The 144179-nt window shown below is 37.5% G+C and overlaps 4 protein-coding genes, 2 long non-coding RNA genes and 1 other non-coding gene across 10 annotated transcripts in view; 2 read left to right on the forward strand and 5 right to left on the reverse strand.

Moving 5' to 3' along the window:
• Nucleotides 1-9167: 9167 nt before the first annotated feature.
• On the reverse strand, nucleotides 9168-46866 carry ppm1bb (protein phosphatase, Mg2+/Mn2+ dependent, 1Bb). Of its 3 annotated transcripts, none has more exons than XM_058793125.1 (6): nucleotides 46484-46864; nucleotides 18188-19033; nucleotides 15709-15826; nucleotides 15099-15210; nucleotides 14157-14214; nucleotides 9168-10425 (listed from the first exon to the last, which is right to left on the reverse strand). In XM_058793125.1, exons 2-6 carry the CDS (start codon nucleotides 19016-19018, stop codon nucleotides 10396-10398), a joined length of 1149 nt encoding a protein of 382 aa, XP_058649108.1. In that variant the 5' UTR covers nucleotides 19019-19033; nucleotides 46484-46864; the 3' UTR covers nucleotides 9168-10395. The 3 variants fall into 3 exon arrangements, with proteins under 3 accessions (XP_058649108.1, XP_058649106.1, XP_058649107.1); XM_058793123.1 differs by lacking the exon at nucleotides 9168-10425 and adding an exon at nucleotides 11306-13482 and having other exon boundaries at nucleotides 46484-46866; XM_058793124.1 differs by lacking the exon at nucleotides 9168-10425 and adding an exon at nucleotides 11306-13482 and having other exon boundaries at nucleotides 46771-46788.
• Nucleotides 46867-62697: 15831 nt separating this feature from the next.
• Nucleotides 62698-65036, reverse strand: LOC131551520 (uncharacterized). The gene is made up of 3 exons (XR_009273788.1): nucleotides 64912-65036; nucleotides 64516-64729; nucleotides 62698-62964 (listed from the first exon to the last, which is right to left on the reverse strand). It is a non-coding gene; the product is annotated as an uncharacterized LOC131551520 (long non-coding RNA).
• Nucleotides 65037-68440: 3404 nt separating this feature from the next.
• Nucleotides 68441-72022, forward strand: zfp36l2 (zinc finger protein 36, C3H type-like 2). Its single transcript, XM_058794525.1, has 2 exons — nucleotides 68441-68640; nucleotides 69590-72022. The coding sequence occupies exons 1-2, from the start codon at nucleotides 68599-68601 to the stop codon at nucleotides 70688-70690; spliced, it is 1143 nt and encodes a 380-aa protein (XP_058650508.1). The 5' UTR covers nucleotides 68441-68598; the 3' UTR covers nucleotides 70691-72022.
• Nucleotides 72023-94346: 22324 nt separating this feature from the next.
• On the reverse strand, nucleotides 94347-95810 carry LOC131550714 (uncharacterized). The gene is made up of 3 exons (XR_009273620.1): nucleotides 95653-95810; nucleotides 94588-94677; nucleotides 94347-94457 (listed from the first exon to the last, which is right to left on the reverse strand). It is a non-coding gene; the product is annotated as an uncharacterized LOC131550714 (long non-coding RNA).
• A 17601-nt stretch (nucleotides 95811-113411) lies between these two features.
• trnai-uau (transfer RNA isoleucine (anticodon UAU)) lies at nucleotides 113412-113505 on the reverse strand. The gene is made up of 2 exons: nucleotides 113468-113505; nucleotides 113412-113447 (listed from the first exon to the last, which is right to left on the reverse strand). It is a non-coding gene; the product is annotated as a tRNA-Ile (tRNA).
• Nucleotides 113506-113615: 110 nt separating this feature from the next.
• On the forward strand, nucleotides 113616-115477 carry hcar1-4 (hydroxycarboxylic acid receptor 1-4). Of its 2 annotated transcripts, XM_058793525.1 has the most exons (3): nucleotides 113616-113637; nucleotides 113872-113960; nucleotides 114126-115477. In XM_058793525.1, exon 3 carries the CDS (start codon nucleotides 114139-114141, stop codon nucleotides 115075-115077), a length of 939 nt encoding a protein of 312 aa, XP_058649508.1. In that variant the 5' UTR covers nucleotides 113616-113637; nucleotides 113872-113960; nucleotides 114126-114138; the 3' UTR covers nucleotides 115078-115477. The 2 variants fall into 2 exon arrangements, with proteins under 2 accessions (XP_058649508.1, XP_058649507.1); XM_058793524.1 differs by lacking the exon at nucleotides 113616-113637 and having other exon boundaries at nucleotides 113747-113960.
• Nucleotides 115478-115510: 33 nt separating this feature from the next.
• The window catches only part of mta3 (metastasis associated 1 family, member 3), a 32417-nt gene continuing 3748 nt past the window's right edge, over nucleotides 115511-144179 (reverse strand). The window contains 18 exon segments of the mRNA XM_058793523.1: nucleotides 115511-116624; nucleotides 119957-120081; nucleotides 121369-121400; nucleotides 121948-122070; nucleotides 122073-122129; nucleotides 122205-122297; nucleotides 125901-126123; nucleotides 126440-126597; nucleotides 127792-127913; nucleotides 128091-128149; nucleotides 128283-128357; nucleotides 130535-130723; nucleotides 130828-130927; nucleotides 131655-131757; nucleotides 136528-136645; nucleotides 136748-136811; nucleotides 138363-138489; nucleotides 139996-140089. Of these exon segments, the coding sequence (XP_058649506.1) occupies nucleotides 116459-116624; nucleotides 119957-120081; nucleotides 121369-121400; nucleotides 121948-122070; nucleotides 122073-122129; nucleotides 122205-122297; nucleotides 125901-126123; nucleotides 126440-126597; nucleotides 127792-127913; nucleotides 128091-128149; nucleotides 128283-128357; nucleotides 130535-130723; nucleotides 130828-130927; nucleotides 131655-131757; nucleotides 136528-136645; nucleotides 136748-136811; nucleotides 138363-138489; nucleotides 139996-140089 (2028 nt within the window). The 3' untranslated portion in view covers nucleotides 115511-116458.

The raw sequence follows: 144179 nt of genomic DNA on the forward strand, positions 1-144179 counted from the left end.
CACCAGAGGACCCCCATGCAAACAGTGGAGACTGCTGCCACCCGCTGGTGGCACACGGTGAGGCAGCACTGCGGCCTGCACTTCTGGGTCTGTTATTGGATTAAAACATTCCCCTCTAAACAGTAAAGCAGGATAAAGCACTCAAAGCCACAGATCAGTAAATGTTCCGATCATTGGGAAGCTTCACTAATATGATTCGGGTCGATAATCCCTGTGACGCCCACAGGCTATTGGTAAGTGCAATTAACACTGCTTGCTGTGGCCAATCCAATTGTGTAAATTGAGAAATGGCCAGACAGAGACCGAAAGTGGTCTTGCAGAACTACTGTTCTCATAGGACTAGATTACAGTTGTTACTCAATTCAAAACTGAAACTAAAGAGGGCCTCATTGGTTGTACACGCTGCTACAGTGTATGCAATGAATACCTGTTTTGCTAATCTAAAAGTAGGGGAGAACGGAGATTATTGTAAGACTGTCACTTCAACAACTCAAAAGAAATAATAACAAAAATAATATATGAGGTAAAGGGATTCCTATTATACATGGTCACCATTCTCTTGAAGTTTCTGTGTACAAATATAAAGGCCAAAATTAAAAAAGTGAGGTAGAAAGACTTTTGACAGAATTATAGTTCCATTTGTAATCATGTTATTAAATGTTAATTGGCAGTAACATCTGTATCAAACAAAAGTATCGTTGAATTTGACAAGTTTAATTTAGTTTAATGTACCACTACCAAGGTTGCTTTAGTGAGACTTGAAAGAAGTCTCTTACGCTCACCAAGGCTGCATTTATGTGATTAAAAATGCAGTAATATTGTGAAATATTATTACAATTTCTAATAACTCTTTTCTGTTTTAATTTATTCTTATGGCAAAGTTGAATTTTCAGCAATCATTACTCCAGCCTTCAGTGTCACATGATCCTTCATAAATCAATCTGAATTTATTATTATTATCAATTGAAACAGTTGTGCCTCTTAATATTTTTTGATACATTTTTTCCAGAATTCTTCAGTGAATAGAAAGTTCAAGAACAACATTTGCTTGAAATAGTCTTTACTGTCACTTTTGATCAATTTAATGCATCCTCTCTGAATAAAAGAATAAAAAATATTAAACAGTAAAATATAAAAAAATACAGAAAAAACAGTAATATTGTGAAATATTATTGCAATTTAAAATAGCTGTTTTCCATTTTAATATATATATTTCTGTGATGAAAGTTTAATTTTCACCATCATTGCTCCATTCATCAGTGTCACATGATCCTTCAGAAATCATTCTAAAACGCTGATTTGTTATCAATGTTGGAAACATTGTTGTATTTATTTGTATTTGTATTTATTGTAATACTTAATTTTTTTTTTTTTTTTTGGAACCTGTGATACTTTTTTCAGGATTCTTTGCTGAATTGAAATTTAAACAGAACAGCATTTATTTAAAATATAAACCTTTTTCTTAAAAGTTATTTAAACAGTTTTTTAATTAATTAATTAAAATGAAGGTTGAGCAGTGGAAACTAAATTTGAAGATGCAAAGTAAACAGCACAAAAACACTGAGTTACAACAATAAAAAAAAGTGCTACAACCATCCCCACTTGTCCATTCTGTTGCATCTGTAGCTTACGCTGGCGGAAGCGGCTCACAGTCATTCCCTCGGCCTCCTCATCACAGTCTCTCAATGTGACACCCATGTCCTGCTGCTACCTTTCCCTCCACCCCATAAATAAGATATACAGCCTTGTCTCCACACTCAGCTGTCATCGTCTAAATTCATACGGCTCACAGGAGACACTCAGCATTGTGTTTCACAATGACCGCCCAAAGGAGCGCACATTGCGTCCAGATAATGCACATACACAATTGGGCAATGTGCATTATAGAAGTGGATTAAGAGCATTCACGGAAGTGGCCCGAGGGCACCTCCAGAATTAAACGCTTCGGTTGATCTGAATCAAAACTATTTTTATCTCTCTGACCTTGTGGTTCTTCTCCTTCAGCTGGCCGCAGGACACGGGGTCAAATGACTAACAGGTTGGTGGGCAAATCAGACGCAATGAAACTGTTGATCACCAGCTTTCGATTGGCTAAACAAAAGTACTGCATGTGACTACAAGATGCCAAAAAAGTGAAGTACACCAGGCCTTAGCGTCTCCAAACACACGATTGTGGTGAAGTAAAGTGTGTGTGGATTTGTTGGGCCGGCCTCTGCGGTGATCTAGTGATAATCCACTCCTCTCAACAGCAAATGAGGTACAAAGCGAAAGAGAGAGTGAACCGGAGAGAGGGTGGCCTCAAGCAGTGATTACTCTATTTAATTCAACATGGTTTCTGAGGCATGAAACATGCTCAGCCCATAAATGACTTCCTCCTCTTCTCTCCTGTCTCCTTCAGAGCCGGTCTAGCCTGCGGACTGAGGCTCCTGCACCTGATCGTATCTGCCTCTCTCTCCTCACTTACAAAAGAGAAGCCATAATATGGAGATAGATATTAGGAGTTCCCCAGGCTAGAGCACATCTGTGAGGGAGAATATAAATACATTTTGCACAATAGCATGTTCACTGATACTATAGAGTGACTATGGCACAGCTTTTCAAACTTCTTGAGACCAAGAATCCTCAAATAACCCTAAAATAAAAAAAAATTAAAAACTATGAATTTTCAAGTAGGCCTATATTCATACTATGTGATAAAAATAAAATAAAATAAAAATTTAAAAAAATTGTTGCTTGTGAAGTTATTTTAATTATTAAATTACATGAAAAGCTTGATTAACTTGATTAACAATAATATATATATATATACACATATATACTATAGCGCTACATTTTTTAAAATAGGTAATATATTAGATTAAATGTAAAAATCTAGATTACTTATGGAAAATATGTAATTTACCTTTTCTATAAAATAAAGGAGAATACAGGAAAATACACACACTTAACATAACTTATTATAATTAAAAATATAATTATAATGTTATATTAAGTGTGTACATTTTCATTTATTAAATCAATTATCTTTTAAAATATGTAATCTATAAGATTAATTTAATATAATGAATACATCAGTTATTATGAAAATAATTTAGTACATATTTTTCATAAATATGTTATATAAAATATCGAAGAAATATTTTGTTATAACACTGTACATATATTTTATTATAATAGTACATAAATTATTATATATGCATTTAATATATAATAAAGGAAATATACACACACACACACATATATACATTAATCATATATATGTGTGTGTATATATGTGTGTGTGTGCATATATATATATATATATATATACACACACATACATTAATTATATTATTATATTATCATATACTTATACAGATATTAATTCAATGTATTATATTTAGAAGTAAGTTTTTAATATATTCTATTATTTACATATAATAATATATACATTAAAAATACATACATACTGTAGTGTCGTTGTGCTTCAGGCATCCCGAGTTCAAGGACCTTTCCTGATCTCACCCCCCTCTCTCTCCCGCTTCACTTCCTCTCTCCTCTACACTGTCCTATCGTAATAAAGGCAAAAAAAGTAAAAAAAAAAATAAATAAATAAATAAAATAAAATAAAATACCTTAATACTGTATATACTGATATTTTTTCTCTTTAAATTTCTTGCAGACCCCCTAGTGAATCCCTGGACCCCGATTTGAAAACCCCTGGAATACAGAAACATGTTGCAGAGAGCACTGGGATGTCAGTTACACCACGTACAGTGTGTCTTTACCTCAGCAGACGCATGTTACAGCATACATAGATTCTCACGCCCTATTAATTGCGAAAAAATTGCTGACAAACCAGACGAGCCGAGCAGAGACGCATGTGAATGGGCAGGCCTGTAATTGGAGCCTGGTGTACGTGAGCGGCTTATCCTACCCTTACAAACACACGGTCCTGCCCTGACCTCACAGGGGCTCCGAGGTGTCATGTTCTGATCCGCTCTCACCGGCATTCCTGCTCTTTTCACATGACTTGACAGTGTTTTGTGGTGAATCGCATAATTAACACAGGGATCTACAGAATTCAGTGACTAAACATAATTACTTCTCCCCTCCTATCCTCTCTTAATTCCTTCCTGCGGCCAGGGGTTTCGGCCTGGCTGGACAAACACAATGGCCTGTCATGTCAGGACAGCGCCGGCTGGTGGGCCGGTGGCTGAGAGGGAGGGTGCATTCAGCTCCAATGGACGCCGCATGCTGAGACTCAGGGATATCCACTGACACAGAGGTGACAGCTCAGAGAGGGAGAAACAGAGAAAGACATAGCAGGGGAGCGGCGTAATTAACGTCACTTGACAAATACGGAGTCAGATGAGACTGAGAGAAAGTTTATCACACGAGTACGTTAGCCGTACAACACCTGCTGCTCGCAAGAGCTGCGAAATAAACTCAGTGCAACACTCGCCTCGATTCCAAACGTGCAGCATTCTGCTCCCAAACAATGTGTCTGAGAACTCACAGAGCAACTGTGTCTCAACAGGTAGGAACAAATCCTGCAGGAATGAAGAAAAGGTGGGGAAGAATACATGCGGGTTGGTGAATGTGGTTAATTAGAGCTGAATTACCTGGCTCTCGGTCCCCTGCGCTGTCCTCTCATTTCCTCTGTAATCCCACCAATCGGGTGGCGGTTAAGCTTCGGCCCCCAGGACGTACGGCTGTTCCTGCCCTGGGTGCATTCTTTCAACAGCTCATTTACTTCTGCAATGTAACTAGGCTTTGGAAAAGGGGGTAATCCCTAACACCCCCCACGCCCACCCTCCCGATCAACCGCTCAGACCCCCACTGCTAACTCTATACACCCATGAGCTAAGGGATTTTAGCAGGCCGTCACAAACCATGATGCTAGCTTTATATATTGGGTGTTTGAAAGAGCGCAATGCACAGGCGAGCTAAACAATTAAGGACTTTCTAGCTACACAGTGAGGCAATTTGGTTGCTACGCTAATGATCCGTTTGTTTTTCTAGCGTGAATCTTCTCAAATGAGATTTGTGTCTGGAATTGAGCTACTAGGAGTTTGATTTGCAGTTAAGAAGCATTTTCTGTCGCATTAAGGGTAGGTCACACACTTTTCAATTGTTTTAAAATGAAAACATGAGCTAAACGGATGCGTTTAAACACTGCGCTCGTGTCTTTTGCAGGGTCTAAAATGCCATTCTGCATTCAAAGAAATGAAAAGAAGCTTAACTTTTTTTTTTTAAAAAACAACAACAACTCATCTTTGGACCTTGGTTTTTTCATTCTCCTGTGTTTTTAAAACTTTTTAGTTAACAGAACACGTTTTTGCAATCCACTTATCGCTTTTCCTTTGCTTTATATGGAAACATGCTAAATGTTGCACTTGCATCTTTTGCAGTGTCTAAAAACGGCATCTTTAAGACAGTATTTTTCCCTATTCTATTACCCTGTGTCTTGTGCATTTAAATATAAATAGGCTGGCAAATCTTGTCAAAGAGCATAATGTGATGGGGGGGCACACACTTCAACGCCCACATTCAGTCAACTTAAAGGCATAGTTTAAATAAATAAATACTAGTGCTGTCAAATGATTAATCGCGATTAATCGCATCCAAAATAAAAGTTTGTTTACATAATGTGTACACTGTGTATATTTATTATGTATATATAAAGACACACACATATAGCATACATTTTGAAAATATTTACATGTATATATTTATATTCATATCAATTATATCATATAAATATATTTAATAAACGTAAAAATTTTCTTAAATACACACATGCACATGTGTGTCTACGTGTGTGTCACAGTACACACACACATATACTATGTAAACAAAATGTTTTATTTTGGATGTGATTAATCGCGGTTAGTAATTTGACAGCACTAATAAATACATTTTGTCCACACAATGAAAGTTAATGGGGTCCAAAACAACACTGGTCCTTACTGACTTTCATTGTACAGAGGGGAAAATAAGGAAACAAAACAGACAAAATACCTCTTTTTCCCCCTCGCAGAGTCAAAACGGTTTGAAAAGACTTTAAGGTACGCAAATGACAACATTTTAAATTTGGGATAAACTTTAAATCTATGTCTCTGATGCTTCCTGCTTTGCTCCACACCAGGCATTTTACAACACTGTTATTTTTACATTCAGCCTCAAATTAACAGGTGTTTCAACTAAACTCCCCATAACCCTTTTCAGACCATTTAACCACCTTCCTTAAGCTCCCAATCCACAAACCTGAGAGGTTGTGCACAATCCAGTCAAGTTCCCCACTGCTTCAGCCTGAAGAGTGTGGATTACCTTAATCCACATGTTTGGCATCCAGATCCAGGGAAACAATACTGTGTAACCATGCAGGGACACTTTTTAGGTGGGGGTGGGTCTACACTGGATCATTAAGGGGATTTAGACTTTGCAGAGGGAGACATTGTAATGAGGTACAGACAGATGTAAAAAAAAAAAAAAGAAGCCAGTTCAGGATGTCTCTGCTGATGATTAGCGGAAGGGGTGAGAGGTGATGACCCCTCGACACCCTGCAGTCAGGTGAGCATGTGCAGTCAGCTGAGGTGTAATGCACACTGTTCCTCATCTTTTCTCACTTCATTCACACAGACTACCAGAGTAAAGTGACATACATCCTCATAATGAAACAGGATCTTTTCAGTTTCAAAAAGGCAACCGTTTTTCACGAAGAGGAAATACACTGCTGCCTCTAAAGCTAAACCACTGTTTCTTGTTCTATAATAAAATCAACACAATTTTAATGACTTTGAGGAATGCAAAGTCTCAAGACTTTCAAGAAAACAAAATACTGCTTAAAAAAAGTGCCCTCAGTGGATCACAGCATGCTTTCTTATTCAGCACTCACATCTACTCGAATGAAAGTTCGACTCCGTTATCACGCCCTCTTGTGCCAATCCACTGACATAACCACTCACACCTCTAAAACAGCATTGAACACCTTTTTAACTTGATTGTTCCGGTCTCATCCGCTTCCAGTTATTTTAGCAGTACAAAAACAGCCTGCTTGATACTGCAAAGTGAAATTTGTTTTATTTTATCGTAATCACTGGTTTGGAGTTTTTAGAGGGCAACTTTAGAGGTCAGCAGTTGGGTTCTGGAAGTAAAAATACCATTCATTTTGCCCATAGGGAATTGATTTATATTTGAAGAGTTCAGATGCAAAAGCCTCTAAGTGCTATCTGAAATTTTCATCTAAACTGAGCATTTTTATCAGGCTCCTATGTATTGGTTCAGTAATTTGACTCTAATGGCAATGTATAGTTCCTTTTCTATGCAATTAAAGTGAAATAACTGAACATAAATATAGGAGCCTGATAAAAATGCTCATTTTAGATGAAAATTTCAGACGGCACTTAGAGGCTTTTGCATCTGGACTCTTCATTTATTAACTTATAAACCTTTGAAGACAGGCCTACTGTGACTTATGAGGTTAATCAATGGCATCTGCTTTTGTTAAAGCCACCAGCCTGCATTATTTAACATTTTTTAAGTTACTGTTCACCAGCAGAATTCCAGGTTTAAAAAAGAGAGTGTGTGTGTGCACGCATGTATATACACATATATATACCTATTTTGTAATAAATTTCACATGTATTGTTTCTATATACTACAATCAATATCTTCAATTAAATCAGTTTTATATTTATCCATCTTTTTTATTTATCATCATCACTTTCAGTGTTCCATGGGAATGTAGTTCTTTCCATCATCAAATCCCTTTGTCTTTTTGCCCAATTTTCAAACACTTTTGCTTCAAATCAAAGTTTGTAATGTGATTTCTCTCAACTGGTTGGTTTGACTGATTTCATGGTTTTAAACTCTTAAAGACTTCTAAAAAAGTTCCCATGGGAAAAATACTCAGAAATTGGACAGACACTGTATAAAGGTTACCTGAAGGTATATGCTTTGGTGAAGTCATCAGCTGGCTTTATTTTAACTTAGTGTTTGGCAGTGGAAATCCTGGTGAAAAGACTACATTACCCATGATTCTGCAAAGAATCGTGACAAGTATACCACTGCAAAAATGAACGGGAAAAGTACTTCTGAAAACAAATGGTCACCGTTGAATTCTACAGTTGCAAAGGAATTGGAAGTCTCACACTTTCACAGAAAATAGCTTTTGCATTAAAACATAAGGTGGACAGAGTTTGCCAGAAAACAAATCAAAACGAACAGTATTGTCATAAATATTCAAAATGTGAACCTTTCATTCCCCTCCTGGAACATTGTGAGATAACATTTCAAACACAAGCAAGTCATTGTGTTAACATCAAACTTTAGCAATCCTTTATTGAGGAGAACAGATCATATTCACTGTTTGCTACTGAAACATCACAACATCATACTGGGGACGTTCATTACATGGGCTCGTCGGGTGGTTCGAGAGAATCAGAGAGAAAGAGAGGAAGGACATGAGAGCAAGAGAATTCGATCACTCTCTCCAAAACACACGGGACAGTAGTTTCCCCCTCCGGCGAAACCCTCTCTTCTTAAGCCAACACGCTTGGAATAAATAAAATACTTTGTCTCAATTATTCTATGCATCAATAATTGTTGATATACACAACGCAAATGAATGTCCTTGAGCACTCACTGCACAAAATATATCTCTTTACCATCTCGACTGGAAACTGACTCAATCTATTCATCCTAAAATGAAGCTTTCCAGCATATGGCTACAAGTTATGTGTACCAGAATAGGGGAAAACTGCAAAAATATATATACATACATAAACAATCATCTCATAAAATTCAATTAAACACTCATTTTAAAGCTACACACCAGAGCAGGTGAAGTCGATGAATAAACCAAAAAAAAAAAAAAGAGGAGGAAGAAAAGAAGGCCTCCAGAGAATGTCTGTGTCCGATGATCGCACAGCGCAGAAAAACACTCACATGTGAAGTACATGGAGTAAGAACGTGAATGTATACGATGAAGCTAATCAAACAATAAATGCACATATGAAAGTGTTAAGCAAGAGCATGTACAAATAGGTGCATGAATGTATATGTATTGTGTATCAGTGTGAATAAGGGGTACATTCATTCATAGCTAACTGTCCTGTAAGTACACCCCTTACAGCATGGTTCACCTTTTACAGGCACGGTTTAAAACAATCCTACATTAAGGATTACCCAAAAAAAAAAAAAAAAAAAAAAAAAATCAGAACCACTCATAATGAATATTCAAGTACCTATCAGCCAGTCTGAGGAGAGAGCGTCCCCTCCCACTCTTTCACTCCGCTGTTAAAGGAGAAAAAAAAAAATATATAGCTATATACACATACATATTTCTGCAGTTTCACTTTAGAAATACTCTACCTTCTCATAGTTTCTTTCATATAGTTTTTTTTTTTTTTAGTATTTTTTGTTTTCGTAATCAAATGTGAGTGCAATCAAACAATACCAATTACGCCATATAATCTGTAATAAAAAAAAGTTAAAAATGCAGAGTCAAAATGATAGAGGGGGAAACTATTTGAAATTCAACTATTTTGTTAGAGAAAACCACAAACCAGAAGGCAAGCTGATGGGGAGAGCAGGGAACGAAGAGTACTGCGAAAAAGAGCAGGAGGAGTTCAGTTTTTATCTACTGTCTCTTGAAGCGACTGTGAAGAAGTCACCATGACAAGCTCCTCCAAATTCATAGCGGGTTTGCAATAATCTCCTGCTGTCAAGATTTGAGTCTCAAGAGTGTCCGAGGATTTTTTTTTTTCCTTTTTAATTTTCATGTTTAACAGCAAGCACCAAAATTAATGACACTAGAAGAAAGTTGCCTCTGCCCCAAAAGAGAAAAAGAAAAATCCACAACAGATACATTACATTTGTGTGGCTGCTGTCCAGCTGGTGGGATAGAGCCTGTTAAGAGTCGCAGGGTTAAAGAAGAGGGCGGCAGAAACGGTGAACAAGAACTGAGATCATGCCTCCAAAAAGCTGCACATGCGTGGTGTGAAGGGGTTCAAAAAGAGCCGCGTCTGAACGAGGGTCCCTGTCCCTCTCAGAGCCCGCTGGCCCTGCCCTCTTCCAGCTGAGTTCAGAGTTCATGCCTCCAAATTAGCATCCAGCAACTTCTGTGTAATGGACACCGATTTCAGGAGGAAGGGGGGTGGGGGAGTAAAATAAATCTCTCTACCATACAATGCAGTTCTAAAAAAAAAACAAAAAAAAAAAAACAACAACAACATAACATTTCTGTAGTTTTCTCATCTTTAAAAAACAAGCGTATGTATTCCCAGACTCGTCGTTTAACATTTCCTATGACGCTCTCCGAATTGAAACCAAAAAAAGTGTGTTAGCAAGGGTTTTCTTGTGTGAACTGAGGACATTCTCGTGTGGTTCAGAAGCCGTTGGCTGCTCGGGCTACCAGGGGTCGTCCAGGTCACCTCCGCTCTGCGACAGGAAGAAAACAAGAAAGGGAAAGAAATGAGCAAACAGAGAAAAATTAAAACGGGTAAAACACTTACTAGAGAAAGCTGGGGACATAAAAGAAACAATGAAACTCGTGAGGGTGTAAAAGACAAGAAAAGGAGACAAAAGGAAGATTTCCTAATTTAACAATTCCATGTAACAGAAATTGAAGCATTGACAAGGTTTTACATAGTTCTAAAATTAAATTAAGTTTGGGGTCAGTAAGATTAGTATCACTTATTTTAAAAATATTACACAATATTACTGTATTTTTGATCAAATAAATGCAGACTTGGTGAACATAAGAGACTTCTCATTCTCAACGTTTTTCAAAATCATCAAATACAGACCCCAAACTTTTAAACCAAACCTACAGGTGACTCAAATGTAGACAGTGGGCCAAAAACAATCCAATAACATTAAAACAGCATACAACCAAAATAGGAGAGGTTACAGTAATCTGTGTGTACCCCTCCCCCCCCCAAAAAACAACGGTCAATAAACATAATATACGTAATCATTAAAAAAAATTAAAATACTACAAAAAAGGGTGGGAAAAAAAAAAAACCTACAAGGCCTCGCAAACATTCTTTTTATTGATTTAAATTGCATTTCCATCTGAAAAGAAAACGATTTTCCTCCTGCTTTTAAATGATTAAAGCACATTTGAAGCTTACTTACCTCAAGCTTCAAACTTCCACTAACAAGGCTCATGAGTAAGAACATAAGTCATATCTGATTATGAAGGATAGTTAAGAGTGAACAAGTTCTTACAAGAGCTATAAAAGCGTTCATGAGACTATCAGTATTCTGTGTGGTGTGTCATCTCAAATTTAATAATGAATGGGAGCAAAGACAGATATCAATAGTTGAATTTGATTTATTTTGAACTTCAGCGTAACACAAAATGAATACAAACCTTTGCCCAGGAAAAAAAAAATAAAAAAAAAATAAAAACCCAACGCAGCAAATACTGCTCTATGGACAATTAAGCTCTCTGATTCTGCTGAGCCTGTATATTAGTAACATTAGTTTAATATAACAATGGCAGCGTTATGCATGCACTTGCGCTAACCGTTAAGAGGATTATACAGTTTGTGTTATGCATTAACTTCCAAATCAACAAAGTAATCAGCTTCAAATGGCTTGATAAATCAGCCAAAGAAAACACAAAAAAGTAGTTTGGAACATCAGATATTTTGCAATATGACAATCCAAATGGACAGAATTCAGCTTGATTTCCAAAAACTCGGGTCATAAGAATAAGATAAGAAGCCCTGTGCAAATACTGCAGTGTACAGACATTCATGAATGATCTTATAGCAGCGTTGCCTAATGTGTAGGTTGCATTAAGTCCTTCTAAAAGGTAAAGCAGTTTGTATTGTCCCCTTTCAATGAATGACTTTTAGATTGCAAATGTAAAGTCATTGACTGATTGCGTCAGCACAACAGGCGAAAGGAGAATTTTGCAACAACAAATGATTGTGTAAGCTTCTGTAATCTCATATGGTCCATGCTTATAAAGCCAGTGCATTTCCATTTTGTGCTTCTTCCTCAAGGACACACCTGGATAGTAGAGTTAACTGTGAACACTCAAAGAGCAGACACAGGACAATCATATTCGAGAGGTCAGCTCAAATTATAAACCGTTATGAAAGAGATATGGAGAGAGGGGAAGATACACACATACACAGCATTAGAGTTCCCTTTTAAATGGTGAAAGAATTGCTTTTGATCAGTTAATCATCTTGCATTTCAAACATTTGATTCACATACACGCACACACACACACACAAGCACACTACATAAAGAGCATAATAAAAGCTGTACCTGATGTTTACTACAGTACGTTAATATCCTATAACTATTATCAGCCACGAGACAACCCAGGATATGGAGTACACATGCATCGCATGGCACGAGAGCAAACAGTTCTGTGTATTGTTGGCACGGCCCAGATTGTCCACTTAGACCATTGTGATTTCAAACGTTTAACTACTTACATGGGTAAACTCTTTGGGTGTGAAATGGTGATCATCAAATCATTCAGGTGTAACAATATTCAAATCTCCTTAAAGGGATAGATCATCAAAAATGAATTATTTACCTTCATGTCATTCCAAACTTGTATGACTTACTTTTGCAGAACACAAAAAAGATATTTTGAACAATGTTTTTCACCTATGCAATTAAAGTCTTTGATTGTACAAAGACTTTGTACGAAAAACAAACAATCAAACTAAACCAAACTAAAAAAAAAAAAAAAAAAAAAAAGAAAAAAATCTTCCACAAAACAAATCTTCCAAAATATCTGTGTGTTCCATAAAATAAAGTCATTTTTAAGTCTGGAATAACATGAGGGTGAGATGACAATTTTCACGTCTATTTTCACTTCATTAGATTACACCTCCATGTATCATTTTAAAAACACACGGCTGGGATAGACAGAGCTGGGATATGCCAAGGTTAACCTCACTTGCAGTTGCAGAGCAGGTTTTTAGTGATAAGAATTCTTCGCAAAACTTCCTCTGTATGCGACTTCTACTGTTTACAGGGTTCACAAACACAAAACATCCACCCAAAGTGCTATTACAAATCCATAAAGACAACCAAAAACCTGCACTGGAAGTGCTCTAAGGAGGAAGATTGCCAAAAGCAACCTGGGCCAGAGAGCAGGTCTGGGGAAAGGGGTTTGATAGCAGGGCTGGGTTTAGTGGGTACTAAACAGGGTCATGCAGTGGGGGCGCCAGAGAGCTCGTCCAGAGACTGTGACGTAGCGGCTTCGTCCTGTCCCTCCTCAGAGCTGAGGGGTTCAGTGGCCGGGGACGGAGGGGGCGAGGGAGGTTCCTCCTTGGGGTCGGTCCGTGTCGTGGCACCTGTCCCGTAGGACAGCCGGTAAGTGGATAGCGCCTGCTCCAGCACTTGGCGGTATTCGCCTCGGTGACTGAGCCGGAACTGTCGTAGCGCCTCCAGTAGGTGGGCGGCAGCGGAGCTGCCTTCTTCTTCCTCCTCACCGCCGGCTGCTCCTCCCTGGCTGTCCTGGTGCAAGACGCCAGTGTCAGTGGACAGAGCAGGTTAAGAGACCCCGCTAAGAGCGGGCCACCTGCCCATGACCTTACACTGCCTTTTCATTTAGAAAGCAGCACGCTTGAGGAGCAATACAATATGTGGCGTATGTGTGTTCGTCTGTGTGTGCGCGCGCAAGGGTGCAAAAGATGCAGATGCTTGTCAACACGTCTCTTCTCACAAGTCTTAGAGCAATAAACTCGCTGAAGTAAGCATTACCAAGATGTGGACATACAAATACAAACCGTCACGGAGTGGCACAAGCACAGACGGACAAACAAAGCCAAGGCCTGCACAAAAAGCCTTGCATTTAAATCTTAAATGCAGAGGCACTGCTTTTAAAGATAGTGGTGTTTGGATGTTTAATCTGCCCTATATATAAATCCATCTCCGAGTACCAGATATGCTTCCCTAAGTAGGACATTTGCTAATCACTTGCTAAATGTATCACTCTCAAATGATCGAGGGAGTAAATGTATGCATGAATGCGTCACCTAGACCTATATTAAGTCAAAATATTTGCAGGTGTTATACATTAAAAGCACTGTAAGATGAGGAGTAAATGGATGGACTTAAGTCTAAGCAAAAAGACTCAAGTGACCTTTTGTTCTGTTCTTATGAGATCAAAACAGCAAGGAAACACTCACCCCATCTTCTTCTCTATGTGGGTTTAGCCTGTTGTAAACGGCCTCAATTACACTACGTCTGGATGAGAGAAGAGAGACAGATTAGACAGAACTCTAAAAACCTTACTGAAGATAATAGTGAGAAAAGTTTATATGGTCCACAGCAAAACCACAGATGTTCAAAATATAGAATAAATCACTTTTTTTGCACGTTACATAGGGGGATAGTAAAAAAAAAAAAAAAACAGTAAAGCATTGCGATATTATTGGCTCTAGATTCCAATACAGCTGTACAGATATTTTTGAACCAAGATTCAATATTTGTTCATTTTCACATAAATATAGATTATCTACACAATATATAGTCTCAAAAGGGGTGGAGAAGTCCCTAATTCTAGCTACAAAATTGCTAAATTGCCAACACTGACTCTATACAATTGTGCCTAAATGAATGAGAAACAAAATGGTGTGCTATGAATTTAGGCATCACAACATTACAATGTGTGTACAATACAACATCCCTAACAGTGTACAATAATAAAAATACAGTATATAAGCCTATTCATTTTGAAATTTGGTCAGGATTACATTAAAGACTGAAGTGCTAAACTGAATAAAAAAATGAAAATTAGCATGCACTACTAAATAACTAATCAATCTATGATCAATACTATCAGATATTGATGAAGAAAAAAAATTATTACACACTGAAGACCAATGCATAATATTATTTCTATTCCAATAACAATTTAGCAACATATTACAGTTTTAAATAATTCAACACTAAAAGAATCACTTATTTTTTTATCATGACCCAGATATAAATATAATATTACACTGGCATGTGTCTGTGGTTTACCAGCCCTAACACAATAGTAGGGCAATTACAATATTTGGCTTGATCAGCATAGATGTAATATGAAGGACCACAAGGACAAATGTAACTTAATTTTGGACCCCTACTTGCTAGCGAGACCACCACCTGGTGGCAGGTTGGGGATGCTCTCAGGGCGAAGGTTGTGCATGACATGGCTTAGATCTGGGATGCCTTCCTCCCCTGACTTCTCCATGATTTCTGCAGAGAGAGACAATTATATTACACATGTAGGGCACCAAACTGCTAATGGAAGCCTGGAGCGTTTCCTCCACTGTGACTGCTGCTATGAAACCTTAGAACGATGTAGGCACAGGATCAACCATCCCACTTATCGAGACAGTGTGAGAAAAATAATATCCAGCCAGAGAAAGAACGCCAAACAGGTTTCATCACAGCTGTCCTAACTACATGTCAAACGGAAAAACACTAGAATTGTTTTCAGAATGAATATATTCCCCATCCAGGAAAGAGCCTACGAGCCTCCAGATAGATTAAAACATGCCAGAATGTTGAAAGAGAAGAACCAGAGGAGAAGAGAACTGCAATCCAAACAGTGCTCACTCAGAGCAATTTTAAACCATGACTGACACTGAGATCTGGTATTAGGACTTTTTGAATTACAAGATGGCCATTTCCACCACACTGGATGTACAATACAGAAAACTGGCTGACAAATGAACAAGTGCTGCCTCTTACCTTCCACACGAGCCTCCAGGAACTTGTCCAACTCGGCCTCTCTCTTAACAGCCTCCTCTGATACCTTCGGTGCATTGGGGAAACATACTAGAACAACACTCATGTTGTCACGGCTTCCCTGGTTAATAAAAAAAAAAAGAAGATGGTACGTTTAAACAAGGCAGGTCACTAGACAAAAATCCAACCTGTCAAGCAAGTGTTTATAACGCCACACGCTTCTATTGTAAACCCCTATAAATCTAGACCGCCTCAGATTTCGCCAATATTTACCTGGGATGGAAATTTGTGACATCTATTCATAGTTTGACACTAAGCAGACCTTCACAGAGAAAAATCTTCCAAGTGGAAGGGGGGAAAAAAGCTTAGTTTCCAATGTATATATGAGCCATACATCATGAAAAAGCCTGAAGAAGGTTACAGACTAATAACGGAAAGCCCTGACATCAACTTGAGAAAATCCATGCCAGATACAAGAGCTGTGACATCACTCAAAGTCATCTGGAGAGCTGGTGTCTACACAGGCAAAAGGATTGTGTGTTTTTTGGAGGGTATTGGAGGGTTTGGATTGTTGAATGCCATGAGACCATCAATGAAACACTTAAATGCAGCTTGGAAAGGGGAGTGGGGATTGCTTTTATAGAATCACGAGTCACACAGCAGGTCTGTCTAATCAGACTAGCAGGACTGTAAGGATTACGTAAAGACTCAATGGTCCAGCTTCTTAAAGCAATGCAACTAAATGTAAAACAGAATAAATTACCCATTGGTACAAAAACCAAGATTTGAAAGAAAAGTTGACCCAAAAAAGTAATTTACAGTTTGAGTTTTAACACTAGAACCGCCAGAGGTCGCTGTATACCTAAAAGCGCCAGCGGGTAAATTTTACCCACACACATGGCAACTGTTTTTATATAGCTAAAGAACATATTATTTCACTGTATTATGCCACGGTCTTCACAAAGAAGTGTCTAGAGTCATGAAATGTCTAGTCGTCAACTATATTTTTACCCTGTGGTTTTATGTTCAAGACTTTTTAATGCAGCCTACACTAATCCATAATGGTCAGTAAGTAAAAAAAAAAAGAAAAAAAAGCCTGCACTGACATCGAAAATTAGAAGGGAGTAAATATTTGGGTGGTGTAATATTATAATACAATGTCATTAATCACTATATTAGGACAACTCATGTTATTTAAAATTACTAAAACTGCCAATAGCCGATAATAAAACAATAATAATTCACCACACTGCATATGATGTTATGACAAATTCAAACGCACAGCTTCACCTAGGCCCAATTATTAATTGGTTTAGTTATGTCATTTATAATTTGAATAAGAGAACACCACCAATGAACTTCGGGTAATCAAAAAAAAAGTGTTTTATTCATTACATCATAGATCAGATTAATTTTTTTTCCCTTCAGGAAATGGACAGACTAGAATAAATAGCAACACAGTAGCGAACAATAAACGATGTGGCAAGACAAAAATTAAATAAAACCAAAGTATGAGTAACGTTAAGCTAAAACATCTAAATATTATGTCTGGATCACTGTCAGAGGAGTCGTCAGATGCTGAGCCGACCCAGGATGCATAACTTACCATCAGACTCTCTGTCACTCATGGCATTTAGTGTTTCTAATACCGACCTTCCATAAATCGCTTTCTTTTAGTCATTTTGACTTTATTCATGAAACTGATAACCGCTAGATCAGTGAAAGGCGTTGCCTAGAAACGTACAATGTTAAAACATAAGCGGCAAGAAAATGACAGCTTGAAAATACATGCATTATATAGCGGGTAAATTTGACCCGTGCGGCGCTTATAGGCATAAATGCTCCGTTTTTTTGATCTGGTTTTATCGAAATAATTTTTAACAACATTGGATTGTAAGTTAGATAATTTTAGTAAAAGTCAATGACTGGGAGACTTGAATGTTTTGTTGAAAATCTGTTATGCACATTTGAAAAACAGCCACGGGTCAAATTTACCCCGTTCGGCAGTTCTAGTGTTAATGCACACAGCACAAGCTGTCAAGTCTAATTTATTGTTCGAATACGTTAATAAAATGGACAGAATTTGAAATGTGACACTGTTTTAAGTCAAAAGTAACAGCACAAAGCTTATTGCAATTTAGGCTATTAGATGGGAGGTGCACTTCAATGTTCAGTTCGTTAAATGAATACAGGCTAGATTAAAATCGAGAAATCAATATTTTTTTATTCAGCCCTATATTGTAGGTTGAATCAAAATTTATTTTGTTGTTCTGGAAATATTCTTCTAGAACAGAGTCATACTTTATGGCACAAATACAATCAAGATCACTACTGACAGAAGTGCTACTTCAAGTGATTTTGAAGTAATTTGGCTACTAAATGTTTAAGGTAACTAAATGTTAATGAGGGTGAGTAAATAACAACATTATGTAAATTTTTTGGATGAACCATGCTTTTGAGACTTCTGCTGGGATGTCCTCACCTTATGTAAACAGGTGTCCACCACAGAGTTGCAGACCTTCTCCAAGTCATCCCACACCTCTAGCCGAGAGCGCACAAAATCACACAGCTCCTCGTTGCTCATCACATCCCAGATGCCATCGCAGGCGAGCACCACAAACTCATCCTCTTCTGAAACGCGTGGGATTTCAAACACCTCCGGTTCCGGAGATACCAGCTGCTCAGTGGGGCCCTTCCCATCCACACACTTGTAGTCATAGTCCCCCAGGGCACGTGACACAGCAAGTGAACCATTCACCCTTTGGATCATCACAGAACCTCCTGCGTTTTGAATGCGCTCTTTTTCACGCGGGTTGCACGGCTTGTGGTCTTGTGTGGAGAACCGTACCTGTCCGATGCGGCTGAGAACGGCACGGGAGTCTCCACAGTTGATGAAATAGAGGTGCTCAGGGGACACCAGCACGCCGACTGCCGTGGAGCCGCTACGGTCCATACCATTACGTAGGTCCGAGAAGTTGCGCATGTACTCGTCGATCTTCAGGAAGCCAGAACGAATGCCACTTTTAACGCCCTCCACGGAGTCAGGCCCCGAACGGAAGTCCTCGCTGCTAGTTATGATGTGCTCCAGCAGGTGCTTGGAGCAATAGTTGGCTACGCGGGAGCCTGCGTGACCGTCGTACACTGCGAAGAAGGACCAGTCATCCAGGCTGTGTGGTAGACCCACAACGGCTGTGTGCGCATCCTCCATCTCTACCCGCCAGCCCTGCATGCTGCTCAGGCCAAAGCGCAGACCATTGCCTGCTCCGTGAGCATTGTGTTTCTCTGTCTTCGGCTTGTCCAAGAAGGCCCCCATGGCTTAGGACACCGTCTGCAAAAGAAAGAGGGATGCAAAGTTGCTTTACATGACAAAAAGCAAAATGAGACACTTATGTACACATTACAACAATAACAAGGTGCAGTTTGAGAAGTTAAAGGGATGGTTCACCCCAAAATGAAAGTTCTCTCATCATATACTCACCCTCATGTCATTCCAAAACCGTAAGGCTTTGGTTAATCTTCAAAACACAAATTAAAATGAAACCTTTGAGGTTTCTGTCCCTTCATTGAAAGGACAGGTGACCAAAATTAAAAAGCGGTTCAATCCAAGATCATATCTCTTATGACATCTTTATAAATCTTTTTAGATCTTTTAAGTTTTGGCTACCTGGTTAGGATCAACACAAAAGATAAAGTAAATTACAATTTTTTTATTTTCAGGTGAACTAACCCTTTAACAAAAGCATGTTGTTATAACTAAATGTGTAACTGGCCATTTAAAATCAACAAACACTGGTTAGCCTTTCAGGACATTATCCAAACAAACACTTCAGCTCACCAGCAAAGCTGTAGCACTGACAACAATGTTCTTTAGCATTACACAAAGTCATCAATCCTCTTTTGTTCATAAAACCAGTGTGTGTGTGTGTGTGTGTGTGTGTGTGTACATATGAAAAAACGAGATGAGAATGAAGGCTGTGGAAGTTACTGACAGATCTTGACGTGATCTAAAGGCTACTGTAACATCAGATACGAAGATAATAACAGAAATTGTCAAAAGCTCATCAAAAAGCAACTCAATATTTCAGACAAGCCCTCAGCAATTACATTCATCAAGGCTGATTAAATACAGTGAACACGAGCATTAAAAGACTACAGTCATAAAGTACTGAGTAGGCAGCAAATAAAAAAAATAAATAAAGAAAAGGGGACACTGGAAAACATTCAGGAGAAATTGAGAAATTCTTTGTAGAAGTGGAATGTACTGATTTACTTCACTGGTTAACTTAACCTATAAAATCGTAACCAACAATGCAAGGCACTAAAGAAGTTTTTGCCATAAAATGCATAATTTGTGGATGTGCAGCAGGTGTGTCCCCAAAGGCAGAATAGTAACCTGCTGGGGTCAACTCCAATTTGAAATTTTACAGATATTTCTGATCAACGGCTCATGCCTCAGTACTGACTAAACTTTATGACAAAAGTGTTCACCACAGACCACTGTGTTCGCGCAAACTTAAGTGATGACACTTATTACATGATATGGAGTTCTTAATAAAAAAAATAAAGCATATGAAATTAATGTTTTAGTCTTATTACTATTTTGTTACCAATACAGTATACACAAACACTACCATTCATTTTTCTTTGGAAAGTCTCTAACGTTCACCAAAAATGAAATTAAAATAAAATCTTTTCTATTTAATATTTTACTGAATTTATTCCTTAGACAGCAAAGCTGAATTTTCAGAAGCCATTACTCCAGTCTTAAGTGTTACATGATCCTTCAAAAATCCTTGTGAACAGAGAGATACATCAGCTTTCCTAGGTGAACAGAGTGTTCAAAAGAACAGCATCATTTTTGTAACAAATGCTGTAATAATGTTGGTCAATCTTCCTTCTCAAGCAATGAGTTGGGAGCATGACTAGGATTTCAGGGGTATGAAGGGGTGGCTCAGAAATACAGCGGAAATTAAAGTTTCCTATCAATCTATCTCCTCACAACATTACAGGAGCAGCAATACCTAAACGAAAGTGCAAGGATGTCAAAAAAAGGCTTCTGGACAAATGGACTACGCAGAGTGATGGGGTGTGTCCGGACGGTAACTCAAGCTCCTGCATCACCTTTCATCTCGAGTATCATCTCTTCCATGAACCACGCTTGAAAAGAAAAACACAAACTGGTTTTGGCTATCTTTACCTCATCCTCAGGACAAGCACACACACAGACATCAAACACAAGAGTGCACCTCACAATCACCGAATGCACGCAAAATGCTCTTTAAAAAGGAGCTTAGAAGAACTTACAAGGCCAGAGGAAAAATGTATAATTGATCACTACTAAGACAGAAGGCAAAATGTATTTTTCATGAGTCTGAATGCAGGATTAGAAAGTGTGTAGCAGCTTTAAGCTGCTTTGGGCAAACCTCAACCGTAAGACCATTACATGACTCCAGGAATAGCCACTGAAATGTATTACAAGCCCAAATAAGCCATTAGACAAATGGAATGGGAGCCGCTTCATAAGCTATGCGATCAGCGCCTGGGACCTTGACCTAGCAAAGCCCAAAAAAAGCCAGTAGGCTACTAACCAACAGTAAGTCAAGGTTTGCCAACCGATATTACAAGCAGGGTCATGGGATAGGTCAAATTACAGTTTCTCTCATTCTCTTAACACGTCCCTCTTCGCAGGTCTGTTTATGCATTGCGAGAATGAGAACTGGCAGCGGACAGCAGGGCCGAGATCCAGTGAAAGTTCCAGCATTCAGAGGATAATGGGCTTGTCCAAACCAGAGCATGTGGCCCATCAGGGACTAAACTAGAGTTACCCAGAAGGGTGGTGCTCACAGCCAGCTTTTTCGCTCACTACTCCACACACGACAGGCATGGAAGGCATGTGACCAAAAAAGGCGGTCGGGAGCTGGAGAGTGTGTTAGTGTGTGTGGTTGGATGAGGGCACAGGTTGTTGTGCAGTGTCATGGCTCGGCTGGCCAGGCTGTCGGCTTGGCCAGTCCGCCCCCTCTGAGCATGGCTCTATTTATATCCCTTCAAGCTCAGATTGGGTTACTTGCTTCTGAATGTTGGCAAGGGCGAAGTGCTGCATCCTTATGGCTGTCATTCATGCAGGGCTTCTTCCCAACATTCACGTTTAGATGTCCTTGTCAGATCCTCTTCTTTCCGAGGCCTTGAGGCAGGGATGATCTCTGTCAGGAGTAAATAGGCTGATCCATCATGCAGCGCTCGCTTTGATCAAACCCTGCCATTAGCATGGCAGATATACTCGAGAGGAAGCTTTGTTAATGCTTGAGCTTCAAAACAAGCGCATAAGACCAGGTGCAGTAAACGCACGAACGCATCAGATCAAACGCTAATAAACAGGCACAACAGCAGGAAATGAGGGGGGTTTGGAAAGGTGACTTGATGTAGACCTGAAGAAGGGAGGATTGAAACCGGACAGCAGAGTTTAGCTTTATCCCCTCACCACAAAGAGGCAAGATTAAACATGTAGCCTATATCTGGTGCATCTTAAAGAAATAATTTTCAATTGAAATGTAGTTCACTGTAAAATGTTATGTATAGACACTAATGCATTAATCCTGCCTGGAAGTGCTATGGATTTATCCCACTTTATATTTAGGATTTATTTATATCCGTTTCCCAATACAGGCAACTTTGAAAGAGGTTGTATATTCATTGAGGGTGACCCTTCATAGGAACACATTGAATACACATCTTTTTACTGGTGTAGCAAAAATGCCTTCAAAATCTTTTTCAGAATCGTTAACCTGTACACATGTGGCTTAAGCAAGTTCTGACTTTAAAACGTTACGCAAAATCAATGATTATAGATTATAGAAGATTATAGAAGCCCCGAGGCTGAATAAAACAGCATATGTACATTTTACATTGGAGTTCAATCTACACCACTAGTGTTGTCAAAAGACCCGGTACTTCGGTACCAAGTCAGTAAAAAAGAACTGTTGGTTCTTGCTGCGCTATCCGAAATGTGCGCAGATGCGCTCGCTTCATAAAAGCACTGAGACAGGGCGACATCAAAAGGAGGAAACACAACAAAACACTTTAAAGACCGACACCCGGATCAAATGAAAGTTCAAGCAGGTAAGTTTCAATTTAATATTTAGATCTTCTGTTATGATTATTATTCTATATTTTAATTTGAATGTCGGATTGAGAAAAAAAATAAAAAAAACATTGCCGTTATAGCGAAGTTAATTGTTAGCATAAGCACTGCTAACGCTAATATAATGAGCATTAGAATGATGGTTTCTTTAACTATTTAATGCTCCTATAACTTTTATTAGGGTAAAAAAAAAAAACAACTGGTGTGCAAAGATAGTAAATACCATCATGTCCTCCTGAGGCTTTTAAATGAATTGTGAATCTAAAATATGCGAGTTAGAGAATGTACAAATGGTTAACAGTGTTTATGTCAAATCAGTCCATCAGAAAAGCAGTTCTGGGCTTTTTTTTTTTTTTTTTTAAGCTAACTTAGTTATCTTAATTACCATTCATTGACATGACTTCATGTTATTATCTAACATCAACTTACAGTGAGTGAACAATATATTTTTACATTAATTAATGTTATTGAATGTTATTTAGTTAAAACACTTGATCATTCATGTTTGTTCATTGTTCATTAAATAATTTTAACAGACTGAACTTTTGATTTTATGTATTAGTAAATTTTGAAGTTAACCCCAAGAAGAATAATTGCTATATAACTATTGTTTATTGATAGGTCATGTTATCTAACAAATGGAATCTTATTGTAAAGTGTTTTTAATACCAGTTTCCTTCTATTTGATATACATTTGTCTTAAAATATATGTAATCTTATGTAAATTTATCATAAAAGTCGAAGTTTGTCATTTACTGAAATGTTATATTTTAGCTGTTGTCAATGATCTAATGTTGCATTTGGTCAGACTCAGCCCATTTCTTTACTTAAGTATATTATATTTTCCTTTTACAGCTGCAGGCTGAGGAAGATCATGAAACACCAGCAAACCCTACAACAGACAACAGTTTACAGTTGTTTTTCAGCGCCTGCAGAAATGTGACAAACCTTTGGGTGAAACTTGTTTAACTTTTTTCATACTTTTATTTCTTGTGGGAAAAACTTGAAACAATTTTAAATAAGCATAAAGAATGGCATTGATTTTTGTACAATGCCAATGATTTTGTGTTTATTTTTGTTTAACTTTATTAATAACCGAAATTGGTCCTGAGAACCGTGGATGTTCATTGGTAATGGTACCAAATACTGAAATTTTGGTAGCGTGACAACACTATACACAACCACAACAAAGGGGTCAGGAACTGCCTTTTTTAAATTTGTACTGTTCTCTGAAGTCTACTTATAATGTTATCAAGCTTTTTACATAAAAAAAAAAAACTATTTAGAAGTAGCTCTCGCGGATGTCAAACACTGATCGATCTGCGCCGCGTCACTTCTCGTCAAACACACCTAGTGCTGCAGGCTTATTGCCTAACTGACGTCGATTAGATTAACCCCTTAGGTATCAAAATTTGGCACCGAACGATAAGACGTTTTTCCATATTCTGTGGTATCGAGGCAATTCGGTCGGTGCCTAAAAAAAATATCGAACTCGATACCCAGCCCTAGAGTTATGTTGGAAACGCTGTAATACACAATATGGATCCATAGGGATAACTACTGCTATAACAACTGTGTAAACCAAGAACTCAAAAGAGAAGCATGTTCAAACAGGAGACACAACTTACTGCTGTAGCAACACTTTGTGAAGGATTAGGACGTTGAAAATGTTGTAGTGATGTATTCTGATGCTGGGGGTGATGGTATTATTTCTTAGCCTAATTAGACGTAGTGTATGAACAAGTACATGGACATCTTAAAAAGGTCCAAATTGATGTCATAACCCCCAAGCTTGTTGAGGCACAATTATGACTTCTACTCCAGTTTCCTTTAAAAGACTCCATTCTAAAAGTAAAGTAAACACTGTGGCGTCACCAAGCAACTCCAGCGCTGCGCTCTAAACAAGGGGCTTAGATTAATTCAGTGACCTAGCTGCAAGCTCTGCATCTTCCCGGGACAGGAGATGACCTCCACACATTTCCGTTTTAGCTCAGCATGAAGAAAACAGGCTTTGAGCTTAGCCTCTGTTATAAAGTCAGCCACTGATAGGATTGTGTAAACCACTCAGCTTTCTGTTTTTAATATGATAAACAATGCTTTGTTGAACAGTAGACTTCTGGTGTCTCGCTTGTTCACCTAACTAAAACTTGCCACCAAAATGAAGTTGATAATAGTATTTGCCAATCCACTGCTGGTGTTCTAAGTAGCAGCAAGTCACACCAAGGGGCCGTACACACAGAACACATTTTTCCATTCCACTGCACTACTTTACATTTGCATTAAAAAAACAAAACAATGGAAGTGGATGAACCTCTTTGACCATTGCAGTCGTATCTTGCATCCTTTGCAGTGTCTCGAGTTAAGACAGTGTTATAAAAATGCTGTGCTGAAGTTAAACTTTTAAAAAGACGCATCTTGAGGCTCTCAAACGTTCCTGTGTGCTTCTGTGTGAGCGTTCAGTGAAGAGCGTGAAGCCATGATCACTGTAGCCAATCAGAGACATAGCTGTTGAGTGTGTGAACACAGTGGCCAATCAACGGTGTTTAAGAATCCGCTCAGCAGCCAAGGGTTCTGTTGACAGTGGAAACGCAAGCCAGACTGACAACTTACAACACTATACACCTACAATAACTATAAAGATAACAATTGTGTTTATATCAGCACCCACATCAATGCACAATAACATTCAGTTTTTAAGTGCGTGCTACACTTGTGATTTGGTTGGCCCATTGTTTTTATTATTCATCAGCTGGGGAAAAAAAATAAATAAAAAAATTGTAATTCTAAAAGCGATTTCAACAATATTGTTCTCCATTCTCACAGAATTAGATTATAAAGACTAAGATTATAAAACGTTATAGTGGTTGCAGTTGCCATAATTGGTTTGATTGGGCCTTTAGAACTCTTAACAGATTTTATTATACATCCCTCTACAATGCGAGTAAATCACTCTCATATACAACTAAATCTTCACTCTGGGCGACTAAATGATGTCTAATATTAGCCAATGGCTAGTAAATTCTTAGATTTTACTTGCCAGTGTGTGAGTTGGAGGCTAAGTATAAGTTTAGCACAGATGTGTTTTCACTTGCCGAACACACTGACTGAGCGCTTCAGAGTTTCATTCTCTGTCAAGCAATCTGCGCTATTTTTCAGTTCATCTGAATGGATCCGGAGCGTACCTGTATTTGATGTACCGTAAAGGTGCCTGACTTGGCGTCGCTATGTCTCACACACACATGCAAACAAAGAGACGAGAGAGCGCGCGCGCGAGTCTTACATAACATACAGAATTGACACGCTACACGTAAACGATATACTTTGTTGTATTTTCCTGTCAAAATAACAGCGTTCCTTTGGAATTCTTCAACTTTTAACATTAAATGTTACGAAACGGTGTCTATATCGTCCTAATGCACGATGAGAAGGAGAGTTTGTGTGGCAAAAGACTCTAAGGACCACAGCTGGAGAATTGCAGAAAATACTTGAGTCTCGGGGTCAGAAAACCTTAAAAAAAATAAAAATAAAAAAAGGCTGTCAAACAGCACCTACATCACCACATGTTGTTTGGGAGGGTTTCAAGAAAAATTCTCCTCGCTCATCCAAAAACAATCTCCAGCATATTCAGTTATCAGACACAACTGGAACTTCAAATGGGACTGGCTTCTATGGCCAGATGAAACAAACAAAAAAAAAAGCTTTTTAGCAGCAAACACTCAAGATGGGTTTGGTGAACACCGGGATAAATAAGTACCCCATGTGTACAATGAAATATACTGCTGTATTTTTTATGTTGTGGGCCTATATTTCTGCTGGAGGTCCTGGACATCTTGTTTAGACACGTGGCATCATGGATTCTATCAGATACCAACAGATTAAAAAAAAACAATAAGTGACCGACTCTGTTAGAAATCTTATAATGGGTCATGTTTGGATCTTCCGACCGTACAATAATCCAAACACAAACCTCAAAAACAACACAAAAATGGGTCACTGGGCACAAAACCAAGCTTCTGCTGGCCATTCCAGTCCTCTGACCTGAACCCTATAGAAAATGAGTGGTGAACTGAAGAGAAGCAGCACCAACATGGAGCTGGGAATCTAAAGGGTCTGGAGTGATTCTGGACGAAGCAATGGTCTCTGATCTCGTCAGGTGTTCTCTAACCTCATCAGGCATTATAGGAGAAAATTGTTGTTTATGTATGTGTGGGGTAGGGCTATCAAAACAGGGGCAAGACCCTTTTGGGGTAGGGGCATGTTTGTTTTGGCGATTTGAAATATCAACATTGGCTACCAGAAATCACTTACCCCACCTTTAAGTTTTAATATATTTACAGTATGAAATTTACAAAATATCTTCATGGAAAACGATGTTTACTTAAAGGGTTAGTTCACCCAAAATTGAAAATTAGTCCATGTTTTACTCACCCTCAAGGCATCCTAGGTGTATATGACTTTCTTTTTTCAGATGAATCAAATCGGAGTTATATTAAATATTGTCCTGGCTCTTTCAAGCTTTATAATGGCATGGGCAGGTGTTTTTGTTCAACAGTCCACAAGACGTCAAATAAAACACATGCATCCATATTAAGACGCATCACAAGGCTCCGGGGGTGAATAAAGGCCTCCTGCAGCAAAATCGATGCATTTATTGTAAGACAAATATCCATATTTAAAACAAACACCTTTCACTCACTTCTGCTAACTGTCGTAGGACACATGAATAGCGTAAGCAACGAACCTGGAAGCACGATGAAGAGAGAACAAAAGAAAACGCCGGTCACAAATAAGCACAAAATGAGGATTTGTAAAGAAAAATGTCAGAGGATTTCAATATAAGCCAAGAGGAGATTGGTTTTCGTTTGGCAAAGGAAACTTTGCTTCCTTTGCTTCTGTAAACAAACATTGGTTTTAGCGAGACTCACACATGCATGATTTTTTTCATCTGGCGGAAAGGCCATCTCTCGTGAACGTGTGTACGACAGTTAGCGGAAGTTACACAAAACTGTTCATATCTCTTTAAATATGGATATTTTTCTTACAAAAATGCATCGATTCGCTACAAGGGACCTTTATTCTATGTATTGTTGGCTATTGCTACAAATATACCCATGCGACTTAAAGGGGTCATCGGATGCAAAATTCACTTTACAAGTTGTTTGAACATAAATGTATGTTGGAAGCATGTGTACACATCCATCCTATAATGATAAAAATCCACCCAGTGTTTTTTTTTTTTTTTTTTTTTAAATCCTTATTTTAAAATCCCCTCTCAAATCAGGCTGTTCTGAGATTCCCGTCAGAATGACGTAGTTCTGCGCACGCCACTCCCACGATAGTTGATTGACAAGACCATCTTACCTTAGACCCGCCCTGAGTGAGCTGAGAGCTGTCTGCCATTGTGACGACTCCGGTGCAGGGGAAGACAAGATGCCTCCAATTAAGAGATTGAGGCGCTTTGTTATTGGATGTAATAATGAACATAGTAGTCAGGGCTAGAAATTAACTTTTTTACTTGGCAGCACTGGTGCTCCCAACTTTAAAAAGTTAGGCGCACCAGCAAAAATTTAGGAGCACCCACCAAAAATTAATGAGCACCATAACTACAAATTATATATTAACAGATTTCATCTTTACATTTTTAACTTAGATTGGTTAATATATTAGCTGTCAATCACCCAGTCACTGCTTTCCGCTGTCAGGTGACAGGGAGCTAACTACCGCGGGAAATGCAAAGGGCTGAAGAAGAGAGAAAATTAAAAGAAACACCAGTTGACAGATTTATTTCGTAAACCACCGAAGTCAATCTGAGTTTGGTTAAACACAGAGAGAGAGCTCTTCTTCGGCGAGGGTTAGGATGGTGTACGCCGTGTTAAATTTTACATTCAGATCTGCCAATTGCGCAGAACGGCTGGCAGCTAGGGGTGTGCAATATTGACAAAAAATTCTCTCTCGATATTTTCTAGGATTTTATCAATAACGAGAATTAGATGATATTTTGCTTGTGTTATTGCAGGGTTTCTGCAGGATTTTTAAGCTCAAATTTAAGACTTTTTAAGACCTGCACAAATAAAATTAATACCATATGAGCAGGGTAGGGCAATGTCTATGGTAAACTATTAAACTGTAAAATGACTGTAAAAAGCATGATTTACAGTACAGATATAAGTGTTCAGGAAAACAAAACGTTTTATAAAATGATACACTTCACATTTCAGCCTTTAAACCATTTTTTAAGAAAATGGATGAGTCAAAAATATTAATTACATTAATTTAAACAAGTATTAGCAATACATTATATTAATTAAATAACATACAAACACATTTTACCGTTTAGATTTTTATAATGAATTATCTTCTTATTGACCCACCATATATATATTTTAGTATATCAGTCTTCCAAGTAAACAAAAATAAATAAATTTAATAGCCATGGGTGATTCAATTGCCAAGGTGTCCATAGAGGGTTGGTATAGTTTTATCATCAAACAGTGATCAGAAAACATTTTAAACAAACCTAATAAAATCAATATACTGATTCAATCGATATGTATTAAGAGTACAATCATCAGGCTGCAACCTGAAACCAAACTTTAAACAATTTCAAGTGGAAAGAATCAACAAATTCAAGCCAGTGCATCACAACAACAGAGTGCCAAGTGCTCAATTTGGAAACAGTCTCTTTCCAAACAAAAAAATTCCCAAAATCCAATTATTACAATAGGGATCCACACGATCAGGACTTCTGCGTGAGGACAAAAGATTTGCCTATGCAGAGTTCACCAAATTGATCAACAGAAAGCTGCTTGGTTTGCAAGGAATTCGGGGTGAGCTGTGCTTCAAACAAACATCGCTACACTATTAAAAATACACAATGGACCTTTTTTGCTCACAAAAAATGCTCAGAGTCTGTGGAATGCTCTCCCTGATCATTTACGGACTCCACAACCTGTCAATGTTTTTAAACATGGTCTCAAAACCTACCTTTTTAGAAAGCGTTTGAATGAATTTTATAATATTTCTTCTTGTTTTAATCTGTAGCACTTTGGGATTCTGTGTGAATATAAAGTGCGTTATAAATATAATATATAAAATTAATAGTAATACACATACACACATATATACACACACACACACACATACACAGTGGGTACGGAAAGAGCCTTGGTGAGAGAGGTAAAGAAGAACCCAAAGATCACTGTGGCTGAGCTCCAGAGATGCAGTCGGGAGATGGGAGAAAGTTGTAGAAAGTCAACCATCACTGCAGCCCTCCACCAGTCGGGGCTTTATGGCAGAGTGGCCCGACGGAAGCCTCTCCTCAGTGCAAGACACATGAAAGCCCGCATGGAGTTTGCTAAAAAAACACCTGAATAAGATTCTCTGGTCTGATGAGACCAAGATAGAACTTTTTGGCCTTAATTCTAAGCGGTATGTGTGGAGAAAACCAGGCACTGCTCATCACCTGTCCAATACAGTCCCAACAGTGAAGCATGGTGGTGGCAGCATCATGCTGTGGGGGTGTTTTTCAGCTGCAGGGACAGGACGACTGGTTGCAATCGAGGGAAAGATGAATGCGGCCAAGTACAGGGATATCCTGGACGGAAACCTTCTCCAAAGTGCTCAGGACCTCAGACTGGGCCAAGGTTTACCTTCCAACAAGACAATGACCCTAAGCACACAGCTAAAATAACGAAGGAGTGGCTTCACAACAACTCCGTGACTGTTCTTGAATGGCCCAGCCAGAGCCCTGACTTAAACCCAATTGAGCATCTCTGGAGAGACCTAAAATGGCTGTCCATCAACGCTTTACCATCCAACCTGACAGAACTGGAGAGGATCTGCAAGGAGGAATGGCAGAGGATCCCCAAATCCAGGTGTGAAAAACTTGTTGCATCTTTCCCAAAAGACTCATGGCTGTATTAGATCAAAAGGGTGCTTCTACTAAATACTGAGCAAAGGGTCTGAATACTTAGGACCATGTGATATTTCAGTTTTCTTTTTAATAAATCTGCAAAATGTCAACAATTCTGTGTTCTTCTGTCAATATGGGGTGCTGTGTACATTGAGGAAAAAATGAACTTCAATGATTTTAGCAAATGGCTGCAATATAACAAAGAGTGAAAAATTTAAGGGGGTCTGAATACTTTCCGTACCCACTGTATATCTCTCCAACATAATCCACCAATTTTTTTTATATTAAAATTTTTAAAAAATGGTTTGAATGAATGATTCATTGACTCACTCAAATACTTCACTTGTTTTATTAATGGATTAATCAGCGTTTTTGAACAAATCTCTTGAATGAAAGATTCAATGACAAATATATTTTTAACAGTCACTAGGTGGCAAAACAATGCAATCGACACATTTGAAGAGCCAGTTACTTTCAAAAGGGGGATTTACTCCATTTTGATCGCTACCATAGACAATGAGTGCGTTTACATGGACCCTCTTAATGCGATTATAATGAGATTTTGGCGATATTGCGATTATGCTTTACCTCATGTAAACGCAATACTTCGATCTAAATAATGTGATTAAGCTCATAATCGCAGCAAGCATAATCGTATTAACATAGGTGGCGTACACCGATTTTAATCGGAATACACAGGCATGTAAACACCTTAATCGCAGTATTGCCGCTCTGACCAAAGTGCGCATGCGCTTGTGACATGAATAACGTGACACGCACCTGTAATAATACGGACATTAGAAACGATGGAGGGGAAGAAAGCATCGCATTCTGAGGAAAACACAACAAGCTGCCAGCAGTCTCTGTTTCTTACCCTCATGCAGAGCAGAACGCGACGGCAGCGTAAGCAAACAAATTCTATCACATTTCTATGGAGCCGAAAAAGCGTGCAATACAGCCATACAAAATCATTATGCATTAGACGTAAATAAACTTAAAACAGCGACCAGTAACACTGCTCTTTCTGAGTCCATCATTTGTGCTGTCCAGTGGGGTATGTGAATAATGGCAGTAAAAAAAATTAACCACAATTCTTAGCGAATAATACGAATAATGGAAATTGCATGTAAACGGGAGTAAGAGCTTTGCTCTTGACATGTAAACATCAAAATGCGATTAAGTCCTTACTCTGATTATTGTAAATAATCGCAATATTCGTGCGCATGTAAACGCAGTCAGTGACTACGTTTACATGCGCACGAATAATGTAAGGACTTAATCGCATTATGATGTTTACATGTCAAGAGCAAAGCTCTTCACTCCCGTTTACATGCAATTTCCATTATTCTTATTATTTGCAAATTGTACTTTTTTTTTTTTTTACTGCCTCTCGCAATTTATTTGCTTATGCTGCCGTCGCGTTCTGCTCACCGTTTCTGGATGAGGGTAAGGAACAGAGACTGGTGGCAGCGAGTCGTGTATTCCCGAGAAATGCGATGCGTTCTTCCCCGCCATCGTTTCTAATCTGTGTATTATTACAGGTGTTGCGTCATTCATGTCACGAGCACATTCTCCGATTAAGGCGTTTACATGCCTGTATATTTCGATTAAAATCGGCATATGCCACCTGTGTTAATACGATTATGCTTGCTCCGATTATGAGCTTAATCGCATTATTTAAATCAAAGTATTGTGTTTAAATGAGATAGTTTAAATCGCAATACTGCCAAAATCTCATCGCATTAAGAGGGTGCATGTAAACGCTAATGTTTATATCTGAACTGCAAACTTTCATCCCAGTATTTCTGTGATATGAATGACTATATAAGACAGAAATAATACTGTGCAGTTGAAAAGACTGTTTGTGAAGCTGTTTCTTACCCAAACATGTTAAACGTCTGCTCTCTGTGTCAGTGGCAGCGCGAACGCAGATTTGAACGTTGTATGATTTTTTTTCAATGGTAGACACGGGCGAATCGTTGTCATTTAAAAATGGGATTGCATGGGTGTTTGAATCGAGATCGTGATCTTTTAACGATTAATCGTGCAGCTCTAATACCAACAAAGCACAATTTAACTTAAAATTAACAAGTTAGTAAAATAATATTTTGTGGCCATTTTTGAGACCCCCTTCTTGAATCAGGCATGAAAATAAATGTAGCCTTGCTGAGCAGAAGGGAATTCTTTTAAAACATCAGAAAACAACACAGATCCCAATCTGAACACTGTGTGAATGTTATAATAAATGTATTAATAGAGCTGTTGTAATTATTATCAGTATTAGTGTCTTTTTAATTTTATTTAACAGAACAGTAAAATTACAATACTAACATATATGAATGTTGATGGAGCTTTTATTTTGATGGAAACCCACAGAAGTCCTCAGTGCTTCTTTTGTTGACAGCAGCAGATTTATTATTCTCAATTTGGGAAGATTCACGCATCACATTGTCACATGCCTTATACCAGGGGTGTCAAACTCAGTTCCTGGAAGGCCGCAGCCCTGCAGAGTTTAGTTCCAACACACAAACCATCTAGTTTTCAAATAAGCCTAAATGACATGATTAGCTGGATCAGGTGTGTTTAATTAGGGTTGCATCTAAACTCTTCATGGCACCGGCCCTCCAGGAACTGACACCCCTGCCTTATACGAATAACACAGTTTCAGCGCAGATATCCCTCGCGATTTGGACCCTGGCTAACGAGACAGCACTGCGAGCTCGTGCAGCACTGTTTAAACACATGCGTGTATTAGAAAACATAACGTTCTGCAGTGTATTTAATTGTTTAAGGCCATTTCATGATTGTGCTGTACAGAGGTTCTAGCCACTTTATGATCAACATTTCAACCGTTACAAAGAGGTTCTCCTGTGGTTAAAGTGCTACAGAACACCCAGATCATACTGCTTCAGGGCACTCCCTTAGCTAAAGGAAGATGTGTTGCATCACCAAGGCACCAAAACAAAAGAAGAGCAATGAGGCCCTGTATGGAGAGAGCTATATCTGTCCAGCTAGCCTCAGCTGAGTAAACACAGAGTTTGGAGAACGACAACCAACCCCTCTTCTATCACTCACACCATATGTGGCCTCTGCTCTTCTGGAGGCAGGATGAAAGATGCGACGACGGGTTCCTCTCCCCATGCACACATGTAAAGCGCAGTAGAGCTCTCACATCTACTGTACGAATTATCCACCCCCTCACAGACGCACTGTAACTCCCACACCACCCTATCACAGTTGGAACCGCAAACTCTCGCCATCTTTCCCCTCGAAACTGTTGTCACTGGCCAGTCATTTGTATCAAAACCACACGGCGAAACTGAAGCACAGGCCTGTACTGCAAAAAACGGAGCCAAAATACATTGTATCAGTGTAAGAGGGAAGTGGATTTTGGCAGGCTTACACAACCACTGAGGGTGTGAGCTGACAGTCTGCTCACTAAAAGGTCTGCAAGAGTAGAATAAGAGACAACCGAGGGCAAAAAAGAAGGGACATTTCAAAATTAATGACATTTCGCTAACTGAAACTCTTTTGTACAAAGCACTACACAACTAGACACTAAGCAAAACCTGATTTTATATGAAATCTTCTCTAAGACTCAAGAGCAGAGCATAATCTTCTGGGAATCGTTGATCTCCGCAGGAGCAGCAGTTGTGATCACAGCATATGAACGAAAAAGTATCCATAGGTACAGAAAATATGCAATACTGCGACCTGCTGATGTTACAACAAGGCAACATGTATTCTAGTAGGGGTTGGAGACATTTGAGCTAAAGTTCAATGCAAATGGTGCACCTGTGACTAAAAAAAAAACATTAAAGTCGTGACATTTTTTGTCCCAAAATGACAATACTTAAAGCAGAAGTTCACTTTTTCTTTTGCAATTGCACATTCGCTATATGTGCTTTTCATTTTTATTGTTTTTACTGACCTCAGTACTGTTAGTCTCACGTAGAAAGTGTATTGGTATAAGCCAAGCTCACATTCACTCCTAGAAATTGCGCAGAAGCCAATCAGAATTGTAGCGGCGAGTTCTTGCAATTTTTTGTGCAATATGCATCAGACGATCTGTAGGCGTGACGCCTGAGGGTTAGACTACAGTAAGATCAGAAACAGAAACTTAGAAGCAGTGCAATAGATTAAACAACAATAATTCTTTAAAACAGCTTTCCTTCACTAAAATGGTTTTGATATTGGCCACAAACTGGTAAGTGAGCCAAAGCAATTTGGTGCAGTGGCAGCGCAAAGTGAAGTGCCTTTTGGGATACAAACTGATTTTGTGACGTGAACAAATACTGCTTATAAGTCCTCCAAGTAGTTTAAGTTCAAAACATGACATCCCCAAATTCCCTCAAAACTCTGCACCTTGTGAATCTTTCAAACACACTTGTAGCAGACGCTGGTTTCCGTCTCGCCACAATGATGGTGCTCAGGCACGCAAAGGAGAAGTTCTTATGTGAACCAAATGGTTTGCTGGGGAAAAAAAAAAGACGACGTGAACAGAAAAAGCAGACAACTTTGTGCAGTTAGAAAGAAGAGAAACTTTGTTGCACGATAGATGAGACTGTTTAAGATCCTCATAAAAGGAGTCAGTAAGACGACGCTGCAAAGTCATCCAAAACCAGTGGTGCGTCCCTTCTGTTATAGAGCACAGATGACCTGCTACTTGCTTCATGTTTCAACATAAGTGTAAAGACAATACTTCATCATAATATTCACATTATGAATATTACTACCGTCAAGGAACATTAACATTTTTAACAAACATTTTTGTACACAAAATATGCTATACAGAGACTTAAGTGTACATTTTCTGGTGATAAGGTAAATTTTACACGGATGGCTTAAAAAAAAGACAAGAAATATCAAGCCTACTAACTCTATACAACATTATGAAAATGTAAAAAAAAAAAAAAATGCTAATTTTATATTAGGAGTAGTTAGTATATCTCCCAACCTTAATATATCACTGCCGCTTGGTTGTAAATTTCAAGCAAATCCATCATGGAGGTGATTAAAGGTCTGCTGTGATTACTAATGCAATTAATGATTAGAGCTTTATCTTCATTAGTGTGTGAACCTTTTAGTCTTATATATGCACAGTAGGAAATCAGTTTCTTTTTTAGTGGCAGAGATTAATAGTATACCTCAACGCAAATATAATTCTGTCATTTACTCGCCCTCTGTGGAAGACAAAGGAAGATATTTTGTAGAATGTTGGCAATCAAACAGGTGACCTTTGTATGCATAAAAACAGACATTTCTAAAAACATTTATGATTCACAAAAAAAAGAAAGAAAGTAAAGTTACTCAGGTTTGGAATGACATGACGGTAAGCAAATGTTTAATGATTAGTTTTCATTTTTGTGTGACCAATCACTTTAATATGTAGGGTAAAAGTACCTAATAAGCTCACTTCCATTTTTGAGATCAGATTTTAAAAAGAAAAAATAATTTATTATCCTACTTGATGTCTTAGCCAATTGATATGTTTGTTACTATATACCTCCTATAATTTCAAGTCAATCAGATCATTGCACACTGAGATATGAGTCTCCATGTGTTCACACTGTCTGGCGGCCATTTTGAAAGCCGTCTAAAAACTTTCATCAAAAGAGGAGCCCCTTAAATGTGCATTTTTTTTTTTTTAGATGTCTAAGCCTTTATTTTGGGTAAGTTTCACTACTTATTGTAAAATTAAGAGATTAATGCTCAGACTTTTGCCTATTATAACCTGGAACTTGGATGTGGGAAATAATTACATTAGATTATTACGAAAGATAGTTTTAGCAACACAGCGCAGATGCTACAGAAGTCGCCACAGTTAGCTGACTAGCTGTATAAGATTGTGTGCTACGCTAACATATTACTTCACAGGCATTACTGGCTTGTACTTTTACATCCCTAATTTTATAAATTGACAGTTTATTGCTGGTCTGTGGTTTTACAGTGCTGTAATTTTTTAAGATTTCATATTATTTTAAGGTGAGCTTAAAGGGTACAGTACTATGAAAATTACAGCTTCAGTGTGACATCAATAAGAAAAAGTATAATTTCATAGATAGTTAATAATAGTTGTTCATATTAAAATATGTATGGACTTAATACATGACCCAAACTATTTATTTAGCAAATTAAAAAAAAAAAAAAAAAATACATGAAATTTATTAGAAATTGTTGCTGCTCTAATTAAGCTCAGTGTGCTCTCTTTAAGCTCTTCCACATTGAACGTCTATGTAAATACTTCATAAACAGACTTTAAATATTAACTGATGGTTGTCACTTTAAGTTAAGTTAATCGATTTTCTATGGATTCTGTCGACTCAAATCTGCAGACTGGCTCTGATCTTTGGCAACTAGCATCAACTTCTCCAGACTGTAAATCTGTGGAAAATCGGAGCAAAAATCATGTAGTGAATTCCAGCCTTAAGAGACTATAGATAAGTTGACATCCATTTAAAAAGAGGTTTCATAATGAGGCTAGTTTCTGTGTTCATCCCCATGAAGAAAATGTTTTATTGGTTTGTTTTATTTGATTTTTGAATGTGTTACTTAGCTGAATGTGGACTAGTATAGATGTTGCAATGTGCTTAGATGACATTATGAATATATAAGTGATCGACTTGAATGCCTTGTTGCTTGATATTAGTGTTCTGTTTTTTGTGATTGACTTTTTACCTTCAAAAAATATATTTTTTTTTTACAATTATTCTTTAAAACATTTCCTTAAAATAAACAAGAATTTTTAATAAAACATGATGTGAGCTTAATGGGAATCAAGATCTAATGAAAACTGTCCATACAGCTGGCATCAGTCAGTCAACCACACAAGCCTGCTGTTACAGCACTAAACAAAAATATCCAATTATACACAACCTACTTAAGACAAAGCAGAACTGCTACTTTCAATAATCGTATCATCAACTGGGATATCCACTGTAGTAGCATTATGAAACCAAACAACGGCATAAGAAATGATTATTGATTTCAAATATGGTTAGGCTACTTAACATCCATTAGTGAATTTACAGTCATTGCATAAAGACAAAGTGCCTGAACTCGCTTTTTATAGCTACCTGAGCTATTGCTTTTACTGATCCACCCATAAAGCCAACTCAGAAATATTCCACAATCTCTGGCTATCAAAACACAGCTGGCAAATTACATTAAGATGCAAAGCAGTAGACCTACGAGCCATGTAAAATATGAAGTTTTTATCCTGTAACATAAGGATACAGTGACAAATACTTATGTCTTATTTAAAGCGAAGTTAAGACCAATGAATAGCCAAATTCAGACTAAAGCTAAAGATTACAAATCTACACCACCATTAAAAAAAAATTTCAGGGATGGTAAGTTTTTTTTTTTATAATGTTTTTGAAAGACATCTTTCATGCTAACCATTTATTTGATAAAAAATCCAGAAATATTATTACAATTTAAAATAAATGTTTTCTATTTTAAAATGTAATTTACTCCTGTGATGGCAAAGCTGAATTTTTAGCATTCATTTCACCAGTGTCACATGATCATTCACAAATCATTCTAATATGCTGATTTAGTGCTAAAGAAATATTTCTTCTTATGCTCAATGTTGAAAACAGTTGTGCTGCTTAAAGGGGTCATATGACGATGCTAAAAATAACATTATTTTATTTTGGGTATTTGGTGTAATGCAATGCATTTACGGTTTAATGTTCAAAAACACAATTTTCTACATACCGTACATTATTGTTGCTCCTCTTTCCCCTGCCTTTCTGAAACGCGTTGATTTTTACAAAGCTCATCATTCTGAAAAGCGAGGTGTGCTCCGATTGGCCAGCTGTCCAGAGCGTTGTGATTGGCCGAATACCTCAAACGTGTGACAAATGTTACGGCCCTTAAGCCCCATTCACACCAAGAACAATAACTATAAAGATAACTATAACTATAAAAGATATTAGCGTTCACACCAGCAGACAGTATCGTCTGTTTATTCTAAGTGCATGCTTGTCTGCCGCTTTAAATTCTCAAGCTCATTATACACTGTTAGACATTTCTGTAATTTCTACAGTTATTTACTGTATATCACCCAGTATAATACTGCAAATTCCCTTTACAGTAAATAACTAATATACTTTGCATCATGGGAATTTTCTGTGACGTCAAACCCCACATATAGAGTCTTACTGTATTTTTTTAAATTGCTGTATACTACTGTATTTGCCGTAACGGCCTCTTGGGGCCATTCTATTGAGGTTTTATTTTCCTCCTTTCTTACATTTGGATTGACACGATTTGCCCTACACTGTTTCTACAATGCCTGGATGGGTTACATCGCTTGTAATGACTGGAAAATCCGTTTGTCCATGTCAGAAACAGCGCGAGCGCTTGGAGTACATCTGTATGTCAGAAAAATACCGGGGCATCACTTAACTGTCAACATCCAGTGTAGATAGTATATATAATGGGTTCTATATTGTCTTTTATCGAGTCGTGCCACTCCACTCGAGTCCGAGGAAGACACAGAGCCAGCGGGGCAGCGCTGCGGGTTTTGCCCAGAGATGAAGAGGAAGAGCTCCAGAGAACATCTACGCTGTGCATCGATGCACCTTACGAGAGAATAAGATCAGAAAGCAAGGCAAAAATGTGAACGTTTGTGTCATATTTTTGCCCACCAGTTTAACCTAGTAACATTTACCCGTCAACATGGTGGTAACAAACTAAACTGCGCTGTCGTTACAAATGACTTTTGTCAGCTTATTGAAATAAGTTACCGAATTAAAATTATTATTTTTAACGAGCAATGCTTATCTTATATTAACATTAAGTTAACTAATGAGAAATTCTGTTCAGGTGTTAGTAGTTAATGTTGGCCAGGAGCCTATTGAGAAAATAAAATCGTATGTTAGCTAGGTTAAACAAGTTTTACGGCTAGCTGCCTTTTTAGTTTTAGAATTAGTTTGTAATAGTTTTTAAATAGAATTTAAGATTTACTGCATTTTTTTGTATTTGTGCTGTGTTTCAAAGGCAACTGCAATGAAGCATCAAGAAAGACATGAGCATGCCAGCCACCCTGAGACTGATAATTCATGGTAAGAACAACTATGGTTTTGAGAGGTTTGTGTATTTTATATGGGGTTTGCCTTTTAAAAGTGTCATTTCTACTTCTTGTTTTTCAGAGAAGACATTTCTGTCACTAACAAAGTGGATGGTGAGCAAAGGCGGTGGCCACGTTTTGAGGCAGCACCTGGATTTTGTAGATGGCTATGTATTTTTGTGAGGACAAATCCAGAGGATACAAAATAATGCACTGCAAAACGTCCTAAGACAGGAGAAATGGTGAAGATGCACTGTTCTAGCATTGGAAGACTGTATACTGTAAGTGTTATACATACAATGTTTTAAAGGATTTGATATTTTGTAATTGTGTCTGTTTTAACTGAATGCCAGTAGTACCTATGTAGAGTAAAAATAAAAATTAATTCTATATAAAAGTGATAAAATCTAATGAAATCTATATTAAAATCAATGAATTACAGTAGTATACTGATGAATTGGATTGTTTTTACAGTAATTTACAAAACAGTACAGTTTGCAACTGTAAATCAAATACTGTTTGCTTCTGTAAATCATAATTACAGTAATTTACTGGCAACACGTTACTGTAAAAATCCTTTGAAATGTCTAACAGTGTAGCAGGATGGATTCTGATTGGGTGTCAATATTTGTATCGTTCATCAGCTGGAAAAAAAAATCTGAAAGTGATTCCAAAGATATAATTTCTCTGTGCCTTTGTTATAGCTGTGGTGTGGACTCTGTTATTCTTTAATATTGAAAACGATTTTTAGAATTACATCTAGGGGTCGACCGATATGTGTTTTTCAGGGCCGATGCCGATACCGATTATTACAGACCAAGTGGACCGATAACCGGTAAAAAATGAAAATTAATGTCAAAATTAAGAATAACAAGGGCTCTGACAAAAACTGCCTTCCCTGGTGTTGATTGCACTTCTTACTCTTGTCATCCTCCATGCATCCATCTACAATAAGGGTAATATAAAGAGAGAGTTAAAAGTGGGGCCACTGCATGCTTCATGATTAAGCCTATGAATACTGTACTACAGCTAAACAGCTTGGGGAAATGTAAGTATTTGGCTTCAATAATTTACATGTTAGAAATGTATGTGGAATAGCATAACCTCTCATAATTATAATATAAAAGTGTAAATAATTTAATTGTCTTCATAGCTCCATTGTAGAAGTTGTGAAGAAGACTGCAACTATTTTAATTAAACTATAACACTAATAGCCTGTTATAGGCACACTTGGTTCAATAGCCTATTGAAATGTCACAATTTATGTCGTCATAATCGTGGCCTGTGTGACAGTATCTTAATCTTGGCCTATGTGACAGTAATTTCGATTACTTTTAATTTACAGTGCAGTGCAAATGAAGCCATAAAACATTAATTTCAGTTATCTTTTAATCAAATGAGAGTTAAACTCAATTTTTTGGCAAACAAATGGGTTTACCATTAAAATTAAAACATGGAATAAATAGCGTATTGTGTGATTATTCTTTTAAACAAAAGTTGTTGTTGTAGTAGTAGTAGTACTAGATAAACCGAACTTTTATTTTGACGGGTTGCCATGAGGACCTCTTAAGTTTCTGTATAGCCTATGTATGTGATATGACAATCGTTTTACTCAAATGAAACGGTCAAATGCTCATGAAGCAACTCTCAGAGCAGTTCTGGGGATGTTGGTCATGTATTTATGTCCTCATTTATTGAGACGGCAGATGCTGAAAACACCGCGAGCGTCGCGCACTTCAGTGTGTGTGTCTGTGCCATTCACATATACAGAGACAGCAGAACATACAGAATTCATATTTAAATAAGTCTTTTTGCAGCTTAATATTTACAGATACTAGTCCATAGCGCGAGTCGATTTAAGTGTACTGACCTACTTTTGATTAATTCATCCAAACTTTGACGAACTCAGTGACTCCGCGTTATACAGTAAATTCCCTTTATACGACTGGATTCCGCGATTCCGTCTGCGTTTCCCATCAAGGAAACCATAAATAGATAATACTGAGGTGTTTTGCAACTTCAGTGTAGTGGATTGTGATTCATTGCAACTTGAGCAACGTCTGCTGCTGCCTTTGAGAGACAACTGATGCGTGATGATCACTGAAACTGTAGCAAGCGCTTTCAGTGAGAGTGCCTTAGTCTTCCACATTGATTGGTCTGACTCGTGACTCCCAACAAATCAGATGCGCGGTGGGCGGAGACTGCTCGAGGCCACAGAGTGGTGAGTTCTGACAGGCTGCATCAGAGCCAAATAGCGCGTTTCAAAATTAAATAATTTTATCGGCACATCGGTTTTAAAAATGACCGATACCGATAATCATAAAAATGCTTAATATCGGCGCCGATAATCGGTCGACCCCTAATTGCATCTTTATCGTCCTTGGTGTGAACGGGTCTTTACCATATTTGGAAACACAGCGTCACCACGGCATGGTGGCGGTGGCAACAATACTGCCGTGCAGAGGCAAAAGACCGTAACTTCAATTTTTGTCGATAATGAGTTATTGATCATCCTTTATCATGTACATAAGTATCTCTTGTCAATTTCGTTGTTTTTCCTGAGAAAATAATGGGTCGTCTCAACCGTAACTTCAAAAAGCCCCGGAGAAACCAAGGCAGAACACTGTATAACACCAGTTACTGCTCTTTCACTTTGTTTGGAACGCTCAAATTGGATTACGGCGTTCTGACTTTGTTTAACTGTGCGCCAAAATGAAGTTATGGTGCTGGCTTGGAGTTATATGGTGTTCTGCCTTTTTTTTTTACTGTCCATTCAAGTCTGCCACATTTTAATTACGGTGTAGACAAACGAATTAGATCGCGATCTACCAAACAGCTCCATATAACAAAGCACTGTAAGGACTGGACACCTTGGCAGCAATACATAATCGTGAATAACCTTTAAAGGTTTTTTTTTTTCTCCCTTTTTGTAATGCAGATTATTCACCAGGCTATCACTTTTAGGATGCATGTGTACTTGAATGCCGTAGCATGATCAATCATAAAATCAGTAGCCTAACAGTTCATAATAAAATCCATATCCTACCTTTTCTTGTAACCCGATAAAATCAATCCATGGCGCTGATATTTAATTCACACGCATTTCTGAGCATGCCTGCTTGCTGGCGTTCACATAAATCCACAAGTCATTCTTTTAGGTTAGGCCATTTCATTCAAGTCAATATAAGCAATTATGATATGTCTAGCATTCTTTTACATTACTGAGCATAGCAAATAAATTGGTTGCAAAAAGGTATCTGCTCACATGTTTAACTTTTAGTCTGCTTGTTACGGTCAAAAAAATAATAATAATACAGTTACATTACTATATGCAATAGCCCATGATCACTAGATTTTATACAGGTGTTACTAAAATGATTTTGTAAATGGTGATCAAAAACCAAATATTGATAATGTGGAAGTTACTGTCTTTTGCCTTGGTGTGACTTCTTACTTTTTGCAGACGATGCAAAGGCAGAGTACATTAACTTCAAAATATTTCTAGTGTCCTACCTATAACTAATTTGGCTGGACAAGAAAAAAAAAAAAAAAATGTTAGTCATTTTTTGTCTTTTGCTTTTGTATGGCAGAATACTACAGTGAAAATATAAGGTATACATATTATTTGTTATGCAAATCTTCCAATACAGTGACGTAGATGTGTGGGGACGTGTTTTAATGAGGCATTTTAGGAAGGCGTGTAACACTAGTAACACTCCAAATACAAAGGAAAACTTGAAAATCGCATCATATGGCCCCTTTAATATTTTTGTGGAAACTGTGATACTTCTTTTCCAGGATTATGTGATATATAGATCAAAAGAACAGCATCTTTTGTATCATTATAAAAGTCTTTAATGTTAGTTTTGATCAAAAAAAAAAAAAAAAGACTCCAAACTTTTGAATGGTAGTGCACGTTGCATGCATTTTTTTAAGCCAAGCCTAACTAAAGCTTCACGTCAGACGTTCAGCACAAACAAGCGCGCACGCCCTCTTACACACCCACACACAGGGAAGTGGTCAGGAAAGAGTTAATCCTGAGTCATTCTGAACACCACCCTGCCAAACCCATAAAACATAAATACTCTCAAGAGTATAGGAAACATCTTCCATGTATTCACACTGTCGTGGTCCTCACGCACCACCTATTTGGGCCTCTTGACATTAATCCCTTGACATTAGCCTGTGAGCTGGAGAGCTGGTTCAGTGGTGACAGCGAGAAGAGGGTGATCCACAGGAACCGATTGTGATCCATACGCATATTAAGAGCATGCCAAGAAAATTAAGAGCGCTACCTGTGACTGTCATTATGATGATGCATATATAAACACCATTTTAAATGATAATCTACATAATAGGCTCAATACAACCATCGTGAGGACAACACCTAAAAGGTGTATACAACAATTCTTAGCTGTTAAACATCTTTTTCCACCACTTTTGTCTTCTGTCATGTAATGACACCAACCAAAATTAATTCAAACACTCAGCAGCCACTTAAAGTGATTCCTACAAAAATTAAAATTATGTCACCATTTACGCACCCTCATGGCGTTTCAAACCAGTATGACTTAGTTTGTGTTTACAGAAAACAAAAGACGATATTTTTAAGAACTGTTTTTGCCCACACAATGAAAGTCAGTGGGGTGCAAAACACCAGACTCCTTTGACTTTTATCATATGGATAGTTCTTCAAAATCTTACAAGTCATACAGGTTTGTAATGATATAAAAGGTAAGTAAATTAAAGAATTCTCATTTTCACCAACTTCCACAAGTGTGCAGCCTCAGTGCCCAAATATTTTCCCACAGTGCTCGCCATTACAAGAGATCTGCATGGCAGTCTTGTGCTTCGGATTCTGCCAATACTTCTGTGCCTGTCACAGATCTGGACGGACTTTAAGGAAGCCACTGCACTGAGCAAACAAAGGGGTCCCCTCATCTGCTTTTATTACACTGTCAATCCTCCAACCTCCCCACTTGTGCAAATCCATCCTTTAGCAATCAGCATCAGATGAACAACTGCAAACTCAGCACTCTCTCTGAACAGCAGGCTGGGTCAAAGTTTCACACAGTGTTCAATCATGATAAAGAAAAGAACGTTCACTGCTGTCGTCATTTGGTCACGTCTACAGCTGTACTGATCGGGTTAACAAATAATGACCAATGCCCTTTATCTACAGTTATAATCAGACCTCTAATCTCTCTGCAGATGAACCCAGTGTCAAAGTTTGAGTTACTCTAACATAAATGTTCTTTACTCTCACTTTAGATCAATTTAATGCATCCTTGTTGAATAAAATTTAATTTAAGAATAAAAAAAAATATTTGACCAAAAACTTTTGAATCTAAGTGCATCTAATTACACAATCTGAAATTTTAAAACGTTATGATAGGGTGACCATACATGCCATTTTTCCCCAGACGTGTGCCCTGGCCAGGATTTCTATATTGCTTTGATTCAAAGTACCTCGAGAGCGTTTTCGAATAAGGAACCGATGTCATACACGATCGGTCTCAACACGCAAAAAAAGCCAAAACCTAGATATTTTAGGCAACATAGAAATCCTGGCCAGGATGCATCCGGGAAAAATGGCACGTATGGTCACCCTAAGTTATGTCTAACACCAAGTCAAATTCAGTCTGAAGAAAAGCTGTCCTAGACAAGATATGAAACATGACTTGCAAAAGGGAGCAAGACGCCACTAAACTATACATTTTAAAGTATGTATCCATGATAATTATACATGAGAAAGATTTGCTGCACCATTTAAAAAGTGAACTCGTACTTTTACAAACTGTATTAGAGATGAATATGCATCAAAAATGAGGAAATGGAAGAACATAAGAGATTAACTCGCTAACGTCTTGGCCACCATTCAACTTCTGAAGCCAGACATATAATGTCAAACTGTTAACCATTATGAAGGACTCCAAATTTATACTCACCAACTTAAGTTTTTGTTACTCCTAATGTCACTTAGCAGACATCTTACCACACTTTATCTGAAGTATGAATCACATTATGTTGCATTAAAGCAAAAATCAGCTGTGCAAATAATATAAATTAGGAGGCCTTGCAAGAGCTCAACTGATCGACACAATTTCAGCATGAATCTCAGGCTGTCCTTGCAAACACCCAGTAAGGCAAAAGTAACCAACTAGGGTAAGCATGAAACCAAGGCTAAATGTAAGCCAGCACACTGTAGGTTAAAAGGACAAATGAAGCGTTAAAAGAAAAAGTGAAGAAGAGCTTGAAACATGTCAGAGAAACAGAAGGAGATCTGACAGGAGCCGAGGTGATTACATAATGCACTGAATTCTTACTAACAGTGAAGACGAGCCGAAGGGATTAGCGTTATTTCTGACGCGCGCTTGTTTGTCTGTCGCCGCTAACGTTACCGGACAAACAAACGAAATAAAACTCGGAACCTACACACAATAACAACAACAGTGTTTCTTTGTTGTATCCAAACGGAAAGTGGGCAGTAATGTCAGTCTAATATCGTTATAGCAGCGCTTGTGTGTAAGCTCGCTCGTTACACAACAAGCCTAATACTTAGCAATGAAATCACGCGCAGGCTCGCGCTGGTTAGCTTAGCATGAGCTCTCGTCGAGCAAACCCGAGGCCCACACGTCCCCATACTTACATTTCCAGATATACTGCGGATGTCAGCGCTCGTTCCCACTTCGGTCTCTCGGTTGCGGGTATTTTCGGAGTCGATAAGCTTGTCGCTTCCTTTAAAAACAAACAATCAGGGTGACTTCACGTGAGAAGCGATCATTCCGTTTTCGGTGGTTCTCTGCTTTGATAGCGTGAATTTTTGCGCATGTTTGACGCCAACGCAGATGTCCCTGAACAAATCTGTCGACTTATTGACTAAATCTGTCTAAGTTTCGTATCAGTATGGGATCATGGTGTAGGATAAATCATTACATAGATCCGAATAATCAGCTTCTGTAGGGAGGCCAAGATATCCTTCGGTTCAGAGTCTTGTGCGTCTTGATGGAGGGGAGGGATACTTTCTTCAAGTGGCTCGATGATTGGCCAAAACTCTACTAGGCGTGTTTGCTAATTGGATTATTTTGCTGACAGCTAAGACTACAGATGGCCAATCCCACGATTTGATTGGCTTTCGTCTTGTCATTTTACCGTCATAACGCTTGAACAGTAGTTTACATTAAGCACAGAACTCATTTCTAGTTTGTCATGCTGAGTGTTTCCATCAATCTCGATGGTCACGGTTGAGGCGATGTGTTTTTAATTACAGTAATAAGCCAACATTAGTTTAGTAATTTTACGGTTGGTTAGTAATATGTAATTTATTACATTTTATTGTTTGTTTAAATTAGTAGCCTATATACATTTATTTTTATATTATATTTATTTATTTATTTATTTATTTTTTAACAGAAAGATTTTTAATGTTTTTTTAAAGACGTCACTTTTGCTCACCAAGCCTGCATTTACAGAATAGAAAGTTCAGAAACAGCATTTATCTGAAATATAAATATTTTGTAACATTACAAATGTTTTTATCATCACTTTTGCAAAATAACACCCTTGCTAAATAAAAGTATTAATTTCTATAAAAAAAACAGACGCCAAGCTTTTGAATGGTATAGTATAATGTTGCAAAAGCTTTTTATTTCAGAAAAATGCTGATCTTTGGATGTTTCTATTCATCAAAGAATCCTGAAAAAAAGTGCTCAACTGTTTTAAATAGCTATTGATAATAATAGCCTAATAATAATAGCCTAATAATAAATGTTTCTTGAACAGCAAATCAGCATATTAGAATGATTTCTGAAGGATCATGTGACACTGAAGACTGGAGTAATGATGCTGTGATGCTAAAAATGTAGCTTTAATCACATAAATGACACAACCTAACATTTATTCAGATAGAAAGCAGTTATTTGAAATAGTAAAAATATTTCACAATATTTTCTTATACTGATTTAGCTGTATTTTGGATCAAATAAATGCAGGCTTTAAAAACCATTAAATATCTTACTGTTCAAAAACCTTTGACTGGTAGTGTATATGTGTGTGTGTGTGTGTGTGTGTGTGTGTGTGTGCGCGCACAGTATATATATTCATATTCTTATCAATATTAATATTCTTATTAAAAGTCATGTACTTATTATAATTGTTCTGTCAAATGTTTTTTGTTGTTGTTGTATCTTTGCAGCGTAGTCTAAGGCAAATGTATGAGTAGATTAAATTTAGCAAGTAAATCATCATAGGAGTAGAGCACAATGGATGCATTGTTTTCTTTTTTAATTAATATTTCGCCAACTCGGAATTATAAGGTTCTATCTGCATTCTGAGCAGTTTTGAGATACTGAGCTTCAAAGTTTTTGTGTTCCATAGACTTCTGTTGATAGAAACCTTTTTGTTTTCTAAAAAAAAAAAAAGGCCCAAAATGCACACAGCTTACAAAAGAAACATCACATAATGTAAATAAGTGGTCACAGAATAAGAATATGTGAATAACTGCATTTTGACAAAAATGTCAGATAGAACCTTATAATTCCACGGTGACGATTTGTTGATTTTCAACAGTAAAAAGTAAAGTTCTCTGACTTAAATGAAATATAAAATCAAAATAAACAATCCTCCTCGCATAGCACATTTGTTTTTCATTGCACAGATTTGTAACACCGTCTAGGTGTCTAGAGAACAAAAGTTGACCAAATATGTCTAAAGATATTTACGTTCCCTTTTAGTGGAACACAGATTCTCTGAAATGGAAGCATTTTGAAGATCTTCTCAAACAAATCAAAGAGGGTTTATTCTTGGTCCAACTAAGTAAAATGTATTTTTGGCCAATAAATAGCAGCTTTTGAGCTAAATGAATGCCATATGGTGCAAGTGTCAGATTGCTATATGTCAGTCCTAGAATAAAGAGCCATGAGTCCAGGGTATAACCAAATACAGTGTCCGATATCCTTTTGATCTTGCTCCAGAACCCATGTGTTCTCTTTCAACCTTCATGAAACACTTCTGCCTCAGTGGTTCAGCCGATTGCACCAGCTGAACTGTCCACTTCTCTGCCTATACTGTGTCTGCATTAAACTGTGGTTAACCAAACAGTGACACAGAAACACAGATGCCTTTGTGTCTTCAGAGCTGAATGGTTAACAGTAGAAGGTGTCTCTATGCTGTATTGTGAATCTTTTATAGAGTTTTGTAAGGACAGACCACCATTGGCTGCTTGACAGCACCATCAAGTGGTCACCGGCAGCCGTTCGCAAAAGCATTTTTCTTCCTATCTCATATTTTTTTTCTATCAACCTGTTCCCTTATGGCAGGAGTATCAAGCTTAGTTGCTGGTTTTTACTGGAGTTTAGCTCCAACCCTAATTAAATAGACCTGAACCAGAAGGTCTTTAGGATTAGGAACTTCCAGGCAGGTGTTTTGGAGCTGGTTGGAGCTAAACTCTGCGAACAGTGGCCCTCCAGGAGCAGATTTTTGACACATGTGCCTTAAAGGCTCCATAGTTTTCTGAAAAATGTATCTTAATTCAATGACTTTATGGTGAAAAGTGAAAACAAGAAAACATATCTGCCAAAATCAAGTTTATTTTTACTTACCCCAATTGCAGACCTTTTTTTTCTTGTTTTAAGCGTGAGGTCACTTACTTTTGATATATTCTTTAGAAACATGACTTGTGATCTTTTGTCATTTTTATTCTCAAGTAACTGTATCATGATTTAAAAGTGTTACAGTATTTATACTGTAAAACAAGACAAAAATACTAAGGTTTTTTTTTCGTTTGTTTTGTTTTTTGCAGTGTTAGTACTTTACTCTGCACAGGCTTGGCAAAGGAAAATACCCAGAGCCTGGTTACATCTATGAGTCAAAACTGAAAGAAAAAAAATGATGCAACAAACTATTAAACATAATAAGCTGCACAGTTCGATTACTAGCAGCTTATAAAAGCTGAGTGCACATTCCAACACTCCCACTTCTCTCAAGGAAGTGCAGCTCTGAGGCCGAGTTAGATTATTATTACTGGTGACATCGTGCAGCTGTTGCTGACTGGACAGTTTTGCCTGGAAGCAAAATCATGTTTAAATATTTGTGAATGTCTGCATTAATGCATCTAGTATGCATGATTAATTATGCATTACTGTGTGTGTGTGTGTGTGTGTGTGTGTGCGCGAGCGTGTGTACACATTGTGTGATGGTGTATACAGACAGTCAAATCCTTTTCTGACTTTTGTCACTATGAATAAGTAGCATTCTAAACTGTAAAATCAATATTTCATCGCATGTTTTACAAGAAAATACTATTTCAGTTTTTCTATTCAAGATTTCGCTTTTAAAGGAATAGTTCGTCCAAAAATGAACATATCTGAAGATGTACACACCTTCAGGCTATCCGAGATATAGATTAGTTTGTTTCTTAATTGGAACAGATTAGGTCATATTTAGCATTACATCACTTGCTAACCAAAGGATCCTCTGGAGTGAATGGGTGCCATCAGAATAAGTGTCCAAACAGATATTAACATCCTGTGAAGTGAAAAGAAATAAGAAACAAAGAATAAGAATAATAACAAGAATGTTCATAAGAAACAAATCCATCATTAAGGCAGCTTTTTTTTAATGGAGAAAGCAATATTATGGATAGGGGACTCGTATTTTAGGTGAAAGCAACTGTTGGAAGTTAAAAACATCTCAGTGATAGAATTGTTTCTCATAAATGCACAACTTTTTGCTTCACAAGACAGGAATTGATGGACTGGAGTCATGTGGATTACTTGTGGAGTACTGTGATGATTATGATCAGCTGTTTGGACTCTCATTCTGACGGCACCCATTCACTACAGAGGATTCATTGGGCTGCACTGGGTAGCTTGCATGGCCTGAGGTTAAGCAAGTTTTCAGCAAATTTGTATTTTGGGGCGAGCTATTCCTTTAATTCATTGTGTTACTTGCCTTTTCTTTGTAATTGTTTTTGAAATTTACTAGCAATATTTGAGTGAAAACTGCTTCTACACCAATTTTTTTTCAGTGTTAACACAGAGGATACTTTACACACTCCATTTGACCCTCTGTTTTCCTTCATAGTCTGATTTAATTATTTGTGAATTTTGAACGCTTTGAGGGGATTCACTTCACATTAAGCACGCTGTCCACACAGCGTTAAATATTGAGCGAGCGTGTCGTTTGTTTTTATAATTTCTCTTGCCACAGGTGCTGTTGGCAGCCCGAGCTTGGAGACCTCGAGATGTAACTGCATTTTGATGAGCCGTCAAATAAGAACAAAGCAGGCTGGAGGCTTTAGTCAGGCAGGCTAGTTTATTTCATCACTTGTGACACGGAGCATGCACACGGATAGTCAACACTCCCCAGCCTGCCTTTGTTTCTCGCTACATCTGAATGTTTTCTGCCACGACGGGCTGTTTTCTTAAAGCACTTGCATGCCTTGTCCTTGTGAAAGCCTCTTTCTCATTCACCCTTGTGCCATATCTTCTCTCCACTGTGCCAAACCGAGAAGGAAATTACTTGTTTGTGAAGTGGCGGGAAGAAAACAACAACTTGATTCAGGGGTTTAAAGGTCCGGGTCAGTCTACTTTCCTTTAACATGCGAGGATGAATAGATGGCAGTCTGTTGAGATATGGAAGGGGCATGTTCTGTATTACTCCATGTTCTTAATTCACATGTTTTCAGGATCCCCTTTCCCCCCTCAAACGTTTTAGCGGTACCACAGAGTATAAAAGCAAATTCATCTTTTATTCAGCGCAGGTTGAATATTCAGACTGCGAGATGTTAAAGCAGTGGAGGTCAGTGTTTAGCAGGCTTCTCTCGCCCTGAAGTACTAAAACAGAGTTTGAACCAGGGTTCATGGAAGCACATTAAAATGTTTCGCATTCTGAACAAGAGGCAGACCAAAGCCACAGCCTATAGACCCTGCTGCATATGCATTAGGTTCTGTGCGACAAAAGCTCAGGGCTCTTATTCACCACCCTGTGGATTGTCTTCAGGCGAGGCCCTCGGTGTGAAGGCCTTGTTCTCGGGTGTGCTGGCGGGGCCCAGACGCACTTAATGGTGTGAATCAGTGGACCAGTGATGTGATAAGCGTATGGCTGATCTCACTTCTTACCCTTTGGCATCTCCAGTCTCCTTGAGGCGTGTAGGATGATGAACATATTTTACCCTTGAATACTGATGGAACAATTAACAGTTAGTTTGTCTGTTGTCATTTAAAATGGCTTAAAATAGTCCTTGTAAAGTAATCAAAAATAATTAACTAAAGTGATAAAGAAGAATATATGCTCTTTACAGCCATTTTGTCCTTATGAACTTTAAAGAAATAAACATTATAATTTTAATTTAACTCAGTAAAAACTCTGTTTGTTTGTTTATATGTTTTTTCATTGAACCTTTTGACAAATATTTTTAATAAAAAAGTGCATATGTGTTTTTTGTGGAGTACCGTATTCGATACATCAGGTTTTTATGTCTCATATAGATATGGAGCTCATACTCAAGGAGGAAAAAAACACCTAATTTTATTCAGAGACCCAAAACTGAGCAGAAATATACAATTTGGTGCAGTTGCTGATATCTCATAAAGTTTACTATATAAATTAATGAGAACTTTATAACAGTATAGCAGACTACTTACATAAAATGCATTTAAATATATACATAAGCTGTCACGCTAGATCTTTTAATGATATGTCATGGTAATATGAGATTCTTTATGGTCAAAGCTCTGTAGTTTTTAATGTGATACTAAAATTTTAACAATTTTCAAAATAATAATAATAATAATAATAAAATAAATAAATAAATACAATTATTGATAATCAAATCAACCTAAATTGCAGAAGGCAGAGTTAATGTTTCAGTCGATTTTAATACATTTTGAAGTAATAATTTTAACTTGGTGGTGACGTATTCATGCATATGTAGAACATTGTGTCCCCATACTGCTGTCTTAATATATACTCAAAAGCATGCACATGTGCTCACCAGCAAAGCAAGCCTGGCTCCACAGGGGGGTCTGGGTGGGTTATTATGATCTTGGCCCACCCTGGTAACCACAACCCACCTGCTGCCTTCATTTTACAGCCCACCCTGAAACTCCTATATAGCCCACATTCTGGAAGGTTTTGATACATAATAGGCACTTTGCACAATTTAGCTTAATCAACAATTAAAATCATACATCAGTGTCATTATTTATAATTAGCTAAACTTGTAGCTAGAGTAAAAATTAGAATGATTAATTCCTTTTTTATTCATTTTTAGCTGTAGTCCATGTTTTGCTTTTGTTTTTCCCCAATAAATATGATTAAATATTGTGTAAATCCACAAATTTTATGAAGAGTATATGAAAACTGTTAATTTCATAACCTGCAAACCAACATTTGGTCCAAAACAAACTATCCTCCACTGCACAATATATTTAGACTACACTTTTTATCCATTCACAGTTTCATTTTTTTGTATTTTTATTATTTGTATGCACTTTATTTAATTTAATAAATCACATAGCCTATCAGGATTTAAAATGTTTCCAGAAAGGTCCTGAATTTGGCTCTGCACCTCGGGCTGACACACAGCATTTTCTGAAGGTCAGGCACCTCCTTTCACTGATCATTAGCTGAAAAGCCAGCCCTTGCGATGCTTTCTCTAAGTCAACCACTTATTTAGTGAAATGGGATGTGAAGGCCTATTTGTTTTCATGTTTTCCACAGACTGTTTTTTTGTTCACTTCTGCCCCCTACAGGAATATGTCTGAATAGCAACCATTATTGTGAAGGCAGAGAGACTCATCTGAGGATTTCGCCTCACATGAGCACATCTAATATTTTAGCAACGTACTAATCATATATAACATCCTAAAGGGATAACAAACCCAAAAATGAAAAATTTGTCATCATTTTATCCTCATGTCGTTCCAAACCTGTATGACCTTCTATATTTTGAAGAATGTTGGTGCCCATTCACTTTGATTGCATGGTCAAAAATACAAAGAAACTGAATGGGCACTGAAACTGTATGGTTACCAACATTCTTCAAATATGTTCTTCTGTGTTCCACAGAGGATAGAAGGTCAGGTTTGGAACAACATTAGGGTGAGGAGGCAGAAATTTCATTTTTGGGTGGGCTACACCTGTCAAATACTTTAAATGAGTGTGTCTCTTTGCTTATTTTCCAATAACTTGCTGCTAATCTTATTAAATAAGCTGTTTTAGGGAAATAGATAACAAGTAACCGTAAAAATCTTTATTTAGCAGATAAATGATCATATATTCTGCCGATCTCTCCTGTTCCCGCCTGTCGTTTCCCTTCTGCTCGGCGGTCTTAACACTTCTGTGTGACTGCGACTCAGACGGTAATGGGAAAATGTTTTGAGCATTTCACACACTCACAGAGCTGAAGCGTTGCGTTCTCAGGCGGCGTAGCCATTAGGCTGGCTGCCGACCAGCAGACCTGTCACCCTTGTTTAATGTGCCTCACTGGGCGTGTTTGTGTGCAGACTCCGCGATGGGCATTTTTGAGGAGGAGTCCAGGCTGAAGCGGCATGCGAAACCATAGGCCTCTGAGGGTTAATAGCATCTGCGCCTATTCTGCCACCTCCAGACGTCAGGAACACGCACCGTCACCCACTCAGCTCAGAGGGTCGCGCACAGAGCGCTGGATGCCGCTCTTTGACAATGTCAGCACCGATTTAAATGAAATTCTGCATGCGCTAATTGAGTGATCTCTAACCATCCACTCAAACCACCTGGGCAGAGCTCCAGCGGTCCGTTCATCTTCCTCGGCGGTGGAGCTCCGGCATGTCCTACTTTACTGTTTAATGACCCTCTGATAGAGCAGGACCGTGCCAAACAGCAAACAAAAGCGAGAGCTTTAAAACCCAGCGTGACCCAGATGATGCCCCCCTCTGTGCCCGCTTTCATTGTTCTGACAGGAGAAAGAAGCCGGGTTTCATTTGCATAATAAATGGGAATGAAACAGCACGAGAGTGTGCCGCTCCTCACCGTAAAACAGTGCCTGTTACAGCAGCATGCAAATGATCTCCATCATAATCCCATCATCATTCATAGATTCGCTTGAGTTGATGGGAACTACGTAAACACAAATACACCTCCAGATTTGATATGAGAAATCAGAAACTTAAATCTGCTTTTAATACAATGCATAATATTACTCTCTTCGTAGAGATAAAAATGCATCATACAGTATATACAGCCATATGCATATAAAGTGGTGGCCAAAATTATTAGAACACTAGTATTTTCAGCAGCTAAAAATGGTTTTAAGTCAGTTATTTCTATCTTTTGCTGTAGTGTGTCAGTAGAAAATATCAGTGAACATTTCCAAACATTCATTTTGCCATTAATTGTAATAATGTAGTGAGATTTTTGTTTGCTCAAGGAGTCTGACAACAGCCAGTGCTCCACACAGAGCATCTTGGAGATGTTACCACAGTTCTTCTGGATTTAGTCTGTCTCAGTTTGTTCTGTCATTTCAGACAGACTGGATGACGGTGAGATCAGATCTCTGTGTGGAGCACTGGCTGTTGTCAGACTCCTTGTGCAAACAAAAATCTCACTGCATTATTACAATTAATGGCAAAATTAATGTTTGGAAATGTACACTGATATTTCCTATGCTGACACACTACAGTAAAAGACAGAAATAACCGACTTACAACCATTTTTAGTTGCTGAAAATACTAGTGTCCTAATAATTTAGGCCACCACTGTATATATATATATATATATATATATGTGACCCTGGATGACAAAACCAGTCTTAAGTGTCAATTTTTCGAAATTGAGATTTATACTGAATAAATAAGCTTTCCATTGATGTATGGCTTGTTAGGATCGGATAATATTTGGCTGAGATACAACTATTTGAAAATCTGGAATCTGAGGGTGCAAAAAAATCAAAATATTGAGAAAATCGCCTTTAAATTTGTCCAAATAAAGTTCTTAGCAATGCATATTACTAATCAAAAATTAAGTTTTGATACATTTACGGTAAGAAATTTACAAAATATCTTCATGGAACATGATCTTTACTTAATATCCTAATGATTTTTGGCATAAAAGAAAAAATAGATAATTTTGACCCATACAATGTATTTTTGGCTATTGCTACAAATATACCCCAGCGACTTAAGACTGGTTTTGTGGTCCAGGGTCACATATACACACACACATACACACACACACACACACACACACACACACACACACACACACACACACACACACACAGAGACAGTGATTTTATATACATAGAAAGCATATTAAATGACAGTAGGAGTGTCTACTTTAATGTTTCAAATATGTTTTTGTGAAAATAACGTCAAAATATGGCTGAAATAATGTTCTATCATCATTCTTTATGTAAATAAAACAACATGCTTATTCTGATGTTTATTCTGACCTGTACTTATTAAAATATATATAAAATAAAAGGTGGTCATATTAAATTGTATTATATTTTAATTATTAAAATTTGTGGACAAATGGGTAAAAATAGGTGGTTTGACGGAAAGTGGTAAATATTGGTAAAGATTTAAATTGACAAAAAATAGTTTTTAAGGGCTGCACTGTGATCCTTAAACAGAGTTCTAAATATGCATGAAAATATTTTTAGATGAATTTTGCTACGCTGAATGACATTTGGAGGGTCTTCAACTAAATAAGTAGCCTTCTATAAATCATGGTAAAAATGTACGATTATTGTTTGCTCAGAAATTAAATAAAATTACATGTTCTAATCTTCAGAAAACAAACAAACAAACAAAAACTATTAAACTTTAATTGCTTTGATGCTTGAAAACCCTTTTTCATACACTCTCAGAAATAAGGGTAAAGCTGTCACTGGGGCAGTACCTTTTCAAAAGGTACACTTTTGTACCTATTAGGTTCAAATATGTAAGTACTAAAATGTACCTTTAAGGTACCAAAATGGACCTTTTGAAAAGGTACCGCCCCAGTGACAGCTTTTGTACCTTTATTTCTGAGAGTATATATACATATCGTCAATTAGACCCAAAATGGAAATCTACACTGGAGCTGTATCACATCTTTGTCAGCGGCACAATTTCTGGTGCAAGATGACAAGGTTAAACGTCTCCTCAGCTGTATTTGGTTGCCAGGCAGTGGTCAAAAACATGCCTGACAACAGCTATTCCCCAGATATTAGGGCTCCCGATGAGATGTTTTGTCAGATTGGCTTTTATTTGATACGAATTATGTTTCTTGCAGGCCTCATAACATGTAGTCAGATGGGTCAGTTAAAGAGAGATCATTCCTTTCATCCGGGCAGGGGACTAATTAAGCATACAAAACACTATTTATTTTGAAACCCACATTTACAATTGAAACTCATATTAGAATGGTGCTGACACACACTTTTTTCTCATTAGCAGAGTTTAATTGTTGCACAGTATTTAGGTGGTTTTGTGTGCATGTGTGGGCTTTAGATCCTCACAGACAATGTGCAAGAGCTGGGATTACAGTCGTGTCACGCCAAGATTATTCTCCTTGCCTTATCCTTGCAGAAATATGATTATTATTGTCATTGTCATTTTGTGTTATTCCTGTTTATAGCGCGATTAAGTCCAGTCTTATTAATGAAAAACTCATCGGATGTCAGCTCCTGCTCATGCAGGATAAGAAAATGTTTATGAGACAGAGGGCAAAGCTGGGAAAGGTCCCTGAGAGATTTGCCATGTTTAAATAAATGCCAGGCCTGAATAATTTTGTCTGCATGGATCAGAGATTCAAGTTTACAAGATAAGCTATCATGGGTGTCAGAGGACGGGCTTGCACAGACTAAGGCAGCTTCACTTCTGCAGACGATCTCAGTCCTTGCGTTCATGCTGGAATTCTGTTCTTTCATGTTAGAAATTTGTTTACGAAAAGTGTGTGTGTTCATACATGCTTGAATGTGCATTATAGATATGTTATAGTATGCAGTGGCCAAAAACAAAAATGTTATATATTTTAATATAGTTTATCATTTTAAATATTATGTATATATGTATATATTTTAATTTTAATTATATAATAATAGTGATATACTATATGTAATATTATTTTTTAGTAATCGTTATTGTATGTATAATAGTTATTGTATATACCTTATTTTTCCCGTTAGAGCGGGCCATTTGTAAATTTAATGTGTCTGTCTTCCGGTGTCATCCGCTTCCAGCTTTTTTAGCTGTACAAAACCGCTCATTTTGCTGCTTGATATTGCAAATTGATGAGTCTCACCATATTATTTTTATGTATTATCTTAATTATGAACACACATAGTGCAAGCAGTTTTACCGTTTACTGCACTTTGTTATTCTTCTCATTATTTCTCTACAGCGGCTTATGAACCAGAAGTCTCGTACATTCACAGAAAACGGCTTACTTCCGCGTTGAAGAATAAGGTGGATACACACACACACACACACACACACACACACACACACACACATATTGTGGTTGTGCCTCAAACCAGTGCGATGTTTTTATTTATATGTGGTACAGATTTAAAGTTTCATTTGAGCAACAACAGCATCGTTGCAGGATTCTTAATTTGCACCAGCTTAATTTGTAAAGTGCCAGTGATTCCCATGATCCTCATCTCTTGTGGTTCTCATCTCTGATTGCTCAAACCCTGATTTGGCTTCTTCTTATAAGAATATCAGACCCTCTGCTATAAAAAGACACTGGAGGCATTATCGTCTTATAAAACGGATTCAGAAACAAATTAAAAATTGTCATGTCTAATCTTCTTTGACCAAAAGTACCAAGTGCAAGTGGTACATGTTCTTAAATCTGTGGCCTGATCCAAGTTGTTTACAGAGCTAAGCCTCAGGAGGGATCTGGTTGCTCATAAATCTGGGGCTCTGATTATGTCGCAGCGGAGACGAGACACAAAGCCACACTCTCATTTTCACTTCCCCCTGACCAGGAGACATACATTTAGGTCAGATATATAGCCTGTTTGCCCTTGCATATATAAAATTATACACTTGATCGGAACTACACTCTAAAAAAAAGCCTATATTGTATCAACCACCAAATCATGGTCCATACAAATCCAATGCTTGCATAATATCTTGGTGTCTTGAAGTTTTGAAGGCAGCAAATTCAGAGCAGTTGTTTAAGTCAATGAAAATTACACATTTATAAGCAACATATTTTGAAATTTCTAACAAGAAATAAGTATTGTATTTCTCATTTATCTCTACTTTCACTTCACATTACGGAGTATTGTAACACTGTCTGGCATTCTCTTAAGCATAATATTGTCTTTAAAAGGATGGATTTTTTAATCAATATAAATGAAAATAATATAATAATGTGCAGATAATATTTTTCAAATCTAATATTTTTTTCAATCTTTCTTTGGCATTAATTGTTTGATATAGAAACAGAATCATCTTGGTTTTAAAAGCATCCAGAAAGTGATTTTGTCTTCATTTTGTATATGGTACCTAAGAAGGATTGTGTATGTTTGTTTGAGTGTACAAATATGATTTAGATATGAGATAATATGCAGTAGCCCCAAAATGCATTTGGGCTGGTAACCCACATAAAACTGCATGAATTTCCTTGCATTATCAAAATATCAAGCCAGGCGGCAAGGTTTTTTTAAGAAAGAAAGCACGAGCAAAAGCAGAAGCACAAGCAAAATATTTTAAAAATAAAATAATTATATAATAATAATATATAATAAATAACTATTCATTTTAAATTATAGAAATATATATATATATATATATATATATATATATATATATATTTTTTTTATCTAGTAATACCATATTCAATTTTCTGTTCATTCCAAGATCTAAAAGTAATTATTGTCTTTATATTAAATGAGCAGATATTGTTCTTTCTTATTTTAACTGTCTGATATATCTAAATGGATGAGTTTAATTTTTCAAATGGTTTTCAAAGACATGCTGTCTTAATTCACAATTAATTTAATGTGGTGGGCATGCTGCATATATGTGTTTGTTTGCATGTGTATTCATGTATCTACATATGGAAGCCATGTTAAGCATCCCCGTTTTAATTAGTGGACAGGATAAACATACATGTTTGACACACAATGCACCCCAGCTCTGCTCTTTTTTTAAATGCTCTGAGGAAGCAGTTGAACTGAGCAGTGCAGGGGCTTAGCGACTGATTACAGAGATTGCTGGTGCCATCCAGAGCCCGCTGGAACACACGAGTCAAGTGGCCTGGCAGCGGGATGAGATTTTTTTTCTTGGGATTGTGTGGAATTATACCGAGTATTAATTCAGGTCCCTGCAGGATTCTGTGGGAGGCGACGGTTGGCTGGTCGTTACAGCGATGATAAGGATAAGGAGCAGCTGCTGATGCTCAGTTCAGCAACCAGATTAATCTGCCGAGACTCTGTATTAAAAAAATAAGGCACAGAGCAAGTTTGATTGAGACTTACGCTTAGGGAAAAATGAAGGGATCTGGATGCTACATGTAAAGGCGGGGGGGGGGGGAAGACGACAACCGGCTTGTTCCGAAAGCTGTTAAGATGGGATGAATCCAGAGCACTGGATATATCTCTAGTTTCATCATAAAAAAAAAAAAACACTCCCTAATCTATATTTGAGATGTACTAGATCTTTATCTGGGAAAGATTATTCTTTGCATGATATTTAACTTAAATAACACATTGTATATGGTTGTGTAGTGTTCCCCATAAGCGGCTTGGCAACTGCTTAGCTCAGGAATGTGTTACTGTAGCAAGCTCTACTCATATTTAAAGCATGGCAAAATGGAATAATAAGAATGAACATTTATTTTGTGTATCAGATGAAATTCTGTTTTATATACTGTATATATCATTTTGAACACAATCTCAGTTAATTAAAGGAACATTTTGGGTTAAATACAAGTTGTTGATAACCACAAAAAATAATGTTCTCTTTTATCTCCTTTTATTTAAAAAAAAAAAAAAAATTGGGTTACTGTGTAGCACCTACAATAGAAGCATGGGGCAGATCAATAAATGTTCAAAAATTTCAAAAGAAAACCATAAAAATGTTAAAGGAATAGTTCCCAAAAATGAAAATTGGTTCATTTCAATTCATTCAATTTTATGGCTGAAAATGTCATCTCGTCTGAATCAGGAGAGAAATATGCACAGATCAAGCATAGTTTACAAGCACTAACAGTCCAAATCAGTGCTAAACAAATATGTTGGTGGATTTTGGGAGTACAGCAGGGGGTGGACTTTTTCACTTAAGGAAGCATTATGGTATTTTGGCCATAATCTGGTAGTTTACAGTTAAAATCTTAATGAGGAATTTATTACAAACACACAGATTTCCACTTTACAGGATGTGAATTGATGAACTAGAGTTGTGTGGATTACTTGTGAATTATTGTGATGTTTTTCTCAGCTTTTTGGGCTCTCATTCTGATGGCACCCATTCACTGCAGAGGATCCATTGATGAACAAGAGATGTATTGATAAATTTCTCCAAATCTGTCAGATGAAGAAAAAACTACATCTTGGATGGGCAGAGGGTGAGTACATTTTCAACAAATTATAATTTTTGGGTGAACTATAACTTTAATGTGATTTTAGTGTGAAAAATCGCTTATTAACCTTTTTTGTGTTAATTTGGACTATTTCTTTAAACTGGGTTAGGTGTCACTGTCTGTAAAGAATACGGTCTGGCACCATAACGCCCACCCCATCATGCAAACCCCCCAGTCCAACACACATAAATAAGCATACAGACCACACACACATAAACGCATCACTACTTTGCAAGCACCCCGTCCTCTCTCGCAGCTATGAATATTGAAGTGAAACACTAATAACAACATGTTTGCATTGTTGCGACTGCTCGGTCTCAATTATTTACTGGTGGACACTTAATGTGACCACCAGAGCAGCTACAGAGCAGCGCACAGCCTTTACTTCAGTCAGCTCCACTCTGCCATGTCACCTTGACCGTGTCACTACAGCTTAGGCGCAGACGGGGGTCAGAGTTCACTCTGCCAGGTTGTGTGAGTTTACGAGGAGGTGAGGTCCAATCAAGCATGAGACAGCTTTTCACTTCCAGTGTCCGTTAGGCCGCCTCGGCCAACCAGCTCCTGCGCCCTGCACATTAATCCACTCAGCAGCATTAATGCACCGAATGAAAGTTTTATGTGCCGGATAGTCAGCAAATAGTCACTGCTTTTAGGGCACAAATAAGGCCAGGGTAAGCAGTTGTGTGTGAACATGGTGTGCTTTGGTTTTATACTCTTTTTTTTTGAATGTATATTGAGAGATATTTTTCAGCTAGCCCACATCAACTCGAGGTGTTTTTTCAACTGATTTATGACCAATAAACACTTATGTGCACATTGGGACCAAAATTCTGAGACCATTTTGAATTTGGGATTTCTAATTTAAACCTTGTAATTAAAAATGTCAAAAAAAGAATATTAATATATCATTATTATTGTTGTAAATTATATTCATTAATATTATTATTTCATTATTATAGAATGACATTATACATTCTTACTATTAGCATGATTATTATTACTTTTATTTCATTATTATTTCAGATTTGTCACTATTTCAAGGTAATAGCGGTAATATTTTAGGATTTCAAAAAATGTAAAACAAAGAATATTATTATTGTTGTAATTACTATCCAATATTATTATTATACTATTATTTATTAAATAAATATTTCAGATTCGGCACTATTTCGAGGTAATACATTTTTAGATTTTTGAAAAAATGTAAACAATCACATTTATTTATTTATTTGTAAATAATTTTAATTAATATTACATTTATATTTAACAATTATTGCAGATTCAACATTATTTGTAGGTAAGAGTTTTTTAATAGTGTTTTAGGATTTCTAAAATTTGTAAAACAAAGAATATTATTAATATTAAATACTATTGTATTTCTATTTATTTAATAAATATTCCAGATTCTGCACATCTACTTCTAGGTAACTATCAAAAACAGTTATGTGACATTGACCATATATGAACTCATTTGTACAGATGGTCAGAATCACAAGAAGCTCACTTAATTATTCTCAAATCATGCTCAATATGATCATCAGGTTTGTGGAGTTCTTGCAGTTCCATCTGCCATTAAAGTAGAAGAAAGACAAATCAAATAATATTTACGTTTCAAATATTAAAGACCACAGGAAATGTTCTCATAAGTTAGTTTTTGACATATTTCTCTATTGTGAAGACTGTGTCATCACACGTATAACCATTTTGATGTAAAATATGGCTATATTGCCCTCTAGTGAACTGTATAGTATTGACATGCAGATAAATCAGAATCAAAGATGTAATCATTTGATTAAAAAAGATAATAAATTCAAAATCTACCTGTAACATTGATTCTTAAATGCATTAAATTGACAAACCTAAAGTTAAATTGTCAACTTGTAGCTGCAGACAGACATTACCTCTTTAATTATACACATTTTAACTCTTCCTATTATAACATTACAATACCGCAAAGCTTAATTAGCTGGTATAGTCTCACTCATTAAATTAATCATGTAAAGTTGAAGTCAAAAGTTTACATACACCTTGCAGAATCTGCAAAATGTTAATTATTTGACCAAAATAAGAGGGATCATACAAAATGCATGTTATTGTTTAAGTACTGACCTTTAAAGATGTTTGCATATAGTCCACAAGAGAAAACAATAGTTGAATTTATAAAAATGACCCCGTTCAAAAGTTTACATATACACTTGATTCTTAATATGATCAACAGCTGTGTATTTTTGTTTAGTGATAGTTGTTCATGAGTCCCTTGTTTGTCCTGAACAGTTAAACTGACCGCTGTTCTTCAGAAAAATCCTTCAGGTCCCACAAATTCTTTGGCTTTCCAGCATGTTTGTGTATTTGAACCCTTTCCAACAATGACTATATGATTTTGAGATCATATGCAACTATTACAGAAGGTTCAACCGCTCACTGATGCTCCAGAAATAAAACTCGTGCATTAAGAGCTAGGGGGTGAAAACTTTTTTGAATTTGAAGATCAGGGTAAATTTAACTTATTTTGTCTTCTGGGAAACATATAAGTATCTTATAGCTTATGAAGGGTAGTACTAAATGAAAAAAAACAAAAAATTATATTCAGGCAAACTAAGAAAAATGTTCACATCTTCATTCTGTTCAAAAGTTTTCAACCCCCGGCATTTAATGCATTGTTTTCCTTCTAAAGCATCAGTGAACATTTGAATCTTCTGTAATAGTTCCATATGAGTCCCTCAGTGTGAAAAATCGGATCTCAAAATCATACAGTCATTGTTGGAAAGGGTTCAAATACACAAAAATGCCGGAAAACCAAAGAATTTGTGGGACCTGAAGGATTTTTTCTGAAGAACAGTGCTCAGTTTAACTGTTCAGGACTCGTGAAAAACTATCACTAAACAAAAAAACACAGCTGTGGATCATTCAGGTTATTATTTTCTCTTGTGGACTATATGTAAACAGCTTTTTTTGTGAAATATCTTATTCAGGTCAACAATAACATGCATTTTGTATGATCCCTCTTGTTTTGGTAAAATAATTAACATTTTGAAGATTTTGTAGGGTGTATGTAAACTTTTAACTTCAACTGTATATTATGTATTTAATTTCACTCATTTTTAATGAAGTACATACTTTTACAGAATGTGAAAGGAAGGCCCTGCCTTGCAAGTTCTATTTGATCAGCAGGGGGCGGTGTAGTTCCAGCCATGACATCCATCCATCCAGTTTCCAAACCGCTTGTTGTATGCAGGGTTGCAGGGATGCCGGAGCAACGTCTAATACAGGCGGGAAAACACCCTGGATGAATGAACAATCCATCACAAGCCCATCTATATGACAGGTCAGGCTGAAATAACAATTCAGATTTTATGAATGACAATAAACGTGATCAAATACCTGCATATTATTGTTTTCTAATTAAACCTCACAAATAAGCACAACAAAATGATGATTTTATGTCATCACAATATCTTTAAATTATGCTACAACAAGGACAGCCCTCTTGCTTTTAGATTTAGAAGTGGTTACCTTGATTGCCAGTTAAATTTTCTTTTAAAATTCTCTCTTGTTGTATCCAGGGAACAGCTCGGAGCTGGGCACGCTTTGGGGTGTGGTGATGGTGTCTTCGATGGGGATGTCCAGAGCACCTCCTTCGGCTAGTGTAATGAAAGGCTGCCGGCCTGTGGCAAGGCCAATAGGGCACACTGAAGCCCAGAATACCAGCTCTGTGGCATGACGTGGAGGGAGGAAAAGCACCAGTTTAGAGTGACTCCCAAAATGTCATCTGAAAACAAGGTTGGGTGCATGAGTATATTAGAATAAAGTGACAAAATTTTATAAAATGCTAATAAAAAATTATAATAAAAAATTATAATACAAGTTAAAATGGGGGGGGGGGGGGGGTTGCTAAAACAAAAAGAAAATTGAGTGAAAATGACAGTCAAAATAACAAAACATATTTTTGTTATGATGTGTTTTCCCCCTTTTTCATTTTCTTTGTTGAATATTTTCAAATCTATTATGTAAAAATTTTCATATTTACCATGACATTGACATGAAATCTGGCTAAAAGTAACATTTCATAAAATGCTCATAGAAAATGGTCTTACAAAAAAAAAAAAAGACATTCAAAATGACAAAATTTTTGTTTACACGTGTTTGTGAATATCTTTTTAATATTCTTTGTTAATTATTTCCCTGTTTATTATTTCAATAATTTCATATTTACCACAAACTAGACAAGAAATCTAAACTAAATTCAATAAAATGCTAGTAGAAAACTCTTACAACTGAAAATGACAGTCCTTTTTATTATTCTTTATTAAATATTTCCTTGTTTATTATTTAAAATGCTTCTTATAAAATTGACATGAAAAACAATTCGATAAAATGCTAATTAAAAATTCTCTTGAGCAAAATGACTTGTGTAAAAGGTGTTTTCCTCCTTTTTAATATTCTTTGTTAAATATTTCTTTATTTATGGTTTAAACATGTTCATATTTACTATAAAATTGACAAGAAATCTGGCTACAAAGTACCTTAAATGAACCTTAAAGTCAACGTAAGCAAAAAAAAAAAAAAAAAATTGTCTAAAAAAGAATATTGCCACAGAGGAGACGCCTCTGACGATAATAACACATAGGAGCAAGCTGTGCTTAGTAGTAAGCGAGCGGCGCAGACCGACCCAAACCGGTCTCATCTCCGTCAGGCCCTGGGTGCTGCAGCAGATGGAAGCTGGGGTTAAATTCAGCTCTGGGTGTAACCGTACATAAACAAGCAGAGCAGACCTCAAACATGGCTTCTGGATGCTCTACGGCCTGTAGGGAAGATCCTGGGGCGAAAACAAGGGCCCAAACCTGACACTGCTTTCATGAGACATCAATGGTCCATATTCAGCAAAGAATATGATATGCACAACACGAACCTCCAGCAGACATCGGCAGCAGCATCTTCAAACTGTCAGTGTGACGACAGTACAGACAGAGAAAGAATGTTCAACATTACCATGTGTTGTCGTGGAAGACAAGAAGCGTTCCCTTATGGGCCGTCCTCTCTACCTAGTGGTTGCCTTGGACACACATTGTGGACATCACAAAGGAGCCAGTGTACAGTCCTGTGCAGACGCCTTGGCAGCCTCTCTGGCCATAGTAGCGATGTTCCCTCTCTGTGCAATGATGTAATGTTTTGGAATGATCGGAGCAGCTCAGCGAGAACTGGAGTCAGTGTAATGGATGAGTGGTTTCTGTGGACAGAGTTTTGTTTGAGAGTTTTCTTCTTCTTTTTATATTTTATTTTTCGGTGGGTTGATTCAGTTGTCCATCATGGACCATGGCAGATCTAAGGCTTACACTGCGTGTAATTTAGAGCTCTAAATTGAAGGTTTATAGCCAAGAACTGCATCTACTATGATTAGTGTTCTTCCACTTTCCTATCCACTATGAGCAGTTAATCTTTAGTTTATATACACAAGTTGAATCACGCAAAAGGAGATGGCCCTGTAACTCATGTAACATATTACATAATACACGGGTCTAATCATTCTACATTTGGGATGCCGGTGTGGTGAGGACTTCTAAGAGAAACTGCCAATTTAAAGTGATGGGAATTTCACATGGACTGAACTTAAATAGCCACTGAGCTAGGATCCCACAAACACAGCTTGTACTAGGCAGCTCTTCTTTCCATGAATCAATGAGTTCAGTGTGGAAACGAATAATGTTTTCACTCAATGAAATTATTATGCATGCATTTAACCAGTTGGCCAGACTAAATTTGAACCAATAATTAATATAACAGAATGGGTTTACTAGTCAAACTAGTGTCGGATTAATACAGATTTTCAAATGTCAAGCAAAGTAGCATTGCTTTGAACTCGACAAAAATGTATCACAGTTTGCAAATGTTTCTGGAACAGCAAATCAGCATATTAGACACTGGAGTAATAACACTGAAAATCTAGCTTTGCCATTACAGTAGTAAATTACATTTTAAAATATATAAAAATTAGTGCTGTCAAATGATTAATCGCATCCAAAATAAAAGTTTTTGTTTACATTGTATGTCTACTGTCTATATTTATCATGTATATATAAATACACACAGATACAGTATATATATATATATATATATATATATATATTTACATGCATAAATTTATATTCATATAATTTATATTATATATATATATATATATATACAAACAAACAACATTTATCTTAAATATATGCATGCATTTGTGTGTGTGTATTTATATATAGGCTACATATTAAATATACACAGTACACACACATAGGCTATATTATGTACACAAAAACATTTATTTTGGATGCAATTAATCGTGATTAATCGTTTGAAAGCATTAATTAAAATTGAAAATAGCTATTTTAAATTGTAATACAATTTCAGAATATTATTGTTTTTACTGTATTTGTAATCAAATAAATACAGCCTTATTTCAGAATCACAAAAAAAAATCTAAAACTGTACTCATTTTAGTTTTTGTCCACATAATAATCTAATAATCTACTCCAAAATTTGAAAAACTCATCATAATGTAAAATCACATTTCAACACAGGGGGCACTGTAGAGGCTGCAAGATCTGAAATGCATGTGTCAAAGAGACATCCATTCCAAAATGTGCAGGGCTGAGGTTCTCGAGAACCACTAGGCCTATATTAGGCTATGAAAAAAAATCCGTAAACAACGATATGCAGTCAGTGGTGCATTACTCTTAGGAAGTAGCTTAGATTAGAGATACTGTTTAAAAATCAGCCTTAAAAAGGAAGAATGTAGTGGCATACTTTCTGCGGGGAACTAGAGGTGTTGGAGAGGAGAATCGTATTTCAAGCACCTGAGTTGAATTTATGTAGTGTTGATTGTCTCGAGGCAGGCAGTGCGCACTAGGGCTGCTGAAGTCTAGAGGGAGGGAGTTACTGAAACCACGTGACGGGAAGGGCGGGGCTTCAGGCAGCGCACTGTTGAAACTTTGTCGAGCTCCGCCCTTTAACAGCTGCAACGCATTTATACACATGTGCAAACTTTGCCCATGTACGACACTCCCCAAAACCTGTGCGGCTCAACTCCAAAGAAGTCCAGCGCCTTTCTAACTCCGTTTGAAGAGGCAAACCCCGTTCAGCCGTGGATTTCTCCGAGTACACAAGGATCCTTCTCGGTCCGAAAACTTTTTCCCCCTGAGCTGGAACTCACTATAGAAAATGTCTGCTTCGGTGCTGTCTTCCATATATGATTTCGACAGGGTAAGAGTTTATATTTGACTTCTTCACTTTTGCTCTTTTTTTTTTTCTCAGCTTATCTTCGTATTCTGTTGATCTTTGTTTGTTTCCTTAATTTATCCGCGCTGGCAAACTTGTAACATGAGAGCTCTGTGTTTACTCACTGGCTTCTGAAGCTCATAATAACGCGTTGTTGGGAGACCGGGAGTCTTGTAACTCTTTTTTTTTTTTTTTTTTTTTTTAATTAACGGGGTTTTTGCGTTATTCGTCACAAACGTTGATATAATATCCACACACACACACACACACACACATATATATATATATATATATATATATATATATGTATATGTATATGTATGTATGTATGTATATATATGTGTCAGTTATAAGTTAAAGTAGTTTTTGAAATCCATTTCTTAGACTCAAATTGTCATGTACTGTTGTGACAAACGTACCACAGTAGTGATATAAGCTGTAACATCAATTGAATACCTTAATTTTAGGTTTTGTAAAGGAATTTGTGATTTAATTACGTTAAAAATAACATGCCACAACACACTTTCATTTAAATCTCTTATTTCAAATATATAGGACAACATAAAATGTTAACCCCACAGAGCAAATAAAACACAACAAACACAGAAATGCATAAAGCATGGGGTTTGTCTTGTCATATTTATTTATTTTTAAATTAGTATACATATCTAAAACCTATACAGTTTCCATCATTAACGATGATAATTTGATTGTCATTTCCCAGTCATTCTGCCTTTTTACCAAATGTAACTTTTATTTATAAAATATATTTTTATACTGTCCTATAGCTTTTGCCATCTCAGGAGGGTGATGGTCATGTTACAATAGTGTTTTCACTCCTGTATTGTATTGCTAATTGTTGGTTAAATTAATGGTGATCCCTCTTAAACTTATTTGACATCCATGCTTAGAAATTCTGTTTGTTTTCTTTCAGGAAAAAGTCCCAAATTCAAACACAATCTATCTCCACAATATGCTGGAAAAGAGGAATGTCGGGGTCCCATTTGCTGCTTCCAATACCAACAACAACAGGTCTTTTGGTTATTTCAGGAGTAACTCAACAAACCACATGGACTTCAACATGAGCAACAGGCTCCAGATTGGTTTCGAGAGCTCGACACCTGCCTTCATGAATAAAGAAAACAAGTACCGAGACCGTGCGTTCAGTGACACGGGAGAACGCAGTCAACAACTTCAGGAAATCCTTCAACAAAAGCCCGGCTCTCAGATCAACTCGACCCGCTACAAAACTGAACTTTGCAGGCCTTTTGAGGAAAACGGTTCGTGCAAGTATGGGGAAAAGTGTCAGTTCGCTCACGGCTATCACGAACTGAGAAACCTGTCCCGCCACCCGAAGTACAAGACCGAGCCATGTCGCACATTCCACACTATTGGTTTCTGCCCATACGGCCCTCGCTGCCACTTCATTCACAACGCAGACGAGCGCAGAGCTGCTACAAGTAACGCTCAGCCGAGGCTCAGCAGGGAGATTGGTGTCCTGGAAGAGAAAGAGTCATCAAACCCATTCCTGAGACAGAGGGAAAGACCGAAGCTGCACCACAGCCTGAGCTTTTCCGGCTTCTCCAGCTCCTGCAGCAACGAGTCCGCTTTGATTGACAACCCAACATCACGCACACCCCCGCCGCCCACCTGCACACTCACTCCCAGTTCACCCTGTCTGAATGCATTCACGTTCCCCGATCAGGATCTTAAGGCTTTTCTTGCCCCCATCATCCCTCAGACCCATAGTGCTTTTACCCATCAGACCAGCGGTGGCTTGTACAGTAACATCCAGACCAACGCTTGCCCCCCGTCGCCACCTTTCAAAATGAGCCACTTGCCCTCCATGCATCCGCTCTCAGAGTCTCCAGTGTTCGATTCTCCACCAAGCCCACCGGATTCCCTCTCAGATCCCGAAGGGTACCTGAGCGGCTCTTGCTGTTCCTCTGGCACAATCAGCGGCTCGGAGTCGCCCAGTATGGACGCAAATAGACGTTTGCCAATCTTCAGCAGGCTGTCGATTTCAGACGATTGACTTGCTATTATTGTTATAGCCTTTTATCCAAGTAGTGCCAACATGAGTTTCAGGTCAAATATCAGTCTCAGCCGTTGGTCATCTCTAAGTGTTTGTCTCATGATTGAGATATGATATTATATTTCTTCTTTCTCATTTTTCCTTACCAAGATGATGGCTTCAACAGTCTAGAAAAAGGCCTACGCAGAAGTAGGGAAAACATTCCATAAGTTTGGAAGTGGTGTGAGAGCACAAGAACTGGGACTCATAAGTTGGTCATGGAATGTCACTGCAGATATTTTCTTTTTTTTTTTTTTTTAACTGTGTGGTATCATTGCATTTTGCATCATGCTTTGAAGTCTATTTAACTTATTTATTGTCATGTGAAAGTATAGCCTTCAAGGATAAATGGAGTCCATATGGTATTTATCAAATCTAAAGCAATACACTTATATTCCTGTTTAAATTGTGATCGCCAATATTAATCTGGAAAACGTTGGGTTTGTCTCACAATAATATATTTTTGTTAACTCGTTTATTTTACTGTAAATAGGTAAATAATTTAAGATTGTATGCTATTTATTTCAACTTTGTTTACTGTGTGTGTATATATTAAAAAAGTGGGAGCGTCTGATGAGGCCACGCTGTGATTTCTTGTGCAGGAGGGAGGGAAGCTTCAGAGGATCTATGGGCATTTGTAGAATGTAGCCTGTCTTATGAGGTCTTTGTGGCCGGAAAGAACTAACTGACTTCACACCTACGAGTATGACTTTTTTTTTTTTTTTTTCTTTTACCAACGATAACGACAACCAAAAAAAAGTGTCCATTTGCACACAGTTGCATGACGATTGCAGTCTAGTGCCAGAGAATGTAGCGCTTTCCTATCTAGAGGTTAATAACTAGCTAATATGTGCCTGCTGGGGTTGAAGATCCCACATAGTTTAACCTAATAAAGCAGTTGCTTTGGTGTATATCTAAAGCCAATCGAATTGAATGTAGCTCATAGATCAAGATGCCTTTTTTTTATGGTGACAGATGCTATTTCACTGTTTATTTTTCTACTTTTAGAACATTTGAACGCACCATTCCTAATGAAAGATACTCTGCCTTTCAACTGTGCTTTTCTAGACATGCTGACTGGGGATATTAAGTTTTGTAGTTGGTTAATAACTATTACTTTAACTTTTTTTTTAGATGAAGTAAAGCAACACTGAATGTAATAAACGAACATCAGCTGGAGTTGGAGTATGTATACAAAGTGTGCAGAGTAAACTTGTACTGTATGTTTTTTTTTTTTTGTTTTTTTTTTTATATTTTCCATAGAACTTCTAATAAAGGCATTTCTGTACAAGATCTGGATGTTTGGAGGGGTTTTTATTCCACAGTGGAAATAAGAGTTGCTTAATGCTCAGGACAGGGTTTATTCATGCAGTGTCCTGTAAATTATTGTCTACTCTCAATTCTAGTCCGTTTTCCCGCCCTCCTGCTTTTCTTTCAGGGAAAAATAGCTACTTCAATATACTAGCGTTTGGTCTCCTCTCCTGACAGAATGTTCAATAGAGGCCTGCTTTGTGTGAATGGCAGAAAGTGAAGTATGAGGGGGGTGTGGTGGTGGCCTTGCACTGCGATCTTTGGGAGGTAGTTTATAGACCCTGCTTTTTAGAAATGCAACAATGTCCAGTGGAGCATTCAGTGGAATCTTTACTGGAATTAACTATTGGTTTATACAGATGTGTTCAGTATCATATAAAAACAGCCTACAGAGTCTTCTGCAGTTGAAATTCTCGGTGCTTATCGTAAGAAATGCAATGAGGAAAACACAGGCAGACATGTGTATCAGTGTTAAGGGTCTGCTCGTGAAGATAAGGTGCTTTGCAAATATTTACAAACTAAGAACTTCTTCGACAACCCTGTTTAACTTGGAGTGTTCGTAATGTATGGCCTCTCACAAGCATATGTATGATAAGGTTGATAAACAGTCAAATGATTGTGTTAGCTTATATGTGAAGCTATATTTGAATGTACCTGGATCCACTGTGCGCGTGTGTGAGAGTAGTGGGGGTTCTTTGCGTGTCAGTGTGCATGTGCAAAAGAAAGGTTGTCAGCCATTAATGAACCACATCTCACAAAAGCAGGAAACCACTCTGTTCGCTGATTAGGGACTCTTGGGAGCAGAGCTATTCCTCTTGGATATTTTCCACTACACCCCTCTTTTGTGATTTATGTGGAGTAGGCTTCAGGCACTGGGCCATTTTTCAGATATGCACACATACACTTTTTCAAACTGTGAGTCAGAGTGAATTATGTTCTTTGACAGTCATTACAAAAGCTAAAATTATCAGGATTTAAAATACTCCATGCTCTCATTTAATAATATATTATAATATAATTGTTTAATTATATTATTAAATTGTACTATTGAAACATTTATATAAAATGAATGTAATTATGTAATATAACAGAACCCCCACTACTATGACGCGCACAAACATTGGATCCAGAAATGTCGAAATATATTCATCATACAATGATTTGAGTGTTTATCAATCATACACACATGCTTGTAAGAAGCCATACGTTACAAACCCTATAAATTTGTGTGTGTGTGTGTGAATTAAATTAATTTTCCAATAAAACTATATATAATACTCATTAATTATTAATAGTATGTCATATAAATTGTTTAATTATACATTATTAAATTAATTATATACCGGTTCATAGATATTGTGTGTGTGTGTGTGTGTGTGTGTGTGTGTGTGCATATCTATCTATCTATCTATCTATCTATCTATCTATCTATCTATCTCTATATATATATATATAAATATATATATATACATGCACACACATAATTAGTCAACGATCAGTTAGTAAAACATGAAATACAATCATAGTAAAAAAAAAAAAAAAGTTTATCATAGTCTCTATTGGGTGTGGCTGTTTTTAATACAAGAGCACTTAGTTTGAAATTTTGAGGAACAGGATTGTTGCATTGAAGGATGGAGGACCGGCTCCACTTTGGCTCAGGCTTATCTTCAGCAACTAAGCACCTGTGACAAACAAACCAACTGGTCTGTGCCTTTCCTGTTTTGTTGTCAGAAATGTGTGCTTGGTGCAAGTTTCAGTGCCTTCATGCACAAGGCAAGGAAGTCCCACCCTCCTCCTCCTCTTCCTCAAGTGCTGGAGTCTAAAAAGCACTAAGTGAACACTTCCTTCCTTGAGCAAACAGTCCTATACCCATAACCCCATGTGTTCTGCCTCTGAGGTAGCTGTATTGTCTTAAGCGTTATCTGAGAGCAACCGAGGGAAAGCCAACACAATATAGTTCAGTGAGTCATAAGAAAAGTTAGAGCACATCACATCCATAAACACGAATTCAGAGGGGTGTGGCGGCTACAAGTTTACTGGCCTGATAAGGCTATCGCCTACTTGATTTAGTTTCCTCAAGATGGGCTAGATTCCAGTGGAGCTACAGTGATGCTTGGATTGAAACAAACTCCACCATATGGACTCAAGGGGACGGGAAGTCTCTACAGTGGTTGGATTCACTGGCATAATAGAATCAGGGACACAGAAATAAACCGCCAAGCATGATGAATTTGCCGTGTCACACAGTGCCCACAGTGCAAAACAATGAATTCAAAGAGCAGTTAAAGAGCAACGCACTCAGTAGGGGTCTAAACTAAAGGAAACGAGAGGCCCATCTGGGACTTGAATCAGAATACTACAGCACAGAACAATGGCACAACCTGTTCACTCAACAGAATTCATGTGGTGATGTTTGCTTGCTATGGAAGCCTGTTTCCACCTCAAACTCACAATTGTGACTTTATTTCTCGAGACTGATTCTTGTAGTAGCGGCTTTGTATGTAACAGTGTGACAAATCTCACAAAAACGACTTTGTTTCTTGAAAATAAGACCATTTTTATAAAGTGTCAAATTTATTTTGCACAATAGACACTCACACTTACATCTCACAATTGTGACTTTATATCTCAAAATTGAGACTAGTTCTCAGTTGCAACTTTACATACATTTCTTTCTCAAAAATTAAGATTTATTTTGAGCAATAGATACTTTATCTCAAAATTAAGACTATTTCTCAGAGATGCAGCTTTGTTTCTCAAGACATTCTTGCACATTTGAGACTTTATATTTCACAATTGTAACTTCATTTCTTAAAATTGAGACAATTTCTCGCAGTTTTCTCGACTTTATGTCGCACAGATGCAACTTTCTCAAAATTAAATAGATAGTTCAACCAAAAATGAAAATTCTGTCATTAATCACTCATCCTCATGTCGTTCCAAACCCGTAAGACCTTCGTTCATCTCTGAAACACAAATTATGATATTTTTAATGAAATCCGAGCGCATTCTGACCCTGCATAGACAGCAACACAACTACCATGTTCAAGGCCCAGAAAGGTTGTAAGGACATTGTTAAAATAGTTGTTAAAAAGAAGATATTGTTGAATAAAGTCATTATTTTTGCACACAACAATTGTTTTTTATTTCTTATTTTCATTTAACTTAAATAAATATACTTTTTTTCACCCAATTTCTTACTTTCCAATTAATCTTTTCATTTTTTCTTTTCTTAGGTAGAAATTGACTTCCATAGTGTGCAGATGTGAAGTGACTTAACACTTAAATACATTCTTATTGTTCCATAAAGCTTGATTTAAAGTCATGATCTCATTCAGTTGGTGTTGGCCTAATACTTATTTTCACTACATCCGTTTAAATGTACATATCTTTAATGAAGTCCAAGTTTATGATGTTGACTCATACAGTGAATAAGCCACCTTTCTGATCCCCTGCTATACCCTGACTGTTAAATAGGTCAAGCACACACACATTAACATACAGTTCGCTATGTTAGAGTCTACAGTGACGTCAGTATGAAGCGTATACGAAACTGACCTTGAGAGACAATAGCCTTTCTGTTTCTCCTGACTGGAAATGGGATGTTCACATGTAGGCCTAATCATTATCTTACTCCTTCTGTGGGTTAAAGAAAGATGCCTGGACGTCTACTTTGCAGACAAACACAAAAATTCCAAATTTGTGTTTAATAACAAGGAACTATACTTTTGTTGTTAAGCATAAGTTGCATTTTAACACATTATTTGGCAACTGTAAAAATAACAGAACAGTAGCATTGGAATCGCTCCTTTCAGAGCAATTTTCTTGTTGATGAATAATAAAAACATTGATAGCCAATCAGAATCCATCCTGATATAAACGGCTCCAGCATTTAAACTGGTAGAACTGCAACACACACCATTAATAAGCAGAACGTTTTAGAGCATTGGCATGGACACTAATATAATTATCTTCATAGTTATCTTTATAGTTTTTCGTTCATGGTCTGAACGGGCCTAAGGTAGCATTACATGTATTTTTCATGCACAAGGCAAACCCAGAATGCACTGCGAAAGCTCTGTTAAAAACATCTATTTGTTCTGGCTAAAATATACAGTATTTCAAATATGATGAAAAGATGTTGTAAACAGCACAACGTAGGAAAATACATTTCCAGTCTTGAAACACATTTTAATATAATTTGGAGTAAATATATATATAACAAAAAAAAAAAAAAATATATATATATATATATATATATATATATATATTAGTGGTGGGCCGTTATCGGCGTTAACGTGCTGCGTTAACGCGAGACTCTTATCGGGCGATAAAAAATATCGCCGTTAATCTATTCTCAAAGTTGGGTTGGGAGCTGGGTCTATACTACGCAAACTATGATGACTTTCACCTCGATATTTTAGCGGATGTATACCTAGCAGAATTGCACTGTAGGGGCGAGAACGAGTCTTGAACCTGTGTGTATGCGTGCTAACATGGATGCAGCTATGAAGCCGCCGGGTTTGCTTCAGGAAAATGTATTTTTAAGAAGCTTCCCAATGAAGATCGGCAAGTCATTTCTGTCTCTACGTTACATGGTCACGCCTCTGTATCGCGCACAGCGGAGTTCCGCCCAGTTCGCACACACACACACGTAAGCGCACACACAAGTAAGCACACTCCCACTCCTATTTGTAAATATTAAGCCGCAAAACGTCTATTTAAATATGACTTCTGTGTGTCTCTGTGTTAATGTATGGCGCAAGACGCGCGGGTTTGTTTACTCATACAGAAGCCGCGTGACGCTTGCGGTGATATTAACGCCTGTCGTCTCACTAAATGAGGACATAAATACATGAACAACATCTCCAGAACTGCTCTGAGAGTCACTTCACGAGCACTCGAGCGTTCATTTGAGAAAACTATCCTCATATCATATACACAGAAACGTAAAGGTATTCACGGCAACCCGTCAAAAAAAAGTTCGGTTTCACTTGAAGACATTGGGCAGAACATAATAGGCTACTACTATTAAAACTATTAAAACCTTATCTTTAAGGAATAATCATACAATGTCTTCAATGTTATTATCAATATTAAATTCTTGATGACTGCTAGTTGTTTACTACTAGTAGTGAACTTATTCTGATCTACTTGGCAGAATTCAAATGAGCCATTTTAATCTAGATTAATCTAGATTAAAAAAATTAATCTGTGCCCACCACTAATATATATATATATAAACACACACACACATATATATATATATATATATATATACAGGTGCTGGTCATATAATTAGAATATCATCAAAAAGTTGATTTATTTCACTAATTCCATTCAAAAAGTGAAACTACCAAGTTTGATTGATGTGCAAATACCAAGTCATTACACACAGACTGATATATTTCAAATGTTTATTTCTTTTAATTTTGATGATTAGAGCTTACAGCTCATGAAAGTCAAAAATCAGTATCTCAAAATATTAGAATATTACTTAAGACCAATACAAAGAAAGGATTTTTAGAAATCTTGGCCAACTGAAAAGTATGAAAATGAAAAGTATGAGCATGTACAGCACTCAATACTTAGTTGGGGCTCCTTTTGCCTGAATTACTGCAGCAATGCGGCGTGGCATGGAGTCGATCAGTCTGTGGCACTGCTCAGGTGTTATGAGAGCCCAGGTTGCTCTGATAGTGGCCTTCAGCTCATCTGCATTGTTGGGTCTGGTGTCTCTCATCTTCCTCTTGACAATACCCCATTGATTCTCTATGGGGTTCAGGTCAGGCGAGTTTGCTGGCCAATCAAGCACAGTAACACTATGGTCATTGAACCAGCTTTTGGTACCTTTGGCAGTGTGGGCAGGTGCCACGTCCTGCTGGAAAATGAAATCAGCATCTCCATAAAGCTTGTCAACAGAAGGAAGCATGAAGTGCTCTAATATTTCCTGGTAGATGGCTGCGTTGACTGTGGACATCAGAAAACACAGTGGACCAACACCAGCAGATGACATGGCAGCCCAAATCATCACTGACTGTGGAAACTTCACACTGGACTTCAAGCAACATGGATTCTGTGCCTCTCCACTCTTCCTCCAGACTCTGGGGCCTTGATTTCCAAATGAAATGTAAAATTTACTTTCATCTGAAAAGAGGACTTTGGACCACTGAGCAACAGTCCAGTTCTTTTTCTCCACAGCCCAGTTAAGATGCTTCTGACGTTGTCTCTGGTTCAGAAGTGGCTTGGTAGCCCTTTTCCTGAAGACGTCTGAGCGTGGTGACTCTTGATGCACTGACTCCAGCTTCACTTCTCTCCTTGTGAAGCTTTCACAAGTGTTTGAATCGGCTTTGCTTGACTGTATTCTCAAGCTTGCGGTCATCCCTGTTGCTTGTGCACCTTTTCCTACCAAATTCTTCCTTCCAGTCAACTTTGCATTTAATATGCTTTGATACAGCACTCTGTAAACAGCCACACCTTTCAGTAATGACCTTCTGTGACTTACCCTCTTTGTGGAGGGTGTCAATGTTCGTCTTCTGGATCATTGCCAAGTCAGCAGTCTTCTCCATTATTGTGGTTTCAAAGAACAAGAGATACCCAGAATGTATACTGTAGGGATGGTCATTTATTCAAACTCAAATGTAAATATTCTAATATTTTGAGATACCGATTTTTGACTTTCATAAGCTGTAAGCTCTAATCATCAAAATTAAAAGAAATAAACATTTGAAATATATCAGTCTGTGTGTAATGAATGAATATAATATACAAGTTTCACTTTTTGAATGGAATTAGTGAAATAAATCAACTTTTGATGATATTCTAATTATATGACCAGCACCTGTATATATATATATATATATATATATATATATATATATATATATATACCTGTGTACATACATTTTACTTTTATACATATTTACATTTATACATCTATATGTGTGTGTGTGTGTGTGTGTGTGTTTACATATATTTTTATGCTGTTTGGGGAGAGAAGTGCTGAAAATATATAAATGCTGTATACTCACAATTCATTCAGTTAAGACAAGTGTTAAGGAAAAACTTCAAAATTGCAGTCAGTTTAAAACTGACTATTTATGCTTTTTAAGAGAATCTTGTTCTCCTCTCGTTGTCTCGTTGTTAATCATTTGCTTAATGTAGGGAGTGATATTTGTATATTTTTTATTAGGCAGGCGGTGAGGTAGGTCACTAGGTTTTGGAGCAGAGCTAAAGTTAAAGGCAGCTTTGGTTGAACTCAGACATGACTAATTATTATTTTGTCAGGTAACTGACAAGGTGAAAATACTTGCTTGACAGTCACATACCAACCACAGTCAAGAGCAATGGACACATTCTGAATTTCAGAAGATGTTTTGTCCGCATGTACACCCAGGCATCTGTCAACAGATAATTCACACACAAAAAAATGTAACTCAAAGAGTAGACATACTCTCTCTCAACTCTTGAACAATAAGATACAGTCATCACGTGAAGGCCACAGCACTGGCCGCAGCCTTTTGCAACACTTCGGTGGTAAAAACCATCAGAGAGAGCCAAAGACACTGAGTCTGGACCACTCCGCAGATGTTTATTTGAATCCACATTCAGACTTCATTCAGATACTTCTTCCATCTTTTCTGTGTTTCATGTTTAAACAACTCTGAGGCTGTTTGGATGTTCTTCTGGACTTGTGCTGCATGTGTGCTTCATTTTTCGCATACTCCAGGGACTGGAAAGAAACCTAACACCACACAGTCATCGCACTGTGACTTGGCTCTCACAAATCAACAGACAGGCATGAGACGGCTAGAGGACGACGGAGCTCAGAGCGAATATCAGTGCATATAAACAATTTCCTGTCTGACTCACAATCTGGGACTTTGCTCCTCGAGGAAAACAGGATGAACCACTTTTACAGCACTTTGAGCTGATTGCATATAAAAGCTAAATTCAAACAGATAAGACTCTCCTATAAAAATCATATCTAGGCAATAACACCCTGTGGTTAATTTATGGATGCTGATTTAGGGAAACTTTTAATATTTTGTCACCAGATTGAATTTAGCTTCCTTGCCACTGTTGCCTTTCACTGAGAAAAATGATTTTGTGGTGAAGTAAATACTACATAAAAACAAATGTAATTTCTACATTAAATAATTTAGTTCAGTAAATTAAATTCTATATTATTACTCAATTTAAGCTTGTAGAAATTAAAGTTTGAACTTAGAAGTATATTTTACTTAGAAGTGTTTGTTATGTTTACAAGGGTTCTTCAAGTTATGATCCCGTTTTTCCCATCATGCACTGGGGCATGAATAGTAAAAAAAGTAACATTTTTCACTGTTTTCGAGTTGTATTTACACTATTTTATGGTTGCTTTTGTTGTTAGCTCTATTATCTTACTGTTTTGTGACATCTAGAGTTCATTTTCTACTCAAAAATGACCCATTCATACCTGCAGCAGTTAACCTCTCATGTCTGTATCTAATCCATAGTTACCTACAGCTAAAGCTAAACGTCTTACCTGTCTTCACCTTGAATAATTCTGGATTCAGCTAGAGGCTTTAGAGTTGCTGATGAGGAGTCTTGTTGTGAACTGGATGGATCTCAAACCACACGTCTGATGTAATGATAAAGAAATGAAAACACACTGAAGTGTTTATAGGGTAAACCGCTAGTCTTTACAACTTGAAAAAAGAAAAAGAATTTGAAAGAACTGACACTACATAAACTGACTATGTGGAAATGCATATATTCAAGTGTGTAGAGAAATCGGAGTCTATGCAATCACTTTTATGTCCCAAGGATTGATTTTTATACCAACATCTGATTTTATTTTCCCTTTTTGTTATGGAGGTCACAAACTAGCACTTAATCCCGTACTTACATCATTTACTAATGACTAATGTGTAGATTTCATTGTTTTACCCATGACTAGCTAGCTATAAAATGTACCATAGCAAGACAGAGGAGTTTGTCATCCCCATCGGTGTGCCTGCTGTTGTACATTATTATTAAATTCAATTCAATTCAATTACAACAAAGGACAATCAGTCAATTCAGAAGGCACACAGTTATGTAAAAAATAGTATGTATATTTTTTGCTTTACACAAAGCCTTACAACCAAAACAATGAAAAGCACCGGTTAAAATGTCAACAGAACATTCAGAATGTAGCCTACATCATTTTCTACAGAAATTATGTTTTTATAGTGTAGCCACACTGCATTTACATTCTTGTCTGGATTCTAGGTTGTGTCTTGCTGCTCACCTTCTTCACTTGTTTTTACAGGCCCATCTTAATATCTCTCACCTGATAAGTAAGCACTGTGAGGCTTTTGCTTTACCGTCATTGCAAGAACATAAAATGGCGAAACAGCTGTGCATAAGTGCAGTTTTTACACACTCAGGGATTTAGTCACTGGAACTTGATTAGCATGAATTACCTTCAAGCTCTGTTTTAGCTGTGACATTTAAGTGTTTTTAAAAGACAAACGTTGCAACACAGAGTGTTGGTTTTCCAGGTATGCCTGGTAGTTTAACCCGTGTAACCTTATACCCCTCTGTAAACCCATGATTAATGGTTGACCATAAGATAATGGAATCGTAAACCTTTGCAGGTCAACAGCTCAATTGTGGCTGTAATTCTGTGAACATGGGCACGTCCTCAGGCTGTACAGACATCCACGTGCTGTCTATCATACATATGTTTAAAAGTTCATGACAAATCATTACCAGTCAAATAACACATGATGTTTCGGCAATTCAAACTATTCTTGGCTTGCTGCTTTTCTTTAGAAAGAAATGGAAAAATACCAAGGTAACATCTGTTTTGAAAGCTTTAATACCACTAGCACTGTTATACCAGAGTTTGTAGTGCAAACCTGAGTCTATTTGACGTCAGAGTTCAGTTTGTTTGATTGATGTGCAAATTATTTCTCAAACTTGGATGTGTGCCTGTGAACCACACCTGAGTTCGTTTGAAAAGGCTATCTGGAGTACGGTTTATATAAACTCTGCAACGGTAATGCAATCTGGCCTAACAGAAGTGAACAACTATTGATGTAATTTGCATCTCTGCATTCTCCATCAGTTTTATTAAAGTCCAATTTGTTTGTTATTGCTGTTTGTCTCCGAATAAATTATATGCAGAGGAGCTCACATTCTTCACATTTCTTCTAATGCAAGCGTGGAATCAAACTTGGGTTCAGACCAAGCAACCTGGACCAAGAGTAGAACGAGTGTAAAAGATGGTACACTAAAAAGACAACATAGTTTATTGACCAAAAACCACTGTTCTGACTATAAATATCATACAGTGATGCTCACTACTGTAATAATCTTGTGCAGGTTGGAAACAACACTACACTGCTTAATAGTGGATTAAATCCTACTATAATATCAACAAAGACTTTCCTCGGAGATCTATGATCACCTTTGGTTTAATTCAAGCTATGCTATTAGCAAAACTTTGATTATTTTATGACAAAGAAATTTTAAGAATAAAGTAGAGGTTCTGCAAATTGTGAATGCCTTTTAATTTGCTATTTGATTCACGAAATTGAAATGAGGCAGGATGCAGAATTGTAAGTCAAATGTGAGTGTAAATAAGTAGAAATCAAAATTCAAGTTAAAATGAATCAGAAAACTAGAAAAGCAAAGTTGCTCAAGACCAACACTGAAGGTTTGAAGTATGAATTATGAAGGTCTCCAGATAGATAGATAGATACTGGCGGATCTGGCACATATGGACAGAAGGAAGTGAGATTCATGTTTACTACGGGTGACTTGTGTTTGGGGAGTCGTTTCATAACCTTGCATGCCCTCAGCTTGTCTACATTTCTTGTTCTATTTTTACATCTAAGGCCCTGTGTGTCTGTCCACATTCGTTCTGATATTCTATCTCTCTGTACCTGTGTCTCTTGTGGCTCATCTGTAGAATAAATTGAGCGGTCAGCCACAGACCACAACCAAATGACCATACACATGATCATTGTTTGGACACAGACACTAAGACACTTGTGGTCAGACTGCTGATGAGGCATTAAAAAAATCCTCCACCAGATAATCACTAATCAAGAGAAGCTGACATGACCCACAGATCTGAGTGCCCCCATGTGATCAGAACTGGCCTGCAGACTTAGCATCATCACTGATGAACTGAGGAAGTGTAAACTCTCTTGAGAATCTGTGTGGCGGTTTGATGAAAATATTTGCATTTCATGACCCTTGGGGCAGCATGGCAGAGGCCTCCTCCAGCTCTAAATTGATGTAGTGGAACAGTACCGTTCCCCTCTAAGAGGTGCTTTACCATCTGGACTTCTGCAAGAAACTGCCATTACTCACCTCTCCTGCGTAATTTCAGGGGCTGTGGAATTACTGTGGTGTACCACTTCAGGCCACCTGCTCGAGGGCCTTTTCAGCAGAATGCCACCACATCATTCCTCACACAACTGATACATATCCATGAAGACGTTTGCGCACAACTGATTAAAATTTTTCCTTTGATGGCCCAATGGAATTTTTTTTAAATTGCAATAAATCCTTTTCAAACAGTACATATTGAAATGGTTTATATTTATTTCAGTCTTTAGATTAGTTTTAAACATATGACAAAATTTACCCCTAGAAATGCTCAAATGTAGTAGAAGTATCTGATGTCTATAAATCACCCTAATATAATGAGATAACACTTTAGAATACTGTTCTGTCATTAATGAATTACTAAATGATTAATATGCTATTAACATTCTAGTAATTCATATTAACTAAGAAGAAACCGTTGAAGGGGACTAAATCAAGTAGTGTATTTTAAAAAGTAAGTGTGCTTTTTGCACCACTGTTGGCATCAAACCGAATTGCAGTCTGTTTGAAACCTGTAGAAAACAATGACACCACAATTTTTGGAATTCTGTTTATTGCTGAGAGTGTCATACAAATCGTGAACACTGGCATAATACTTTAATACACTTTAGAATACTGTTCTGTCATTAATTAATAATTACAATTGAGTAATGCAATAATGCAAAACACTCTAGTAACTTCACTGTAAAAAAAAAAAAGTTGAGCCAACTTAAAATTTTAAGGCAACCAGCTTCAGCAGAGTTTTTAGTTTTCTCAAATTGTCGTTTTAAGTTTATACAACAAAAATGTGAGAATCAGTAATTCCTTCTGAAGGATTTGATAATATTGAGTTATTACCAGAGGGTTACCATGACCTTCACTTTAGAATTAATTATACATTATTCACATTAATTATGAACCTGTGTATAGTAGTTCTTCGTAGTTCTCTGGGAGATATGAAAAATATTAGTTACTGATTAGCTAATAGTGAACTACCACTTTTAACTAAGCACTACTTACTAACTTGTTAATTAGAGTTTCTTGTTAGTTAGTAGTAGTAGTTAATATTTTGCTACTCAGTTGTTCCTGTGTACTTATTAATTAATGATGAAACTATTCTAAAGTGTTACTTATTATGGCAATGTTTGCAATTTGTATGACACTCTCAGCAATACACATAATTGCGAAAAAATTTGGTGTCATTTTCTACAGGTTTCAAATTGAAAGACTGAAATTTGGTTTGATGCCACTAGTGGTGCAAAAAGCACATTTAATTTTTTAAACAACACTACTCGATTTAGTCCCTTTCACCTTTCTAGTGTTTAATCAGTCATGCCAACATGAGTTCTGTATCATGTGTGTGTGAAAGTAGGGGAAAGGTCATCTGGGATCTGTGTTCTCGTCCCTCTATCTGGGTTACACTGTCAACACTTGACATGTGCCGTACACACAGACTTGAGAACCTCTCGAAAGCCTGTAAAACAAGAGGACTGAGTGGACTAGTCTTGTCAGTTTCAATGTAATGTTAATTTATAGCAAAGTACATATAAATGGAATGTATATCATCTCAGCAGACGAGGATGTAACCACATGTTTAAGACCCGGGAGATCAAATGTAATATAATTCAAGAATAAACCACAGAAAAAGCCATATCGGTTAACCGCTATTCTGAGTATTGGAGGGGAACGTGTCCCTCTCCATGTCTATGGTCCTTACAGCCCTGTCAGCATACTAAGCTAGAGTTAAAATCCCATGTTGTGTTCAGCTCTGGGGATTTTCAAGGGTAACTCTTTTAGAAAAGTGTCTGGTCCTCCTGCGCTCTTGTGATAGAATGAGTAAAGAACAGTGTACTGTATGGGGCTTTTCTCCTGGGGGTGGAGGAGAGGAGGGGGGGCACACTTTCAAAGAGTCCAATACAGACATCTGCAATCTGTCGCTTCAAGCAAACTTAGCCCCTCGACCTTCTTTTCAAGCAGGAGCCACTGCCAATGAGGAGGAAGAAAACCCAATCATGAATTCCCAGCGCTTGGCAGCCACCACATTCAGCATCTCCCTGTGTCTTTTGTGCTTGGTCTGAAAAAGGTTTCTTTTTTCTTCCCTCTTTCAAGCTTAAAGGCCTTCCCTCTCTTTTCTGTCCATCTGAGCGAGGGCCTTGAGGAGTCATGGGTGCGGTAATGAACTGCATGACAAAACTGTCATTAACATTTCCAGTGAATGCGCTCCCTGACGGAATTAAGATCTCAGGTCGCAGATCTCCACATCCATTCTCCCCGGCTGGGATAGTGAGTTGCAGAAGCTATAATGTGCTTTTTTTTTTTTTTTGGAAATGGAGTGTAAACTGCGGTGGCCGAGAGAGCTCAACACACTGCAAATAGAAAAAACACCTGCAAATTAAGAAAACAACTTCATCAATTTGACAACACACATACTTGCAAATGCTCACAACACAACCAAATAAAGAAACGCACTGCAAATAGAAAATAAAAAACACCTGCAAATTAAGAAAGCAACTTCATGAGTTTGACAACACACATGCTTGCAAATGCTCACAACACAACCAAATAAAGAAACGCACTGCAAATAGAAAATAAAAAACACCTGCAAATTAAGAAAGCAACTTCATCAATTTGACAACACATGCGCTGCAAATGCTCACAACACAACCAAACAAAGAAACGTGCTGCAAATAAAATTCTTCATTTGGTTGTGTTATGAGCATTTGCACCACCTGGGGCCTGTACCATGAAGCCGGTTTAGCTGGCTAGCCAGGTAAGTTTCAGTTTAGTTTGTGACAACTCTGGAACCATGAAAGTGGTTTGGCTTTTAGCAGTGTTCATTGCCATAGTAACTTACGCTCCACAGCTAACCTGCTCCGGGACAGGTTATGTTCTGGTTTAGAGATCTCAAACCAAAATTTGACCAATCAGCTTCAAGCAAAGTGACACGTCTCTGACGCAATAAAGCCACTCCCCCAGTTTCTCTTACTCCAAATTAAAGGACGCTACGTAGTAAAACATTTTTAAAGATAAAATCATCAAATTTGTAGAGATGATTATTTTTTATAATTATTTTATATTATTTATATAATTATTATACCCTTAATCCATAACACAAGCCAGCTTAGTTTAATAGTAATTATTAAGCTTTTATTTAAAGTCAATGTAAACATATAGATAATATGGATAATATGCAATATAAATAAGTTCTAGAATCAATAGCTTTAAACATGCCTACATATGAGCTTAGATTTTTAAGTGTTTTTATACCTATAAATATTATCAACTCTATAAACTTTTACTTGCACTTATATGGTAAGATGTTTCCTTTAAGTTTTCCTCTTTCATGGATAGATCGTTTCATGATCGTGCTGTGTAAATGTGTTTAAATTCTTCATATTGTTCAATCTTTTAATCTTCACACTGACTCTCATAAGAGGTGAATCATAGTTTTAAGGCATGTGATTGGCTAATCATTACTGATGTCACACTTTCGTGTGCACACGCTCCATTAACTCCATTAACCTGAGTTGACAGAGAAAGTTGATGATCAGCTTCATGGTACCAACAAAGCCGGATTGGACTAGTTTGGTTATGTCAACTCAAAACTAATCCTGTAACCCTGAGTTTGTTCAGCCACCATCATGGTACAGGCCCCTGCTGTCAAACTGCTGGTGTTTTTTCTATTTGCATTTGTTTTCTGAAGTTGCAGCGAGTTGAGCTCTCTCGGCCACCGTAGTAAACAGCTAAACTAGTTTGTTCATTATCATAAAAGAGAAATCTTAAAGAGATATGTGACCCTGGACCACAAAACCAGTCTTAAGTATATTTATAGCAATAGCCAAAAATACACTGTATGGGTCAAAATTATAGATTTTTCTTTTATGCCAAAAATCAGTAGTATATTAAGTAAAGATCATATTCCATGAAGATATTTTGTAAGTTTACTACTGTAAATATATCAAAACGTCGTTTTTGATTAGTAATATGCATTGCTAAGGATTCATTTGGATAACTTTAAAGGCGATTTTCTCAATATTTTGATTTTTTTTGCACCCTCAGATTCCCTCATATTCCAGATTTTCAAATAGTTGTATCTCGGCCAAATATTGTCCGATCCTAACAAACCATAAATCAATGGAAAGCTTATTTATTCAGCAATTTCGAAAACTTGACACTTAAGACTGGTTTTGTGGTCCAGGGTCACATATAACCATTCTGTCATCATTTGCTCATCGTCATGTTGTTCCAAACCTGTATGACTTTCATTCTTCAGTAGAACAGAAAAGGTGAGTTTTTGAGGTATATCATATAACGACTGGGGCTGAGAAGCTCTAAAAGTGACAAAAAATGCAGTCACACTTTATTTTAAGGTCCAAGTCTCGCCATTATCAAACAATTAAATATGACATTTGCATCAATAAACTCCTAATTTGCTGCTTATTAATAGTAGGGTAGTTGTTAAATTTAGGTATTGGGTAGGATTGGGGATGTAGAATATGGTCATGCAGAATATTTGCTTTATTAGCATTAATAAACAGCCAATATGTTAATAATAGGCGTGCTAATAAGAAATCAGTTAATAGTGGGAATTGGTCCCTATACTTCCTTATATGTTACCAAAAATTCAAAACTGTGTCCGAATATGCCCACTTCCCTATTAGGCAGAAAAAACAGTATGTGAAAGGAGTTGTATGTCGGAATTTATAAAACAGTAAGAAAAAAGGTGCAAGATAATCTACTACTTCCTCAGAGATTTTGAAGTGTGCATCTGATGGACACTTTACTATCCTAAGTCACAACAACATGGCGAATGTAGTATGTCCATATTTCATCCATACGACACACATTTATGTTATATAGAACATAGTCTTTCAACAGTCGCAAAGAAAGTTCTTCATCGAATCTAATACCTACGACTCCAGAAGCAGCTCAAGTCTTCTGAAGTCATACATGCTTTGTGTGAGGAATAGACCAAAAGCCAATATTCTGTGAAAATCTTGCCATTCGCACCACCGTTCAAGGAGTTCATAAGATATGTAATGGTGCCCGATTTGTTTATTTAATCCAATAATCCAATTCACAAAAACTGTTTTAATGATTCGTTCACCAATCTAAATGATCTGATTCTCAGGTATAACTCACTGATTCAAAGACTGTCAGTGCTAATGATATATTTATAGCATGACTTCATAAGACACATATGGACCTCTTGTATGATATGTTCATGACTGAAAGCTTTAGTGCTTATGCATTTAACAAAGTATATTCTACAGAATAAAGTAAGTCATACAGGTTTGGAGCAACATGCGGGTGAGTAAATGGTAACATTTTTCATTTTTTAACATACAAATGCTCAAATATATAGAAGAACTTAATTCTTGTCCAAGTTCAAGTTAACTTAAAACCAACTGTAAGGTACTGTGATTCTTTGTAAACATTGTACACAAACTCTATCTCAACCACTCATTTGATTAAAATCTCCATTCACTTAGTAGCGGGCACACCAGCGGTCCACAATGCCAATGCGCACTAGGCCTTGGCAATGAAGCCTCATGGGATTGTCCTTGAATGTCCCACAGGCTGTCATGGAGACAGACATGCGGGTATTTACAGCCCGCTTTCTCTTGCCTCCTGTCCCATCTCCTGCTGTCCAGTCTGGGGGTGGGGGTGGACGGTCAAGGCTTTTGTGGTCTACATTCTGGGTTTATTTTCCCCTCATTGCTGCTGACTGCGTTGTGAATCTCATTTGGTGGTTTATGGAGATTGACCAGGCAGGAGGTGTGCGGGTTTGTTGAGCTCTTTACAAGGCCCATCTGGACAGGTCTCCAGCCCAATAAAGCATCAAAAGCAGCCTGATATAAATCCACCATGAGGTCCCCTGGTCTGCAGCAGGTGTGTGGCTAACATGCCATTGCTATGTCCAAGTGAACATGACAGTACATCAATGGACATTCAACTCAAGATTTGAAAACACAATCAGACTGGCAAGATGAAATTACTTTTGATCCGACACAATCATTTTCTTTAAGCATGATGCATGGTTAAAACAAGAGTCAATTGCGAGTTTTAAAACGCAGTGCCAAAATAAACGCATGAAGAGCCATATGAAGTATCCTAACTCTCTGAAGTGGCATAATTTTTGTCAAGAAGTCACAATAATAAAGATATAGATGCGCAGAGTAAAACAGGTTCACCCAAGATCAACATGTTTGAACATGCAATCTGAACTTAAACGCTCAATCAACGTCATATATGGGTGCTATAAGGATCATTGTTTTGGATGTGAAGAACAGACGTCAATTAACTGGACACTTTCATTTGAGGTGTGAAGAACATGTGTCATGTTGAACAATATAAATTATATAAAACATGAATATGAATGCAACATATACTAGATTGCAATAAATCTGACTAGGTTCAATTTAAGCAGTGTGAAATTTGCCATTCTGAAATTGTATATACTTGTGTTTCTTTATTGTCCTTCATTTACAGTCCAGTAAGGACATTAAAAATATACAAGATTGTAAGACCTAAGATGTATTTCAAAGCAACATACGGATCACTGGGGTAAAATTTGCTTCTCCAGAGTGCAGTCTATCAGTGTAGACCTAGAGAATGTTCTCTGTCTGAACATGACGAAGAAAGACTCCCAGAGGGGAACTCTAAACTCAGTAAAACTCGTCCAAGAAGAACACTGGAGTTTACGAGAGAGCTGGAAGAAACTTCACTGAGGAAAGCAGAACAAAGTGGGTCATTAATTTCACCCCTGACAACTCTCTCTTCCTACACCATCTCCACCACCATGGTGAACAATGGCCACCATATCTTTGACGGTATCTCTACGTGACGTTCCTGCAACAAACAATCACAGGATTCTGAAGATTGAAGGGCTTGATCTTCTGAGCTGCCCTGCAACAGCTGAGATTGGCTGGAATTGGAATGACATGCAGTATGTAGAAAGAGATCTACAACTGATCCTAAAGCAACAGGCATGCCCACACCTGTTTTTAACAGTCACACCGCTCCAACCAGCTGAGACTTGCCCCCCACAAACAGACACAAATAAAAATCTCTCAGTGTTGACATGAGATAATGTAAGTTCTGTGATGGCGAAAGAAAAAAAAAAAACACTTGTGTAACTGCTTATTGACTGTGAACAGTAACACACAAACCGGTCAAACAGGACAGACACTTGTATCATCAATTAGCAGAGATATTATACATGTATGTGTGTGTTTGTCTATGACAGGTGCTCATAATGTGAAGTACATGTTCATGGTGAGAAGTCTAATGAAGTATTGTGATCTCAATAACAATCATTTATATTTGCGTAAAAGTGTGTGTTCATAATTTGTTCCATACATTTTCATTCATTTGAAACATACATTTTTAACACTGAAAACATCTAAAACATGCATATTATATGAACAACAAATAATTTAACGAATCCTTTCAGATTCATTGCATACTGAACTCATGGAAATTATAGGTTTATTTTATTCCCTTAAAAGTAAAGGTGCTCCAAAAGGTTCTTCACAGCGATGCCATAGAAGAACCATTTTTGGTTCCACAAAGAACCATTCAGTCAAAGGTTCTTTAAAGAACCATCTCTTTCTTACCTTTTTATAATCTGAAGAACCTTCTTTTGCCAAAAATAACCTTTTGTGAAACAGAAAGGTTCTTTATGGAACCATTTAGACAAAAGGATCTTCTATGACATCATGAAACACCTTTATTTTTAAGAGTGTTATGTTTTCAGTCAACAATATTAATTAAATATGTTCACTACTATGACATTTATTTAACTCATTTAACTAACTTTATATACACACTTTATTTTAAGGTCCAAACCATTAACTACAACCTCAATAAACTACTAATTTGCTGCTTATTAATCGTTAGTAAGGTAGTTGTTAAATTTAGGTATTGGGTAGGATTAGGGATGTAGAATATGGTCATGCAGAATATGCTTTACAAATACTAATAAACAGCAAATATGTTAATAGTAGGCATGCTAATAAGCAACTTTAATAGTGAGAATTGGTCCCTGTACTAAAGTGTACTGTCTCTGTCCATAATTTACATTTCAGCATACATTCAAATGTACAAAAATGTGTGAATGTTATATACAAATACCCACTGATTATCATTGTATGATAAAAGCAGTTCTTTAAAATATCATCTTTTATGTTCCACAATAGATAAAAATAAATAAAACAAGCATATCCTGTATAGGTTTGGAATGACAAAAGGGTGAGTAAATAATAACAGAATTTTAATTTTTGGGTTAACCCTCCCTTTAATATTGACCAGCCGTTCTAGATGTGTCACATTAGGGGTGTGTGATCATACATACTAAAAACCCTGAATACAGGGATGTGTCGTCGCATTCTCCCGGTTAATAAAGACAGCTGCTCATTATGTCACTCCTAAGGTTTGATAATGCATATGGCAAATGCAAGATAACAACCACCAAGACTTACCAGCTATTGCCATTATTACTGCTGTGAGAATGCCGATTATGGTACATGAATGGAAGAAAAAAAGAATGAAACCAATTCTCCCTCCTCCTCTTCTTCTTCTTCTCTCTCTCATGTGCACACAAGCCCTTACAACATTTCTCTGAAAAGGCTTTGCGGTGATTAAAACCCTTTTTCCGCTGGGTCCCCCAAGTTGAAGATAAAGGTGCATTCTGGGAACAATGATCTAGTGGAATGTAGCCCCAAACCCCTGCATGCTCCACTCTCTCCTCTAATAGAGAAAAGAGCTCCCAAAGACGCTTTTGATGTCCGGTCTTATGCAGACAAACAGCTGCACAGCTCTTATGAAAGCCTTTTGCTTTCGCTAAAAGACAGAGAGCCTGCGAGGAACACTGGCGGAAAGATGAATACGGGCCTGAATTGCTTCTTAAATAAAGAGGAAAAAGAGATCGGCGCTAGCATGCAAACCTAGTTGCCCAGAACATGGATAAAGCATACAGCCATAAAGAGTGTGAGAAATCAATTTGCTTTCTAAGGAGCTCTTTGTAAACAGGAACATTGTGCTCATTTTGCTACGCTGGTGGCGGCATAGACTTTTCTTTTGTAAATTCGAACAGCTTTAGTATACAATAGCCGGAGGGGGAAAAAAAACAGCATGAATTCAGTCCATTGATTTAGGTTTGGGCCTAATGTGTTGATGCAGTAGAATAAAACCATGTTTAGGTGTCACAGGAGCTCTGTGTTTAGTTTTCCTTCCCCCTCGCTCCTACCGCTTCACTGTCGGCCCCTCCTATGACCTCCTATTCCTCTGCGTCCCTTGAGTCGGTTACATAACTTATTTCCACTGACCTGCCCTCTTCTTTTCCTGTGCACACACACACACGCAGCGCTCTAACATTTTTCTTCTGGATAATTCAGCTGGAGATTAGAGAGGCTCTGGGTCAAACCCTCCCCTGTCTGGATTGCATATGTGGGTCTTTTCAGAGGTCTGGACTTCATCTTTTTCTCCTTGGTGTCCTGCACACGCAGTATCAAGCTTGCAAACCTCCCTACGTCTGCCTCTATTTTAAAGCCTGTCAGTTTAATGCATTACAGTGTGAAGAATGAACTCTTGAAAACAAAGACAAAGGTCGGTGGAAAAAAGAACAAACAGAAAAAGTTAGAAAGCTCTATATATTCGACGGTTTGACGTTGATGGGGGCCGTAACCTTTTTTGGATGATGAAGTAGGAAATCCAGATGGGTGACCTCTGAGCACCTTTAGGTTATTTATAGTGCCTGATTTAGCATCGTCTATAAACACGTTCTTTCAGTATGCATCTAACTACTTATTAAGATTAAGATTTGTTATTATGACTGATACCTTACCCTTAGTTTGTAAGATATTTCTGGAGCTCACTCTCTGGCTTTTCTGTGCTTCTTCCCCCTATGGTGTTTTCTGATGTCCACTGAAGGATCTCAAGAGGGGAGAATGCGTCATGGGCTGGTTATTAAATCCCATTTTGAAATAATATTTATGAGAGGAGGCGTTTATATGGCCTACGACATCAGAGGCAGAGGAGGGAGTTGGGTCAGGGGAGAGGAGATCTTCCTGAGATGGAATACATCTGGAGAGAATATTATCCAGCCCTTGCCTTTTGCCACATCCATATATGTAAAAATACAGCTGTGAGCACATATAAATTTAGCCACACTTTGCTTCTGTATTTCTCTGACGATCAACTAATTCATTCTGATAGCTTTTTTAATAGCGCCAGGTATGCATACACATTTCCTGATTTGATTCAGATTCACAAGCTCTTGATTCAATTCTAATTTGAATTCGGTTTGACTTCAATTCATTCATTTTTCATTTACAGCTGGTTACATATTAAACAAACCCTCCCTCAGCTATTAAATTGTAAATTATAAAGAGTATTTGATTTTTTTTTTTTTTTCATTGTAAAACAGCATTCGCTGTCTCCAAAGGGAGGCTTTGTCAGATTTAGCTCACACAGAGACAAACACCACACTATACATATATAAAATATTTCATTTATCAATAAAAATATTCCATCACTGGTATGGAAATAATGATAACTATATAGTAATTTGGTAACCACTCTGATGTATTCAGTGAATGATTCGTCAGATTGATTAAAGCAGTTCAGTTCTTAAGTCATTTTGAATTAATCGTTAAAAGTGCCAAATCAAAAGAGTCGTTTGTTTATATATTGTGACTACACATATTGCATGCAGTCCATGAGGGCAGCTCAGTAGAAAGACACAATTTCTTTTTCATTATTTTGCAAGACAGGCATTCCATTAGAATGACAAACTTGGGACTTCTTTGCCATGTGAGATAGCAATGAAATGGAAAAGTCAATATTTTTACCCAATACTGTGTGATAATTGTTCATGTTTATATACATTCAGCATTATTGCAAATCTAATAATGCAAAAAGTATCTGTCAAAGATATTGTTGAAATATTTCTTTAACGATACCAAACCATAACATCTAGGAAAACCATCAGCAGAATCGTTCTTCAGTGCAGCTGTCCATATGTCCTTCATCACTATGGCTCTGACCAAAAATAACTCTCGATTTACAAAAGCTGAAAGGCAGAGAGAGATCGCCACAGATGGTACAAGTTAGCACGGTTTACAATATTCTATTACCCCCACACAACTTCTCTCCAAACAAGTCAGATTGATTTTTCATGGAGAAGATTATGAGTAACTCACTCAGTATGTTCTTTTATTTATAAACCCATGGGAGCCATCTTATGGAAACTATTTTCCAGCGTGGGCTTTGCCAGTTCTGTGGCACAGGGCCTGGGCATAAAAGAGAAATTCCCTTTTTATGCTGATCTGTCATCAGGTTTGTTGTGTCTGCTGTAATAATTAAGGTCTGGATTTGGATTTATAAAAATCATAAAATCCAAAACTTGAGATTTCTGACATCTTTCTAGCAATGGGATTTTAGTGGAAACATCTGAGATAAATTTAAAGAGTTTTGTGATCATTTTACCAGTATATTTGAGACAAACTTGGTAGTTAAATGAATCATGAACTGAATAAAACATCAAACATAACCACACTGTAAAAAAATAAAAATAAATAAATAGTTGGGCAAACTTAAAAGTTTAAGGCAACCAGCTTCAGCAGATTTTTGAGTTTTCTCAACTTATTTTTGTAGGAGATTTTTGAGTTCTCTCAACTTTTTGTTGTATAAGTTGTGAAAACTCAAAAATTGGTTGCCTTAAACATTTAAGTTCTCTCAACTTTAGATTTTTTACAGCACTGTAAAAAAAAAAAAAAAAAAGACAACCAGCTTCAGCAGATTTTTGAGTTTTCTCAACTTCTTGTTTTAAGTTTATACAACAAAAAGTCAAGAAAACTCAAAAATCTGCTGAAGCTGGTTGCCTTAAACTTTTAAGTTTGCTCAACTTCTATTTTTTTACAGTGCACGGTCCATGAAAAAGCTACCTCAGAGTGATAACAACTTCCAAAGAGTTCACACACCACACCCACTCAATAGCTACAATAGCTGTTTTCTTACACTTAAGACTCGAGCACAGACATTATTTTCCTATTGGCCTATATGTGTCAGGTTGAACGATTAGCTTAACCCTTCATGTTATTCAAACAAAGGATGGGTGAGTGGGGTTACCCAGAGCTAGCGTACTCATGAGAATCAAAATCAGGTGTGACAGGGTGTGGAATCTCAGCTAAGTCAAAGATTTACTGCAAGTTACAATTAAGCTTTCTGCTCATCCTGCCACTTCATGACAAATGACTCATAATTACCTGCTGAATCCTGTTGATTATGGTACAAATTCACCACCCTTTCAGTACAAAAGACTAGGCTTCAAATTTCAATAGTCCATTTCCTGTAGAGAGACTGAGGAAAAGATTAACACGATCAAATCAAAGTTCACATCATCATGATCATTCTTTTTCGATGTAATAAACTATAAATGCAACAAACTGAAAATGACAGCTTGAATGGAACCGTCATGACTAAATGCCAATGACTCCAGCCATTGGGATGAGTAACTTGATTACAAACAGTGCAAGAGGGGAAATCCAACGTTTTGAATATGGTTTGGGCTGACAGGGCATCTGTAAATAGAGTTCCCATCCGGCCACAAACTGTCTATCTCTTCCAAGTGCACATTCGAGCGTGACACGCAGGTTGCTAGTTTATGGCTGCAAAAGCCTGCGGTCCCAACAGAGGCCCATAAAGCACGTTAAAGATGGAGTGACAGGGTAAACCTAATGTCTGTCTAGACCCTGCACCTAGCCTGACCTTTATTTAACTCACCACAGTAAGTGGCGAACAGTTGGTTGTGTGCTTTACCTCACCATGACAAGCAATGTTACACAATGTGAACACAATCAAATTTTGTTTTACTATTTGTACAGTTATTTTTTCCTCTGGAGTGTGTGTAATGCAATTACATAAGCAAATTGTAAAATTACGCTTGGATAGGTTTGATGAGTTTTGCATGAGGCACTAGCCAAGTTAACCCCCTGGGTGTTGTTAATGACTTGTGGCCCTATAGGGTTTAACCACATATAAACATTAGTCATCTGACCTGGTTCAGGGAAGACCACATTGTGCAACTGAAATACAACAAAAGATGAGACTCTATGGTAATCCTGGCAATCAGTTTTGTGGGCAACATAGCTACCAGCTATGCAAATTACTGTTTTCTGCACTTAAAGAATGGGAAGTTGGTCAAAAAAAGACCTATATAGGCCTCAACAAGGATTTTTTGCTCTGATACTTGACCTGACAACATTTTCATTGGCCACACCACAAAATAATTTGGGTCACCCTTGTATCAATTCTTATTATTAACTAACTATTACTATCATTTTGCCTCAATAAACTCCTAATTTGCTGTTTATTAATAGTTAGAAAGGTAGTTGTTGGGTTTAGGTATGGGGCAGGATTAAGGGTTCTAAATTGTTATGCTTTATAAGTACTAATAAACAGCCAATATGCTAGTAATATGCATGTTAATAAGTATAGTTAATAGTGGAGAATTGGTCCTTTGGTCCTATATTGCATTGTTTTACATTTTATTTAGAATATAAAATGCAAAATATTAAAATGTTATATATACAGTATATATATATATATATATATATATATATATAACAGGTTTTTTCTTTAAAATTATTATTTTAGTCTACACTAAATAAAAAACAAAATATGCAAAAATCTGGAAAATAACTCACAAATTATAACTTAATGATTATAAAAATCACTATTGCTAAAAAGAAAAAAACAATGGTATATGATGCAAAACTTTACTGTATAGATATCTATTTTCAGTCTTGTTTTGAAAAACATCAGCAACAACAATGTAAATTGATCAAATGTTTAAATTAGCAAGGCTTAAAATGACTGTAGAAGATCAATGATGTAAAATTTTTAATGTCAGTGCAGCACTTTTCTCATCGACTGGCCTGAAATTCTCCAAAACTGGCCCATTCTCATTCTGTCCCAGGTCATTTGTTACAATTTTGAGAATCGCTCATCTTGGCCTCTATAGTCACACTGCCAGTGAACACACATACAAACTCCTGAAACACATGGACACAGATACACACACACACACACACACACACACACACAGCTGAAGCATCAACACACAAAGAGAGCCTCTTAGATGGAGCGGCGCGGCATCCACAAAGCGCTCAGAACAGTGCTGTGATTCATCTTCTTATCGTTATCCAGAGGCCTGTGAATGGGCTGCTTCAGAGAAGTGGGGACTCTGGGTAATCTGACTCGCTGCTGTTTATCTCTGGGGTTGGGGGTTGCACAGGCGCACAGAACGGTGTGGGGCAGGCAGGAAGGGGTCAGGGCACATTGGGGATGCTGGTGTGCTGGGGTTGACAGCTGCAGATGTCGCTGAGTGATGTAACCCCAGTAGGCTGCAGATGTTGAAGAACACAGGAAACTGCTCTGAGAGCGCTGTCATTGACCCTTTCCCCAGTGCCCCCTGCCCTTTCCAGGTGGACAGACCTAGAGTCCTGCTGAGCAACCAGCACTAGCATAGACGACGGCAACCGGGTCACTTCCCCTCCCAGGACTCATCCCTCAACACTGGAAAGGACATAGGAAACTAGCCATTGCAAAGCACTGGTGTAAGACCATCAACACAGATGAACACCCTCCCCCACTCCAGAACCTTTTATGTTAGCCTTCCAAAGAGGTGACGTTCGTATTTTGACAAAGTTGTGGAAAGATGGCAGAGATACAGAGGTAAGAGGAGAGCTTGGAGCTGACGAGAAGGGTCCTTCCTGTTCCTGAAGGAGATGAGCAGTGGGGGGTCCAGGAGTGGTCATTGAGATAAGATTTCAGGAAGCAGCATAGAGAGAAAGACTCAAGACTAGGGATGCAGATTTAATCAAAATAAAACAGAAACAATGATATGGCTTAGTGTGTTTTTTTAATAGCTCATTATACGCTAATGTATTTTATTTAAAATGAATAATTATTATTTGTATAATTGCTATTTAAAAAAATTGTAAAAAATGTCTGATCTAAATTTTGTCCAATATAAGCCTGTAATTATTTCCCTGTAAGGGCTGATGACCATTAAATGTGCAATAATAAAATTCTATATTATGTTGTCTAAATAAATTAACAATAGAACACTAACTAAAATCAAACATTTTAAATGCTAGTAAATTTAGGCACCACAACATTACAATATGACAATACGAAACGATACAATACAATACAATAAATTCTACAATATATATCAACCAACAGGCCTAACTGATATGGTACTGATATATCATGCATACCTCAGTAAAAAAGGATGTGATTGTCCCAATAGGCAATGCTATCACCCAGAAAACCCTTTAACTCTTCGATATAACTGTGCTCAGGTTATCTGAGTGCCCTCTCTAGTCACAGTGAGGTAACATATTGAGAAAGGGTCAGCTTTGATTCGAGAAAGACTGTCAAACTACCCATTTCACTGACAGGCAGCATTATGCTACATTAGGCTGAAGGTATTTGAGGGTGCTGTTATATCCCACATCAACTTCTCCACTGAGCTTCTATCACCTGAATTTTACAGCCAATAAACAGTTTCCTCTTTAGCTCTTGTAGCATCTGTAACACTTAACAGATGGGTTCAACATATGCAGCTTTGCCAAGGAGCACAGCTATAAGTCTTAAAGAGATAGTTCACCCAAAAGTGAAAATTCTGTCATCATTTAAACACCCTTAAATTTGTCCAAACCTGTATGGCTTTCTTTCTTCGGTGGAACACAAAATAAGTTATTTTGGAATTTTCTCAAAATTCTTAAAATATTTTGATTTTAGATTCCACAGAAGAAAGAAAGTCATAAAGGTTTGGAATGACATTAACAAAAATGAACAAAATTCGCTGTTTGAATAGAAAGAAAGAAATGTTCTACCTTTTGGTTTTATAAAAGTAGCAATCTGTTCATTTCAAAGGTTGTGTAAGTGGTTTTGTCTAAAGCTTTTATTGTAAAGCCAGAAATGTGTGAAGTTCCAATCATCTCCAGATGTAGTTGGCTTTGTGCAGGGCTGGCATTACTCATACAATTAGTGTTTTATGGGGGTGGTGGTAGAAACCTCTATCAAATCAATCACTATACGATCAGATACAATCAAAATCAAACTAAACCCACTCATGTTTTGTTTTTTTGTTTGTTTTTTTCTTTTTCAATCTTCTCCATCTGATCTCCTGGGGCCTTGTTTATAAAATGTTGCATAGAAAATACATTTGATCTAAGATCGTTTCTCAGTTGTGTGTATGTGTGATTCGGAGAAATGAACATACACATAAAAACGTGCATGCCTTTTTTCTAGATCCAATCTATGAATCACAAAAGATCTTGAAATTGTGTGCAGCTGAATGGTCTCAGATCTCTACCTTGTAAATGCCCCCTAATTAAGGTTATTAACATTTAAAAGAGCATCAGCCAACGTCCAAATCCTTTATTTGCGAATGGCGAGTGACAAGAATTGTTCAGATTTGCAGATACATGCAGTACTCCCAAACTGCCACAAGGAAAAGTTTATAGGCCTTCTTATACCCAACATGTCACTAAGCACTTTTCTCACTTCAAAGACCATTTTTATTCATCTGAATGTTGGCATGGATTTTAAATGAGGCCCTTTTGGGTGATATGTTACACAGAACTAATGCTCCAATTAAGCATGATTAATCTATGCATGTAACTTTAAGACAAAAGACACTCACCAACATGTTAAGTGTCCAAACAATTACACAGCTTTGCTAAAATAGGGAGAAAATAATGATGATGGAGTCAAATCCTAATTCAGTTTAGCTTATTTCCCTATATTAATATGGTACCATTAACAACAACACAGCTTATGATATTTACAATTATGCATTTGTCAGATGTTTTTAAGTGACTAACAATGCATTTAAGTATAGGCTAAACAGAATTTAGGTTGCTTTGGATAAAACTGTCTGCCGTATGATTGAAAGTAGTAACAACAGAGCAAGTTCACTATGATGGTTTTGTCGAGTCCACTGAAAAAAGGAAACTTGATAACACAGTGATGATATCTTAGATATATGAAGGAATGCAGCAGCTGATCCTTATGATATCCATAAGGAGCAGGGAATATGTTTCTCTTCCTGTGTTGAGTGAGTCTCTGACCCTGCATTGGCAGGAGATCGCTGCTGTGTTTGTCAGAGTCAGCTGGCCGTCCAGCACCACGCTCTCAGATAACACACGACACCGGAACGTTCCACAGCAGGATGCCTGCTTTGTTGAGTTTATAGTGATTACTGGGACGATTAGAAGACCCCTGTTGGCAGTGGACACAGAGCGTGAAGCTCTGAAGGGCCTTTGGTTGCTTTATTATGTTCAGATGGAGAGACAGATCTACCTCACCCCACCAGCACGCAGCAGACAGCCATCACAGCCAGGCCCTCACACTGATGCACAGATTGGACAGATTTCTCTGAAGGGATAAAGCTCAAAAAAAAAAAAAAAAAAGAGTCTTGTGCATACAGTAGGGTTTTAAAACAAACAGTAAATTTAGACCTTCACATCAAATAATAATAATAATTTGCATGCCATATGGCACAAATTGCTAAAAAAAACAACTTCTGTTTTCTTTGCCTGTAAGTCCTGTGACATGAGACCACCCCCTAGTGGATGCAGGTGCTGTGCCGATATTAGTGGAGGTTGCTATCTTACTGAGGGCAGATACCTGAGCCCAGTTATTGTGGGTTAATGAATAACACATAATCACATTCATTGCCCTATTTCTCATTAATCCAACCTCTCTGTTCAAAAATAAATAATCCTCCTGAGCTTTTATTAGAGCAAGCTCTCCGGGCATTTTATTTGAAGTGAGAGGAGTGTTTTCACTGTAGAACTCCTTAAATATTTGGAAAGCTTACTTTACCCTGGACTTGGCTTAGACCACCTTCTTTCATTTCTCTTCAAATATTTATCTGCTGTCCAGCAGCTAGCCAGTGAGATCGGCTCTGCCTTAACTTTAGCTCACAGAGCAACTATGTATCTCTCGCGATCTGTCATGAATCAAATGTTCTCATTCTGAGATACACATATACAGTACATACTTACACACTGTTCAAACGTTTAGGCTCAGTAAGATTTTTAAATGTTTTTGAGAGAAGCCTCTTCTCTTATGCTTACCTAGGCTGCATTTATTTGATAAAACTACCATCAAAACAGTAATGTTGTGAAATATTTGAACTGTTTTCTATTTAAATATATTTTAAAATGTAGTTTATTTTGGTAATGGCAAAACTGAATTTTCAGCAGTCATTAGTGTCACATAATCCTTCAGAAATTATTCTAATATGCTGATTTGGTGCTCAAAAACATTTCTCATTAATACCTATTTTTTTGGGAAAACTGTGATACATTTATTTAAGCATTCTTGATGAATAGAAAGTTCAAAATAATAGTATTTATTGGAAAAATAAATCTTTTGTAATATTATAAATAATCAATTTAATGCATCCTTGCTGAATAAAAGTATTTCAAAAACATTAGTGCACTGTTGTCATATAGAATCATGTTTGATATGAAAAATGCTATGTTTCAAGTAAAAACAAGAACAGTAAGTATCGAACAAAAAATGGCACACTAAAACTTTTGAAAATATGATCAGGCTCCCATGAAATCTGAGCACATTCACCTCATCATAATTTGAAAGTCTGTCATTCCCGTTTCTCATACTTACACACTATTCTACAACATTTTATAGTAAAAAGGTGTGTTCAAATAAAAAAAAAAGCAGTGAGGTGTAGTGGACTATGAGTACTCAGATGATACTGTACAGAACAAAGTGTGCTGGACACTTTATGCACTCAAGAGTTGCAACTTTCTCTGTGTATCGAAGGGGTAGGGGCTAAAATGTACATGCTTCTGTTAACAAAACACTGTTATATGTTCTGTATGAAAAAGCTAGCATTCTACAATTCATGCATTCTATGGCAGAGTACATAGTGTGTACTTAGTGCATAATTTGGCATGCAACTAAAATTCAACTACATGTGCCATCTTTCCCTTGAATGTTTGTTTGTTTGTTAAATAGTTTTGCTAACTAATGTATTTAACAATTTATAAGAGTGTAGTACTCTAAATTTCAGAACATTTAAGTTGCTAAATAAGTCCATACATTTCATCCTGGCCTAAGCATCAGCTAACCCTTACACCGTCTGGATGCATCTAGAGTAAGCAGCCTGTAAACGAGACCTTGAACTTGATGAACCACCCAGGGATCAGCTGGAAGTCTAATCATATCTCTTCTCTCGAGTAATTCTAAGAAAACAAAACTTTAAGCAAGCTCATGTTTACTTGAGCCAGTGAACCCCTGTTTAGCCCACCCCACGCTCCTCTCTTCACCTCGCCTCACCTCCCTGACCCACCAGTTCATCTGCCTTTATTAGACTACAGCTATTTTTAAAACTGGGCCTGTGTTGCACTTTTACGAGATGTGATCAACGCAGATGTATACTGTAGACAGATACTTATGTGCATGTGTGCGCACACAATCAGGTGGCATTACATTTATTTAAAAAAATCATCAAAAGTAGACCAAGCTGTATCTTGTTGACAGATAGACTGCATCTGCATTCAACAACACTCTCATCTCAGCTCCTCCAGGAACTGGAGGTTCTCCAGACAGAACAGACAGCAATAAAATTCATTTTAAAAGTGTTGACTGATATGGAAATTTTTTTCCGTTCACAGATGGGTTCCAACCATATGCAGTGATATGGCCAAGCTGTGCGTTGGTACATTATACGACTACCGCTAACTAAAAATAGGACTGATGAAGGAACATATTTCAGTGTAGGGTCAACCCAGCTACACAAATGCCACAGCAGCCTCAACAGATCTCATATTTGTCCCAGAGGAAACAAATGTTCTGTTGCAGAAGCACGGGGAGTTCCCAGTGCAGTGATTACAATGTACCAGATAGCCAAGAGCATACAATTAACTCATTTGGCTTCTGCTGCAGAGTTTTCCAGCCGTACACGCTAAACCCCATCTACATCCCTACCTCCATTTTTTCCTACATTCAACCTCCTCAAGCCCTCTAAAGTTAAGAAACTGTAGAGACAAGTGTTTTCTTGTTTCTTGCCAAAATCTGAAAATGAATGAGTTGATGTGTCACACTCATTTTTGTTGTAAGGATACAGACTAATGGTATAGAAGTCTGTGGAGGTGTCAGCATGTCATTCCTGTTTGGACTCATTTACACATTTTATAAGCTTCTTTTTGAAATCTTAGTTGGTAAAAAAAATTGGTTGCACATTATTTTACAGTACGTGTACTTACATGTACTTACAGTGTACTTACAGTGTACCTGCCTAAGAAAGTACTGGTAATATAAGGTAACTACATGGTGTAGGGTTAGGTTTAGGGATAGGTTCCTAGTTTTTATCTAGTTATTGAAATTAATAAAATAAGAACATAGTATGTATGGGTACACATACACCAAGTGAATTGAGGCAAGCACACAGCATTGTTTTAGTGTGTGGTAAGTCACAAAATATATCATATAAGCATAAATGCTGTCCAATCAGTTTGTGACCTTATCCTAATGCCCTTTGTTTTGTGTCAAGTGTGAACAGAAAGAAAAAAAAACATTCTTAATGGCAAATTCCATAGGAATACTGGTTCAGTTTCTTTACATTAAAATGACACCATCAATACTGTGAGAAAAGAAATGGAAGAATACTGTGAAATAATAAATAGATGGCAACATAAAAATATAATATCTGTGGAGAATGCATCTTTTTTTAGGTATAAATTGACAAACTTATGGGAACTGTTGTGCTGTGAGTAACATGTATTTTCTAAACCCAAGAAAGGAATATGGCATCAATATTTTACAATCTTTTTTTATTTTTTATTTTTTGCCAGCATCTGCTGTCTTTTGCTTGATGAATGCTGCTGATGATGAATGAGGTACACAGCATCCAGGCCTTGGGCTTGTGTTATCAAACATAAATGATACTGTGCATAAAAGCAAACACCCACACACATTTAGCAAATGGGTACATGACATTCAAACAACTAAATTATTGAAAACACAGTGGGCTATGTATGCGACTTTTGACTACATGAATGGCAATAATTTTATGCCCTAATGCCCCTGAAACAGTGGGCTTTATGTATGGTGTATAATTATGTATTTGTTAAGATGTGTTGTAGCCTATGGAAAAATTGTATTGAACAACTACTGAGAACTACCAGTTCTATGAGAACTTATTTCAATTTAAAATAAAATAAATTGCCTTATAAAATCGTATTCCTGCAAGATAGAGTTCACTGGTTTCTAAAGCAATGATTATGTCATTTATTTAACCAAACACTTGAATCAAACCAACAAACTCTGGGGAATTGTGGCCTATGGATGACTAAACCGGATAATTTAGAAAAGAAAAGAAAAGAAAAGAAAAGAAAAGAAAAGAAAAGAAAAGAAAAGAAAAGAATAGAAAAGAAAAGAAAAGATAGGGAAACACACAGAGAAGAGAGATTTTCATATACTCTTCCTGGAGCTCTGGAAAGATCCAGGCAGAAATGAGAAACCAGGGAAGAATTGAGCTGAAAACCAGAATGAGCAGTGAGCATACATAACATGAAAATGTAATTTTAAAAATGCGTTATGATATTGCAAAATAAATCAAATAAAGTGTTTTTATAGGGGTGAAGTGAGAGGGACAAATGCAGTCCTGTCATTTACCAACCTTCATTTGATGTTTTCATCTGTGGACTCCAAGGATATCCAAGCCCAAGGAATGATGGTAGGCTAATTGTAACTCACAAACTCCAAAAGACACATAAAAGTAATATGAGTAATGCACTACATTTCAAGTGTTCTTAATTAATGCGATAGCTTTTTGTGGATAAAATATGTAAATAGGCTAATACTCGCTATTCACACAAAATGTCCACAAATTCAAATTTGCCGCGCCCGCGCGAATAGCTGTTTGTTTACAAAAGAGTACCGCTTCATGAGCGCGATCAACACCATATAAGGAGAAGAAGGAGGAAGAGACGAAACAACGCTAACACTTTATTTCGATAATCCACTTTAGACATTCTACTAACAGTAAGTAATTTTGCTACTTCATGTCAACTAGCAGTCATTAGAGTATTATTAGTAGACTGTCTGCTTAATATCTTCTAACACTTTATTTTGATGGGATACAACATACTGACTATGAGAAACTTGTCAACTTATTCTACAAACCCTAAACTTACCCTACTGAGAGTTATAGACATGTAGTTGCAAATTAATGAGAATTAGTTGACATGATGTGATTGACAGTTACAAAGTTACTTACAGTTAGTAGAATGTCTAAAGTGGACTATCAAAATAAAGTGTAACCGAAACAACAGACAAACCTCATTGGTTCTTGCATACATCTCCAACGAGGCACTGTGAAAGTGAAGTGAACTACCTTTGAGAACTAGGCAAATCTGTCTCAGGGAGTTGCTGCGAAAAAGCGATCTAATATCATTCATTTTCAGTAAGTATTGGCATTACACTTACAATTTACAACTTAACATCAATACATAACTTTTAATGCAATTTCTTAATTTTTTTACACATGACTTTTAAACTGTAAAATGTCATAAAAAGTTTTTGAAAAACAGCATGTTTGAAAGTGCCAAGTGATTCCCCGCGACACGGTTGGATATAATATAATATTATAGCATTGTATTATTGGTAGTGGTAACACTGCTGATCATCTAATGAGATCAGCTTTTAAGGTTTCATTTAAAACTAGTATGTACATTAAACAAATACCAAATTCTAAAAATCAGAAATGCTACACATCGGTCCTTGGATTACACTGGAAAAATATGTTACATGTCACACAGGTTTAGTGATTCTCACGGGTTGGTTCTGCTCAGCAAAGCCCTATTCCTTTCCCCTTCCCCCAGTAAGGTTTTTTTTGTACATGTTTCATATGGAGACCATTAGTTGTACCATCTGAGCCTGCTTGTGGTGAAAAATGTTTGACGTCTATCGAGATGTCTGCTGTGATGTCATTAGTAGACCTACGAGCACAGGGAGTATCATATGGGACCGGGGGAGGTGGGAAGGAGGGAGTCTGCGCTACAAGCTGAACCAGATGATGGTACAAAAAAACCTCAAATGAGTTCATCTTAAAAGCCTGTTGATCACAAGACATGTTCATGGTTTTTAGGATTGACACGCAATATAATGTACAAAGGTTTGTGCCAACGCATTACCATAAGTCAGTCCATGTTTCAAAACACTTTCTATGTAGTTGTTTGATGTTCTTTAAATAAAGTCTATGGAACGATTCACTGAAGGAGTTTTGACAGTACAGATCATGTCTTTGAGGATATAGATCCTATACAAGAAACACATGGGCTCTGTCTGAAAACTGAAAATGCCATCATTTTTTATATTTTATATTTATATTTTATATTTATTTTATTTTATATATATTGACTGGTTACAAAATTAAAGTTCAATTAAATTTGTTTTATATCAGGGCTTTTTAAATTTCAAAAATAATTACAATAATAATAATTATCAATAGTTTTTCACAACATGCAATTTTTCTATTGACAGACCTAGTTTTATGTTTTTAGTACTCTTATCGATAATTGTCAATGATTAATAAAAATAATTATAATTATACACATTTCACGAAGAAAGACACTTGGAAGGTGATCTGTGGCATCAAAAAAAAAAAACCTTGAAAAATATTCTAGATCATGACATTATGATGCCTACTCTGTCTGAAAAGTCTAAATTTCCTTTGGAGTTAGTCAATATTTATAGACATTGAAAAATAACAAGAAAATGGTGATTCTAATCACTTCAAAGAGGACAGAGATCAAAAAAATTATTCATATTCACCATCCCCCACTGTGTCTTACTGTCCTATTGGCACCAGACTCCTCTGACACAATGCATGCCAGCAAATGAAAAACATCCCAATGACAGGAAATGACAGAAAAGAATATCCTGCCACAGCATTGTCCAAGTGGTCTGCTTTACACATTTTTTACAGCTCCATTTTCTGTGGAAATAATTCCACTTCCTATAAAAATAAACCACAACCATGGGAATCTTTGTTCATCCAAGATATGTGCAGTTGGGCACAACTGAGCATCCGGGCCGAGATCATAGTTTTCGTTTTCAAATGGAAGAAGCAGAAGCATATTAAGCCATTTCATTGTCGCTAATTGTGTTAACATGAATTTATATAGCCTCATTTACCTTTGGCGTGCACTGTATGAAATGTGTGACCTACAAAATGGCCCATTCATATTCCTTGCAGCTTGGAGAAGAGATGGCAGCATAGTGAGAGAGAGGGAGATTTGGGCAACTGTGGTTTCTCATATGACCAACATTTATTCAGAGCTCAAAATATGAGCCATGGACATTTGACCTCTCTGTCTGTTACTCAGCGGATCTAAAATTAGTCATAATTGCAGCCTGAAGGGTGAAAAAGGCAGAATATATGGTTTGTTGGAACCACAGCTTGGTGGCTTCTTATTCCGAAGCATTCAGAGGGACAGGAACGACATGTCCTCCTCTGGAAACATCATGGCTCAGGGACTTCTAGTGAAGACCCTTATTCACTGGCCACAGAAACCACATTCTCCAGAAACATCATCCCCATTCACACACTCTATCATCCACAGGAATTGACAAGAATGGCAAGAATGGAAACCTCACAGGCATGTATTAATTCATCTCTACAAAGCATTTAGCAGTGTAGCACATGCAGAAGCCTGTCAGACAAGGAGACGTGGCATGACGATTATGACAACAGTTATGTCGGGGGAACAATGAATAGTGCTCGAGATATTTCCCAGTTGCTGTCAGCTCTGTGAAGATGTTGTCTTGACTAAGCATATAGGACGCAAAAGTCTTGATTTTTTAAGCGATAGATGTCCAAAACTTCCATTCGATTAGAAGTCCTTTCACTTTCAGTCAAGCGCTTCCAGAAGAAAAATGTGCAGCTTTTGTGATTAAAAGGCCTCTGTGAAGCATTCCTTAGTGATATGTTTGACGCAGGTTATCTTGGCTCAAATAAGGGTGAGAGGGAATGAGGTTCAGTCACTGGAAAAAAAACAGATAAGAGGAGAGCGATTATGATAACATGTCAGTTCCATCATGCAGAAAGCAGCATTAGGTACATCTCCAAGTTTAATCCAGCCAGCTTGGCGTGTCGGTTTTCACTTTGTATAAATATTAAATTACTTCTAAAATTCTTTCTCTAACATCCAAGGCGGTTTTAATGGATAATGTCGAAACATTAAGAAATCTTGATATAAAACAAATACAATGCAAGTCATGTCGTGTTGTTGTTGTTTTTTCTTTTCAATGTTGTTGCTTGGCTAAGAATTCTGCATTTTTGAAAGCCTAGACAATATGAATCTGTGGTTGAAACACTCAACTTTGAGGGCTAAAGGTGAAAATTGTAGGGTTTTTTCCAAGATTCATGACTCTGAGAGAATTAAAAATGCAGCCAGGGTTTTAATCAGGAATTTCACCGCATAGTTCTCCAAGTTCTCCTGAGTCATACCTAAAATAAAAACCAGATGCCCCCTATTAGCTGAATATAGATTTCATTTGTGAAAGTGAAGAAACTGAACTCAATTTTTGCAACTATGACACTTTAAGAAAGTGTGAGGAGGAATATGAAGAAGCACCAAATGATGTCTCAGCGGAGAAGGGGAGGAACAGAATGTTGTGTGTGCAAATCACCCAAGCAGCTGTTAGAGACTCCGCCAAAGTGAGAAAAAACAGAACCGAAATGTTCCAAGGGTCTTATTACCGAGTGAAAACACAACATAAGCAATGTAAACAAGTAAGTGGAGAATGTACTTATGGTCTCCTTTGGTCAAATGAAAGTGCTGTACCTGACAAAAACATCTTGACACAAGTCATATCGAAAGATCAGTTAAATGTGCAGAAGGCTGCCGCATGGACTGAGATGAGTAAGATTGAGTAACTGGTAACTGCACTATACATTAGTGTTCAAATGAGTAGTTCAAAGTGATGTTTTAAGCTGAAGTATGGCTGGTAATGGACATTCAGGCCCAAGCATCAATTCCCTGATCTAAGCCATTATTTCCCCAAAGAAGAACTCCAGCAGCCTGTTCACAGGGCATGATGGGTAAAGTTACATGTGTGTTTGTGTAAAGAAGCTAAAGCTGATGTTATCCGTTGTGTAAATGGCTCGTATTTTATAGACAAACTGCTGAAGGACACATATGAGTAACAGATGTACTAAACTGGTTAACTAGCACTAAATCCCAAGTGAAGATTTATGATGACTGTTTTCATGAATCACAGATGGGCAACCAGAACATAGCTCCAAGCAGCTTTTTGTATTATTATTTTTACTTTAATTAATTTTAAAATAATAATTTTGTATTGTTTTTTTAACATTTAAACTAACTGTATGTTTTTACCTTGAAATGTCAGTTTTAAAATAATTCTGATGGTACACTGAATAAAACAAATGCCTACTGATTCTTTCCAGTGCTCTCCCCAAAACGTCTGTTCTGGCTACGTTCGCACTGTCAGTTTTTGGGATTGACAACCACATTTACTTTACATGTGTGAGTCTCGAAATGTCCTGTTCACACAGCAACTTACAGTAGCATTTAGAATACTGCCTCTATGAACATGCAATGGGAGCCTGTATTTCTTACTAGCAGCCACAGCGACAGTAATATCCAAGATGGTGACGTCCATAAAACTGAAAAGTCACTTTTTGACACGACAAAAGTCAGGTCGAACCGATAGTTCATCTGTCAAAACTTCATTATATAAACCGATAGCAGCTTTTATATTTGGGTAAAAAGTTAATTTGAGTTGCGCATTGATCACAAAACTGACGGGAGCAGCTGCGATGGAGAAGAACAGTGACTGGATCTAAAACCTTCGGATGACACACAGCTCAGAACGGCATCTCTGTAAGTTTCCGAAACTACACTTGAAAATTTGCAACACATGGTATCCAGTCCGGTTCTGTTCACATAGCACAGGTTTTCTGCGAATGCTGTTGTGAGTTCTGAAAATTTACAGGGGACTGTAAGTTCGGTTATAGAATGCGGTTGTCACTCTCGTAAATTTGGTGAGCGGGTGCGAAATTTTGCAAAAAAGAGCAAATTTCTTTATGGTAGCGACAAATGCACGTGTACAGCAATTCACAGCAATTACATCAGTGACATATTTACGATGATTATACTCACTTAACTGTAGGGGGCTCCAATGTTGTAAAAATGCACAAAACTACATACAGTTGCTTTAACATCGTGCTTTAGCCAGAGCCGATCCTCTCTATATGCAAAGTACGCAAGCTGCGTAGGGCCCTCGAAACACCAGGGGTCCCCTTGCTCTCAAAGATGATCTAATTTTAGTTTCGTTTTTGAATTTGTCCAGCGGTTATGAAAACATGAATGTTCATTTCTTTTAATGCGGTGCGCTGTTGCCCTTTCTACGTAAAAATCAGTCAAATCATGTAACGTGAATGTCATACAGTCTCTTACCGAGCCGCGGAAGAGACACTATTTCTCAAACGATTTCCGTGAGCGCGATTCGAGACGGAGTGAAACACGGACAAAGGCGTTTCATTCATTCATAACTCATCTCCCCCACCCCCTGCCAAAACAGTTTTGCGTAGGGCCCCCAGAAGTCTAGGATCGGCACTAGCTTTAACAAACAACTTTTTTAAATAAAAATGTATAATATTGTTCAAAAATAAGCAATATTTCGTTTTTATTATTTTATTTTTAAAAAATGTTTGTATTATTTTATTTTTTTGTTTTACTGCAACACACTGAACACACTTTTCAGTCTGGTATCGGTTCTTGTGATGTTGATTGTGCTTGTGCTTAAATGCAGCATTTTTAATGGAGGCCATTTAAAGCAAGCTGTTAATTCTGTTTCAATCTATTCCTATAATATTAGGGAACATCAACCTGATACTTTATGTTAAGTAGGTTTTTTTAGCTATTAAAATGGCCCTGGGGTCTTTGAGACCTCAAACTGAGCATGAGGGTTAACCATGATGTTAAAGAATTCAAGAAAAAAGAAAGATGTGGAAAGGGAGCCCAAGAGGGAGAGAGAGAAATAGGAGAGAGGTACTGTGAGGAAGCTCTTGGCTCTGCTTGTCTGCACTTGCACACCAGATGCGCTCTGCCTCAGCTCTGGAATGTGTTTGTGAGAGCAGTTTAACCACTGACCCACCCAACCATTACCACAGAAATCTGATCCAGACAATCCACTCAGCCTCCTTCATTGTGTGTGCGTGTGTTCTTCTCTCTATTATCTTGCTTCCTCTATCTACTTTCTTTCTCTCCTTCTCTCCTAAAAATGTGCCTAAACCTATTTTTCAAATTTGGTTCCCACAAAGTTCTCCTTTCTTTAACCACTGATTACTCAATGTGTTCACTCAAACACACACTTTACAAGCACAGGTTCACACTCATACACAAGCACTCATGCTGATTGCATTTTAATGGTAAACCATGAGCCGTGACAAGGCAATAAAATAAAACTTGAGAAATTAAAGATGGTCATTCATTCTGCACATAAAGGCAGAGGAGTGAGATTTCCCTATTGAGTTAAGGGCTTTTACAAGTGATGAACATTTTAAACTCACGCACAAAGTCAGTCATTTAAAAAATAAATAGACACACTGTGTTTTGAATATTAAATATGTTTACGAATATGAATAAAAAATTATAATAGTTTCTCTCATTTGATGTTGCTTTACGTGGGTAGTTTGTTTGCTGGACAGACAGACAGTCAGACAGACAGACAGACAGATAGACAGATAGATAGATAGATAGATAGATAGATAGATAGATAGATAGATAGATAGATAGATAGATAGATAGATAGATAGATAGATAGATAGATATGTTTAGGCCTAAATTGAAGATTTATGCATTTGAATTGCATATAAAACTTTGATAGATTATTATTAACTGTTTGCATCTGTAGGCCTACATTTATTCACTTAAAAAGTATGGGCATCTTTAAAATATGGTTAGCTGTGGAACAAACAGTATTCAGTTGTTTAATATTGTAATGATATGGAAACAAATTGGATTGACTCATGATAAATACATAAACCTGTTTATTGTGTATTTAAAACATGATTAGATAGACATAGATTTAAAGAGACTGTAATCATAAAACACATGCAATAATCTATTTCAGAATTCTGCTCTAGGTCTATTTCCCAATCAAAAGTGGTTGTTTTGTGGGATTTTGACATGACACTTTTGGCAGTGGTAGAGCTTAGATGAAATCTGATCAGACCAAAAGCTTTGACAAGGCTGTGCTGTTTATATGTAAATGTGATGTTTATGTGTAAATGTGCGCCAAGAACATAAATTTAAAAAGAAACATATGAAACCATTACTGTGATTAGATGTTTCTGGATGAGTAATAGTCTATAACTCTACATCCAACACAGACCTCTAATCTGTGTAAAGAAAAACAGACAACAGTGACTTTTACATCAAATAACCATGGATGACAGTCAGTGACAAAAACGGTTTTTAACTGTTTCAAAGGCATGACGCATCTTCACTGTAAAGAAAACATACTGTTAACCACCGAAAAAGAGACGAAAAGAAAAATAACAAAAAACTAAACTACATTTTATCCCTCAAATCTCACACCTCAGAGTAAATACAGTTCCAGAGAGTTGAGGTTTTAACACGTGGCAAATGTCGCAAGATTGTGTTGCTTTGCTGAACCTTATGCAATGCTGCCCCCTACAGGCTGCTGGCCGCCATAGCCGCAGACGCTACACATTTACTGAGTGACTGTCCAACCGTATTGTTCGTTCACACACAACGCACTTCCTCTGTTTGTCCACACATTTACTGCTCAATAACAGTGTACTCGCCTTACGCAGCAGCGTGAGTTATGAAGTCCTGTATACTTAGTTAAGACCGTCTACCAATTGCCACCCTTATGCGATTTTGCAGAAACACCCCTATATTTTAGTCGTGCAAAACTCTGCTCCAGGTGAGGCTCGAACTCACAACCTCGGCATTGCTCTGCTTTGTACTGCTGTATAAGTACCGCGCGCTAACCGATTGCGCCACTGGAGCTTCGGCGCCAAAGTGCAATAACAGAGCTCAAGAGCGTGACGTACAGCGACGACGTATGAGTAACACGTGTTTTATCGCCTAATTTTTTCAACTGCCCGCCCCCAGGAGCACATATCCTGCTTGACATTTATTGTGAGTTTTTACATTTTTAAATAAAATAGAACATATTCTTATCACATATCCCAGTTGTCTCACAGTATGGTATGCAAATATTTCCCAAGAGTACATCGCATTTCAAGAATTCATCTCGACTTATGATTTATGTTTTTTTTTTTTTTTTCATCGCATGCACTTGATGATGTGATATGATTAACATTACTGATTCAAACGTAAAGATCATCTGATCTTCCTTTACTCCGCCCACAGTGGTGTAGTTTCCCAACAACTTACTGCAACTTATAAAGTCGTTCTCTAACCGTCACGATAAGACAGCTACTCCTGCCTTGATCATTTTGGTAAGTCTAAAAAGGCATTTAATCCGCGTTGATTATATTTTCTTCATTCTTTTGCCAAGGATTAAGGATTAAAAATATTTTTGGGCGTTTATTCCACCACAATTCACCATTAACTGAGCAGAATTGGAGAACATGTTTGTGTTTACAATATTAATTTACTTTTAGGTTACTTTTCATCATGAGTAACATCACCTCCTGCACAGAACCGCAGACCCTTGTTTCTACCATTTTAAAGCCTGTTCTCATTTTGGAGTTCATCTTTGGGTTGCCTGGAAATGTGTTTGCTCTGTGGATTTTGTTCTTCAAGTCTCCATGGAAAGCCTGCAATGTGTATCTCTTCTGCCTGGTGATATCTGACCTCCTACTCCTCACTGGGCTGCCTTTCCGCATAGATTATCTCTTTCGTGGTGAAGACTGGATATTTGGCGAATCTTTTTGCCGCCTTATTTTATATATCATATCAGTAAACTACTCAGCAAGCATGGCTTTCATGTCAATTTTAGCAGTGGACCGCTTCTTCAGGATCCTTCACCCACACCATCGCATTTGTCGAATGAGTGTGAGACAAGCTATAATGTTGGCTAGCATGGTTTGGATGGTTGTTCTACTCCTTCGCCTTCCAACCGCCCTGAACCTGGTTCTCAAATCACAGAAAAACTCTTCAAAGCTCACATGCCACAGCTTTCTCTCATGGACATGGCCGTCGGTTCAGATGAGGATATATAATTCAGTCCAGCTCATAGAGGTCCTGTTAGCATTTGCACTGGTGGTCTTCTGCTTTGTGCGGGTTTCCTTTCACGTCCATGGTCGCCAGTCTAAGGGGGCACACCGCAGGGTGAAGCGGGCAGTGAGATTGCTTCTGTTTATTGTGATCATATTTGTTCTGTGTTTCCTGCCTACAGTCACTTTTGGCATCTTCCTTCAAGTGTTTTCCTGTTCGGAATTCCTCATGGTGTGTTTTCATGCTGCTTTAGCTTTATCCTACATGAACAGTGCACTGGATCCAGTCATCTACTGCCACATTAACGCTTGGTTTCGTGACACCCTAAAGGGCAAAACCAACTCAATAGGGATGACGAAGTTCAAGATGAGTGCAAAAACGAACAGAAAACCTTAATCTACCTGATGAACTGTTGTTTTTTTTATAAACAAAGCATTGGGGGAAATTAAAATATGCGTGTTAAAGGTATAGTTCACATAAAAAGTATTTACTCACCTTCTCATGTCGTTTCAAACCTGTATGACTTTCTTTCTACTCCAGAATGCTAAAGATAATACTTTGAAATATGTTTCAGCTGTTTTTCTTAATATCTTCTTGCGAGCTCTACAATAGTCATACAGGTTTGGAGCAACATAAGGGTGAGAAAATGAAAATTAATTTCTCTGTGAACTATCCGTTTTCTCTAGCCAGTTGACCTAATGGATTATTATTTTGCACAATAAGTTCTATATACTGTACACCTTTCTATAGTTTGTCACTTTTTCTGCCTGTATTTATAAACAACATGCATCATCAATTGCTTTTCGTATTATTACACAAACATACAATCTGTACTGCGCTTTTTTTATTTAGCATTTTTCAGTTAATGTGTGACACAATGAAATACAACAGAAATGTATGAGGCATAGAAAACAAAATAGCTTATTGTTTCACACTCGCATGCGGTCACATTGCCCTTTGAAGTTAAAAAGCCAATGATTTTCTCCCTTAAAAACATCCAAAGGGTATTACTGGCATCTGAAAGAGTCTTTAATATCCAGGGGAACAGAACCATAATGTCCTGAATGAATATTTAAGAGTTGCAAAGACTGCTTTGACTTCCACGAATCATTACAACATCTCCAGTTAAAAGAATCTATTGAACATGCTCTCAGTTAAGACCACCTAATAGCCAGCAACTCAACATAAAATCCAGTCCTCGCTTGAATACAATATAAAAACAGCTCACAAACTTGTACTTGTCATGATACGCACAGAAGATACAGAGAAATAAAGGAAACCATTCAATGCAGAGCTAACTGAATTTACAAAGAGTACACTAACACTTCTCAAAAGAGTCTGTTGAGTGGTCAGCATTGATCTGTACATGATACACATTTGTGGCATGGCCACTCGTGGAACCCTGTAAGTTTAGTTCCCACAGCCATAGATTCTCATCAAACAAGTGCTTAGAGCTAATGTTACAAGTTGCTGCAAGGTAAAAGTGTTTGCATTGAAACTTAATGAGCATTCAGTACTTAGAAAGATATTGAAACAAGAGCTTCAGACTACCGTCCAAGAAGATTCTGAATATACAAGTATCATTTTATTGGGGGTTATTAGCTAAATGCTTTATTACTGTGAGCCTTTTGTCCTGAATAGGAAGCGAAAGTTTTAGAAGTAGAAGACTATAGAGGAATAAGAAGTGTTTTAGTGGCTTGTGGCCTGTGTGGTGCAGAGTTACAGGCAGCAAATGAGAAAGTGATAGAACAGGCTGAGGGAACAATGCAGGCGAGGGTCAGTCGTGGATGACGATTGGGCCTCGCATCCGTAAACTGGGGTGAGGGGGCGCCAGGACAGGTACCTGCGCTGGCCCCTGGGGGACCCTGCGCAGGCTGATCTGCTCACATGGTTGTCTGCACGCTCTTCTTAACTGTGATCGGGAGAGCAGCCTTCTGGCCTTCCTGAGGGAACAGGAAGATAAAACACAACATTTCATTGTCTTTAAGAATGTCATCTTGAAAGCTTACATTTAACAAAACATAATAGGTCCTTTTTTCTTTTTTTTGAAGTATGCATTAAATTGATCAAAAGTGACAGTGAAGACATTTAAAATGTTCCAAAAAAATCTATTTCAAATAAATGCTGTTCTTTTGAACTTTATATTCATCAAAACATACTAAAAATGGTTTCCACAAAAAATTAAGCAGTTCAACATTGATAATAATAATAATAATAAATGTTTCTTGAGGAGCAAAACAGCATATTAGAATGCTTTCTGAAGAATAATGTGACAATGAAAACTGGTGTAATGATGCTGAAAATTTAGCTTTGCCATCACAGGAATAAATTATATTTTATAGGAACAATATTACTGTATTTTTGATCAAATGCAGCCTTAGCTAGCATAAGAGACTTCTTTTAAAAACTCTTAATCTTACCAAAATTTTGAATGGTAGTGTATTAATTATTAAATATTTTAAATGTATATTGTATTATATATTGATTATATATTTTAAAATATTCATTAAAGTAACTATATATTTGAGATATAGTACGCAAGTATCATGCAATCCCCCGTGTTGTGCAATAATTTGCATGCAACAGGATATTACTAAAACATTGTGACAGGAAATACACAAGAAGAACTAACATGCTTTATCATATTTTGCAAGCTTTGCAACGTGTGCTTGCTTGTTTATAAAATATCAAGAAAGAAAACTAAATTGAAAACTGTACAGATTTGGTTTTCCTATGTGCATCGACACGTTGCAGATATAAGAGGTTGCAATTATTAAGCAAAATAACAAATCAACGTGGCTTAATAATGTTCTCTTTATGATCAGGTCTATATAGCAAAGAGCGAAATGAACGAATCGCCTGGGTCTAACGTTCATGCAAAATGAATGAGGCCGACGGGCATCCACAGGGGACAGCCCTTAGATTAGATTGGCCATAATGAAAGAACCGTTAACTGGGTCTCGAACAACAAATGCACGATGATATTCTAGAATGTGCTGTGTACGTGCGCTTGCATTTATAGCATATGTGTTTACTTTATAAATCACACTATGTTAACACAAATACACATACTCATTCATTACCAGCACAGAGCCGTAATATAACTATGATTAGGTTGCATGCTTTTGCAATAATGGATTTGATTAGTACTTTTGCAAAGCAACAGCAAACCTTTAACTCTACAAATATTATAGAATGAGAAACGTATATGTACTATCTATTTTAACATCAACTCAAACATCAGAGTGCAATTTCAGCAAGAGAGAGTCGTGACAGTCTGGTGTAAACCTGTTAGAGAACCAGGCTGAGTCCCAGACCAGATCCCATTTGTCTCTGGGTCTCTTGCCTAGTTAAAGGCTAATCTTTCAGAGCAGGGGCGCTAAATTTAGCCTAGCATCCGCTCCAGCGCTGGAGGCCATAGGGAGCTGTGCAAGTCATGGCTCATATGGATGTGGCTGTAATGGAGAGGCATTTTTCTTCAAGCTCCAGCTCACATCTACTTCTCAATGCCAAAGATATTAAAACCAAACCCCTTGCTGCTGTGGGTGAACTATTATGACTATCTGACTTCTGTCTGTCTGATCTACATTAAGCATAAAAACACATTTTGCAGGTTGAGGTGTCAAAAGCCACCAGAAAGGCAGTTCATATTGAGTGTATAGGTTAAATCGAGTCTCTCTTTTGGTCATACATTTCATACATTTTGCAAGACTCCACAGGTAATGTGGTTTAGATTTTGTGTACGGTGCGTGCAATCTTACCATGTTCAGGTGTCTAACAGCTGCAGCAACAAAACGAGACAAGCAAACAGTCACTAAAAAGTAGTCAAAAAGTAGTCATGAAACAACAGGGCAAATCATGTGTCCAATTCCCCCTGCTCAAAATAGCATCTTCGTTCGTTTAATTTGAATCTAACTAGAACTTCAGAAACATTTCACATCCAGTTTAAACTTTAAACTCAGTGCAAACAGGGATGTCATTAGCATTGTGGATGTGTTCAATTCATGCAGAGTTGGTAAAAAGTAAGCCATTATTGTCTGCAGCTCTTAATCCTTTCATATTTCATTTCAGTTGACTGAGAATTAACATCAAATAACAAGTTAATCTTTTCATCATATTACTGCAAAATGATGGAGGATGGCTGTGGAGACCATCTCCAGTCTAAATAACACTGCCGAACAATTCTACTGAGAAATGTTGCTATGACTCTACATTGTTATAAGGAAATAAAAAAGCACATTCACAAAGGTAGTGAGACAAGTACACTGGCAATCAAAAGTTTGGACACAACTACTCGTTTTTGATTATTTTATAAACAAAACTAAAAAAAATAAAAAATAAAATACAGCAATAAAACAAAACAATACAAAAAAAAAAAAAAGCAAAACTGAAATAACTAATAAAAGTATGGGATTTATGTAATAATAAACAAATAAATCCTATATTTTATATAATGTAGAAATTATGTATAAAAAAAAAAAAAAAAAAGCAATCTTTTCAGAATTTATAAAAATTTTATTACAAAGCTATTTTCAAGCATTTAAGCATAACAGGTTTTAGGATCATGAGAATCCTAAACATCTCAAAAAAAAAAAAAATTTTTTTTTTTTTTTTTTTTTTTTTAAAGTTGTGTGTTCAAACTTTTGACTGGGAGTGTATGTGTGTTTGTGAAGCATTAAGTTACCTGTGGAGTCTCATCTCTCTGGATTAAACCTAACCTCAATCTGCATCAAAAATCATTCTTTTTCAGTTGTCTCTCCATGCCACCACAGATTAATGGGATCATTGGTATTGTTAATTATATGATCTTTGTTATTGAAAAATTGTCCCTGGCATCTGAGATTGACTTGCCCATTTCCTACACTGACAACTCTGGCTTAGACCCTCTTACCCGCCACTGTCACTGGGTATGACCAATGCAGTAATTACACATGTGCCAATCCTGTCACCAAGATCGGTCACTCTTAGGTGAAGGTTGAATCAAAATGATGGAAACTTAATCAGATGTGTCATGCCATCTCAGGGGATAATCTCTACAGGTGCCAATCATGGAAGAACAAGGTAAGGGCTGTTTTTTGACATGGAGTGTGTCTGCCCTGCTGTTTTCTATTAAATTTGTCTCTAGGCTCTATACGTACAGGCCTGAGTAAAGCTAAGTACACAAAAGTGGATTTCGGTGTCCCTTAGTGAACAAGGCACGACAAGTTTAGGTTTTAGAGGAGTGCGATGCCACGGGAAATACAGCCAAAATGGACAGCGAGGTTGGTTTGCACACCTCGTCTCTCGGGAAACCAGGAAGAAGCTGTCATCGGGAGCATCGATCCAGTTGGGTCGTCTCTTGCGGAGCATCAGGCCACTGCCACGAACGTTGGAGGCACCGGTGCTGCTTCCATTATGCTGCTGAAATAGGGAAGGAGATGGGCATCTTGAAATATTTCCCTCTCGCAAAAGAATTACTGACTATATGCCCTCAGAGGACTTCGGTATTCATATTTATAGTGAGCATTAACATTTGGTAGATGCCTAGAAGCTCAAGAGTCCCAAAAGCAATAAATAAAAAATGATTTAGCAAAACAAACAAAAATAAATCGCATATATAATATTAATGTGTTGCTAGGTTGACTGTTTTCTGCTTTGAAATTGATCATTTTATTATAATTATAGATAATTATAGTAAAATTGTTTAATTTATATTTAATGTGCTTGCATTTTAAGTAGTCATGTAATAAACTAAAGCAATAAACCCCAAGAAGTCGTGGATTACAGTGAATTTATAACAGCAAAGCTGTTTTAAATTCACTGTAAACCATGGCTTCACGGGGCTTATTGCTTTTATAAAACGGTTATTCCATATACATAGTAAGTTTTCACAAAATACAACAGAGCAAATAAAGTATAATGATATTAATAAAAACAGTATTCTTCCGCCAAACAATGTAGTTCCTCAGAAACAGTTGTGGTTCCAACAAAGTGGTTGCAGAGCAACACACAAATGTAAACAAACTTGGCTCAACCAATCAGAACCGAGCACCGGAACTATCCGTTTTATAAAGAATAATTTACCGATGGCTCATTATTATTATAACCTTGTTGGTGTTTCTCAGCAACTTAGATACTCCCCAAAACACAGACTTGTAATGAATTTTAAATAACAAGATGCACAAAACAGTCTTATTAACAAAGCAATTTTCTTATATTGTTTTCCTAGGTTGAAACTCAACCTGAGATCTATAAATTTGTTTGGTCCCACAAGGTGCAAATAATGTCCATAGAGATAAACAACTGAAACAATAAAGCAACTTTTAATCTTCTTCAGTTTTAGAAATGACAGGCCAAAAATGAGGTGAAGGTCCATCCACTATATTTACATTATTCATCTCATGGATGAACAGTGAGTGCCTTTGTGTTTGTTTTGCTGTCTTTCACTTCTCATTTCCATTTCACCCGGCCACAATAATCTGTGTGAAACCTCCAAAGCTGGAGAATGAAGCCGTCACCAGAACCAATTCACAGCGTCAACAGTATCTGCATCTGAATATGTTATAAGATGGAATCTCGCTCTCTCGGCAACACAAATACTGGGAAGTTATTGTTTTCCAGTCCAATGAAAGCACACTGATAATATATGAGACCTTCCTGCTTTAGTCTAAACCAGTGATACCAATGAATCAAGTCATTGTTACTTACCAGAATGGGTCCCACAATATGGGCTGGATTTTCTATGAAAAAAAAAGAAAAAAAAAAGAGGTGCGTAGTATGAAATAAGCATATAATACCATGACACATCCATCTTTGACATCTTTACTCCTAAAAATAGAGGTTCTTTATGGGCATCAATGATTCCATGAAGAACATTTAACATCCCATGGAAACTTTTACTGGAAAAAGAGGTTCTTTAAAATATTCTTTACACTAAGAAAAAAGAAGTCAGGTAACTTATTTTTATAGTGTTTCCACTCTTAAAAGCAAATGTTCTTTATTGCCATTGATGGTTCTATGAAGAACCTTTAACATCCATGGAATCAAAAGGTGCTTTGGATTAACATGTTTTATTTACACACTAAGAAAAACTATGGTTCTTTTAAGAACTGTTCACGGAAAGGTTCTTTGAGGAAGCAAAAATGATACTTCTGTGACAAAAACGTTTTGGAACCCTTATTTAAAATAGAGATTGTTTCAAAAGAGCTAGAAGGTTCTTAAGTTTAGAGAACCCAAAATGGTTACCTTTATTTTTAAGAGTGGTATGTATTTTTACTGTAAACCCACCTTGTCCTGGAGCACTGGCTCTCCTCTCAGCAGATTCAACCCTGCTGTGGTGATGGTAGCTCCGTTTTCCCAACATGCCATGTGGGCCATGGCTGGGAAGAGAGGAAAGTAGGCGCCGTGGGGCTGCACCTGTAGGCCAGGAGTGCGATGAGGCCGTTGAACATGCGTTGCTGGACGAGTCTCTGAAATGACAGAATATTCACTGTCATCTGTTAGCTACAGCTCAAAGAAAACATTTATAATGTTGTGTGGCTCACCGAGATACTGCAAGACGCTGGTCAGGGTGCTCCTCGGGGAAGATTTGGGCTTCATAGGTCGCCCTGTCATGCCCTCTGACACCCGGATCATATCTATTCATCGACCGGCAGTACAGAACAGACAAACGGAGATAGAAGCAAGTCAAAGAGCGAGAAAGAGACATTCACACTTAGACACCAACACGAACAGGCCGGCTTGATGGATGTTGAGGCGATACACCAACCCTGCGGTGACTAATCTTTCTGACCGGACAACGATTTTCATGGGAGCAGCAAGCAAAGTCAAATCTCATTTGCTGCTCGGTTTGTTCTTTAGGCCCTAGTGAACGTAATTCTTCCCGGTGAACTCCGGAACATTGATCTGACCACAGTGAACCCATTAAAATCACTCCAACTTTCTTTGGTTGGTTTTAAAATTCATTAAAACTCCAGGGGAGTCGGAAGTTGTTTAAAGCCGTTCTCTTCAGGCAGTTCTTCTTGTTGGCTTGGCAAACCTGGAGAGAAGCTGTCTTGAAGATGTACCGATATAACTTCAATTCATTACCCTTTCAACAATACATCGAATGTGGAGAAAAAAAACCCCCATCGCTGAACTGGGTGATGCATTATCTAGCAACACAAAATCCATTCTTTAAATTGAATGAACCTGTGCCTTCGGGGAAGTGCTGCAATAGCGGTTCTCTGACTTTTATGTGTGTAACAAACAGTTTTCTTCACCTTTGAATCCTCATGGTTGCAAATGTGTTCTATTAAACTCCCGTGATTCATTGCGTCATTTGTGTGTCACATTTCGATGCACTAAACCTGATTATTCCATGATTTTCATGCACAATCTCTGATGGGCAGGCAAGATGTTGAACATAATCTAGTTAGCCAGCATGTTGAATGAGGTTGGAAAGAGGAAAACAAATGCGATGTTGCATTAACAACGGCTTCTTATGAGTGTGTGCATGTAAACAAGTCATGAATGCAAGGCAGGAGCCAATGGAGCTCATGCTGTCTGAGATTTCACATGATTGCCGCTCTGCTCGGCCTGTCGGTGTGCGTGCAACAGAGTGATGGACAGGTACACGAGACACATGAAACTACAAGGACTCAGATAGGATGGTTTCAGCCATGGTTTTATTTGTGTTTTGGTTGCCCACAAGACATTCACACAAAGAAAAATAAAAGAGAGAGACAAACCAAAGAGCATGCTGCCCCCACCCGGGTCCCTCGTGCTTCAGGACACAGATGTCAGAACAACTTTTTATGGCTGGGGATACATACAGACGTGTTTGGGGTGGAGACAGAGGTGGAATGGAAGCATAGAATGGAGGTTTCGCATGATGGGAGGGGGGCAATGCAAAACTGAGTGGAAAAACTTCTGATTGGACAGACGCAGAGCAGGTGATTGGCTCTCTTTCCCTGTTGATATGAGCTCTCCCTGTAAAAGTGACCTATTTACAAGTGCCTGTCAAGAGGAAACAGCTGCCTTTAGAGCAAAGCCTGGCTACCATGATCTGTAACCTCATCTTTGGGCTGGTTTATTTGAGGGTTTTTAAGTTTGTGATGCATCTTTCCCTTTCATCCCAATTCAGTGTTTCATTAATTAACATTAATCATCTCACATGCGCTTTGACAAATAATAAATCAGTAACCATTTAAGAACCCCAAAAATCTTAAATTATTGCCAACGTCGCAAATCTTTTCCCTTTAAAACTGCTGGTCTAGGGCCATTTCTGTTTTCTGTGCCAACATAACACTTCCCAAGACACAAAGCCCTCCTGATCAATTACCGCCATTGACCAACTTCCTCAGCATTTTAAATTGGCCTTTTGACAAATTGCAGACTACTGTGCAAACTCTTTAGGAGAACAAACTTTAGTTTTAAATATCAGAATAACAAACACCAACTGCATGACTCAATGTTTTGCAAATAACTCTTTCCAACTTATTGAACATCTAATTAATTAGATCATAAACTGCACCAAAAATGAGACTGATAGTCCATCATTCTTGAATTACTGAAAAGCACAATAGAAGAGTTGCTTGTTAACCAACACTTCTTCATCTCATTACATACATGCATGCCTCTGAACAGCCTGTCAATGTGAGCTACCGAATGACTGATTGGTTGCAAAGGTAATAGCAATTCAATTAGCTATTCCACATAAAATATTGTTTTGTATAGCGGTCTGCTACAATAAAATAAGACATATTCTTCCCTTAGAGACATTAATGATCTCTTGGGTACAATCAGTGATGAAACTGTCTGTATTCAGAGGCAGTTCAGTGGAAGCGACAAAAATTAAAGCTGAGGCATTAACGCACATATACTATCTGACAATCCACACTCCGGAGGTACACATTTACATAAATTTTCCTGACAGGGACAGTATTTCAACTATAAATCTTGGCACACACCATTATGCATTTTTGTACTTTATTCTGTTGATGTAACAAGTTATCCTAATAATTCTTTTGATCTCAGTCAAAAAATAAAATCCTATTGCACATTTTATGATGTGTAAATAAAAATATTTAAAAAAAAAATAAAAAGGCAAAAAGTAAAAACACGTATGTTGAATGTGTTTTCTTCCTAGTACTAATTGTACTATGTTTAGATTTGATAAAGCAGCTGTGGGTATAATCTTCTGAAAATAAACGAAATATTTGAAGACAGATCCCAGATCGACATTAGAGGGCGTTTGTTCTGTGCAAAAATCAAAGAGATCCTTCTGCCTGAACCAACTGCACTGAGAACATCCAAACACCACAACCTAGTGTCATTCACTCTCGACTTTAAAAGCCATAAAGGCTTTTTTGACAAGTCTAAGAGTGACTATTCACAAATGTACAATATTTACACGTAAAATATGCATACGTTTTTGACTTTTCTCACTAAAATCCTGAAAATCCAACTCTTATAGCTCTAAAATCCTCCCACAATGAACCTAGAATACACAAAAATATATCCCATCCCCTTAAATTGTAGTGCCGAGTTGCATTAAAACACTATAAAAGTGTTTAGGGAAAAAAGATGCAAAACCAAAATAGCTTATCCTTCTTAAGCGCAAATATGGAGAGACTTTAAGTAACAGCAAAAAATTAAAAAAATAAAATAAAAAACATGTAACTTTAAACCAAACAGTACCCTTAGTTATTTTAGTACATCAGTGTGCAAAATATAGCTTTCTTTAGGCAAAGTCTTTCAAGTCTCTCATTGAGCTTTTAATAAATAAGGCTCAGATTATGATACGCATTTCAAGTAAAATTACAATGTATGATGAAGCAGGCATAGTAGGGCATCCATTAAGTCTTTGTGTTTGTGATGTGTGCATACAAAACTCTCTTCAAGAAACTGAGAGAAGCGCTAAAAAATGTGCTTATGTTCAATTTAAACAACATCATAAAACCCTTAACCCAAGTCAACAAGTGTGGGGGGAAAAGTGAATTTGAACTGAAAAGATGATTGAAACGCAAAATATGGAGGACAGGCAGTCTTTATTGGAAATGGGGTGGGGAGAATACAAAAAACAAAATAAAATATAATAACAATAATTATAATAATAATAAAAACAGTACGAGACAGAAGATGGAGGGGAGGAATGACAGCGAGATGTGGACAGGTGTGGTCGGGGAACAGAGCGGGTGGGACAGTGTGGGTGTGTGTTTGCACGCGAGGCTGAAGTTAGGAATTTAAAGAGCTCTTACACTCCGCCTTTATGGCACCACAGTTAATGGGCACAAAGGGGCGGCGCGCGGCCCGGCGCAGCCTGATGAGATCACGGCACATGTGACGCGCCAGCTTGGTGAGGCGCGTGGCCTGCAGGAGGAACGCCTGCTTAGTCTTCATAGAGGATTTGGGGCTGCCGCTGTTCCTTATCGGAACCATGTGGGAAGACTGACGGGCACCATGGCCACGAGAACGCATCTCCTATGGAGAGACAGACAATGAAGGAAGTTAGGGATTGATACAGGGAAAAAATACATGTGGGAAAATATCAAAGTATCATGGCTTTCTTAAAAGTTTTGAGAAGACTCCTGATGCCTCCCTGACCTCTGTTCATTTGCAACCAGGATAAATGGTTTGTGCTAATCACAATGTGTTTTTGCTCAGAAATTTTGCCTCCCAAAGTCAATTTACTTACAAGTGATATTGGTACTATGGTAACACTTTTTCAATGTAGTTCTATATATATTAGCTAATCCAATAGCTCAATGAAGATCTACACCGTCAGAACAGTACTTACATTGGGTGCAGGGCTTGGAGGCGTTTTTTCCTCTTCTCCCTCAGCTCTGCTTGGCATCTTCAGGCCACCATACTTTTTCCAGTACATCCAACAGGACACACAAAGGCGACACTGCATGTTAGGAGGACCCCACGAGTACCACTGGGCAGACTGTACGGCTGTAAACAGAGAAGAAAAATGAATAACCCATTAATATGAAATGCACTAATAATGTGCCATTCTTGTTCAGGAAAATCTCATTCCTATTCAATTAATTCTGTGTACCTACGTTTGTTTAAAAGAACACGCAGCCTTCATGAAAACGTAATTGCAAACTAAAGAAAAATATAATAGGGCCCTATGATTTCCGCAAAAACGAGGACAGAATCGTGGAATCCAGTCATAATAAATGGAATTTACTGTATAACGTGGAACGTCAAGGAATTTGCCAAATTTTGAATGGATACATCAAAAGTAGGTCAGTATACTTAAATCAAAACGCAATATGCACTAATGTCTGTGTAACATTAAGCTGCAAAATATCATTTAAATATGAATCCTGCATGTTCTGTGTGTCTGTGTGAATGAATGACGAGACCCTTACAGTGTTTTCAGCCTCTGCCGCCTCAATACATGAGTACATGAACATCTCTAGAACTCACTTCATGAGCATTTTACCGTTTCTTTTGAGTAAAACTATCATCTTATATACAAATAGAAACTAATAGTTCTTCACAGCAACCTGTCAAAATAAGTTTGGTTTAACTTGAAGAAACCGTGATAGAGCTATTATACTTAATGTAATCATAGTACTACTACTACTAACAATAAAAAAAAGTAAACATTTTTATTTTAATAGAAAAATTATTTACCAGAATTTATTTAGCAGAAAAATAAAACATTTCATAGGGCCTTGTACAATTTTTGTTAAACTTTTAATAAGTTGGTGTTTAATATGGTAAGTTTCATGATTTATTTCATTAGATATGTTTTTTGATGAATAAAATGTAATTTAACCATTAAAATGAAGAAAGAGAAAAAAATAATTCAGAAGAATTAAAACAGAAAAAAATAAAATGGATTTCATAGGGCCCTACACAATGAAAGGATTAGGTGTCGCAGTGGGGAGTATAAAGTGTATTTCATCCCTCTCGAGTTCATTACTAAAAGGGAATATTGATCCAGACTAATCATTGCTGATCACATAGATTGTGATGCAGCAGCACTGATTGATCTGATTGGAAGATAAAAGGGTAAAAATGCAGTATCCAGCCCCATTGATTACAAAAGGTGTGGCATGCCCTCCGGGAGAAGCAGTGAATTGATTAGATGGCTGTGTTGACTGTAATTAGGCGAAGAGGGTCTTTACTCACCAAAACAGCTCTCACATGCGCGGCCGCCTCCAGCTGTGTGGAAACTGCCTGTGCCTGCTGCACCATTCACAGTAGCCATTTTGCCGTTACTGACGGAGATCTGGTTGGGATTGGGTTTGTTGCTGTGAGGCAAAAACCAAATTAGATTTCACACTATAATCTTTTACAAGAGGTTTATAAACATGCAAAATCGAAATCCGATCACAAGCAGCCACTGGAGATGCAGTTGAGACTGATACTAATATAAAGGACCATTGGAATCATGGTGTACATGGTATTTTAGAGATGCTAAAACTCACTATGTGGGGATGTAGACTTGCTTCAGTTTGCTCTCTGCTTCAGCTGCCTTCAGTCGTTTCTGTGCAAAATTATAAATATTAAGCTTAAAGCCAGATCAAAGACAGTCAGAGCAAACAGAGAAAGATTTCCAGATAATTCAAGATAATCTATTAAAGCACAGCATAACTATTTAAACTAAAAATGCTGCTCACCTGCTGAACATATCTGTCTGTGGTTTTCCACATGTAATAATACTCAATGATGCTGGTCAGCGACTTCCAAGGAAGCTGAAATAAAACACAGGTTGAGATGTCAAAAACTATAAAGAGGCGTTGTACTGAAGATACAGCTCTTGTCCTAATTCTTTAAGTGGTCGGAATTTATAGAATATTTATTTTGAGCATGTTATGTCTAGAATCGCATGCAGACGTGCATGATTATTCATGAGCACCTGCTGAGTGCAAGGAAACGTGCATGAAACGGGTGCAAAGAATTTAAGAAATCTTAATATAAAGCTGGCCGAGCCCCCACTTTTGGCCCACATCTATGCGAGGGTGAGCAGAGTATAAAAATGAACACAGAGGTGTTCTGGGCTGACAGCTGGTGTTAAGAAGAACATTTAGATTTACATCCTGAGGTGCTGCTATGTATTTTAATAGCTGGTTTCTCTGCCTTTCTTCTGGTTTTTGAACCCGACGAGGAATAAACTGAATTGTTTTAACCAAATAAAATAACGTTTAATAAAACAATGAGAAATACTGTGTTTTAACAGAAAGAGAGAAATTTAGCCTTTTTTCATCATCTGCAATCCCTTATCTTTATCTGTAGTAATTTTCCTCATTCTGTAAATGGGTATCTGGCAACATGCACTTTGGACATTTGACAAGGTGTTAAAAATGTAACCTACCATTTTCACAATTTTATGAATAATTATACAACACCAAGACCACTTGACATTTCAATACTTTGTAAATCCTTAAAACTACCTGTACAGAATGAATGCAGAATCAGCCAGGCAAGCTGAATTAGATATTCGAAACTTGCAATGGTCGATGATGTTTTAAACGTTTTGTATCCTCCTCTTCTATCTATTAATCACAGCACAAATCAATCACTATCGATGACTGCTTTAAGACAGAAAGGGAAACAAAGAGTAAGAGAAAACCAGTGCACCATTTAAACCACCCCACCAAGTTGATCTCTAAGGGACTATCTGGTGTTCTTGAACAAGTGATTCTTATTGTGTGCTACAAAGCGGCTCAGTAGAAGTGCAGTTGTTTTTCATTCCATTTTGAGAAATAAATTCCCAGAGTACAAAAATCCCATCTCTCAGAGCAATAGAAAACAGCTTTTCCTTCCGTTCACACCCTAACACCAAAGCTCTCACTCCAGCCCCCATACAAAGAAGTACCCTTGTCTCTGAATGAATGGATCAAATGTGCTCAAGTTAGGTCAAGAAGCAACACGCTCCAAATCAATCCCTTTCAGCTGGTCCAATCTTCCCATCGCTCAGCCTCAAATCACCTCAACTCTGCTGCTACTCTTCCATCCCTTCATTTGAAGTGTCGTTCTTTGCTTTGCTCCTCTAAACTGCCTCATTTCTGTTTTTCAACAGCACCACATGTAACAATCCAATTTAAACTGTTCTTTTCCCCTATAGCACCTTTCAAGACATCTTTCTGCTAGGGGTGAGAATCTTTAGGCATTTCATGATTGAATTCCAAATGATTCTCGATGCAGCGCAATCTTTTAGTAAATCATAGCAAAATTGTGTGTAAATATTGCACATAAAAGTACTAAAATATGTGACATTACACGTATACAATCATATCGACCATAAAATAAAAAAGTATTTTCACAGAGTTCAAGATTTTACCCTCTGCATGACTCATCTGTATGAGTACACTTCTGTACAAAAGTTTGGGCGAGTTTGATTTATTTCTTTTTTTTAAGAAATAAACTAAGCACAGAAGCATAAAATTGATCGATAATGAAAGAAAAAGCATTTAAATTGTTACAAAAAATGTCTATTTCAAAGAAATGCTGTTCTTTTGAACTTTCGATTCTTTAAAGAATCCTGAAAAAAACTGATCAGTTTCCACAAAAATACTAAGCAGCACAAATGTTTTCAACAACGATAAGAATCTTAAGCACCAATTTGGCATATCTGAATTATTTCTGAAGGATCATGTGACACTGAATATTGCAGTGATGGCCGCTGAAAATTCAGCTTGCCACCACAGGAATACATGACACAGGAATACATTTTGAAATTTATTTTAAATTATAATATTTCACAATATAAACTGTAGTTTTTTGATTAAATAAATGCTGCCTTGGTAAGCATAAGAAACAAATCTTATCGACCCCAAACTTTTGAACAATAGTGTTAGAATCAATTGAAAACGAATCAAAATGCATCAAATCAATTATTCCCCCACCTCTGCTTTCTGTGCATACTCACAAAGTCTTGCCGGATATCATTGAAGTCTTTGCCGTACTTCTCCAGCGCCTCCTCAAACAGGTTTGCCTCTGACGAGCTCCACTCCTCCATCTCATCCCGGCACAGCACGGGCCCGCCTTGAGGAACGAGCACGCTCAAAGCACTGGAGAGGTCATAGCCGTGCCGGTGCAGGGTGTCCATGGCATGGAACTTAAGAGAGCGAGATAGACAGATAGGGAGAGAATTAATCAGGTTTTTTTAACATCTCCAGTGGATATATGGAGCGAGACAGATGGTGCTGATGGGATGGGTACCAGTGTGATGTCTCGTGAGGCTGCCGCGGCGCTCATGTGTAAGCTGGGCTGTCTGACGGAGCTGCTGCAGTCCAACGCTCGAGCAAAAGTACCAACCGCTCTGCACACAGATCACCAGATTCATCATGCAAATTTAATTATGCCATCAGTTTCCTCGTTGACACAGTTTCCAGTGTTTTCTACAGCAGTGGTTCTCAACTGGCAGGTCACAACCCAAAAAACAGATCACAGGTCTGTTCTGATGGGGTCACGGAGAGAAGAGGGAAAAAATATGCAATTGTTTGGTGCAAATTTATCTGTAACGGCTAGGTATCGATACAGATTTCCTGATTTGATTTGATTCCAATTCGTAAGCTCTCAAGTCAATTAAATTGGGTATATTTAAAATATAATATCCCTTTTGCTATAAAGAATCAATATTTGGATCACAATGTGTTTTGTGCAGAGACTTATTGGCTGGTAATTTATTTATTTATTCACTTTTTAACCCCATGCCAGCATCAAGGCTATTTTCATGGTGATTATTGGCTGGCAAAGGCATGAAACCATTCAAACTCAAAAGATATTCAGAAACCAAACAAGACAAGTCAACTGTTTTTTTTTTGTTTTGTTTTTTTTAAACACAAGAAAATCAATATATAGTTCATGGTTATATTAATCAAATTTCAGTGTTTGACACTTGCATTTACTTCGGCAGATTTCTGTCCAATGTATAATCTTCACCCTGAAGCACAACAGTTAAAAATCGCAGTTTTAAAGGATACTAACATGCATGTTTGATTTATTAATATGGCATAGCTAAAATCTTGAAAGCATCAAAAACATACCGAGCAACCACAAGAAACTGGTCAATCTGTTTGTTGGTCAGCGGACACTCTGGGTCCCACATCTTCATCTCCAGTTTGGACTGGTCTCTGTCATCAGGCTCTCCTACAGAGAAAATGTCTTTAATCAGAGCTGGCTGTGTAAAACCAGAGGGTAAAATCTACCATTGACAATTCTGTCAAGACAAGCCAGGCAATTTGTTCCCATGGCAACGATGGGAATTAACACATAAATCAAACCTGGCGTTAGGTAATGATGGAAGACAGCCTGCTTAGCAAGATCATGAAGAACGATGATGATGACAGGTATTATCATCATCAGCCCACCAGTCTGTCATTTGAATGAAGAGCAGAGCACTTAATCCTGCATTGTGTAAATGCTGAACTATCAGTCGCTTTTGGATGAAAAAAGTATGCTAAACGAGAAGGTCAGAATGTGTAGGTTCAGATCAAATCTCCTTCCTTACCGTATAGCTATCACTTTGTATCCATATTGTCTACGTAGTTGGAAAAGTTTCCTATCTTCTAAAAGCAGAACTGAAAAATTATTCCCTCACAGACTGTCACTGGCCTCTCATTATAGATAATGGGAGCTGTTGACTGGACATTTTCGTAAGTTCGTGAGAGAGGAACAGGGTCACAGACTTAGTCATATTGGGATCACAGGCTGACAGAAGAGCAATTTCACACTTGACTGGTGAACATGGCGATACTGTAAATGTGCAGTATTCCTTGAGATGCGCCGGTGCTCACGATCCAAACTCAAAGTAAAATTGAGACACTGCAACTAAGCCAGCCAACCTCATGAGACTACTATTTACAGAGCAAACAGACTTCGCAGCTCAAACACAAAATAAATCACCTCCCAGCCCCCAAATATAAAGATACCTTACGAGTCTCATTTTAACTCGATCTGAAATCTGGTCTGGTCTGGTCTAAAGGCCCGGACACCAGACCAACATCAAAGAACTAGTGGATCATGCCGCCTGCATACTGGCCAAAAAGTTGAGCTTGAACACACCACAAAGACTACAGCCAACTAGCATGTACATTCTGCATCTGTGTGTGACAAAAAAAAAAAAAAAAAAAACTTTCCACACCAGCAGGTAACAGTAGTTCAGTTTCTTCTTGTGCACCGTTTTGCTAAGCTGACCAGCTCATTCAACATACCAAATTGGCTAAAGAGCCACCAATGGAAATCTGACTAGTGACTACAATGCAGATTAAACCACAAAAACTACACCAACAGATGATAAAAGATGCTGATTAAAAGAATACAAACAATGTGTGTGGGGAAACATTCTTGTCATATTCTTGTAGGCTACACAGACAAAACTAGTTAAATGGGTCATGACTTTTGGCTTATAAGAGGTCTTTGTACCATTAAAATATCCTGCCATTAAAAGTTTTATAGCTTAAAACAAAAAAACAATTCATTTAATCATGGTGCCAGATGACGTCAAGGGCGCACAAACATTTGCATAAACACTGCCTCCAGAGCAAAACATCAACAAACAGTCATCTCACCACAGGCAACGCCCACTGGCGTTCGGTCCCTTAACAGCTTGACACTTGATCATGCTGAATGCGGTCACTTCAAAAGCAATTAGAAATTACAATCACTGCCACTATCTTGTCAACACTGGATACAATAAACAGATCCGAGTTTGCGTCGGACACAGTCCACGTACTCGAGTCTTTTGTCAGGACACATGGAGTGAAAGAACATTCATTTTGATGCGTTTGGTTTAACAGCTTGTTCTCGTCTTTGTACAGATATCAGATGAATCCCAGCGTATGGAACAAGTGGAGAGTTTATTTTTAAATGGCAGCCCGGATCATGTCTGAGGATTTTGTTTAGTAAACGAGGCACAGTCAGTGTCATAGAGAGTTCACAAAGAAACATTTGTTGAAAGAAGCGGTACTAGATCTGAGTGCAGCTGCATCACAAACCGTAAATAAATGATTTCATAATGCTTTGTCTGGAAATAACCATTTTATTTTAATCATGTTTTCAAAACACTGGGCGGAGCATTGATACTGTTCACTATGCAATGACATTAGCAAATCATATAGGGGTGTAACGATTCACTCGTTTTCTCGATGCAGCGATTACAAACCCTGACGAATGCATCGATCTTGAAACATGGATCGTCGATTTCAGACAGTAATCGATTTAAAACGCTAAGAATCGAATGAATCGCGAATTCAATGCTTTCAAAATATATACTCATTAAATTACTACAAGCCTAAATAATGGAGACCTTGAACAGTGTTCGTGACTCACATCTCTCCGTCACGCGCTCCACTATTTACCGCCTGTCACAGGATTGCGCTCGCGCTCCATTCGTCTCATTGACACATTTTTTGAGCAGCTGATGTGTGATCTCTCCTTAGGACTCATGGCCAGTAATGCTAAAGTGAAGTAGTTTTAGTTTTCTGTAGTTTTTCAATGGCTCTCGGTCATACCGACGACGTTACCTGAGGCTGAGCAGTCGAAGGCTGTGCATTTATTGCATGGAGCAGAAATGTAAGCGTCTAAACTCTAAAGCATACGCACAGTTCCACCGAATGATAAATGTGTTTTAACAATGTCGTTGAACCGAATATACGAAGGAAACTTAAATAACCACAGCATTAACAAAAACCTTGAAATAAGAGCGCGAGGTTTAGCCTATCTGTTAATCAGATGCATGAAAGTAGCGTTTGTTGCTATAGCAAACAGACATCGGGCGCTTTTTCTTTCAGAATCATCATTTGCCGATGGAGAGGAAAAGTTAAATACGATAGCATTTTATTTTATGAAAATGAGATGAAGTTTTCGCACTGAAAGAGAAGTGATCTCTTTATAAAACAATCATAAAATTACCATTAGGAAAAAAAATATAGATTACAAATGATTGATTATTGTCCAGCAGTGTAATTGATTTCTTATAGCAAATTCAATGTAAGAGATAAGAAAATTATTTCTTGTATTTATTATTATTATTATTTTACATGAAATTATTGTATTTGACATTTCTATCACTTCTGAAATGATGGCTATGCACCTGGTGTGACAAAATGTTAGCCTATACATAATACTTTTAAAGCTCTTTTTTAAAATCTTGGCTTACATAAATTTCTACATATGCCATGTCATGCCATAGCATTGCATCATCAAACTAGCATCTAACAATGGACAAGTGTTTTTTTTTTCTCTCTAACCAATGGTTCTCTAACCATAATGGCTGCTGTGTAATTTGCCCCCTGTGAATGCACTTAAAGAATGCAGAATCGAATCGTTAATTGAATCGAATTTAATTGTGAATCGAATCGATTCGCTGTCTACCCAAAGATTCACAGCCCTAAAATCATAAAGGCAGACTACTTGCATGCCTTAAAGGACACGCCCCTTAAAACAGGTCATTTTAGACAGAGGGTCAGAATGAGGGTTGAAAATAATCATTTTTCCATTTTTTTTTTTTTTGGTTCAAAAAACTATTAACATAAGCAAACCTCAAGGAACATTAAAATAATTTTTAGAAATCCATGTCATGGCCCTTTAAGAGCCATTCATGAATTAGCCATAGCCATATCACCCTGCAGCCCAAGACTGGTTGCCCATGGAAGCTAAGCAGGGCTGAGCCTGGTCAGTACCTGGATGGGAGACCTCCTGGGAAAACTAGGTTGCTGCTGGAAGAGGTGTTAGTGAGGCCAGCAGGGGGTGCTCACCCTGCAGTCTGTGTGGGTCCTAACGCCCCAGTATAGTGACGGGGACACTATACTGTAAAAAAGCACCGTCTTTCAGATGAAACGTTAAACCGAGGTCCTGACTCTCTGTGGTCATTAAAAATCCCATGACACTCATCGTAAAGAGTAGGGGTGTAACCCCGGTGTCCTGGCCAAATTCCCTCCACTGGCCCTTGTCAATCATGGCTTCCCAATAATCCCCATCCACTTGATTGGCTCTACGACACTAGCCAATCCTCTCCACCTGTAGCTTGTGTGTGGCGAGCGCACTGGCACCGTTGTCCTGTGGCTGCCGTCGCATCATCCAAGTGGATGCTGTGCACTGGTGGTGGTTGAGGAGAGACCCCCCCCCCACATGATTGTAAAGCGCTTTGGGTGTATTGCAATACACATTAAAGCGCTATATAAATGCCTCATTCATTCATATAGTTTATTGCTTTATATGCATTAGAAAATTAAGATTTCACATTGGTTTTCTTAGTAGCATGAAGAACAAAATGATTATTAAAAATAGGAATAAATTATATAAAAAGCAAGCAAAAGAACATCCCCATCACTGAAGTGGCCCATAACTTCAGTCTAGCACATGGTCATGGACTTATGTACAAAAAAACTCCCATTATAATCACTGAAGATGTCTACACTGGGAAATTAATCTCTTGTTTACATTGTATCGGCATTTTGTTGTTTATAAAGAGAGAATCATTGAGTGCACAATTCAGTCACTGAGAGCGTGCTCTGAAAAAACCTGTGTTTTCAAAGGATTTCTTTAAATCACCAGTGACTAATCTAAATTGGCCACTGCATTCATATGCTCAACAGAAATGTGTGAGATTGGTTATAATGCTCAACACTGCCAAAAAAGCAAAAGTTAAAGAAATCTTTGATGCAATGTGTGCACATCTAAATATAATGCCACAAATTCATTTTCACATTTCACCCTGTCTCAGAAACCTCTGCAAATAGACTGCACTGGACTTTTCATATTTGCTCCACCAGCCAAGCAAACCTAACTCTGACTTATTGACTTGTGCTCGCACCAAAATCTCTAGTTTGAGCTTTGTCACAGTGACAAAAACAGTAGAGCCAAATATTCATAATATTTCAACTAAACTGACACCCATAATAAATAAAACACACTAACCTTCCTGTAGCATTTCAGGGACATCAGCCTGAAAGCGTGGACCAACACGAATCTCCCCCTTGTCGGCCAATAGCGTCTTCTGTGTGGGGTCGTACACCAATGAATAAAAAAATGTGTCCTGAGAGAGAAAGAGGGAGCAAATGCAGCAGACAAAAAAGTACTTAAATTAGACAACTGTTCAACTTAAGATTCAAAACATTTAAAGTAAAAACCTGCATACCTCTTTCTCCAGGTAGGAGAGCACGGCTTCTGTCTCGTTCAGGAGGGCCACACTGCACTTCCCCCTATTTTCACAACCCCAAAAGAAAAAAAAAAAAAAGATAATAAATGATTAAACACGCAGCCCCATGTGTTATGTTCTGCATCCAGCTGTCTCCACAGATCCTCTAATCCACAGCACAGTTAAACGGAGGAGGAAGGGGGAGACACTAGGTGCAAGATTACAGAAGAACGTGTGAGTGTGTGATGGTGACATGAGCAAAGATGAAAAGGTGAGAAAAGAGCAGATGGGTGAGAAGACTATAATAAAATTCAGGAAATTAAAGGAGATAGGGTACAGACAGGAAACAGATAAGAGACAGACACAGACAATGAGAAAGTGCTGAACAGAAACGTTATAGAGCTATTGAAGAGTGGAAAACTGATGCTAATCACTCTGTGCTCCTCCGAATGAGCGTTTAACCATGAACACTGCCACGTCGACATCCAACCTGCACTGTTAGGGAAGCGACTTTGAAACTGAAGCTTGCCAAGATACTAATTTAAAGGGGCAGTGCCAGCAAACAGCAAAAACAACTGTGAAAGTAAACAGACTAGCTTTATTACACTTTTATTTGAGCAGAATCTCTCAGTAGAAATCACTACAACTTGCATGTTTTAATGTAGATAGAGCTTGCACGTGGTTGCTAGGTTGGGGGGGGGGGTATATAGTTATATTAACAATCTTAATAAAGGTGTACTACATTAAAAATAAAGATTAAGAATATTATTTTTATTTTTTATTCATTTAGAAGGCACCAATAAACAGCTTCTTCTTGGACAAAGTAGCTTGTCACTCAAAAGGTTACAGTTTTTTGAAAACAACTGAGCTATTTAAAACCCCATTTGTGATTGGTTGGAAAACAACAGATAGTCCTGCCTAGGAGAAAATATTTTAACATTAAAAAATGACCATTGGCGAATATATCACAGTAACTCAAATTCAGCCGGTGCATAAATCACAATTAAGACTGACTCTTATGTATGCAGAATTTAAGTTGACACATGAATTGTTCTTCTTTATTGGGTGACAGAGCTAAAAAAAAATAAAATAAAAAAATAATAAAACTGAACTCCATCTTGACATGTGTCCAGTTCCACACAAAATACATTAGCCCCTGTAAAGGCCAGCTAGCCTCCTACAATGACTGCTCAATATTTATGGATCACAGAAGCCAAAAGAAAAAAATGAAACAAAGAAAGAAGAAAGGGAGTGACATTTCCTTTATTTGGAGGCCAATATCAATTTCAGTGAGCACAGTAGGCCTCTCCAAACCTCGGCACCACCACTAATGTTTCTCATAGGAGGCTTCCCTTTGATTAGAACCACTGCCACCAGGCTCCAGGCTGCTAATGCATTTATCACCTGAATCACAGCGGGTACTACAAAAGCCCTGGGGTGCCACTGGCCAGCTAAAGAATAGATGCAGGACTGTGACTCAAAGGCTGGGGTTGTGCTGTGATATATGGGGGCTGTTATCTTACCTTAACTGCCCTCTGAAAATGTGAACTAAAGATTAAATGGCACGTTTTGCTCTATCAGATACTTAGAAACATGGATGTGTGGGTGGGTTTACCTGATGTGTGTGGCGGGGAGGGATTCGTACTGGCGTGAAAGGAAAAGCTCTCTGTGGCGGAGTTGATGTTTCTGTTTTTCACTGAGTTCGGGCTCTGAGGGGCTTTCCTTCTCTTCTTCCAGGTCCTCTGTATGCAGGGAATTAATAATTTGTCAAAGGCATGGCCACACATACAGTATATAAATGAGAAAAACATGTATTTACTTTACAGACAGTTTGCATTAGTGGCCACATTAAAAGAGGATATCAACCAAATCAGCCGAATGCAAATACTTTTTGCATACACAAAACAGAAGTTAAAGATGACAGCCTTCTTATTGCCATTTGGTGTTTATTGTGCTGTGTTGTGACCAACATAAATGATTAAAGTGTAATTTACTGCAAATTGTAGACTTTGGAGTACCATGACAGTTTTTTTTTCTTTCAGAATCTGTATTTGGTTAGATGATTGGATGCACATTTGAAGCAAATTTGAGTTTTTGGAAAGCAATATTCCAATTACATAATTCCAATAATCCAATTACATTATTACATACATAAGTAATAAAAACAGTTGCACCTAATAACTTTAAACAATATTAGGTAGTACAACTGTTTTCAACATTGACATTATTAAGAAATGGTTCTTGAGCAGCAAATCATCATAAGAAAATTCAGCTTTGCATCACAGGAATAAATTAAGTTTTAAAACACATTAAAATAAAACTATTGAAATTGTCCTAATAGTTCACAATACTACTGTTTTCATTGTATTTTTGATCAAATACTCTAAATGCAGCCTTACAGACGTCAAGAGACTTCTTTAAAAAAAATAAAATAAAAATTTATTGACCCCAAAATTGTATAATGGTAGTGTAAATTGCTTAATAAATAATTATGCCAATTAATTAACACAGCTTAATTGCATGGCTGTTTATTGTTGCCAATAAATATTTTATAATAGCTTTGAATGTGGCTAGACCAAAACAGATTTTAGAGCTAGATCAGTTTTATAACAGTACTCGATTTTGATTCAAACACAATTGATGTTGGCAGTTGTCTGAAAACAGTGAGAGGCAGCCGGTGTTGGCTGGATTGCTTTAGCTTAAAAATATGTCTAACAAACAGTTCCTACATGAAACTGCAAACAAGAATTGTTCAGGTCGACTTTGTTTACTTTACTGGAAATGGTACAATTCAGTAATATGCAAGCATGTGATGACTACCACATTCTGTGCTACTACTTATCAAACTCAGTAGTGGTCTTAGACATCAAACCCATAAATTTATCTCACTTATCCTTCTCCTACGGTCTTTCATTTAGTCAACACTGAAACGCATCGAATCAAGAAAAACTGCTCATATTGTGACCAGTTCATCAAAACAAATTTGTTGAGGGCCCCTGAAACAATAGGAAATCAGGAAGCCCTGCTGCCCAATTACGGGCATCTGGTTCTGGTACTCCAGTGATTACAGCTCCCCTGCTAACTTACACAGGCACCAGAAGACAGACGCATACGCATATACATGAGCAATTTCAAATGACTTATCATTATCATGCTAATGACCACTCATGCATGCCACGTCACAAGCCGCCCTTGGTTTCCTTGACAATACATTCACATTGCCCTGGAAAACACTCAAGTTCACTCACTTGCGTGTTTGTCAGCGAGCTGGATGAGGCTCTGAGAGATGTCCCTTCTCCTGTAGAAACAAACCACCTTTGCCTCCACATTGCCGCTTGCAGTCTGAAAGGAGTGACAAACAGGGTCATCTTGAGGGAACTTCATACAGTATCTGGGGACAGTGAACCTAACACCTCTGTTAATCAATACTGAAAAAGCTCGAACCTGAGGTTGCAGTCTATTATGTTTAATCAGCAGTGCAGTGTTGAATTTATCAACACCTGCTGTGTCTGCACTCCGAGGAGTAATCGAAAAAAAAAACGACAACAGTAGACAAGGTTAAAAGGAGCATGTGACAATATACACCTGATAAATACAAGATTCAATTTGGTACAGAGTAATTCAACAAGATAAACAAAATGTTTATGGCTGTTAATCAATGAAAACTTCTAACACAATTAGACACATGATATTAGGACTGGGCAGTATGACAATATGCATCATGGCAACAATATGAAATTGATAGAAATTGTGTATACAGTTTTCATACACCTTGCAGAATCTGCAAAATGTTCATTATTTTACCAAAATAAGAGGGATCATACAAGATGCATGTTATTGTTTATTTAGTACTGACCTGAATAAGATATTTCACATAAAAGATGTTTACATATATTCCACAAGAGAAAATAATTGAATTTATAAAAATAACCCCGTTCAAAAGTTTACATAAGGCGCTTTTCCACCGAAATTACCTGGAACAATTTGTCCCAGGAACTTTTTTTATAGTCTGGTGGTCCTGTTGGGATACATGAGCACTGAGCGCCCGCTGATCACGTGGATCTCACGTCTCCGAAATCAGCAAAGCACATTTTCTTTATAAATAAACCGCAGATTTGAGTTTTAAACAACTACATTCTCGCCTAAAATTCTTTTAAAACTACATTTCATGACACAATAACAGTAATATTGTAAAAAATGATGTGAATATATGGTGGTTGAAATACGATGCTGCGTGAACTCAACCAATCAGCATATTCAGCGCCCAAGTCTCGCCCTCAAAAGTTCCTGACCTTTGAAGAAGTACTACCTCACGAGCAGGGACTTTCTGAGGGGCAAATTTCACTGAGGAAACACACCGAGTACCGGCCCAAAGTCCCTAGTTCCTGGGGAAAGCTCCTGCAGTGGAAACGGGGCTATACACTTGATTCTTAAAGGTGCCATAGAATGGAAAACTGTATTTACCTTGGCATAGTTGAATAAAAAGAGTTGATGAAAGAGAAATGACATACTGTGAGCCTCAAACACCATTGTTTCCTCCTTATGTAAATCTCAATAAAAAAATAAAATAAAAAAACACTGAAAAATAGGCAAATCACAACATAACACCGACTGTGACATAACAGTCGGGATCACTAATAGTTACGCCCCCAACATTTGCATATACCAGCCCATGTTCTATGCCAAATGCCAGCCGAACCTGCACAGCCGAATCATCAGAAGCTCTGCAGGTATTGTGAAGAAACAAGCGAGGACAACAGCGAAAATGGCAGATCATGGAAATAAATGTTATGTTCCAGGCTGTGCAGGGGATGTGATGTGCAGGGATGGGTTGGTGTCTGTATTCAGAAAGGCACGGAAAGCAAATAACGCGTTCTAATAAAATAATGTGAGCCACTAAAGGGACATGATTAGCTCCTTGCTAGCGGTAGCCTGTTACATTGTAGTACATAAGATTTCACTTACCACATAAACAGAGCAAGGAGAGATGACTGAGGATGATGGCGAATTATTTACAGATCCTGAGCACCACTGATAAGCATCTGATCTTGTAAAATGTGTGGTAAGTACTGCCGCTCCATAGTATAAACAGAGTTTGTGCGATGGCGAATCTCGAAAGCGAAAGTGAATGTAAAAAGCGATCGTGCATTTGAAAGCAGTTTCAGTTAATAGCGGCTCACTGATGCCCGCATTTTATATACAGTATAATTACCCAAAGATATAAATGCGAGAGAGAGTATTTAAATATATATTTTCCTCCCTGTGTTTCCTTCCCGCTGTGAGCTACTGAAATGAGCCACACTGTGAAACAGCCAATCAGAGCAGAGCCACACTGTGAAACAGCCAATCAGAGCAGAGCTGCACTGTGAAACAGCCAATCAGAGCAGAGCTCAACATTATCATTCATGACCCTTCCAAATAAGCCAATAACAGACCATTTCATTCTAGGGAGAAATCCTAGGGTTGTAAATGCACATGTAAAACAGTTTCTCGAGAATTTTTGCCCTTACCTAAGCCACATACCTTCTATGTAGATATCACAGAATAATTTAAAATATTGTATCAATGCATTCTATGGCACCTTTAATACTGTGTTGTTACCTGAATGATCCACAGCTGTGTTGTTTTATTTAGTGATAGAGTCCCTTGTCGGGGGGTGAAAACTTTTGAACAAAATAAAAGGTGTACACATTTTTCTTATTTTGCCTAAATATCATATTTTTTTCACTTAGTACTGCCCTTCAGAAGCTACAGAAGATACCTACATGTTTCCCAAAAGACAAAATAAGTTAAGTTTACCCTGATCGTCAAATTTAAAAAGTTCACACCCTCGGCGCTTAATGCATCGTTTTTCCTTCTGGAGCATCAGTGAGCGTACAGTCATACAGTCATTGTTGGAAAGGGTTCCAATACACAAAAAAGCTAGAAAACCAAAGAATTTGTGGGACCTGAAGGATTTTTCTGAAGAACAGCAGGCAGTTTAACTGTTCAGGACAAACAAGGGACTCATGAATAACTATCACTATAAAAAAATAAATAAATAAAACTGTGGATCACACAGAATTAAGAATCAAGTGTATGTAACCTTTTGAACGGGGTCATTTTTATAAATTCAACTATTATTGTCTCTTGTGGAACGTAAACATTTTATGTGAAATATCTTAGTGCCGTTAAAAGGTTTTTGCCCCCTTCCTGTTTTTAAATTTTTTTTGCATGTGTCACACTTAAAAGATTCAGATCAAACAAATGTTATTACACATTACAAATTTTAGATTACACAAAGATAACTCAAGTAAACACAAAATGCAGTTTTTAAATGATGATTTCATTTATTAAGGGAAAAAAGCTGTCCAAACCCACCTGTCCCTACGTGAAAAATGAATTGCCCCCTCGTTAAATCATGAAAGAACTGAGATTAACCACATTATGTTCGAAAGCCGAGTTAAATTTCACTAGCCACAGCCAGGCCTGATTACTGCCAGACCTGTTGAATGAAGAAATCACTTAAATAGAACCTGTCTGACAAAGTGAAGCATGCTTAAAGAGACGCATCATGCCGCGATGTAAAGAAATTCAAGAACAGATGAGAAACAAAATAGTTGACACGTATCAGTCTGGAAAGGGTTATAAAGCCATTTCTAAGGCTTTGGGACTCCAGCAAACCACGGTCAGAGCCATTATCCACAAATGGAGAAAACTTGGAACAGTGGTGAACCTTCCCAGGAGTGGCCGGCCTACCAAAATTACTAAACATCTAAAGAACTGCAGGCCTCACTTGCCTCAATTAAGGTCAGTTTTCATGATTCAACAATAAGAAAGAGACTGGGCAAAAACAGCATCCATGGGAGAGTTCCAAAGCAAAAGCAACTGCTGACCAAAAAGAACACAAAGGCTCGTCTCACATTTGCCAAAATATATCTTGATTGTCGCCAAGACTTTTGGGCAAATATTCTGTGGTCTGAAGCGACAAAAGTTGAACTTTTTGGAAGGTATGTGTCCCGTTACATCTGGCATAAAACCAACACAGCATTTCATAAAAAGAACATCATACCAACAGTCAAACATGGCGGTGGTAGTGTGTTGGTCTGAGGCTGCTTTGCAGCTTCAGGACCTGGACGACCTGCCATAATTGATGGAAACATGAATTCTGCACTCTATCAGAAAATCCTGAAGGAGAACTTCCAGCCGTCAGTTTGTGACCTCAAGCTCAAGCGCACTTGGGTTATGCAGCAGGACAATGATCTCAAAAACACCAGCAAGTCCACCTCTGAATGGCTCAAGAAAAACAAAATTAAGGTTTTGGAGTGGACAAGTCAAAGTCCAGACTTAAATCCGATTGAGATGTTGTGGCATGATGTTAAACGGTCCATTCATGCTCGACAACAGTCCAATGTGGCTGAATTAAAACAATTCTGCAAAGAAGCGTGGGCCA

The sequence above is a fragment of the Onychostoma macrolepis genome, chromosome 12 (assembly GCF_012432095.1).
Source record: "Onychostoma macrolepis isolate SWU-2019 chromosome 12, ASM1243209v1, whole genome shotgun sequence".
Lineage (NCBI taxonomy): Eukaryota > Metazoa > Chordata > Actinopteri > Cypriniformes > Cyprinidae > Onychostoma > Onychostoma macrolepis.

Bases quoted from the DNA above. Each gene is read 5' to 3' on its own strand.
- hcar1-4 (XM_058793525.1), top strand. From the start codon at position 114,139: ATGAGTAACATCACCTCCTGCACAGAACCGCAGACCCTTGTTTCTACC.
- zfp36l2 (XM_058794525.1), top strand. From the start codon at position 68,599: ATGTCTGCTTCGGTGCTGTCTTCCATATATGATTTCGACAGG. The intron at 68,641-69,589 runs GTAAGAGTTTAT...GTTTTCTTTCAG, and splicing joins CCATATATGATTTCGACAGG to GAAAAAGTCCCAAATTCAAA.
- ppm1bb (XM_058793123.1), bottom strand. From the start codon at position 19,018: ATGGGGGCCTTCTTGGACAAGCCGAAGACAGAGAAACACAATGCTCAC. The intron at 15,827-18,187 runs GTGAGGACATCC...TTTATTAACCAG, and splicing joins TGGACACCTGTTTACATAAG to GGAAGCCGTGACAACATGAG. The intron at 13,483-14,156 runs GTGAGTGTTTCC...GTCTTGCACCAG, and splicing joins CACATAGAGAAGAAGATGGG to GACAGCCAGGGAGGAGCAGC.